General features: G+C 41.7%; 1 protein-coding gene and 1 long non-coding RNA gene across 8 annotated transcripts; both read left to right on the top strand.

The window, feature by feature from the left end:
• The first annotated feature begins 75,970 nt into the window (after positions 1 to 75,970).
• On the top strand, positions 75,971 to 107,462 carry LOC117439638 (uncharacterized). The gene is made up of 3 exons (XR_011642666.1): positions 75,971 to 76,085; positions 99,083 to 99,196; positions 99,628 to 107,462. It is a non-coding gene; the product is annotated as an uncharacterized lncRNA (long non-coding RNA).
• Positions 107,463 to 109,261: 1,799 nt separating this feature from the next.
• On the top strand, positions 109,262 to 143,926 carry LOC117440363 (ATP-dependent RNA helicase DDX1-like). 7 transcript variants are annotated; one of them, XR_011642699.1, is made up of 16 exons: positions 109,262 to 109,357; positions 109,661 to 109,695; positions 109,955 to 110,018; positions 110,102 to 110,131; positions 110,243 to 110,323; positions 110,418 to 110,504; positions 111,682 to 111,758; positions 112,617 to 112,723; positions 113,435 to 113,573; positions 113,865 to 113,895; positions 114,444 to 114,545; positions 114,653 to 114,744; positions 114,828 to 115,061; positions 115,617 to 116,855; positions 135,418 to 135,531; positions 135,996 to 143,926. XR_011642699.1 is itself a non-coding variant. In XM_071202001.1 (15 exons), the coding sequence occupies exons 5-8, from the start codon at positions 110,489 to 110,491 to the stop codon at positions 113,539 to 113,541; spliced, it is 303 nt and encodes a 100-aa protein (XP_071058102.1). In that variant the 5' UTR covers positions 109,262 to 109,695; positions 109,955 to 110,018; positions 110,102 to 110,131; positions 110,243 to 110,323; positions 110,418 to 110,488; the 3' UTR covers positions 113,542 to 113,573; positions 113,865 to 113,895; positions 114,444 to 114,545; positions 114,653 to 114,744; positions 114,828 to 115,061; positions 115,617 to 116,855; positions 135,418 to 135,531; positions 135,996 to 143,926. The 7 variants fall into 7 exon arrangements, 1 of the variants encoding a protein (XP_071058102.1); XR_011642698.1 differs by having other exon boundaries at positions 109,262 to 109,498; XR_004551249.2 differs by having other exon boundaries at positions 109,262 to 109,695.
• Positions 143,927 to 144,179: the final 253 nt, after the last annotated feature.

Below are 144,179 nucleotides of genomic sequence, written 5' to 3'. Positions count from 1 at the left end.
CACTTGGTATGACATCCTTGACTATAACTTTGATATTAGCTCCCAACACAGAAGAAGCTGGGAGTTTTCAATAGCTGTAAAGACCAAAGTCCAAGCCATGCTCAGAGGTTATGACAGATACAGTAAGGTAAACAAGATCTTCGAATTGCCATTTTTATTTGCTTCACAAAGTCATCTCGAGAAGAGCCAAAATAAGCAATGTCGGCTCTTTGGTCGTTTTGTGCGCCAAGTGAGATACCATTCAGGTGTTAGTTGTGTCCATTTTCTCGAAGGCTACAAAACAAAAGATTGGATCCTTCGTGATGGCACAAAGGTACAAAGCGATCCTAGGAAGATTGTCCAAAACAATGGGAACCAAGTGGGTGATGGTTGTGGCAGTCCTCTCCAAGGAAACTTGCAAATCAAAGAGGAGGATTGGCATCCATGTTATGGAAATATAAAACCAGAACCGGACTCAGAGGAAAAATATTGTCCTCTTCATGATGATGTCAAAACGGAGTCAAACCCTGAGGACGTTGCGCATTTTGTCCCAGGTGATCCTACAGGAGGCCTTGGACATACGTTAATGACTGCATTGCCAGATTCTGAAAGACACAAAACAGAACCAGAAAATGAGAATGTCCAGTATTACATCCTGGGTGCACCACAAGGGTCCGTTACACATCCAAACACAGCTTGTAACTTAAATACAGAATGGGACTTTGAAAATGTTGAGTATTCAGTCCCAGTGGAAACAGAAGAATCCCAGGAATACTCCATGGTTATAATAGGTCATGGCAATGAGAGCACATTAATCAAAGAAGAGGAAGATAATGTGCCTGTTGACTTATACCATTATGGTGGTCAATGAAAGTGCAGCAGGTATCTACCAGGGTTAACATAAATTGTATGTGTGTTTTTCATTACAAATGCCATTAGCTGATTTATTGTAATGCAAATGTATTAATTGTTGGTGTGGAATGAACTTGATGATCTTGCAGTAATGTGTTGCTGTAATGTATACTTTAAATATCTCAATGTAAATACAAAGACTCAAAGTGTCCACAAATATTGATGTATGATTAAAGTGTGTAAATGCATAGGGCTATTACATATTATATGTTGAAGCATGAACAATTGTTCTTTCTTTTTTCTTTTTTTTGCCAGTGGCCCACTTTTGGTAATTTCCAAATGTGTAAAAATGTGATGTGTAACTTGGATATCCTGACGCTTAACTTTACTTGGCAGAAAGAAGATTATTGTGCTTTATTCTTAAACATTCTAGTCTTGTTTTCCTTCATTTGGACATTTTGTTCATATGTCCATATTTCTTGTTTCTATTTTTATGTTTTCTCTATTTTTCAAAAATATTTGATTAGTGACATTTTCAAGATTTTGTATAATTATTTTTTCAGTTGTGGTGTAAATTGGTGAAGATGAGTGTTAGTACTTAATAAATCTGCTAATACAACAACAATGTAGAAAGTAAAACATACCTGTATCTTGATGGATTAGTTTGTTTTTCATTTTGATTTCACCACACATGTTTGATATAAAGAATGTTCATCTATCCTGTCTACTTCTTTGTTCTTTTCAAATCCAATGAACATGTACTATATAGGATAGGTGTATGACTTATTTGCTTAGTGTCAATTTACCAGAATTACCAGAGTAAAAGTTCTGCATTCAAAATGTTACTCAAGTAAAAATATTGGCATCAAAATATTAAAGAAGTAAAAGTACTTATTATGCAAATTGGTCCATTTCCGAATCATATATCATGTTTCGATTATAATTATTCATGCATTCAAATGTAATCAAAGCTGGAAAAGGGGCAGCTAGTTTTAATCACGTTGTACACTGCAGGGTAGTTTGTGAATTTACTTCAGGTGAAACTCAAGTCTTGTTTAAGTGCTGATTATATTTCCCATAATTAATATAATCTCCACAACGAATATTCTCATCAGACTCCGGCGCACTTCCTGGGGGCTTAGGCCCACATCTTCTTATTATACATCATGGTCCCGATAGCTGAAATGCACACGGAGGAGTCGAGGAGGGGTGCGCGAGGAGACGAAAGGGAGGATACACGCGAGCAGACTACGCGAAAGTGTTTTCACTACTCGCGTATAAAAGCCCCGCCCCCACCTTCACAGCTGGTCGATTTCAAAGGAGGAAAACCGACAACTGGAAGATGAGTGGTGAGTGGTGCTCACAGCTCCGTGGGAATTATTATGTGCAATTCATTTCTAAAAGGCTTTCACATTACTATAATTATATTTTTATTTAAATGTAGGCTACCTTTTACACCAAAACGGAACACAAAAGCAGGACCAACCATCATACATTGAATTCCTTGACTAACAAGAGAAAGATTCATTCATTTAAATAAATATTTAACCAGAAATGGGCCGGTTCTAAAGGGTTATTCAGTTAAGCCCGATGAGAGGGGATACAGCTGTGCTGTGCAGTGCATATGTCATCATTAACAGACGTCGTTTAAGAGTGACGTTTGAGTGAACGAGGACATCCCAATTAATACCTGAGGACTCCTCTGTCCTCGCATCACCTCCACTATGAACAGCAGAGGTGGTCAGACGAGTCAGACTTGAGTCGCATATTTTTTGACTTGAGACTTGCTTGACTAACATTGATAAAAGACTTGACTTTGACTTGGTATTCATGACTTGAGACTTGATTTAAGCTTGAGATAGATGACTTGAAAGGACTTGACTGTTTAAAATTAAATATTTTTTTGTTTTTGTAGTGAGATATTACGTTTAGTTTTTTCGAAAAACGTGATTATAGCGCCGTGCGCGCAAACCTGACAACCCACTAGAAGGCAGGAGTGTCAGTTAACATGGCAGCAGCTAGCTTTACTCCACAAATAGTGAAGTTTGGATTCAAGGATTATTTTGTCGATGACGGTAAAAAGAAGAGAACAGCGATATGCAGGGTCTGCAGCATACAGATCAGTGACACGACCACCACAACATCCAACTTCATTCGTCACTACAAAAAACCCCACAGAGAAAGGTGCGTGCATGTGTTGTGTTAGCTAGAAAGCTAACGTTAAGCTACGTTAGACTTGGTTTCAAATCGATTAAGCAAAGAGAAGACAAAACGGTAAATGAACACTAGAACCGCTAAGAAAGAGAGAGAGATTTTTTTGATTTTGATTTTTCAAACCACTTTTATTCACAAAGCAAATAACCAAACAGACACATTGACACACATTGTCAGTTCAGACAACGACTGAAAATAAGATCCTCATTCTCCACAGAACACAAAGCATTTTTAAAGCACCACATGACCTCAAATTCTCCCACATTTTTTGTTAAGCAAAAGTAACCATAGTCCGCTTTCAGTCTTGCTTTAACCATCTGCTTGAAAATCGAAACTGCATCGGTATCCAATAGGGGTGTAACGGTTCACAAACATTTCGGTTCAGTAGTACCTCGGTTTTTAGGTCACGGTTCGGTTCGGTACGTTTTCGGTACAGCAGAAAAAATTATCACAAAACATAACATATATTTTTTAAATTATTATTAAACTGTGAATAATGTATTCACTCAAATAAATACAAAATATAATAAAATAAACATTAAGGTGCAGCATTTCGATGAACTGAAATAATCTGTATTTGAACTTTACTGTACTAGTACTCACAAAACATAAACTATTAGTTTTGGGTTTTTAATTATTATTAAACTATGAATATTCACTCAAATAAATATAAAATATAATAACATAAACATTAAGGTGCAGCTTTTCGATTAACTGAAATAATCTGTATTTGAACTGTACTGTACTAGCACCTAAGCAGCCAGTTAGACATAATGACTTGCTTGTCATTGTATTTTCATGTTGTTTGAAAGAAAGATGAACTTGTCCACATTGCTTGCCGAAAATCAGATCTGCTGGCACTAGCAATGTCTCCTGCTGTGGAGAACACCCTCTCGCTAGGGACAGAGGTAGCAGATACAGCCAGGTAGCACTTTGCTAACATGGCAACATAAGGATATTTGCCGTTTGTAATAGCTTTGGCTCAGTCTGAAGTTTTTGCGAGTGGTGGAGGCTTAAATGCTAGTGGGAGTTGGGTTTGCAATTCAGTCTTTTGGTACCGGTGATATTCACGTTCGGGTGATGCCTTTTCAAATGAGTGTGCAAGTTTGATGTATTGCCAGCCGCGTAACCAATTTTAGTTGAACAATGCCGACAAACAGCGTTGGTTCGGTCCACCTGTCTTTGTCCGTCATCCTTGTTCGTAACTGCGAAACCAAAATGTTCCCAAACCGGAGACTTCAATGATGCTGGAGGATTTTCGAGCTCAACTTTATCTGCGTTCGCCATTTTGACAGTTCCTCAAATTACTGACAACATTTGAACGCATCCCTCTGACCAGCTCGTCCAATGAAATGACTTGCTCGCTCTATGACGCGTTGATCACAATGGGAGCAAATTACTCTGAATGCTGCGACGCAGCACCTGAGAATGCTTCCAAGAAGTTGTTCACGTTCTCATTTTTTTACGTTTAACGTTATATGCGTTCGGTACACTTCGGTACCGAAGGGCCCGTACCGAATAATTTCGGTACGTGTACCGTTACACCCCTAGTATCCAATGATCCCGCAACTGTATTCCTCCTGCTGAGGTAGATGGCCATTTTAGCCTGCCCCAACAAAAAATTCAAAAGCTGACTTTTGCACTTTTGCTTCTGGCTGTACATACAACCCAAAATGAACATTGACTTAGAAAAAACCACATTAAACAAAATCAACATCTGAGTGAGTAACTGAAAAAGACAAAGGAGTCGACCACATTCTGTAAAACAATGAAAAATGTTTTCCCTCTGTTCACAGAAAGGACAGGCGTCAGACACTGTAGGGTTGATCACTGAAACAAACGCATTAACAGCTACCGCAGCGTGGAGGATCCTCCACTGGAGGTCCTCACCCCTCTTAGTCAGCGGAGGCTTGTAGAGCACTCTCCACTCAGGCCTCTGAGCCTCCGTCAGGCCCAGGTGGGCTCTCCACCGGGTGTCCACTCGCTCTTGGAGTCTGCTCTGATTCAGCACCTTTGTCACCAAATAATAAAATGTTTTGTTGGATATGGTGCTAAACTTAAAATCAGTAACATTGTCCAACTTTAAAGGAATGGTATGCTCATGACACTCATTTTTAAATAATTATCATCTGATAAAACAGACCAGTCTCTGCCAGTCTTTCTTTTCTTTTTTTTAATCCGATGACATTATCAGTGATTTTAAACTGATTATATACCGAAATAACATCAACACTGTGGGCGCCGCCATTTTCCGGACGTGACGTAAACCATGCGTTTGGTTTTCGAGGACACGTTGATCTCCATGTTATTTACTGTAGTTTCTCTCTTCAAATATGCCTCACTGTATCGCGAAATATTGCCACAATTCTGATAGGAACAATCCACGGAATGCTCGGTTCCATCTGTTGCCAAAAGGTAAGCGTAAGAAGTACATTCAGAGGCAGTGGCTAGCGAAATGTGGCCGGCCCGAACCGAAAGATTCACAGGCTCATGTATGCAGCGAACATTTCAAATTTCCGGACGACTACTCTGAGAGTATGATAAAACATAACATGGGATTTATGGAACAACCATTACTTAATGGAGATGCAGTACCATCGGTCTTTCTGGTGTCATCACCGACCAGGACACCAGTTCGGCCAGTTGAGAAATCGCCCTCTGCAAGTGTGAAGCGACGGAGGAGCAGCAGTAGTGCTCGGAGTAAGAATAAGGTATGTTATAGCGCATTTCCATTGCAGCGGCTAGTCCCGTTTTAACGTCCTTTAGCGTCCAGGCCAGGACAGTTTTTGGTGGCCTTTCCATATAGCGTAGTACCGACTAGTGTGTATTTTCCCCCAGTTTTTTCCGGCCCCATAAAATCGTGATTCTATGGCCAGGGACAACGAAGCTGAGTATGCTAAGGGAGGGAATCGCTAGCAAGGGTGGTACTACATGCATACATATAGTATCTTATATCATCTTCCTATTATACACACATGCATTTCCAAACATCTGGACTACCTATGTTGCAAATGTATTATCTCTTCAATTTACACACGGCATCTATTGCACGTCTGTCCGTCCTGGGAGAGGGATCCCTCCTCTGTTGCTCTCCCTGAGGTTTCTCCCATGTTCCCTTTAAACTGGGGGTTTTCTTCGGAAGTTTTTCCTTGTACGATGTGAGGGTCTACGGACAGAGGGTGTCGTATTGTCATACTGATAAAACATCAAAACTTCTTCCTCTGCTGACGAGTCCGAACTCAAATATTCAGCCATGTTTCCGTGTGTTGACAAAGTGAACGCATGGATGACGTCACGACCATCACGTGACTACTGAAAATGGCAAAAATGGCGGCGGCCAGACGGAATATAAAGGTTTTGATAAAAAAGAGCTATAAAATCATTATTTACCGGGGAATATCGCTGATTTCTTCAGGGTATGGTTTAAACATAATGTTTCACTAAATACTGAAGTTTTGATTAATTATCTAATGAGTGGACCATTCCTTTAACAAAAACCCCTCACAACTGAAATCAGGAAAACATTTCATCTCTGGAAAAGAGTCATTGTTATTTGGAGACTTCAGTCCGTTACAGTGAGCAGCGATCAGCGCCAGCTCTGACTGGCTGAGCTGCTGTTTCCAGCTCTGCAGCAGGAGGCTGACCACTCGGACTGACCTGAGGCTCAGACGTGAGGCCAGGCCTGCAGCGTTGTCCAGACGGGGGCCACACACCTCCACCACCTGGCCCAGCGTGAGGATCCTCTCCTCACAGAGTCTCTGTTGTAGAGAAGGCCCTACTCCACACACAAAACGAGATCCACGGACCACCGGCTCTCTGAGGAGCCAGAACAGTGAGCCACAGCACTCTGGTCTCTCTTTTTTGAGTAGTCCCCACACCTTGAAGAGACCTCCATAGAAACCCGAAAGATTGTTCAGGCGTAATCCTTTCAGGTCCATTAGGAACAGCGACTCAGCCAGACCCAGCCCACCACAGCCTTCAGCCCAACCGGAGCCTGAAGGCCGCCCCTCTGCTTGCCAGGTGAACCAGACCATGTCCCCCCTCCTCCTTTGGCAGGAACAGGACGCTCTGAGGGACCCAGTGCATGTGGTCCCAGAAGAAGTCCACCATGAGAGCCTGCACCTTGGACAGCAGGTTTACGGGTGGGTCGGTGCACGCCAGCCGGTGAGCCAGCATGGAGGAAACAAGGTTGTTTAAAATAAGGATTCTCCCTTTAAAAGAAAGTTTGGGAAGGATCCACTTCCACTTCTTTAACCGGCCTTCCACTTTCTCTATAAGCCCGTCCCAGTTTTTCAAACAAAATGTGTCATCACCAAGATAAATACCCAGGTACTTTAACCCTGCCCTTTTCCAACCAAGGCCCCCAGGTAACAACAAGCTGTCAATGCTGCCCTCTCCTACTGCTAAGGCCTCACTTTTCCCCCAGTTGACTCGTGCAGAGGAGATTTTGCCAAAAATTGCTCACAGTTTCAGTTCAAACATTGATGTCATCTTGTTTTTTAACAAAGACCATTATGTCATCCGCATACGCAGACAATTTAAAAACATCCCTACAGCCAGGAAAAGAGAAACCCTGTAACTTTGACCTTAACCGGTGTAAAAAAGGCTCTATGGCCAGGGATTAGAGCATCCCGGACAAAGAGCAGCCCTGTCGGACTCCTCTCTGAGCTTCAAAAGGAGCACACAAACTACCGTTTATCTTCAGTACACTCTCAATATCCCTGTACAATACCTGGATCTTGGCTATGAGACCAGAGCTGAACCCAAAAGCTTCCAGCGTCTGCCACAAGTACTGGTGTTCAACTCGGTCAAAAGCCTTTTCTTGGTCTAGAGAAATCAGACCAAGCTCACAGCCCAATGAACCGGAGAGGTCCAAAACATCTCGAATTAGAGTCACGTTGTCAGTTATCAACCTGCTGGGTACACAGTATGTCTGGTCTACGTGAACGACATGCTCCATCACTTTTCTCAGCCTCGTCGCTAACACTTTGGAAAGCAGCTTGTAGTCTGTAGAGAGTAGAGACAGACACAGGACGCCAGTTCTTAATCTCCTGCAGGTCTCCTTTCTTAGGGAGGAGAGTGAGCACAGCTCTCCTGCAACTCAGAGGCAACCTCCCGTTACTTAGACTGTCTCTGAGCACACTCAGCAGGTCTATGGAAGCAAACAAGAGACGGAAGTATTTGAATTTGATCAGACACCGAATGTATAGCATTGAAAATAATTACTTTGAAAATCATGTATCTGAATCTTTTTTGCTCCGAATTTACCTATGTGAAATAAAAATGTAAAAATTCAAGTTAAAAAAATTCGAATGTTCAAAATCAGATCCCAAAAATTCAAGTGAAAAAAATTCGACGTCAAATATTTCGGTGTTTAAAATTCGATGTCAAAAAATTCGGTGTATAAAATTCGACGTCAAAAATTGCGATGCAGCATCATCCGGGCTACTCAGACAGGATAAGCAATCGAGTCCGAATGCAATCAAACCGACTTCTGGCCTATCAGAGCCAAGCGGCAAACCCCGGGACAGTGCGGTGAAGCCCAATGCTGCAAACTGTAGGCGATGGATGCAGATGGGAGCAATTCCCGTAGACCCTATGTTAAAATGTCCAACTTAACATCAGAAAAGGAACATGTTTCTAGCCTGGATCCACAAAAACATATTCTGTAGTTAGATTCCCCCTTCATGACAACGGGGCGGCTGCTCCTAGCTCCTCTCTGCTAGCTCCGTTAGCTCCGTGATGCTACAGCGGCTCAGCTCTTGAGGAGAACACTACTTGAACTCGGCCCTGTTTGTTGTGTTGGTTCCTGGTGGACTATTCGTCATGCAAATATAGGATTTATCTGCGGTTAAAACAGACCGTCCATTGTTACGACCCGCCTCCCTACTCAATAGTAGTGGCTCGTGAGGCAGTCCGCAACATAAAACAAAAGTACACAACACATAGGCACTAAACGGTGATCATACATTTATTGCCACAATCATAAAAACATACACTGGAGGACAGGTAAATAAACAAAAAGACGGAGGGGACTTGGGCCAACCACACCACGGGCCGTAGGATCCAGAGCCTTCCTCCGCTACCCAAAATCACACATAACCTAACGGGAGAAATAAAGCCGCGAAAACCTAACGCTAACACGTCCTCCAGAAAACACAACAAAAAGGCAAAAGAGCTCTGACACAGCAGAGATATCCGGAGTAGCGATCGGCCCCTCCTTCTCCTTCAGTCTCCTCTTTTATGCTCGGCTGATTGGCAGCTGGGAGCACCTGCGCCGAGCTCGGCTGAGTGACAACTGGGAACACCTGGGGAAGGCGGAGCCAGCTGTACCTGCACAGCAGAGAGAACAAAGAGGACAACAAAAAGGGGGGGAGTACGTAACACCCCCACCATGAGTTAGTGATTTTTTTTTAAAACAAAACAATCACAACAATCAACCTTAGTTGACAGACGTGCTCACCACCACTCATTCCACACACCCGACAGGTTAACAACACACAATAACTGCTATATTATAAGCGCGACAATGCATCAGCCAACACATTATCCTTGCCACGAATGTGTTTGACCTCAACATTGAAGGCTTGCATGAAAATACTCCACCGCATCAACCTTTGATTTGTGTTACGCATTCTCTGCAGAAACACAAGGGGGTTGTGATCGGTGAAAATAGTGACAGGAATGTTTGATGACCCGACGTATACCTCAAAATGGTTCAAAGCCAGAACCATAGCCAGTGCCTCCTTTTCGATGGTGGAATACACCCGCTGATGTCGATTGAACTTCTTTGAGAAGTATGACACCGGATGCTCCACCCCCTCGACATCCTGCAGCAAGACAGCTCCGGCCCCAAACTCACTCGCATCAACTGCCAACTTAAAGGGCTGACCAAAGTTTGGCGCTACAAGCACAGGAGCATTAGTCATCAGCGATTTAATTGGCTGGAAAGCATGTTCACATCGCTCAGACCACACATAAGGAACTTTCGGGCTTAACAGATCAGTTAACGGGGCAGCAATAGCTGAGAAATTTCAACAGAACCCTCTGTAGTACCCAGTCATTCCAAGAAAGCAGCGCAAGTCACGTCTGGAAGCTGGAGCAGAAAATGCCAGGATAGCTTCCACCTTGGCCTGAACCGGCCGCACTTCCCCGTTCCCAACCACTTTCCCCAAATAGACCACAGTTGTTTGAGCAAATTCACATTTTGCCAGGTTAATAGTTAAGTTCGCCCTGCGCAAACGCTCGAAAACCTCAGCCAGCTGCTCCATGTGCTTTTGCCATGACTCTGAATAAACCACAATGTCATCCAAATATGCCGCACACCCTGACAAACCCGCCAGCACAATATTAACGAGCCGTTGAAAAGTTGCCGGCGCATTGCGCATCCCAAACGCCATGACAGTGTACTGTAGGAAATTATCCGGTGTCACAAACGCTGAAATTTCTTTAGCGCGGCTAGTTAGTGGAACTTGCCAATACCCTTTTAACAAGTCGATCTTGGTGACAAACGAGGCACTGCCCACCTGGTCAATACAATCTTCCATTCTGGGCAACGGATAACTGTCGGGTTTTGTTATGTTGTTCACTTTCCGGAAGTCTGTACAAAAGCGATCCGATTTGTCCGACTTGTCAACCAATAAGCACGGCGAGCTCCACGGGCTTAAGCTGGACTCAGCAATCCCGTTCATCAGCATATAGTCAACCTCCTTCTTAAACCGACGGCGTTTGTCAGGGTTTACACGATATGCATGTTGTTTAATCGGCGGTGAGTCACCCACATCAATATCATGTTCCAAACCCGTCGTACAGGAAGGTACGTCAGAAAATAGTTGCTTGCTGGACAAGATTAGTTCACTTATATCTGCACGCTGCGCCTCAGGCAAGTGTGCTAAATGTGCCTCAATGTTACCCAGAATCTCTGAGTTTCGCAGCCTCCCCTGTAACACCGCCTTCGATTGGACCACAACGTCTTCATCCCCCCCCCAAATGACCGGGACCTCAGCGGTGACAGACGTGTCACTTTCAGCACTGGACAGCGCCACCATACAGGCAGCGACAGGTTTAGAGAGATCAGCACTAGACAGCTCCCCGGGTAGAACAATAGACTTAGCAGTAACAGCATCTGAGCCACTGCTCAAGTCAGTGGCATTCGCCCTCTCATTGTATGGCTTCAACATATTAACGTGACAAAGCCTGCTCCTACGACCCCGGTCAGGGGTAGCGATGAGATAGTCACGGTCACCGACTTTCTTGGTAACAACATAAGGGCCACTGAACCGGGCTTGCAAACTGGAACCAGGGATCGGCAGCAAGGCTAGCACTTTATCCCCTGGAGCGAATACCCTGTCCTTAGCCCGCTTGTCATACCAACTCTTCATTTCCCTTTGTGCATCAACCAGATTATCCTGTGCCAGCTCGCATGCACGGCGCATCCTGAAACGAAACCCACTCACATAATCCAGCAAATTAAGTGGCTCAGCCACACCCAGCCACTTTTCCTTCAACAGCTTCAGGGGACCACGTACGTTATGAGCAAAAACCAGCTCAGACGGACTAAATCCTAGCGACTCTTGCACCACCTCTCTCACTGCGAACAACATTAAATGCACTCCCTCATCCCAATCCTTCTCAGATTCCAAACAGTACGCACGTAACATCGATTTAAGCGTCTGATGAAAACGCTCAAGTGCCCCCTGCGACTCCGGGTGATATGCACTCGAGTGGACATGACTAATAGCGAGCTGTTTGAGAGTCTGAGCAAAGACTCGAGACATGAAATTAGATCCTTGGTCAGTTTGAATTACCTTTGGCAAACCAAATACGGAAACAAATTTCACCAGGGCTTTGACCACACTTGGAGCAGTGATGTTACGCAACGGTATGGCTTCAGGAAACCGTGTTGCTGCACACATGATGGTAAGCAGAAATTTATTCCCAGATTTACTGCGTGGAAAAGGGCCTACACAGTCCACGATCACCCGCTCAAAAGGTTCACCTACAACCGGGATGGGATACAGCGGTGCAGGAGGAATCGTTTGATTGGGCTTCCCTACAACCTGGCACACATGGCAGGTTTTACAGTATTGCACTACATCCCTCTTCAGACCAGGCCAGAAGAAATGGCGCAGCACTCGGTCATACGTTTTATTGACACCCAGGTGGCCAGCAAGCTGATGATCGTGAGCCAAACCTAAGATGTCACGGCGGTATTTAGCCGGGACCACCACTTGTATTTTCACACTCCAATCATCATCTGGTGATGCAAACAGCGGTGTCCATTTACGCATGAGCACCCCGTCTTCCACAAAGTACCCCCGAGAGCCAATGACACCTTCTGATACCGTATCCTCCAACAGCAATGATAATTCCGCATCCGCCTTTTGATCTCTCACCAGCTGCTGACGTGCCACAGGCACAGTACCGAGACTTATCGTATCAGTCTTCACACCGTCACGCTGCAGGGGAGGGTCATTAAATGGCACATCTAGTTCTATAGCCATAAAACTATCAGCCAGATCCACATCATTGCTAACCTCAACCTCACATTTGGACTTGGCGCGGGTAACGGCACAGGAGACATGTACATCAGGGAACTCTCGGACCACTTTATCTGAATAATTCCCCACAGGAACTGCAGTCACCTCCGGCTTAACTAGCACTCTGCCCCCGGCTAAATCATTCCCCAAGATCAAATCTACCCCCTCAATAGGAAAACATGACCGAACCCCAACAATCACCGGCCCTGTAACCAGATCTGACTCGAGGTGAATATAATGCAACGGTGAATCTACATACTGCATCCCAAACCCCCTCACAAGAACACCCGAATTAACAGCCGACTCCTCCGAGAGGGGCAACACACCAGTCACGATAAAAGATTGTGATGCCGCTGTATCCCTCAAAATTGTCACTGGAATCCTGTTGTCCTTCCCAAGCGAAGACACTACTCCCTGCATAAGAAACGGAGCAAACACTTCCAGTTCTGACTTGAGTGGTCCCGGTCGAGAAGTATTGACAAAGGCTACTGTGTTTACATGCTTATTTTCATCCCGCAAAACATAGCAATTCGCAACAATATGACCTCTTTTCTTGCAGTAATGACACACTGGCCTATCCGTAGATCCCCCATTCACCTCTCCCGGTTTTTCCTCAGCAACTCTTGGCCTGCTGGACTGCCATGGCACTTTAGTGAAGACTGGGGTTTCTCTGATATTATTGTCCACAAACCCGGCCTGTGCCCTAGTCCTCTCACCGTAGACAGTCTTGTGAGTAAGCGCATATTCGTCAGCCAAAACCGCAGCATCAAACAGTTTCACCGGTTTTTGCTCATTGAGGTATGTGGCTACTGTGTAAGTACAGTTTTTAAATTCTTCCATGAGCACTAATGTTTTTAGGTCCTCTAGAGACTTTGTCCCCGTCGCTGAGCACCATCGCTCAAACAGAACCTCTTTCTCACGGGCGAATTCCACATACGCTTGACAATCTTGTCTTTTCAAACCACGAAACTTTTGACGGTATGCCTCAGGCACCAGCTCATAAGCATGCAGAATTGCAGCTTTCACCTGTTCATAATCCCGGCTAACCTCCTCAGATAACGCAGTATACACCTCCTGTGCTTTACCCGCGAGAACGCACTGCAGCATAACAGTCCACATGTTCCCAGGCCATTTAAACGTTGTTGCTACACGCTCAAACAGGACAAAATAGCTATCGACATCTTTTGGGTTAAACACTGGGATAAACCGAGTATACTTGCCTACGTCAAAATCATTAGGTTGTGCAGACCCCAACTGCTGAGTCTGGTGAGACGTCAGCTCCAGCTCCCTCAAACGTAACTCCGCCTCATATTTCCTCAATTCGAGATTACAGGCGATCTCCTTCTCTCTCAGTCTGTTGTCACTCTCCTTCTCTCTAACCATCAGCTTGTGCAGCTCTAGCTGAAGTTGAAGGTCGCTCACTTTCTGAGAGACCTCTGTCCCGTCGTCCATGGGAACGTCTACTTCCTCCTCTGACAATACCTCCTGCTCTATAAGCGCAGCCAACAGCTGTTCCTTAATGATTTGTTTCTTGTTCTGTTTATTGACTACAACGTCAAATCTGCCTGCGATCAGACCAAGCTGCTGTTTGCTACATGCATCCAACTTCCCCCGAGTCGGATCACCCACAAACCCCTCCAAGTCGAAATCCATCACTGCAACTCTACGCTATACAGCCAAACAAACAACAAAATGCTGTCAAGGGCCTTTTAGAAAGTAATACTACTCACCACACCGGCACCTGCCCGAGACAGCCTTTGGACGAGCCCCCATATGTTACGACCCGCCTCCCTACTCAATAGTAGTGGCTCGTGAGGCAGTCCGCAACATAAAACAAAAGTACACAACACATAGGCACTAAACTGTGATCATACATTTATTGCCACAATCATAAAAACATACACTGGAGGACAGGTAAATAAACAAAAAGACGGAGGGGACTTGGGCCAACCACACCACGGGCCGTAGGATCCAGAGCCTTCCTCCGCTACCCAAAATCACACATAACCTAACGGGAGAAATAAAGCCGCGAAAACCTAACGCTAACACGTCCTCCAGAAAACACAACAAAAAGGCAAAAGAGCTCTGACACAGCAGAGATATCCGGAGTAGCGATCGGCCCCTCCTTCTCCTTCAGTCTCCTCTTTTATGCTCGGCTGATTGGCAGCTGGGAGCACCTGCGCCGAGCTCGGCTGAGTGACAACTGGGAACACCTGGGGAAGGCGGAGCCAGCTGTACCTGCACAGCAGAGAGAACAAAGAGGACAACAAAAAGGGGGGGAGTACGTAACACCATGAATGCAGTTTCTTCGGTAAGTCAACCCTGCGTACTTTATGTTATGTTACTGGTGTTTTTATTAAGCTAACGTTAATGAATGTTTAGAGTTGGGTTAGCATTTGAGCAAGCGTAGCTCCATCTGCGCTAACGATGCTATGCGTAGCATCCAAGAGTGTAAAACATTAAGTGCAATGCTACTGTATACCAAAAGGCTTCTGTGTGAGGTTGCTAAAATAAGGTCATCCTTGTACGTTAGATAGTTAGTTTGCTAGTTAGGTTACTGTATGCATTGTTAAGGTTCATTTAAATTCACTATGCTCTACTATAGCATAAAATAGACTAGCTAACGTCAACGTATTGTTGAAGAGAGGCTTAGTGTATATTAAATCAACCTCACAATAAAATGTGTGTATCTTTAAAATATGAGCGTCACATTTCAAGATGGTCCAGAAATAACGCTCCCTTAGATATTGTAATATGGTTTGTTGAACTGGAGTTATTTATTGCAGCTAACCGCCTATCCGACCCAAACATTGTTGTTTTAATATTATTACCAATGCCTCTTTTAATTGTATTATCCTCACACTTGAGAAACAGCCTTATCGTGGCTGTAGAACAGAACATGTAACTTAATGCCTGCATTTAAGGATGATGAATAGCGTAGTCAATGCTTTAGTGACAAGGAAATGATTTGTTTAAATATTAGATACAGTATGACGTTATCTGTGACTTTAGTCGAAATGAAGCTTATCCATTGCATTGCATTTGTTAAATAGGTTTGTGTCTTATGTGAGTGATACATATGAATAAAGCATTTGAAAACAAATTAATTTGACTGACTTAACTCATCCAAAGTAACAGTAAAATAAAAAGGACCTACACAATAATACTCAATCAAACTGATACAGTATGAGGACTGTGATATCCAGCAATTTCTTAAGTAGAACAATAAGATTATGACCTGTTTTTAAAAGAAGATAAAAAGTTGTTTGCATGTAAAGAAGTCTCTAAGCCACGCATGTAACTTTACATCTGTTTGTTCAAAGTGTCCTTAAGGTGATCCAGACAGGCTGGACCAGAGGAGGAGAGACAGATCTGGACTCCTAGCAGCAGAGAACTTCAGCACGGATTCCAAGGTATACCTTTTTCATACTTTACAAAGAATGCATAAAGTAATGACTCTAATACACTGATACACATGCCATTAAACAAGACTAAATACTAGATCACCTCCACATCAGTGATGTTGAGTGCACTTTCTTAGCAAAAGGTTACATTTACATTTTACCAAACAACATCACTTTTTTGTTCAACTTTCACATTTCAATGTATTTAAGGCAAATATTATTGAATATAGTGAGAACTGCGACCCTTTGTCTTTCAGTGAGACAACCGGACAGAGCAAGCTTCTACAGTTGCACTAAGTTTTTATAACAGTTACATATTATTTTAATAATACATTTATTTCAATGTTGATGAATTTAGAACGGTTTATTCATAACCTGATTATCTTTGTAGTACACTGTTGGATTTAAAAAAACACATTAAAAAAAAAAAAAAAATCATTATATTTATAGCCCCTGAACAAACACACCTCTTTCTTAAATAACACACTTGCTCTGCAATAATATGTTTTTTGATATTTCTGTTAGGAAAGGACACGCCTGAGAGACAGGACTGCTTCACCATGTTCTCTTTCTCTGAGGGTCCAGAAGAACATCCAAGAGGGAAAGGAGAAGCTGATGTGATGAGATATAAGAGCAGTACAGGACATTCACTAAGAGACACTTATATTGTAACACAAAGACCTGCACACTGACTAGTTTTGTAGTCTAACAGGAACTTCATTTGTGTGTTGTTTTGTGTTTTACGTTGCACCTCAGAGACAGTGTGATTATTGTCAGGCCTATAAAGTTTGGCAAAAAAAAAAAGTCAGCTGATCAAATGCATTTGCCTCACTTTATGAGCTTCACAATACTTGTGCCTTGTACCGCAGAGTTTGCAACATCATAAATACATGGTGCCAATCTTCAGTCAGATGTGAATGTGTAACTTAACATTTTCAGTAAGAATAACGGACAAAAGGAGTGCAAATACAATTTATTGAAATGTGAACTAAAAGTTATCAAGCATGAACCATCACCATTTTTTGGGAAAGACCCTCAGTCCTCTCCGGCCAAACCAACAGACAGGACGTTCATAAAGCTGAGGTTTCCCCCAAAGTCTCTAATCATCCATCCTGTGAATATGAGAGGGGAACAAATAGTGTAATAGATGCTTTGGACAATAAGAAATATAAAGTGAACTGTTGAGTTGCTCAGTTTTTTAGATTGAAAGGGTTTAATAATACAAACAAAAGGAGAGGCACCGTAAAATAAAGATTGGTCTTTCAATAAATTGTGTTTTTGTCTTTTGAATTATTTGTCTAAAGTCAAGTACAGAACATTTACTTATAGTTTGAATGATACAGTCTGGTTATAATGTTTGGAGGAGGCATCACAGGTAAGAGCACCATTTGTTGTGTTCCATCCACAACAAATGCACACAGATTGATGTGTATTTATTTACTATTTCTTGAATCATTACTGTCAGTCCAAAACAAGAGATTTTGTTTTAGTAACATTTATCTTGAATACTTTAGTTTTTACCTCACTACATTTATCTAACAGCTTTAACATTGTACAGGTGTCACTTCGGACTAATTATGACAGCATGTCCTACTATTTTGAGAGTTTGAACAAACCAGACCTTCATCTATTAATGTAGAAAATAGTCAGCCCATTAAACCATTATGAAAGTAATAATTAGTTAGCTCATTGTTCAAAATGAGCTCCAACTACAACAGTTAAGTCAACTCATGCATCGGTAATAACAATAAATCAAATGATATAATATAAGTATAACTTGTGTCTACTTTAAATACTTTAACAACACTTTCCTAATTATACTAGCATACTTTTACTAAAGTAACATTAACATGTTTAAATGCAGGGCTTTTGTAAGAGAGTATTTCGTATAGTGTAGCATGGTCTACTTGACTTATCTAACCGAAGTGATCGTTACGTTACTTTGCAAACCGTCACCCCCCCCCCACACACACACACACACACACACACAAAAGGACACGGTAACGTTGTGATTCACTTCAATTAATGATAACTACGGAGCTTGCTAACAGCAAGGCACAAGGCTACTTCACTCATTTAGCTAGCTAATGTAAGATACAAATGCTGTCGAGCCCTCACTGCTGGTAAAATAAAGAGCACAAACTGACTACTTACCCAAGCCCCACTGTTCTCCGTAATTTTTCTCCCGGGTTGTTGTGATCACATGACTAACAAAGCCGTGCTCTGATAGGCCAGAAGTCGGTTTGATTGCATTAGGGCTCGATTGCTTATCCTGTCTAAGTAGCCCGGATGATGCTGCATCGCAATTTTGGACATCGAATTTTATACACCGAATTTTTTGACGTCGAATTGTTTTCACCTGAATTTTTGGGATCTGAATTTGAACATTCGAATTTTTTTCACTTGAATTTTTACATTTTTATTTCACATAGGTAAATTCGGAGCAAAAACATTCAGATACATGATTTTCAAAGTAATTATTTTCAATGCTATAAATTCGGTGTCTAATAAAATTCAAATACTTCTGTCTCTTGTTTGCTTCCATACATCACCTATAACTGGCCAGAGAGCCTTATAGAGAGGCGAAGTCCCTCCCTTTCCGGGAGCCTCCATGGGACCCCGGAAGCGTAAAATTATACATTGAAGTCAATGGAGAGAGAAAGGTTATCTTTTGATCCCGTTTGAATTGTGCCACGAATGACACATATGATGTTTGTCAATTTAAAAGAATATCTTGCAAGTAAAAAAAATAAAAATGTGTCGTAAAACTGTGAAGTTACACATTTTTTTGTGTGAAACCGCTGAGTGAACTACAGGTCTCTGGTCTCGCACAATACGCGTCACCATCACAAAGACGGCCGTCACGTTAGCAAATTTCACCTGTTTCTTTCAGAATGAGAATAAAAGTATAAAACGAGGTGAACATCACTACAAGTCTGGACACGTTGAGAGCTGTACATACACAAAAGGGGAGTTAGTCGGTTCTGTAAGAGCAGCGGGACCGGCTTTACAAGATGTTGGTGAGTAATATGAGTGCAATGTGTAACGTTAATGTCAGCTAGCTAACATTAGCTAACAAGGTACACTAACGTGTTTTGTTTCAGGAACTAGTTTTCTCCTTAAGAACTTCGTGGTCTCTGTGTATGCTGTGGATAACATTAGTGTTCACAAGAACAAGGTAAACTCCCGTGTTTTGTTTTAGTTGCTCTTCAGATTGAAGCGGCCAGTTTTATATCGACTATACTGTATGTGTCATCTCCTTTTACATCTTGTTGTGTCATTTGAGTTTATTTGCTGTGCGTAGATTCAAGGGTTTTGGTTATCTTGTCAATTTGTTTGGTTATCCAGGCACAGCTGTGTGTGACTCCCTCTGGTACACCGGTATGTGTTTTCCTAATGTAGAGAGCATTGATTAATTAATTAACACACTGAGTCTAGATCCTGACCAAATCCTTTTTTATTGTTGATCAAATGTTTTTCAAAAATGTATTCATACACATTTAGAAAAATATAATGTACAATCACAACCAGTACAACACAAATTACAAAAAATACAGAAAAAACAAACAATAACAACAATCAGACAAAAGGACAAAACTATGGAAAAATAACCCCTCCCACCCCCAGATCCGGACCATCCTTGTAGTATTGCTCATTCAATCTATTATAGCATGCTAACAAACATGGTACTTACTTTATTTGTACAGATCTGCATGGGAGACGATGGCGCGATGCAGAGCGCTGTCTGTGATTGTGCACGGGGGATGTACAAATGCAGCCACGCTGCAACATTGGCAATATGTGCAATGTGGCAGATCAGATCCACAGATGTTGAGTGCCAGTGGAGGAAGTCTGGCACTTCCAAAGTAGTCCAGCCGGTGTCTCAACTTTACCAACAGTGAGAGGAGACATACAACCCACTGGCCAGAGACATCGCCACTCAGGATGTAGACTGGTTCAGGTCTGCACTGAGGGGCGCACAGTGTGGCATGGCATGGCTTTTGTCACCTGAGCCAGAGCCGCGGCCTCAACATCAGGCCATTGTCACCGTGCCGGAGCTGGTGAAGGGGCATGGGGGTCGGGGGCTTGATTTATTCTTTATGAAAATAGTTGACTGTTGGAGAAATGAATCCAAATGAAACATTGGACTGAACTACAACTACGCCTTTAAATCTCTACGGACTGTTTTTCAGTGGGATGGCAAGTTCCTATCTTTAAACATTTAATAGTTTTTTCTCAGAACAGATTTGATTTTCTGAAGTTAATTTAACTTAACCATGTAAGGTCATTATTAAAAAGGTACAATCAATTTGTTTAGGGTTGACTAAAATAATGATAAACATTTAATTTGGATAATTTACTGACAGAATAAGAAACTCAATAATGCTCTACTCACCTGTTCCTTTTTATAAAGTGAAACAGTTGAAACGATAGATTTTAGTAAACTTAAAAACAACCTTCTCCAAAAGCTATCAAGGAATATACCGAATACTTATTTTAGAACTTTATTACATATTATTTGTATATAGTTTGAATGATCCATAATTGACAGAAGCTTGTGTTTACACTGACCTGTTACTCATATATTAATCAGTATTGGGTCCACTCCTATTCATCATTTACCTCCTCCCACTAGGCACAATCATCCGTCACCATGGCATCCACTTTCACTGCTATGCTGACGACACGCAAGTCTATATCTCAACCAAACCCAACACCGCCCTCCCGCCCACCTCCCTCACCACCTGCCTCCAGGATATCAGGAGCTGGATGAGCAGGAACTTCCTGAAGCTAAATGGTAGTAAAACTGAGGCCCTGTTCATTGGCTCAAAAAACACCCTCTCCAAAATCCTAACCACCCCACCCCCAAGCATCATGATCGACGGCTTCCCTGTATCCTTCACCAGCCAAGTCAAAAGCCTTGGCGTCAGCACCCTTTCGTTTGCACACCACATAAAAAACATCACCCGGACTGCCTTCTTCCATATCCGCAACATTTCCAGACTCCGCCCATCCCTTTCACAATCCAGCACCGAAATCCTGGTTAAGGCATTTGTCACATCCCGGATTGACTACTGTAATGCTATCCTCTCTGGCCTACCCACAAAACTACTCAACAGACTCCAAATCATTCAAAACTCGGCTGCCCGGATCATTACCTGTACCAAATCGTCTGACCACATCACCCCCATCCTCATTCAACTTCACTGGCTCCCTGTTCAGCACCGGATTGTTTACAAAAACCTTCTGCTTACATACAAAGCCCTCAACAACCTCACCCCCACCTATCTCTCAAACCTCCTCCAGGAATACACCCCCTCCCGCTCCCTGCGCTCATCCTCAGCCGGACTCCTGACTGTCCCCACCTCCCGCCTTAGCACCATGGGAGCCAGGGCTTTTAGCTGCACCGCACCCAGGCTCTGGAACTCTCTGCCTCCACACATCAAACAGTCTGACTCCATCACAACATTCAAATCCCACCTCAAAACTCACCTGTTTAAACTGGCCTACTCACTCTAAAACACATTCAACCTGCTATCACAGATCCCCCTCTCACTCCGTCACTTCACACTCTTGTCCTGCCTGTTTTATGCTGCTGTATTGCTTTGTCGGTTCGATTAAATTGTGTTCCGTTTTTGTTTTAGCTGTTTTAACACTTTTAAATGCACTGTAAGGCGACCTTGGGTGTCCTGAAAGGGGCCTCGAAATAAAATGTATTATTATTATATATTAATGTCTTTGTAACTTCTTTAAACCACTACCTCACTCATTTCTTTCATTCATCACGGTTCAGTAAACTAAGTGACACATGAACCAGTTTAATCATTATAATAACGTAGGATTGCAACTCTTTGAAACTGTAGGTGGCTCTTAAAAGAGCCATTGTGTTTGGGTGTGCTGGTCTCAGGTCAGTCTAAGCCCTCTCTCCGCGGATGCGGCGGGACAGCTGGATGTCCTTGGGCATGATGGTGACCCTCTTTGCTTGGTTCATCTTACTGGGGGGCAGCTACATGGATGTCGGTGCAGTCCACAGTCATTGTGCAGTTGAAGGCAGAATGAATTTATTATTGACTCCGAATGAAGCACAACTTCATGTCATACAATTAGGGCTGTCAGTCGATTAAAATATTGAATCGCGATTAATCGCATGATTGTCCATAGTTAATGGCGATTAATCGCAAATTAATCGCACATTTTTTATCTGTTCTAAATGTGCCTTCGAGGAATATTTTTCAAGTTTTTAATACTCTTATCAACATATGAGTGGACAAATATGCTTTATGCTAATGTTTATTATCATTTGAACAATGACAAATATTCTCATGAATATTAAACACAACAACCTCTGAACATTACACATATTCGCCTCAATTCAACCTGGAACCTCTCATACAATACAAATGGGGTGTGTGTGTGTGTGTGTGTGTGTGTGTGTGTGTGTGTGTGTGTGTGTGTGTGTGTGTGTGTGTGTGTGTGTGTGTGTGTGTGTGTGTGTGTGTGTGTGTGTGTGTGTGTGTGTGTGTGTGTGTGTGTGTGTGTGTGTGTGTGTGTGTGTGTGTGTGTGTGTGTGTGTGTGTGTGTGTGTGTGTGTGTGTGTGTGTGTGTGTGTGTGTGTGTGTGTGTGTGTGTGTGTGTGTGTGTGTGTGTGTGTGTGTGTGTGTGTGTGTTGGATCGGATCATTGGAGCTATGTGCAACTCAAGGCATATGCTCGAACGGGAGCTGCCTGGACGCTGCAATCATGTTGCTGCAATCATGAGTGTGCTGACTTTTCGTACAATGTCCCGCTGTCTGGCTTCCTGCATGAAGTCAAGTGCTCCTTATATCCGTTAGCGCAGCTAGCTAGCACCCGATGCTAACAACAACAATGCACGTAAGGTCTCTCTCTCGCTCGCTCGGGCCACACATACACACACCCTCCCGGTCCTCCCGATGGCCAGTCGGTGCCTGCCGGTGAGCGAGGAAGTGTGGTCTGCCGCAAGCGGACGGCAGGAGCGGGGCTGTCAGCATCAGCTTGTAGATGGTATTTTAAACTTGATGCGGTCTGAAACTACGGGGCGGCCGAGGAAAAAAAATAAAAAAAATTGCATTTTTAACGCGTTAACTTGACAGCCCTACATACAATACATTGCCTTTATTTGTAATTGTGTAAAAACATATGAGCATAATGATTAGCAAGCAGGACCTGCAGGAACAGAGCACGGTGATGGATGGAGCTGGGAAGAGAGAAGAATAAAGAAAACAGATCAACTTCATTATCGGATATTAAAAATTCAATTTCAAAACAAGTTGCCGCTCCTACAGTTTTCTAGTATGTAAAGATGATTTCACTTGACCTATGCACAATATCACACTCAATACATGTGTGTCTCTGGGGGGTGTATTGTGCCTTTGATGTATATAAATAATATACCATAACCAAATACTATTACGTACAGTGGAAATCAGGTTGCCAGAGCAGGTCAGTGTGCATGTTCCTCAGGGTCTCAGCAGTTACAGGTGAGGGAAAGGAAATAAAAGAGAAAAAGGTCAGTAACAACACTTTAAAGTAACAACACTTTGAATAATTATCTCTTCTAATAATTTTCTCTCAGTAATCACTCAACTACTGTCTTTCCAACAAACATATTGACTCACCCTTACTGTCATCACAATGAAACACGTCCAGAAGAATCTGTCTTACAAAGCTCCCTGCCTGCCTTCGACTCTCCCTGACTGCTTCCATAGCACCCGGTGGATGGCGCAGTAGGCTACTCTTCAAATGTTTCACGAAATACTTACCATCATGACTACTCTTACTCTTACTTCATGTAATAACATAATAACTTCATGGTAAGGCTACTAAAAATGACAAGGCTAAGTAATGTAATGCTAACTAACATGCTCGCTACTCATCGCTACTAGCTAGGTAGCTAACTTGACTATGTTCCGTCATGCACAACGTGTAAACCTGATATGTCTGATCCAGCGACTCCTGGTCCTTTCATCAGACGGGAATCGATAGAACGAGCAAGTGGTATGATCACTTATGTGATTACAACCTGGTACAAAGCACACATGCATCTTGTAAAAGTGAATTTATTTTTAGCAATATCTTATTTATTAGAGGGAATAAATCAGTTATGAAATCTTCTTCTTCGCTTTAATTACGAGTCGCAACCACTTGGAGAATTATCGCCTGTGACATCCCTTACGCGACCCAGAATGGGATTTGTAGTCTTTGTAGTCACGTATTTTTCATAGTCGCGTATTTCAACAGTTTTACGACAAAATGTGACTTTTTTGACATGGAACTTATTGTTTAAGATTGACAAACATCATATGTGTAGTTCGTGGCACAATTCAAACAGGATCAAAAGATACGTTTTCTCTCTCCATTGAATTCAATGTAAATGTTTCGCTTCCGGGGTCCCATGGGCCGGAAGTAGATGGGCGTGACTTCGCCTCCGAAGTCTGCAGGCAGTCTATGCCAGGAGCCTTCCCACTCTGCAGGGCCTCCTGCAGCTCCTGGGCAGAGAGCTCCGCCTCCAGCTCAGCATGGTCCTCCTCAGGGACGTTAGGAAGGCCCTCATAGAACCACTGCGCCACCTCTGGCTCGGCCTGGAACTCTGTTCTGTAGAGCTCTTTGTAGAACTCCACAGCACACTGACGAATGTCGGCGGACTCCTGAAGCAGCTGCCCAGCATTGGATCGCAGGGAGTGCATCAGCCTCCTCTGACCATTCTTACGCTCGAGACCAAAGAACAAGTGAGAGGGAGCATCCATTTTCACGATGTTCTGAAACCGGGATCTGACCAGAGCACCCTGAGCAGAAAACCCCAGCAGGTCAGACAGAGCTGAGTTTTTACTTTTGAAAACTTCAACATGTTCTCGCTATCCTGTGGAGTCTGCCAATCCCTGCAGCTCCACCACTTCTCTCTCCAGAGCTCTCAGAGATCTAGCCATGTCCTTGGTGACATTGAAAGTGTACTGTAGGCAAAGCTGCTTGATCTTCACTTTACCTACATCCCACCACTGCTGAAGAGAATTATACTCACTCTTAGATAAACGGTAGTTTTCCCAAAATAATTTAAAAACATTTTTAAAATGGTTGTCGGCCAACAGAGAAGCATTAAAGTGCCAATACGCACTATTACACTTAACATGATTAATAAAAACTGAGACTTGTACGAGGGAATGGTCAGAGATTCCCACTGGACTGATGGAGCAGCTTCTGCTTACATTAATGTGATGATTAAAAACATAGACACGATCCAGCCTAGCTAGAGACAACAGGTTATCCCTAGAGTGCACCCACGTGTACTGCCGCTGGCCCGGGTGGAAGTGCCTCCAAACATCACACAGCTCAAAGCTTTCTGTTAGTCTTATTAAGGCACTCTTCGAGGCAGCATGCGGTTCCTGGTGGTTCCTATCCAGCACAGGGTTCTCTGTGCAGTTGAAGTCACCCCCCAGGAACAGATACTCCCCACTATCACAGGTGCTAAGAGTGTGTTTCAGTTTCTCAAAAAACAAAAGCCTCTGCGCCCACACTGGGAGCATAAATATTTATAAAACATATTTTAACTTTTTCAAATTCAGCATTTATTTTGAGCAAGTGTCCTGGGATGACCTCATCGACCGTACATGAGAAGGGTGTAAAGCCCCTCGCAAAGAGAATGGCAACCCCTCCACTATTGCTGCGCTTATGGCTGAAGAAACCCTCCCCCTCCCATTCCCTCCTCCAGTCACTCTCGTTCTCAGCAGTGCTGTGAGTTTCCTGGAGAACCGTCACATTTAAACTAATAAATAAAGTAAATAAAGATGCTCTCTTAGCATCCCCTCGAGCACCGTTAATGTTTAAAGAGCCCAGCTTTATGTCACTCATAAATGAAATTATTGTTGCATCCTAACAAAATCAAAAACCTGGCTGAAGAAAAATAAAAAATAAAACCAAGATGTACTTATTCATCATTCTTTGCAGTTTCCTCTCTAATCCTCTGAAGTATCTTCTTTAACCGAGCCTTCTCTGGGCCAGTGAAGAAAGGTTCCCCTAAGGCTTCTTTGCACTGCATGAGAACCCTGGCAGTATTGTGAAAGATCTGCAAATCTGCAAAAAAGTCATCTAATTTCACCCCCCTCCACCCCTTAGTTTCCGCCAGAAAGGATCTGATCCTCTGGAAAGAGTACTCCTCTCCCTTTGCTACCTCAACGATGTCAAAGAATGACTCGCTGTCACTGTCCTCTGAGTCCTCTGAGACTCCCTCTGGCTGAGAGGAGGAACACAGCGACTCCCTCTTTGACACCTTCCCTTTCTGAGCCACACTTCCTTTGCTCACTTGTTCGTTTTTCCTTTTCACAGGTAACCTTAACAAATCCTCATCCATTACCACATCCTCCAGAACAGACTCAGCCACTCTGGCTGCAGTATCTGCTTTCTGTGTGACCTGAGTGTCTGTGTGTGTGATACTGTGTGTACCGGCTGCCTGTGTGCTTTCTACGCGTGAAACCGTTGGCTCTGCCACGGACCGACTGACCTGCGGTTCCACCACCGGCGTTTCCGCGGGGAACGCCGTGGACAAACGGACCTGCAGCGACTCCGCCGCGGCTCTGCAGCTGGTGCGGACAGGGCCGGCCCTCGGCATAGGCAGTATAGGCGAATGCTAAGGGCGCATCAACCCATAGGGGGCGCCAAAAAAAAAAAAAGAAGAAGTTAGAAATAGAAAAAAAAAAAATATTTTTTATTTCATAACAACACAATTTCCCGATTTTGGATCAACAAAGTACATCTTATTATCTTATACTAACAGAACTACGTATATGTTGCATACAGCGCCCATAAACTATGGCACACCCCCCCCCTCCAAAATCAAGTTGAACTGCCCCAGTCCCAGTAAAAACCAGAGGTTTATGTGAAATTGTTCTTTTTTTGAAATAATGGTTTTAGAATGCAATTATAGGTTTTAATTTTGTATTTGTATTCATTTAAAATAAATCAAACTCCCAAAAAACGTACACAGCTTCTGTGTGCTTTTCGGTGCTTTTATTAACATTGGAATTTACTGTGTAAGCGGCCGCGGGGGGGGGGGGGGGGTAGAGCTTTAGAGAGCTCTCTCCTGAAAGACTGAGAGGCTCTGATAACCTCAGCTCAGTGAGGTAAAGGCACACCTTTATATGATCATTATACTTGTGAAAAAGTCCTGCCCTGGGTCCGCACCCAGGGCCGGCCCTGACCAATTTTCCGCCCTAGGCAAGATTTTAGCTGGCAAAATGCAGACACTCACTATGACTCGCGCGTGCACGGTTGTGGCATGACTACAAAAACAAAGATATTGACACAAGATGTGTGCAACTGTATTTAGTTTCCTATCCATTTGAACATGATTTGTGGGGAGGGGGACCTCACCTCCTCTAGGGGGGTCCTCACCTCCTCTAGGGGGGTCCGGGGGCATGCACCCCCGGGGAAGACTTTTTTTTATATTGAAGTTAAAAGCATCAATCTGGTGCACTTTGAGAGCAATATTAGGAGATATGGATACATCTTTCAACACCCGGATGAAACAGAACTGGAAGCAGATTTTCTTTTTCTTTATGGATATTTTACAAATCACTCCCCTTTCAAACTGTATTCTTGTTTATTAATAACAACTTTTTTGTACTGTCAGTATTGTCTACCTGTTTTTCACCTATTCTCTTATTTTTTCACAAGTATAATGATCATATAAAGGTGTGCCTTTACCTCACTGAGCTGAGGTTATCAGAGCCTCTCAGTCTTTCAGGACCGCGGCCGCTTACACAGTAAATTCCAATGTTAATAAAAGCACCGAAAAGCACACAGAAGCTGTGTACGTTTTTTGGGAGTTTGATTTATTTTTAATGAATACAAATACAAAATTAAAACCTATAATTGCATTCTAAAACCATTATTTCAAAAAAAGAACAATTTCACATAAACCTCTGGTTTTTACTGGGACTGGGGCAGTTCAACTTGATTTTGGGGGGGGGGATGTGCCATAGTTTATGGGCGCTGTACGCAACATATACGTAGTTCTGTTAGTATAAGATAATAAGATGTACTTTGTTGATCCAAAATCGGGAAATTGTGTTGTTATGAAATAAAAAAATATATTTTTTTTTCTATTTCTAACTTCTTTTTTTTTTTCTTTGGCGCCCCCTATGGGTTGATGCGCCCTTAGCATTCGCCTATACTGCCTATGCCGAGGGCCGGCCCTGGGTAGCACGGGCAACAGCGTCCCTTTAATCACTAGCCCGCTCTCCACCAGCTGGTTAGCTTTTTCCGTGCAGTCTAAAAAAATAACCACTGCACTGGTCATGCGGGCGGGTGGCAGATTTAACTCTGCCATATCCCACCACAGCCCCCACAGCCAGACCACACTCATCCACCGACACACCGACAGGTGGAGAGAGCTTGATGGCGTGTTGGCGAGTCAACTTCTCTAACACAGCGCAGCTGCCACGGAACGCCATGCCGGGCGGCGTGACTGCAGCTGCAGCCGCTAGACAAACCATTAGACAAACAATTCACCAGTGCAACCAAACAACACCACCAAAAAACACCAAAGTTAGTGAAGTGATGCACAAAGACATAAACTATCACCCAGAGAAAAATGAATTGTTGACAATGGTTTGAAAAGTTGTAAAACTTAAACGATCGCTCTCCACTATATTCACCGGTCCACTCACAATCAGAGAGAGAGAGAGAGAGAGAGAGAGAGATGCCTCATTTATTTCCCGTGTTATTATCAGAAGTTACTGTACACTTTTGAATAATGTAGTTAATCTACTTTTAGTAGTTTGTTTAAATGTTTTAATTATGTTGTTTTTGTTTGTAGAAGTTTATCATTCCTTGATTTATTGTAAAATGAATCTGAACTTTTTTATCTGTTATGATGATAAACTGAAGCAATTTCTAAATTAACCCAATTAAGTGAGTTTTAAATCGTCCTACTTAGTTTATAAAGAAATTATGAAGAGGAACAAATTAAATGATTTGAAAATGATATCTATGTAGGCGCTGACGCTGTTGGCGGTTCTAGTGTTAACAGAAATTTCAATTAAATATAATGAAAAAATGCAAATTAGTCGCTTTTCGGCGCCTCCCGCTTTTTTAACGCTGATTTGGGTGACTCGTGTAATTCGTGGAGAACCGAAGAATTTTCGTTTTGGGGGGGGTCCGTCCGTCAGTCCGACTGACGGACAACTTCTCACTTCAAAAAGGAAGAAGAAATCTAGACCGCAAAATAATTAAACAAGCGAGTGCCTGTTTTTCCTGGCCAATGACAGGTTCCTTGAACACAACACGAGTGTAACGTCTCTTCACGTTAAGTTCCCCATCTCTGTCTCCTATTGATCAGAGTATATTATAAAGAATAGCCAGTTAATTGAAGCATTATAGCACAGGCCTTTGTCAGATTTTGACGCTGTTTTTTTTCTGCTTCGAATAGTTCTCTCTGTTTTCACCTGTGTTTGCATCCCTGTGTATGATTTTCTTACCTGGAGTTCTGCCTTTTTGAACAGACTTTTTGAGTCCTAGCTATATTGTCTGCAGTTCTAGGGTTAATATGAATCTAATATGATTGTCATCGGTCTAAATTAGATTTCAAATCGCTGTAGCAAATCACCCGGTTTTGTATGACCAGATCCTCTTCACCGACCGGGATACAAACCGGAGGAACCAGGCATGGAGGGAGGTGGCAGAGACAGTGGGTGAAACTGGTAGGTTTTCGCCTGTTTGGGGAGTTTATATATATATTGTTCCCATAAAATCCCCGGGGTTTTTTGCTTTGTATGTCGGGGGCGGGAGATTCAAGTTGTTGGTCGTGTTGCTTGAATAAAATCCCCAAGCTACAGACACGCCCAGCTCCAAGCTTTTTTTGAAGCTGTAGTGTGGACGCTCCGTAACGGTACGTCCACACAGCAGCTTCCACACAACGCTTCCAACACTTCTCTGCCCATTGACTTTGAATGGGGATGACGTCATTTTGCCTCGCTTTTCGCTGAACTGCATTGTGGGGGAGCGAAGCGAAGATTTCCAGGATGTCCAGGATTTCCAGGATTCAAAAGTTGAGCAATGTTCAACTTTTGAAGCTGAGCTGGAAGCGCCAGCCAATCAAACACGTTTATGCAAATCTGACAGTAGAAGCGCTAGCCAATCAAACCGCGTGTAAGCAGGGAGAACCAGACCACAGTTCATTTCCTCATATTCCAAACGAGAAATTACGGAAGCAAATCACCCGGTTCTTTACGAGCAGAACTTTTAACGGGATACAAACCGGAGGAACCAGGGATGGAGGGAGGTGGCAGAGACAGTGGGTGAAACTGGTAGGTTTTCGCCTGTTTGGGGAGTTTATATATATATATTGCTCGCATAAAATCCCCGGGGTTTTTTGCTTTGTATGTCGGGGGCGGGAGATTCATGTGATTTGTTGTTGGTCGCATTGCTCGCAAAAAATCCCCAAACTGTCAGACACGCCCAGCTCCAAGATTTTCGAGATTTTTGAAAAGCTGCTGTGTGGACGTACCGTTAGACATTTCTGCAAGCTTAACAGTTGACACAAACCTGATTTATTTAAATCATTGCGTTTCAGGCTACCTACTGACATCCAGGCAGAGTCTATTCCACTTATTCTTGGTGGAGGAGATGAGTTTATGGTAGGCATCCCTCTTTATTTCTTATTCAAAATTTGAACACTACAAGTTTCTGTCTCATTCTCCTTTTTTATTCCCTTGTTCAGGCAACAGAAAATGGTAGTGATAAAACAGGGGTAAGTACTTGACAGTCACTCAGATTATAATACAACTAACATATTGTACAATATACAGTTTGCATTTAAACATCAGCTCAAGTTGGAAAAGTTAGGTCTTTATTTGTCCAGGGAAGTACTATGAGGTGACCTGCCATGACCAGGGTCTATGTCGCATTGGGTGGTCCACCAGTCAGGCAGCCATGGACTTGGGTATGCCCCCTTAATGCTGTACAAGATACTCAGTCTATAATAAACTGTCTGACTAGAAAACATATTTAATTTTGTAATCTTTATTTCTTTCCAGGAACTGATAAGTATGAGGTGACGTGCCTTTGTGACGTGCTGTTGGTCGCTTGTTAGCAGACCCTTTACACGATGGCAGAGCGAACAGGTACAAACAGGGCCCATAGTGATAGCCCTATAGTTTAAATCTACTACCCACAAATAAACATGTGGACATGGGTTACTATTTTTTTTTTTAAATGGTAAATTAATTTAGGAACCTATCCATGTGATTTTAAGTAGGGGTGGACCTCAAATCATCTAGGGGTCTGGGGGCATGCTCCCCCGGTAAGATTTTTTATTTTATTTTGGAGTTAAATGGGTCAATCTGGTGCATTTTGAGGGGAAAATAAAGAGACTTGATCTATGGAAACACCTATTTGAAACAGAACTGTATACATTTAAATAATCATAAAATCATGTCCATAACCAATAACATACCATTTCCAATATGAAACACACTGAAACTTGTTTATTAATTTATTTTTGGTTCATTTATAGTTGTGAGTGTGTCTGTGCTCCTGGATCAGCCTCTCCTGTCTCCCTCCTCTCGCCCCTGCTCCTCTTTGAGGCAGCAGCAAAGGCTAGTTTTAGCTCTCAACAAGTTTTAAAAGTGTATCTTACCTTTTATCCCCTAGTTAACTTCTTTTTTTATTTTATTCATGCATATTTTACTAATCACTCACTACCCCCTCAAATGGAAATATGTGTTTACATAAATGGTGACCAAACCGTTTGAGACCCACAGAGAACTTAGACTAAGTTAACTATCTAAACACTCAGAGAGTCCTTTACCTCACCTGAGCTGAGGTTATCTCGAGCTTGACTGACACACAGAGACCAATCAAGGGCTTTGATTTGTGATCTGTATGACAGTGGCCATGTCGGCAGGCCACATCATGTAGACAGCCAGTCACCCTGTGTGAGGCAGGCCACTTAACAGGCCAGGCCATCGGGAAACCCCCCGGTCCTCCCGATGGCCAGTCCGAGCCTGGGTACAGGAGGCGTAGAGAGAGGGATCATTGTCCAGAAGTTAATTGATCGCAGATGGAATCGTGGACGGATAAGGAGAACACACACCGGAGCAGGCATGCGGATGAAGCCAGGGTGTAAATGTTATGCTACGTTCTATGTAAAAGTTTAATAAAGTAGATTAAATGTGGTCTCTTAAACATAAGATCTTTAGCATCTAAAGCAATATTGGTAAATGATTTAATATCAGATTATAATATTGATATATGCTGTCTCACTGAAACTTGGTTGAGACATGAAGAATATGTCAGCATAAATGAGGCCACTCCACCCAGCCATATCAACACTCATATTGCTCGAGGCACGGGCCGAGGAGGTGGAGTTGCAGGAATCTTTGACTCAAGTTTACTTATCAATACTAAACCAAAATTAAATTATACCTCCTTTGAAAGCCTCGTTTTTAGTCTTACGCATCCGACCTGGAAAACTTTGCAGCCAATCTTATTTGTTACAGTGTATCGTGCACCAGGTCCTTATTCAGAATTCTTATCAGAATTCTCTGAGTTTTTATCAACTTTGGTTCTTAAAACAGACAAAGTAATTATCGTAGGTGACTTTAATATTCATGTTGACGATGATAAAAATAGCCTTACTGTTGCATTTAACTCTATATTAGATTCTGTTGGTTTCTGTCAGAGTGTAAATAAACCAACCCACTGCTATAATCACACTCTCGACCTTGTTCTGACTTATGGTATTGAAATTGAGCAACTATTAGTCGAACCGCATAATCCTGCCTTATCCGACCATTTCTTAGTAACTTTTGAAGTACTATTACGAGACTACAAAGCATTAGTCAAAAGCTCTTGCAGCAGAAACCTATCTGTTAGTGCTATAGCCACATTTAAGGAAGAGATTCCACCAATACTTAACTCGATAGCATGTCTGCATGTAGGGGAGGAAACGTATACAAAATGTACACCACCCCAAATTGATCATGTTGTTGATAGTGCTATATGCGCTGCGAATAAAATTAGACTCTGTTGCTCCTTTGAAAAAGAAGAAAATAAAACAACATAGATTAGCTCCATGGCATAATGCCAAAACCCGCAAAATAAAGCAAAAGTCTAGACAACTTGAAAGGATATGGCGTTCCACTAAACTTGAAGAATCTCGTTTAATTTGGCATATTACTCTCAATGAATATAAGAAAGCACTGCGTAAAGCGAGAGCAGCCTACTACTCTTCATTAATAGATGAGAATAAGAATAATGCAAGATTTCTTTTCAGCACTGTAGCCAGGCTGACAGAGAGCCACAGCTCGATTGAGCCTTCTATTCCCATAGCACTCAGTAGTAATGATTTTATGTGCTTTTTTAACGATAAAATTGTTACTCTTAGAAACAAAATTAATGACCTCTTGCCTTTGACCAGTATAGTGTTATCAACAGCTCCCGGTAACGTAAGTTCTAATATTACACTAGATAGTAAACTAGAATGCTTTTCAGCCATAAACCTTGAACAATTACATTCAATGATTCTCTCTTCTAAACCATCAACGTGCATGTTAGAACCAATTCCAACTAAGCTGTTGAAGGAAGTTTTTCCATTAATTAGCACTTCTTTATTAAATATTATGAATATGTCTTTATTATCAGGCTATGTTCCACAATCATTCAAAGTAGCAGTGATACAACCGCTTCTTAAAAAGCACAACCTCGATCCAGAGGTTTTAGCCAACTATAGACCTATTTCTAATCTTCCGTTCCTCTCAAAAATTATTGAGAAAGCGGTCGCAAAACAGTTGTGTGATTACTTAAAAAACAATGATTTATTTGAAGATTTTCAGTTTGGCTTTAGAACACATCATAGCACAGAGACAGCTCTGGTTAAAGTCACAAATGACCTTCTAATAGCCTCAGACAAGGGACTTGTCTCTATTCTTGTTTTGCTCGATCTCAGTGCTGCATTTGATACTATCGACCATGATATCCTATTGCAAAGACTAGAGCACTTAGTTGGCATACAGGGAACTACTTTAGGCTGGTTTAGGTCCTATCTATCTGAACGCTCTCAGTTTGTACGTGTTAACGATGAATCTTCCACGCAAACCAAAGTTAGCCATGGAGTGCCACAGGGCTCAGTGATCGGACCTATTTTGTTCACATTATATATGCTTCCGTTAGGCAATATTATAAGGAATCATTCTGTAAACTTTCATTGTTATGCGGATGATACTCAACTATATTTATCAATCAAGCCTGATGAAATTAATCATCTAAATAAAATTCAAGACTGCCTTAAGGACTTAAAAACGTGGATGACCTTAAACTTTTTGATGTTAAACACGACCAAAACTGAAGTTATTGTACTTGGCCCGAAGAATCTACGAAACAAATTATCTAAAGATATACTAACTATGGATGGCATTAATTTGGCCTCCAGTGAGACTGTAAGGAATCTTGGTGTTATATTTGATCAGGATTTATCCTTTAACGCCCACATAAAATCAATTTCAAGGACCACCTACTTCCATCTACGTAACATTGCAAAAATCAGGCATATCTTGCCTCAAAACGATGCAGAGAAACTAGTCCATGCATTTGTTACTTCTAGGCTGGATTATTGTAACTCTTTATTATCAGGGAGTACCAAGAAGTCAGTCAAGTCGCTTCAGCTGATTCAAAATGCTGCGGCTCGTGTACTAACCAGAGTTAGGAAAAGGGACCACATTACTCCTGTTCTGGCTGCCTTACAATGGCTCCCTATAGAACACAGGATAGAATTTAAAATTCTTCTTCTCGCCTACAAAGCCCTTAATGGGCAGGCGCCATCTTACCTTAAAGAACTCATTATACCCTACTGTCCTACTAGGGCATTGCGTTCCAAGAATGCAGGGTTGTTGGTTGTTCCTAGAATCTTTAAAAGTACAATGGGAGCCAGAGCCTTTTCTTATCAAGCTCCACATTTGTGGAATCAGCTTCCAGTTTGTGTTCGGGCGGCAGACACCCTATCCGTTTTTAAGAGTGCGCTTAACACCTTCCTTTTTGATAAAGCTTATAGTTAGGGCTGATTAGATTCAGCCCCTAGTTTTTCTGATATAGGCTTAGTTTGTCGGGGGACATATTACTTCTTCCTTCTCTCTGTCTATACCTGTGTACTCTCATATTCCGATTAACCCAGCTTGCCCAAATGTCTTTCTTTTTGGTGTCTATATACGCTGGGATCCGGAGTCATGGATGATCCTGCGGTCCTGTGTCCTGGATCGCGAGCCCTGGATCGCGAGTCGTGGCTGTGGTCCTGGATCATCGGTCCTGGATGGATATCCTCGTGGATTCATCTTCCTATTATACACACATGCATTTCCAAACATTTTGACTACTATGTTTCAAATGTATTATCTTTTCAATTTACACACGGCATCTATTGCACGTCTGTCCGTCCTGGGAGAGGGATCCCTCCTCTGTTGCTCTCCCTGAGGTTTCTCCCATTTTTCCCTTTAAACTGGGTTTTCTTCGGAAGTTTTTCCTTGTACGATGTGAGGGTCTAAGGACAGAGGGTGTCGTATTGTCATACTGATATTCTGTACACACTGGGAAAACCACTGAGACAAATGTAACATTTGTGATATTGGGCTATATAAATAAACATTGATTGATTGATTGATTGAATGAGGGAATTTCTCGTGGCTGACTTCATGAGTCCAGAACTTTTCAGAACCTGCCAGCTGAAATGACTGTCGCAGGTCATCTGATGACTGAATGTCAATGAGTTCAAGTTGTAATGACGCCTCATTTAATGTCACAATCAGCACCTTTGCTTTCAGTGCAAACTCCCCCTCTACATTCACAGAGAAAGGGTCGTTCACAAATCTCATCACTTCAGTCGGGAGACTGAAATGTTCAAACCTCGTGGCAAAGTCACCTCGGTGATTTGTAAACCTGCAGTGTTGGAAAATTGAGCATTTTGCCTGGACATAAATCCGCAAAAAAAAGTGTGAGCTTTTTTTGAAACGCGTGGAGTCTCTCCACAAGTTGTGTAACCATTTTATCTCTGCCCTGCAGCTCCAAATTGAGTTGGTTCAGATGTTGGAAAATGTTGCTCAAAAAGCGTAAAACTCATCATTCTCTATCAGACACAGAAAGGCGTTGGCTTTTTTATGTTTTGAATTGCGGAGAAACGCCATGATCTCCTCCTTAAGTTCACAAAATCGTTTCAAGACGTTTCCTTTGCTTAGCCATCTAATGCCACTGTGCATGAGAAAATCATTATATTGGGCTGACATGTCTGACAACATCTGGCGGAAAAGGCGGTGCTGTAAACTGGAGTTACAACGAATAAAGTTAATAATCGCCATGACAGAGTCCATTGTGTTATTTAACTCACCACTCAGTTTTGCGCACAGGAGGCTTTGGTGGATGAGGCAATGCAGCGATCTCAGCTGTGGAGCCACATCTGCCAGCCTAGCGGACAGTCCCTGTGTTCGGCCCGACATCGCAGGGGCCCCATCCCCATCCGATCCAATCCCAACTTGTGCTCCTTGAAAAACGAAACCACTTTGTGGAACATCACCTCACCGGTCGTGTGTCCATCCAAAGGAATTAATCCAAGTAGATTCTCCCGAAAGCACTCACCATCAAAGAATCTAACATAGAGGCACATCTGTGCAACATCGCTGCTGTCAGTGGATTCATCAATAGCTAGCGACATAACCTCCGCCTTTCACAGTTTGTCCAAAAGAATATCTCAAAAACGTCCGATGCAAGGGTCTCCACTCTCCTTGATGTTGACGTGTCAGAAATCGGAATGTTCTTAATTGAGTCAATAACGCTTTTTCTGATTTTCTCATCTGCAACCACTTCCTCAATTGATGCAAGCATACACTCTTTGACTGTCTCTGCGTCCGTAAAAGGCCTTTTCTTTTTGCCTAATATCCAGGCCACTCGTAGGGACACTGCGGTAGCTCTCTCTTGGTCAGTGAAAGCCCGAAACAGGGAGCTACGTCTTTGGTCATAGCACGAAGTTAGCCCCAAAATATTCTGGCAGCAAGCATCAGAGCCTGCTGGAAAAGTGGCGTCAAAGTTGGCGTGAGCTGTCTTAAAATGCCTTCTCAAGTTGTACTCTTTACACACCGATAAACACTCATTGCAGATTAAACACACGGGCCTCCCACTGACATTTACACACAAGTACTTCTCTTTCCACTCGCTGTTGAATTGCCGGTTTTCGGTGTCAACCTTTCGTTTTTTTAACGTAGAAAGAGACATTTTGATATCCAACTATGCTGACCAGGTTTGATTAATCGTTCTATTGGCGCGAAACTGTCGAAGGTGCGCGAGCTTGTAGTGAAGGGCAGCGCGAGCCGCGAGGACGCGCGCAGAGACGCAATAAATGACAGGAGTTGGTAGTAGGTGGGTTCGAAACCCGAGCCCGCCAACGTTTCAGGCAATGTCTTCCCCTCTATCTCTCAATGTAACACCCTCTCAGGAATAAAGGCACTCTGGTCCAAAAAAAAAAAAATGTAATTAATTTTTTTTTTTTAATTAAACTTTCTTCTTTTTTATTTATTTTTTTATTTTTTTAACATTATACTCAAAGGGCCAGTAAATATCACCCGGGGGCCGGATTTGGCCCGCGGGCCGCCAGTTGAATAGCCCTGGTGTACAGAGACTGATGGGCATGGTAAATTATCTCTCTCAATTCTACAAACACCTGTCAGATGACTGTGAGATTGTGAGACAGCTCACACACAAGGAAAATATGTGGGAATGGACAGAAATGCACGAAGAAGCATTCAGCAGGCTCAAGGACAATATAGCCAAAACACCAGTACTGAAGTACTATGACCCACAAGTAGTACTCAAGTTGTAAAAAAAAATCAGGGGGGATGGTGGATTTTATCATATGGGGACATAATTTGTGCTGATAACCCGCCGAGGGTGGGAGACCAACCGGCATAAAGATAATTATTATACTCCTAAAACAACATGCATGTTATGGATGTTCAGATACTCCTTTCATTGCTCTTGACCAAGGCACCTCAGAATTAGAGTCGGTCCTCGGGCTGCCATGGCACCACTAACATTTAGGGTCAAATGCAGAGGACAATTAGTGCAAAATCACAGGGGTTTCAGCTCTTCTGGTGCTGGTGGTATCATTTCATCAACAGTTTTGAGTCTCACCAGCTAGCACGAGAGAAAAACTTAGCTAAACTCCAAACTAAGTTGTTATTGCTGCTTATGTCCATAGATTCCACCTTTGGTGACTAAAGTAATGAGTAATGACTAAGATTACTGACTCTTGACTTCCCTGAAATGTTATTTTTAGTATTTTTAAATATGAAGTCCCTCAGATCACGTTGTCCTTAAACTAAATAAACTACCCAGTATGAACACTTGTATAACCCTCATTAAAAACATTTGTTCCTCAAGTTGTAAAAATGTGCTAATAACGCTATTCTGAGAGTTATTTCCCTCGGCATTATGAACGTGCATCTAACCCACGGGACCGCGCCGTCCGGCACGTTCAAGTTACGTGTTCAGCACTACATGAGTTTCTCTTTACCCATGGATGCACAATAACAACGGACCCATATCGCCTTACTGCCAGCCCACGGAGCTGTAATAATGGATATATTGCACATGTTTGCTGTAATTCATCATTTGTAAAATATTATACTACATGGGCTGTATGATGTAAATCTTGTACCGTAAATGTTGTATTAAATAAAGTTAATATTACCGACGTAGATTAACGTTCCTGTAGCTTCTTATTGCACTAACAAGTTTATTGCACTGTGTATATATATATATATATATATATACAGTGCAATAATTCTTTCATGCTAAATGAAGCTCTGTTGGATATCACTAGATCCTGTTACAGCATAATAGAAGTACATAACGATTGATGTGTACATTAGCATAATTACTAGCTAGCCGCTAGCTGCTAACTGCATAATAACAAGCCATTACCATGCTGTCATGAACGCACGGTGCTGTTACGTGTACGCAAATTGACGTGCTTGATGTGAACGAGCATGTTGGTTAAAGTTGCACATGCGCTATGAACGCACATACGGGTACTTCTCAGGCATGCCGGGTAATCTGTGACATTTCACTCTCTCAAAAGTTGGGCCATTTTATCATCATGCGCTAATGAGCAACTCTCATAGGAATGAATGAGGCCCTGCCTCCCACGCTGTATCCAGTTCTTATAGAGAACCGCAGCGACGCGTCCTAAAACCCGGAAGTAAGTTAGCATTTTTAGCACTTCCGGTTCCTTCGTCAAAAAAAGCAATGCATTTTCTCCATAGGGTTTTGGAAAATAGCTCGAAATAAGGTCTGTGGTTGACACAAATTTAAGAGATAAATCACGTTTTGTTCTACGACATTAAATACATCCGCAGCACTGGTGATTTTTGAAGAGTTTACGTGTCTGAAAAACAATGGTTGTTACCGAGTGGCTGAATAGGACTACAGAAATTGTCGAGGCCGTTGTACGTCATTACGCCGAACACGTAAACACTCCAGCTAAGTTTGTTTTCCCCTGTGTTCTGCTTGAAAGCAAGTACCTGCCTATCTCTAGTATCTCTAGTATCTGTATATCTATATATCTGACCATTAGAATCTGTATTTTTTTTTAACACCGTAGTTTTACAAATTATAGAATAATTAATTACCAGTGTTTTCCAAGTTTACTCGGCAGTTTGTTTCGTTAGCTAATGTTAGCTAAAGCTAGTGCTACTAGTTAGCTACACAATGGTTTTTTGCTTTGCTCCGGGTTGCAGCCACAGGTCTTCACATGAAACGTGCTCGTTCTATCGTTTCCCGGCCAATGTTTTCCAAAGGAGAGTCTGGATTCGTGCCATGAGGTAAGCTGACGTTACATTTTTGTCCATGTCACGGTGAAATTTAAATGATGGATAGTGACTGTATCGCCGTTTTAGAGATGGCACTGCTGAAAAGACCGCAACATAAGTAAAGATAATGAATACATCCTATTAAAACCTGAGTGGCTTATATGATAAGTCTAATTAGTACAAGCAGCATAACGTTTCACCAAGTAACTAAAGATTGTAGTCAGGGAAATCAGTTTGACATATTGAACTAATAACAAATCACCTCTGGCTGGCAGAGAACTCTCTGCTCCATAGCTTCTCCTTGACGTAAAATCACATTACATTTTACATTTATATTCAATTTAATATTCCATCCGTCACATACTTTTGTATATATAATAACTTGTATTTTCTTTTTATGCTGCTGCAACACAAACATTTCCCAAATTGGGATCAATAAAGTAATATATTATCTTAATTAAGAAATCTAACTATTATAATTAGTGTAGCAGCTGACACCTATTTTCAATATGGATTAATCTACCATTTATTTCTTATAGTTCAATTTTGATCTATACAAATGTCAAAATAGTGAAAATGTTCACGAGACTTATCAAAGTGCAAGGTTATATCTTTAGATGTTTTGTTTTAGCCTATGTACTGTATGTCTTAATGCTCTTATATGTGACGGTGTGACTTCCATGAAACTAATATTGTGTATCTTCCCAACAGACGAGCTGACAGGAAGCCCAATGCCTGTTCCCGCATCTGCAGCTGTCATTTTCTTTTACAAAAGAAAAAAAGGCCTGTTCCCTTTAAAGAACAGAATGTAGAAGAGCATTATTTCCTACTGTCTGAGAGGGATAATTGATGGAATGGTGGAAGAAGCTGCATGTCTAATGACTGAGGAGGAAGCAGGTCCATCAACACAGGCGGCTGCTAATGAAGATCCTAAACCACTATCTGAGAATGCCGAGGAGCAAGCAACCACGGTAGAAGAAAAACTTCAATCTCAGCAAAGACAACTTAATGCAGCTAGAGATCCAGCTAGAGGAGTCCAAGGCAAAGCAGAGTTACTGCCGTGACAAGTATTCTGCCTCTCAGCTGAGTGAAAAGGTTCTTCGGATGGAGACAGGATTGCCAGATAGAGACACATTCAGTGCTGTGTGTGAGTATGTTGCTCGTTTTGAGGGTTCCATTACATACCCAGAAGGGTTCCCCAAATCACTGAGTCTTGAAGACCAAGTTTTCATGACCCTCATGAAACTACGTCATAATTACACACACCTTCATCTGGCTGCACTCTTTCACTGCGGTGAAAGCACTGTCAGAAATGTGATTGTAACATAGTGTTCCTCTTCTGGCTCGGGGGAGAGAAGCCAAGCAATTCCTGAGAACCTGCCCCCGAGTCTGTCCCTCAGCCAGTCACGATCTTCGGAGGTGGGCTCTCTTGTCAGCGGGTTGAATAACTTATTGGTTGGAGGAAATAGCTCCTCCACTGAATGCGTACGTTTAGCTGCCTTTGGCTTCTTCCACTGACAGGGGGTGTCAGTGCAGCTGAAATTGTGGATGGCAAAGATGGCTAATGCAGCCGCATGACTGCATTTCCATTCTCCACGTGGGCATTCACATTTTGTGGAGAGAATTCCCTCTTCTCCTGTAGATACCTGTGGTGGTGGGATTGTTTTATTATTTAAAATATATTTACATTTGTAATGCCTTCCCAATTATCCCTTTAATTGTTTATAGCCTACTGTATGTTTATTTCATGGATATTTCTATGTTTTCTGGTGTGTAATATTTGTAATAAAGATTTCATGTGACACATAAAATGGATTTGTTGATGGGAATTAATGTCACTAATGTGAATAAATTAACTCTAGGTTAACGGTACTCTTGCTATCACTACTCACCGACACTCTATAAACCTTGTCTCTCATGCTAGCCCTGACAACACCGTAAGCACACCTTCATCTAGGCTGCACTGCTGTATGTGTCCTGACTTGTAGTGGTTCTCTCCTCTATCTACACTCTTCTTGTCATCTTTGTAAAACGATATCAGACTGGTAATTGACACAGCCATGACTTCTAGTGAAATTCAGTGTGGCTAAAATGAAAAGCTTTGTTAAAATATGCAAGCGCGCGAAAGTCAGTTGAAACGATCTAAAGTTGGCGTGACGTTGAAGTCGTGCGACCCTGCTGCTGTACTTTTTTGTAGTTCGTTTATAGCATAACGTTAGCATTTTGCTTCTGGCGACTAGATTTATGATTCAAAAATTATAAAAGTAGGATAGACATGTGGATATTATCCGACTGAACAAAACGTGATCCGTCTCTTAAATGTGTGTCAACCACAGACCTTATTTCGAGCTATTTTCCAAAATCCTATGGAGAAATTGCTTTGCGTTTTTGACGAAGGAACCGGAAGGAGTTTACATCCGGGTTTTAGGACGCGTCACTGCGGTTCTCTATTATACATCCATGGTTGTCCTCCTGGTTGCTTCCGGCCATTGTGATGACCGTAACCTGGGCTTCTGGCATCGATCAAACAGGCGCATCACGGCGCTCTGGCGCCCTCTAGGGCACTCGCATAGTATAGCGTCAGTGACTTGGTAAAAATGTCATTGCGTGTGTGCGTGCTCACTCGCCCACAGTATTTTACTCAAAATGTGCAAAATTAATGTTGAAATAGCAGTAATACCAGTGCCACGTTCATTGATAAAATGACATAAGGGATGGAAAGGGGGAATGGCAGTTTTAGAAGGGGGATGATTTTGACCGTTTTAATTTCAGGGGGGATGCCATCCCGCCTCATCCCCCCTCAACTCGAGTACTTCCCACAAGAGGAACTGACATTGCAGTGTGATGCTTCAGAAACGAGGCTGGGAGCCGCACTGACTCAAAAAGGAAAACCTGTAGCATTCGGGAGCAGAGCACTGACACCAACCGAAAGGGGCTATGCCCAAATAGAAAAATAATGTTTAGCTATTGTCATTGTCTATGGCATGGAAAAGTTCCATCAATACACGTATGGCCGGAAAGTGACAGTACAGAGTGACCATAAGCCGTTGGAGAACATTGTCAAGAAGCCACTGTTAAGTGCACCAAAGAGACTCCAACGTATGTTGCTCAGACTTCAGAGATATGATTTTGATGTGATTCATGTCCCAGATCGTGACATGTTACTTGCAGATACATTGAGTAGAGCATACTTACTAGAGAGCTCATCCACAGGAACAGTGGAAGTTGAGATTGAGACGGTCAATATGGTGGCCTACTTGCCTATCTCTGAAGAGAGACTGAGCACAATCCGCTCTGCTACACAAGGAGACAAAACGCTACAGACACTTAGCAACACCATTCAGAAGGGATGGCCTAAACATAAGAAAGACACAACGATAGATATTATGCACTACTACTCCAGGAGGAACTGAGTATACAGGATGACATCATCTTCAGAGGGGAGAGAGCTGTCATCCCATATTCACTACAAAGGGACATCCTCCGGATCCACTCCTCTCACCTGGGTGTGGAGGCATGCCTCAGGCTGAGGCGTGCGAGAGAATGTGTCTACTGGCCGGGAATGAATGAACAGATAAAAACGTTCATAGTGAAATGTGACATTTGCAGATCAGTTGACACGAAACAACAAAAAGAGACACTACATCCACATGAGGTACCAGGCAGACCATGAGCCAAGGTTGGTACAGATTTGTTTACCTTTAACGATAAGAACTACCTCATTACAGTGGACTACTATTCCAACTTTTGGGAAGTTGACTACCTACCTGATACAAAGTCAAGTACTGTAATTAGGAAGCTGAAAGCTCACTTTTCCCGTCAGGGGATTCCGCTTATTCTTTTTTCGGACAATGGGCCCCAGTATTCGTCCCAAGAGTTCCAGCGTTTCAGTCGGCTGTGGGAGTTCGAGCACAAAACGTTGTCTCCTGGATACCCACAGAGCAACGGGAAGGCCGAGTCTGCTGTGAAAATTGCAAAACACTGATGCTGAAAGCTAAGGCGGCGGGACAGGACCCGTACCTGGCTATGTTGGATCACTGCAACACACCTACTCAAGGACTGACTACAAGCCCGACTCAGGGACTGCTTAGCAGGAGGACCAGAACTCTACTACCTGCTCGGGACAGTCTCCTACAACCCGAGGTGAAACAGACAGCACAAGAGCGGATTGACAGGCAGGAGAAGCAAGCCACATACTACAACAGGACAGCTAAGGACATGGACATGCTCAAACAGGAAGACCGGTCCACACGATCTGGAGGACGGCTACTGTGGTGGAGCCTGTTGACCACAGGTCCTACACGGTGCAGCTGGAGAATGGAAGTGTTCTAAGGAGGAATCGACGTCACCTGAGACGGGTCCAGGGCACAGTACCGAGTGTGACAGCCCGTACGGTGACTGTTGACACTCACACGACTCCAGAAACTGTTACAACCCCTGACAGAGTCATGTGTGACACACAACAGACTGTGACTACCAGAGCTGGCCGACCAGTTGTTAGGCCACAGTACTTGCAGGACTATGCACACTGATATGGGGTCACTGATGTGACTCAAGGACTTTGGGGGGGATTTAAAAGAAAAAATGTTGAGTGAAAATTGTATTTTGAAATTTGTATTTAAGAAAAAAAATTAATAAGTGATTTTGTACCTACACTTAAAAAGAAAAAGAAAAAGGATGTTACAATAGTTGTTATATGTTTCCACACGGACCCTGTTGAGGGGAACACACACCGGAGCAGGCATGCGGATGAAGCCAGGGTGTAAATGTTATGCTACATTCTATGTAAAAGTTTAATAAAGTGTAAGCAGCTAAAAGTGCTTCAACCGTCCATTCTTGTAATATGAGGGGCAAGAATGAAACATAAATGGGTCGCGAAATATAGCCTACTTGGGCGGCCGTTAATATACCTGGGCGGCCCGCCCAAGTAAAGTCTATGTGTGGGAAACCCTGGTGCGGTCCTAGTAGTTATCATTCATATTATTATCATTAACTAATTGGGGCACTACAGCAATGTTTCTCATGTTTCTTGTCTTCTTCTCTTCAGGTAATGACCTGGGTGTGGCTTTTGAGATCCCTCAACAATTGAAGAGTCAGCCCTTCTTTGCCTCCTGCGTTCTAAAGGTAGGCTATCACATCAAAGTAATGCTGGATTAAAAAAACTAACATGTGCCAGTTTTACACCATACAAATGGCTCTCTTTCTTATCTGTGTTCAAGAATGCAGAGCTGAAGTTCAACTCTGGAGGAGAAGACTTTAAAAATGCCCCCAAGAGTGGGTTTGTTGCCATGGACCAGGCGCCACGCAGTCAAATCTACTCAGGCAGGTGTTTGGATACCACCTTATTTCATATGCAAAAAGAACAGATACGGAATGTAACTGAGATGACTATCATACACCTTAACCAGAGACAATTTAGATAAAACAATCGTTAGTTTCTGTTAGGAAAATATCACTCGACACCAGGTTGAGAATCAATAATCAGGTACTAATTTATTCTTGCAAAAAGGAGCAGAGTTAAATCACATACAAAGGATATGGTTTAACTCACACACATGGGGTATGTTGCTCAACGGAGCAGCAAAAAACATCTGGTTTATATAGTCCGAAAGATAAATAACAACAAAGTCATAAATCGAGGTGGCACTATTATCAGCCGCGGGTGTCGGAAAGTCGGGTCATCTGCGATTTGTCCTCTGTGACGTCTTCTGGAATTATAATAAGTGAGATATGTAGGAGACAACAAGTATGTGCCTGTCTCCTCATAAAGATCAACAACCTGAAATGCCCTGCCTCCTCCTATCATAAAGAGGCAGCTGCAAGGTCGTACACAGTTCAGAATCACACATGATATCAGTGCATTAAAACAAACCCAAAGAGGAGACAACAGTATTTTCTCCAACAGTTTCACAATAAAAGCCTTCTTTCGTTAGACATTTTTAAATCATTTTACCTGAGCGGTCATTTTACCATTGCTAATGTAACTGATATATTCCTGCATTGACTAGCCCTCTTTTCTCTGTTTGTGCAGGCAGTGACAAAGTGAGTCAGGTGAAAGCAACATCCAATTCACCCAAAGCCCTGATCATCGAGCCATCTAAAGAGTTGGCCGAACAAACCCTCAACGATGTAATTTAATGTGCGAAATACGTGGATAACCCCAAACTCAGGTATGACTTTAGTGAGGTATTAACAACACTGGATTTCACAAACATCGGAAAACCATTTCCTGTGTAGCACTTATGCTGAGCCATATCTAAAAATATACGTTCTGCACATTTAACAGTGTTATACTTTTTATATTTCCCTGTATTATCTTTTATAGATGTATAGACAATACCCCAAAATTGCTTTGACAGTCACGTTTTTTCACATTTTTGGGTATTTTCTGAAAACGTTTTATATGTGAGGTGCAGATGAATTAAAAGAATATGTTAACGATGCTTGTTTGTGCTCACCAGCTGTGGTCAGAAGCCATCAAAATACTAAAGGGCGAGAACACAGTGAGGGCCATCAAAGAGCACAAGATGGACCAGGCCATAATCTTCTGTCGCACCAAGATCGACTGTGACAACATGGAACAGTACTTCATTCAGCAAGGAGGATGTCACAGTTTGCTTTCTCACTCACCTATTTTCTGCATTAACTTTCCTTAGTCACCTGGTAGTCACACCCTGTCTCTCTCTCACTCTGTTGCACCCATCAGCTCCATTAGTATTTAGGCCCACTTCACTTTCACCTCAGTGCCAGATCGTACTTTGCAGCATGCCAGTCTTTCCCGCATTACCCTTCAGATTGCTCTCCCGGTTTCGACCCTGCCTGTCCCTGACCAGCCTGCCTCGCCTGCTCCCTGACCCGTGCTGTACCTGCGACTCCCGTCCTGCTTTCTCCTGGAACCCTCGCCTGTCCCCGACCAGTCCTTTGCCTACTATCTGCCGTTTTGTCTCCTACCAGCCTATTACCATCAATAAAGCTGATTACCGACTATCCCTGGTTTCCCGTGTTCTGCACTTTGGTCCTCAGCTCGTTTGTGACAGAACGATCTGGCCAGAAATGGACCAAGCAAACACCGGGTCTCCTAGAGACCGCTTTGAAAGGGTTGAGGATGCCATCCAAAGACAGGAGGTCACGATAGCTACCTTAGCTACCGAGACCCACCAGACAACCTCAACCCAGGGACAAATGCTGGATTACCTTACCTCCCAGATGCAACAGATGGGCGCCACGGTACAACAGCTAACTGCTACCATGGCTGCTACCGCCCCTCCGCCCGCAGCTCCGATGCCCGCTCCAGCCCCGGGCCCGACGGGATACGCTCCGGAGCCTCGTGTGGGAACGCCGGAACGCTACGCTGGTGAGCCGGAGGGATGCAGTCCTTTTCTCACAAACTGTTCCATATTGTTTTCACTGCAGCCCCACACCTTCGCCTCCGAGGCGGCTCGTGTAGCTTTCACCGTTAATCATCTGACGGGAAGAGCCCGGTTATGGGGAACTGCAGAGTGGGAGCAGCAGACGTCAGCCTGCGCCTCTTTTGCTGCATTTTCCGCGGAGATGCGGAAGGTGTTCGGTTCCGTTCGTCTGGGTCCCGACGCTGCCGGGGGTCTGTTGAGTTTGAGCCAGGGTTCCGGCACGGTGGTGGATTACGCTCTTGACTTCCGCACCAGCAGCCGCCGCAGCAGCTGGAACGAGCCGGCGCAGTGTGACGCATTTCTGAGAGGATTAGCGGATTATATGAGAGATGAGCTGGTTTCCTATGATCTCCCTGCTTCCTTGGATGGGTTGATTGAGCTCACCTCTCGGATTGACAGACGAATCCAGACCCGGAGAGGAGAGCAACAGACAACAACTTCCGGTTTCTGGGAGATTTCGACTTCCGGTTTCGGCGGAGAATTCCCATTCCTACTCTGACTCACGGTACGGGGAGGCCGAGCCCATGCAAGTGGGTCGTACCAGTCTTACCTCTGAGGAGAGGGAGTTACGTCGAAGAGGTAATCTTTGCCTTTACTGTGGTCAGGCTGGACATATGGTTTCCCGTTGTCCGGTAAAAGGCAGAGCTCATCAGTAATGGGGAGTATACTGGTGGGCCAAACCTCTGAGCTGATCCCCAATCTAAGACCCTTGTGCCATGCTCAACTCCTCCTGACAGGCAAATCTCAGGCTCTGGCTGTTTTTATCGACTCCGGATCAGATGTCAGCATCATTGACGAGGAGCTCGCACTACAGCTGGGCATCCAACAGGTTCGGTTGCTCCAGCCGGTACCGGCTAATGCTTTGGATGGTCACCTACTGGGAACAGTGACACACCAGACGACGCCGGTACATATGCTCATGTCGGGGAACCACCATGAGATAATCCAGTTTCATGTGCTACGGTCCCCCCAAATCCCTCTGATTTTGGGCTATCCGTGGCTCCGCCGCCACAACCCAAACATTGACTGGGCTACTGGGTCTATCTTAGGTTGGAGTTCCTCCTGTCATCAGGTTTGCCTCAAGCAGGCTTCCGCACCTCAACTATCTGTGGATATGAACCTGGTTCCGGATGTTACTGGGGTTCCGGCAGAATATTTGGACTTTAAGGAGGTTTTTAGCAAGGCTAAGGCGACATCTCTCCTACCTCATCGGCCCTATGACTGCGCCATTGAGCTACATCCAGGAGCAGTTCCACCCAAGGCCCGGTTGTACTCGCTTTCGGCACCAGAGAGGAAGTCCATGGAGACTTACATCAATGACTCTCTGGCTGCAGGAATTATTCGTCCTTCCACATCACCCGCAGGAGCAGGGTTTTTTTTTGTGGCGAAGAAGGACAAGACCCTGAGACCCTGCATTGACTATCAGGGCCTGAACGACGTCACGGTGAAGAATCGTTATCCCTTGCCACTCATCTCGTCAGCATTCGAGTTACTACAGGGGGCTACAATCTTCACTAAGCTGGATCTACGAAACGCGTATCACCTGGTACGAATCCGTGAGGGGGACGAATGGAAGACCGCCTTCAACACCTCTTCAGGACATTACGAGTACCTGGTGATGCCATTTGGACTTACCAATGCCCCTGCAGTTTTCCAAGCATTGGTGAACGACGTACTCCGGGACATGTTGGATCGTTATGTTTTTGTTTATCTGGATGACATTTTGATCTTTTCAAGGAACCTCAAGGAACACGTCCATCATGTCCAGACGGTCCTCCAGAGACTTCTGGAGAACTCGCTGTTCGTCAAGACGGAGAAGTGCGAGTTTCACACTTCCTCGGTCGCCTTTCTCGGCTACATCGTGGGTCAAGGAAGTGTGGAGATGGATCCTTCTAAGGTTTCTGCGGTTACTTCGTGGCGGGTCCCTGATTCCCGGAAGGAGCTGCAGCGTGTCCTGGGATTCGCCAACTTTTACAGACGGTTCATCCGTGGCTACAGCACCGTGGCCGCCCCGCTCACCGCCCTGACCTCGTCCAAGGTGACGTTCCGATGGTCCCCTGCAGCCGAGGAGGCTTTTCAGGACCTCAAGGGCCGGTTTACATCGGCTCCTATCCTGCAGGTACCAGATCCTGCTGGTCAGTTGGTGGTGGAGGTGGATGCTTCTGACGTTGGGGTGGGGGCCATCCTGTCGCAACGTTCTGGGGAGAACCAGAAGCTCCATCCCTGTGCTTTCTTTTCGAGGAGATTGAGTCCGGCGGAGAGGAACTATGACGTGGGGAATCGGGAGCTTCTAGCAGTCAAGTTGGGGTTGGAGGAGTGGCGACACTGGCTTGAGGGGACAGAACAACCATTTCAGGTTTGGACCGACCATAAGAACCTGGAATACATCAGGTCGGCCCAAAGACTGAATCCCCGACAAGCCAGGTGGTCGTTATTTTTTACCCGGTTTAATTTTTTCCTCTCCTACCTCCCGGGCTCCCGCAACGTTAAGGCCGACGCTTTGTCCCGGCAGTTCGAGAGGGGGGGAGACAACTGGGGTATTCCGGACACTATTCTCCCTGCTCCTCGGGTGATCGGCGTCCTCACTTGGGAGATTGAGGAGAGGGTTAAGACCGCTTTGGTGGACCAACCCGGTCCGAGTTCTTGTCCTCTCAACCGTTTGTTTGTGCCTCAGGTTTTGAGGGCTGAGGTGCTTCAGTGGGCTCACAGATCCAGACTTTCCTGCCACCCTGGAATTCAACGTACCAAGGGGAGGGTTCTAGAACGGTTCTGGTGGGCCACGCTGGAGGCTGACACTCGGGAGTTTGTGAACGCCTGTCCTGTGTGCAATCGGCACAAACCATCTCATCAAGCGCCAGCGGGACTCCTTCATCCATTACCGGTCCCACGTCGCCCTTGGTCACATATTTCATTGGACTTTGTGACTGGTCTACCACCGTCCCACGGACATACTGCCATCTTGACGGTGGTAGATCGGTTTAGTAAGATGGCTCATTTCGTACCCCTGCCTAAGATCCCGTCAGCTAAGGAGACGGCAGAACTGATTCTTATCCACGTTTTTCGCATTCACGGACTGGCGACTGATGTGGTTTCTGACCGGGGGCCCCAGTTCACCTCTGTGTTTTGGAGGGAGTTTTGTGAACTGATCGGGGCGACGGTCAGTCTCACCTCCGGGTTCCACCCACAGGCCAATGGCCAGACCGAACGGAAGAATCAGGAGATGGAGACCACTCTCCGCTGCATGGCTTCCGATCATCCCACAACCTGGTCAAAACAACTCCTGTGGGTGGAGTATGCCCACAACACCCTCATCAGTTCCGCTACTGGTCTTTCCCCTTTTCAGTGTGCATACGGTTTTCAACCCCCATTGTTCTCTGCATTGGAGAAGGAGGTTACCTGCCCGTCTGTCCAGGCTTTCATCAGACGTTGTCGGAGGACTTGGAGGCAGGCTCGAACAACTCTGCTTCAGTCTGCTAACCGGTACGCCACATCAGCGAACCGCCGACGCACCAAGGCACCTGTGTACCAGGTAGGCCAGAGTGTGTGGCTTTCCACTCAGAACATTCCCCTTCGGGTGGAGTCTAAGAAGTTAGCACCCAGGTTTATTGGACCCTTCGAGATTGTCAAGGTCATTAACCCCGCAGCAGTTCGACTGAGTTTGCCCCGGAACATGAAGATCCATCCCACCTTCCACGTTTCCAGGATTAAACCTGTCCGGGAGAGTCCTATGATTCCCGCCGCCCCTCCACCACCACCCCCTAGGATGATCGATGGGGGCCCTACCTACACTCTTCGTCGTCTACTCCGTTCCCGTCGCAGAGGAAGAGGGGTTCAATATCTGGTGGACTGGGAGGGCTATGGTCCCGAGGAAAGGCAGTGGATTCCTGCTCGCCATATCCTCAACCCTCAACTCATCCGAGACTTCCACCTGCGTTACCCGGAGCAGCCTTCTAGGACCCACGCTCAACCAGGCGTTAAGCCAGGGGGCATTCGTCCGCTACAGACCAGAGGCTTTGTCGAGGGGGAGGGGGAAGCGTCATCAGTCGAGGAGGACGAGGATTTCCAGGAGGGAGAAACCGAGAGAGCATTCTCAGATGAGTATTAGCCTTTCCCCATACCTCCACCTTCCACCCTTTGTCTGTAGGGGTTTTGTCTATTCTTCTTAGATATATATATATATATATATATAGTTTTTCTTTTTTTTTTTTCTCTTTTTCTCCTAGAAATTTTCTTAGACGTCAGGAGCCGTCCATTAAGGGGGGGGTTCTGTCACAGTTTGCTTTCTCACTCACCTATTTTCTGCATTAACTTTCCTTAGTCACCTGGTAGTCACACCCTGTCTCTCTCTCACTCTGTTGCACCCATCAGCTCCATTAGTATTTAGGCCCACTTCACTTTCACCTCAGTGCCAGATCGTACTTTGCAGCATGCCAGTCTTTCCCGCATTACCCTTCAGATTGCTCTCCCGGTTTCGACCCTGCCTGTCCCTGACCAGCCTGCCTCGCCTGCTCCCTGACCCGTGCTGTACCTGCGACTCCCGTCCTGCTTTCTCCTGGAACCCTCGCCTGTCCCCGACCAGTCCTTTGCCTACTATCTGCCGTTTTGTCTCCTACCAGCCTATTGCCATCAATAAAGCTGATTACCGACTATCCCTGGTTTCCCGTGTTCTGCACTTTGGTCCTCAGCTCGTTTGTGACAGAGGAGGTATACTACTGAGAATTTCAGCCATCACTAGACATACATATAAAATAATAAGGACTTCATTCTTAATTGATCAGAATAAACACTCAGTTTTGGTGTCTTTTCTTTAGGTCCAGACAGTAAAAGCCACCAGTTGTCCTGCGTTTGTTTCCGTGGTGATCGTAAGCCCAATGAGCGTAAGACTTACTTGGAGCGTTTCAAGGTAAACCAACAAGAACTTAATGATACCTTTTTTATGGATGACAACCAGTCTATTTATGTTGTAAGATCTTCTTGTGTTCACAGACAAAATAAGTGAGGATGTTGATCTGCACAGATGTAGCTGCCAGAGGAATTAACGTCCACGGAGTTCAGTATGATAAATATTTCAGATCTTCAAAATAAAACGGACCAACGGTCATCACAAAATCATAAATGTTTTTATATAAGACCACTCTCTTCATCTTTCTCCAGTGATTAATATCACCCTGCCAGATGAGAAGCAGAACTACGTCCATCGTATCGGCAGAGTCGGAAGAGCCGAGAGGTAAGCGCTGACAACCTGATACTAACTAAGTTTGTGTATTTTGGCTGAAGAGGAGATACCATTATTATTTCCCTCTGTCACCATATTAGTTTTGTTTGTAAATTCACACAATATACCTCTTTAAAATGTCTCATTACACTATGATTTAACTGAAAATAATTACATTTTAGTTTTGTTTTGCTTTTAACTTGCAGAATGGGACTGGCCATTTCCTTGGTTGCTATAGAAAATGAGAAGGTAGCAGAGATACAGAAATATGCTAATTCATTTTAATTACAGATAACCTTTAAAATAAGTTCCAATTAAATGTTTTCTTCATATGTGCAGGTGTGGTACTACGTTTGTGCGAACAGGGGCAGAGGCTGCTACAACACGTGACTGAAGGAGGACGGAGGTTGCACCATCTGGTACAAAGAGAAAGAGGTGAACAAACTAAATCAAGCTAGGAAAATCTGTAATTTGATATACAACTGATTCAGCAGAAGTCTTTTTAAAGGAATGGTCCACTCATTAGATAATTAATCAAAACTTCAGTATTTAGTGAATCGTTATGTTTAAACCATACCCTGAAGAAATCAGCGATATTCCCCGGTAAATAATGATTTTATAGCTCTTTTTTATCAAGACCTGTATATTCCGTCTGGCCGCCGCCATGTTTGCCATTTTCAGTAGTCACGTGATGGTCGTGACGTCATCCATGCGTTCACTTTGTCAACACACGGAAACATGGCTGAATATTTGAGTTCGGACTCGTCAGCAGAGGAAGACGTTTTGATGTGTTATCAGTATGACAATACGACACCCTCTGTCCTAAGACCCTCACATCGTACAAGGAAAAACTTCCGAAGAAAACCCCCAGTTTAAAGGGAACATGGGAGAAACCTCAGGGAGAGCAACAGAGGAGGGATCCCTCTCCCAGGACGGACAGACGTGCAATAGATGCCGTGTGTAAATTGAAAAGATAATACATTTGCAACATAGGTAGTCCAAATGTTTGGAAATGCATGTGTGTATAATGGGAAGATGATATAAGATACTATATGTATGCATGTAGTACCACCCTTGCTAGCGATTCCCTCTCTAGTTTAGCATACTCAGCTTCGTTGTCCCTGGCCATAGAATCACGATTTTATGGGGCCGGAAAAAACTGGGGTAAAATACACACTAGCCGGTACTACGCTATATGGAAAGGCCACCAAAAACTGTCCTGGCCTGGACGTTAAAACGGGACTAGCCGCTGCAATGGAAATGCGCTATAACATACCTTATCCTTACTCCGAGCACTACTTCTGCTCCTCCGTCGCTTCACACTTGCAGAGGGCGATTTCTCTACTGGCCGAACTGGTGTCCTGGTCGGTGATGACACCAGAAAGACCGATGGTACTGCATCTCCATTGAGTAATGGTTGTTCTTTAAATCCCATGTTATGTTTGATCATACTCTCAGAGTAGTCGTCCAGAAATGTGAAATGTTCGCTGCATACATGAGCCTGTAAATCTCTCGGTTCGGGCCGGCCACATTTCGCTAGCCACTGCCTCCGAATGTACTTCTTATGCTTACCTTTTGGCAACAGATGGAACCGAGCATTCCGTGGATTGTTCCTATCCGAATTATGGCAATATTTCGCGATACAGTGAGGCATATTTGAAGAGAGAAACTACAATAAATAACATGGAGATCAACGTGTCCTCGAAAACCAAACGCATGGATTACGTCACGTCCGGGAAATGGCGGCGCCCACAGTGTTGATGTTATTTCGGTATATAATCAGTTTAAAATCACTGATAATGTCATCGGATTAAAAAAAAAAAAGAGAGACTGGCAGAGACTGGTCTGTTTTATCGGATGATAATTTTTAAAAAATGAGTGTCATGAGCATACCATTCCTTTAAGTGATTTGATAGGAAGCAGATGCAAACATTCAAAGTAAAACTCCTATGAGCAGAAAGGTTTTGCTATAATTTGGAAGCATTGAAAGCTTGACACACACACTTTTGACCGTTATGACATAATTCCACACTAACCATTGTGGATTCTCTATTCTACTTGTCTTTTATTCCCTTTCCTCTTTCCACAGCTCCTGTCAGACATTGAGGAGCATCTGAAGTGCACCATCACACAGTGCGAGCCAGACATCAAAGTATCTTTGGATGACTTTGATGGCAAGGTCACCTATGGTCAGCGTAAGGCTTTGGGAGGTATGTTTTAAACTGCTTACAAATTGGTAGTTTTTTTTTATCATAATCATTGCATAGATTTGCTGGTAACTTTGCTAATGATACATCCACTGCAGTTGTGTTGAGCATGACTGACAAACCTGTTGCCCTTGCCTAGGTGGTAACTACAAGGGTCACGTGGATGCTCTGGCACCAACCGTTCCTGGAACTGGCTAACCTTGAGAGGGAAGCCCGATCTTCCTTCCTCCACCTGGGATCAACAAGTCCTCCAACTCATACGACCAAATGGGTCGATTGTTCAAGCCCTTATTATGACCAAATATGTTGTTTGTTCAAGCACTTAATACGACCTATAATTACGTTTTAAAGTTTTCGGCCTCTAGTGCTCCCGTTGAATGCAAATGTTACAGAGGGTCGTTTATTCACAAATAACCCTCTCGAAAATCCTAAATTGTAGGATAGTTTGGCCATTACAACGCTTTTTGATTAGATTTCTAGCGAGAGGTTTATATTGTACTTTTAGAATCCACGTCCAGTCGATATGTAGGATCTATAGTTTGATAGATATTATGAAGGTGATTTGAGGTTTCGTCAGGAGAACGTCTATTCCATGTAAAGCTTCCATGTAAAGTTACGGGTTGAAAACAGTATTTCCGGTCTCGACGTTTTCATAATAAAACCAATGATCAAATGATTTAACAGTGATATCTGCAGTACTCATCCACTAAAAAACATCAGTTTATCCTTGTTAATTATACGACATTTATTGGTTTAAATTGTGTACAATGCTTTTGTGTTTTTCCCATAGGTTTTTCTCTTTCAATTCTGAGAGACACATTTCTTTTTTCAGAGGTTTTGATAGGCTAAAATCACGCCGCAATGCACGTCGGGATATGGTGTTTATGTGATATGAAATCGGAAAACATTTAAAAAAAAAAAAAATAATACTTTATTCCGAGTGTTCTTGCTTTTCTCTTTGAAAGTCATCACATAACGGCATTGTAATACACGGTTCAGCTGCATTAAATATTACATATCTTCCGTAGATATTTATTTATAGAGCCCTGATCAGAAGACCATAAATATATCAACAATTACAACATCTTCCATTTCTTTTCACACAATACGTCTCCTTGCAGTATCAACACTAATTCGGCTGACTTTTATATTTGATCCAATTAGTAGATAGTCTGTATTTACACCATAACGGTGCACAGCTGATAGAAAGGGACTTTTTTGTAGTTTTTAAAGATATTACTGATTTTCTGAACTACCTTTCCAACTCCTCATGCAGTTGACTTTTACAGGTCTATACAGCTTCATGGTACAATGCATAAGCTTCACATCGAGAGACTGAAACTGTATTTTCCTTTACCGTTCTGTTTTAATTTCACAATAAAACTATTCATATTATGTTTGATATTATTATGTTTTATTAACTACTAGACCACTGGTTTTTTAACCCACACCGCCTAGTGGTTAAAGCACGTTATTAAATGTAGTTGTTGAATAAGTTATATTTGATGAAAACATTTAAATATTAAGAGTAGCCTACATACAAAATAGGGGTCAATGATAGAAATATAGAAAATAAAATATCAAGAAGATACTGGAGTGATCTCTACAATAAAACAGTTTAGTGCAGGACATCCAAAGATATTAACAGGAGGATGTGCAAAACAGACAAACTGATAAGGCTGAATTTTACTCAGGTATAACTAAAGTCTGATTTAAGGGTTGTTTATATTTCACATCATTAATCAGAATCTGCAAAGTAACAAAAATAAATGTAGTAGAGTAAAAATGCCAGGTTAACCTCTGAATTGCAGTGGAGTAGAACAAAGTAGTACATGCTGCTGTAACAAAAACATTTCCCAACTTGGGATCAATAAAGTATCTTATCTTAAGATGATCGATAGCTTCTGCCATATTTGCTAAATGTGCATCTGAACCTATACAAGTGCATGTTTCAGGCTTATCAATTAACAACAGGAGGGGTCACAGACATAAGACCAGCTGTTAAATAAAGCTCTTCTGACCTTAGCTGTCATGTGGGTATATTAATGCTGCCCATTATGGACACAAGCAATTTTCACCCATGTATTAATTATATGTTTTAAATTTGATAACACCAATGTGTTTCGTATCCCCTAAACCTCCAGGGATGTATACAGTTTAATACTGGCAACTTCTAATTGTGGGAAATACGAAAACGTCTTTTAAAACTACAATTCCCAGTAGGGACGTGCCATAGAACATGCTGCGAAACACACAATAGCCAGCATGTGTAATTCGGGGGGGAGCTGGATCCATCCAAGTCCAGTTTTGGAAAGTCTGCCGTGGTTCCATTCCATTTCAAAGAGCTGTTTGACACTCGGCGTAACCTTGTCGCACTGCCACTCCAACATCCAATCACAGAGCTTGAGGGCTAATCATGGGGTTTGTAAAGCAAGGCGGATGTTGTAGTCTCAAATGATAGCTCGGGATTCTGGGTAGTGTGGTGTCTTCGGAAACTCTGTAGTGTCTAAACTCCGAAAAAACTATTTGTTTCTCCGAATCGAAGGTTAAAAACACAAAAGCATTGTATACAATTTAAACCAATCAATATTGTGTAATTAACAAGGATAAACTGATGTTTTTTAGTGGATGAGTAATGGAGATATCACTGTGGAATCATTTCACAGTGTGGGGAATACTTCCGGTTTTATTAGGAAAACTTCGAGACCGAAAATACTGTTTTCACTCACGCTAACTTTACTTGGAAGCTGCCCCATATACACGTTCTCCTGGGCTGAAGTCGAATAGTCCATTTAGCTTAGGAACCTTCCTAAAGGAGTGAAATGACCCGGAAGTCCCTTAGTGGCAGCCATGATAAGTGCCGTTCGAATTCTCTAGAATGATGAGAATGATAGGAAAGGAGGTTTCAAACTTCCTTTATAACCTCTGTTTAGAGTTCTAGGTGAAGCCCCGGTTAATTTATTCCGGTAAACTACTCTGACCTCACTAATTGACCCGACCGAAGTTACTGAGTCTATGTAAGTTTACTGCTTGGCTCAGATCCACCAAACGTCAGCAAGATCTCACCTCTATTAACTCCCCGAAGAACCAGGTTCAATTAACTGCTGTTTCTATTCAGACAACTCTTTTTAATCTGTTTAAGCGATCCCGAAGGATTTTGGTATCAGTAAATGGGGTGTGTTCCTACCTAAACATGTGTGTGGCAGGGTGCAATCTTACCTTTGAAGCAGGAGAGGAGAGCACAGATTTTCCCTTTTATTGTCCCAATCCAAAAGGTGAGATCAGTTTATTTGAAGAAAAAAAATAGGTCCAAACCAGTACAGAGTCTTTACCTTTTAACACATTATAATCATACAAAACATATCAAAATGGGGTTATATATTTTTTATCTAAAACCTTAATTCATATTCATTCAAAAGTCCATGTATGGATCATATATTCTGGATCGTTCTATTAACTACCAGCATAAAACCCATGTATGGATTCCGTTGGTTATAGCAACTTTCCGCCATAAAATCATATATTCTGGTTCGTTCTATTAACTACCAGCATAAAACCCATGTATGGATTCCGTTGGTTATAGCAACTTCCGGCATAAAATCATATATTCTGGTTCGTTCTATTAACTACCAGCATAAAACCCATGTATGGATTCCGTTGGTTATAGCAACTTCTGGCATAAAATCATATATTCTGGTTCGTTCTATTAACTACCAGCATAAAACCCATGTATGGATTCCGTTGGTTATAGCAACTTCCGGCATAAAATCATATATTCTGGTTCGTTCTATTAACTACCAGCATAAAACCCATGTATGGATTCCGTTGGTTATAGCAACTTCCGGCATAAAATCATATATTCTGGTTTGTTCTATTAACTACCAGCATAAAACCCATGTATGGATTCCGTTGGTTATAGCAACTTCCGGCATAAAATCATATATTCTGGTTCGTTCTATTAACTACCAGCATAAAACCCATGTATGGATTCTGTTGGTTATAGCAACTTCCGGCATAAAACCTTACCGAGAGCCGTCTAACCCAGCTCTGAAAGACAGAGCCTACCGGGAGAGAGTATACCAGGGGTTTCCCCCCCTCTCCCCTACGAAATCCAAAAAAGACAGTCTTTTTATGCTCAAAAAACCGGATAGAAAACCCACAAACACCTCCTCTATACCCAACCAACATATTCTATTGGCTCTGGCATAAGACACACCTTCCCAAGTTTGTGTAAAACAAAACATGACTGGACATATTCTATGACTATGACATAACCACCTTTTTGAGGCCTCCATGTGTTTCTGCTTAAGTCTGGAGCCCCCCTCCCTGCAGTGAGAGGAGAGGGAAGAACCTGCCTACTCTCTTATCAGAGAGCAGGGCATAAATCATAGGCCTTACACTCAACTTAACAAACCACTTTGTTTTGTTTATGCTGTAAATATAGAAAAACCTAAAACATGAAGCATTCTCATTGTGGGTTATACAAGAATATAATTGATTATATTTGATTATAACTAACTTTCGTTTAAAGTATTTACTTCATACTTTGAAGTTCTCAACACCCTCTTTTTAAAACGCAAAGTTATCAAACAGCACCAACTAAAATTGTAAGCATACATACATATTCAAAAACCATCAAGAAGCATTCTCATTATGGGTTCATACAAGAATATGATTGATCATATATGATTTATAATTAACTGTCGTTTTAAGTATTTACTTCATACTATGAAGTTCTCAACACCCTCTTTTTAAAACGCAAAGTTATCAAACAGCAACAGATAAAATCGTAAAAACACATACATATTACATACGTAAAACTTCAAGCATCAATATCATGAAAAGTTCTTCAGCATGTGTAATCAGGACGACCTTTTGATGAACCTGGTGTGGAGAACGCCGAAAACATAGTACCTCACTGGAATGTTCTCGTCATCACAGGTCAGGCACCCGAGTAAAAAAAAAAAGTCATGATGATCATAGATTTGTACGCACCCCCACTCGGCCTGACACTTGCAGGAGCGGGGGGCCTACAGTATCTGTTGTTCCGGTGTAGACTCCTAAATCCATGTTGCTATCTGATGTAAATCCTTGACCCTGACCATGGAGGGGTTGAGGTTCCTCCCTGGATGACACCTCCAAACGAAAGCCAGATAACTCGGTTGACAGTTGTTGTGGATTTTTTAGACCTCGTCAATAATCGCTCATGACTTTGTGACAAGGTCAATGAGGCCCCACACATTGATAGCACAAACGAGGAACCAGAAGCATATGAAACAGCTTAGCTGGCACTCGCTCATGGCATCCTGTGTGTGCAGTGTGAGTGTGGTGCTGGTGGTGACTTGGCACGTCACTTGTTGTCGTCTGTTTCTACCGTCTCTCCTGGCCTGTGACTACGACCTTGCAGTGGCTGACGTGGACCCACGTAGTGAAGTGGACCAGTGTCAGGGGTAGGTAGGGCTGCTGCTACTTGGCGTCTGATATCTGACCATGCAGTTATCAGGTAGTCGTCCCTTTTTGGGAAATCCACTGCGATCGGAGTGGCTCAGCGGGTAGAGATGCAGCCTGTCCCTCAGAGCTGGAAGAAACATCATCCTCCACTGGCAGGGTATAGGTGACTCAGCCGCTGGCTCCATGCTGCACAGGTTTCCTGGGTCCAGGACTTGGCTTCACTTGAGGCACTGTGACTGAAGTTTCCCTGCTAGGGAGGTTCAAATCCTCTTGGTAGATTGCTGAGGTATTAATCTCAACAATATAGCTAAGATCAAGTATAAATCATTTCTCTGATTCATAAAAAGTTGTTTTCAGTTTAAAACTTCCCCAAGGGTTTTCTCAAGCACTGGGCCATAACTTACTCTTATCAGTTTAACGACCTGACAGCCCTGCACCTCCATGCTGCGTGAAACCCAGCAAAAAAGAAGGAGGAAGATGTGCTCAAAAAAAAAAAAAAATCTAATTTAAATGAATACTGTTGTAGGGTGTAGGCATATAACAATTAAAATAACTGAAAAGAAAACTAATAGTGTAAAATTAAAAAACAATGAGAAAAATAATACAAAGGTTATTTCCCATTTCCTCTTTGATACTGAGGTATTCTCCATTCAAGCTCCAATGATCCATATGCTAATAGACAGAGTTTCCTCTTGCCATCTTTCTTTGCATAATACTAAAGATTCTAACAGTTCTACTGCTAAATCCTTTGCATTTGAGCTATTACTTGTTACTCAGACTTAAATTCCCTCTTTTGCTCTATAAAATATCCCTTGGCAGCGAATTTACCAAGACAAATTCTAGATTATTGCGGGAAGATCCCACAAAAAGCCATCCTCTCCTGTGGAAGAAAGCACATTAACTGCCACGGGTGTGTGCAAAACATGTCATGTGATGTGAGACTGATAGCATCAACAGTGGATTGGGTAGGCCGCAGTCATATTCCTATCTGGATTCTAAACTCAGTTGGCTCGGGTGAGTCCTCTCTTCTGGAGTGAAACTACGTTCCCAGAGACTGACTTCACTGTATCCAAACCTTCTGATTTAGTTTTAAGCTAACCCTTCTCTGGACTTCGCCCCTTTCTGGTCACCCATACACGATTTCTGAACTTAAACAGAAAAGGTGTGATAGTTCGATATGACCTGACCTTTGCCCTAGGTAGCTTTTCCATACATATAGGAATATATTCAGCCTTGTCAAATTGATTGGAATGTCCCAATTTGTTTTACAGTTTGTATACTCCACTCTGTGGCTGCTCTAACGCCTGATATGGTAACGACCAGATAGGTGTGAATCCCTTTATCCTGCAAGGGTGACAAAACTTTCTTATTTTTAAAGTGAGTTACATTATCCATTCTTATTCTCTCAGTTTTTAGGAAAAACATACTTATATGTTCCGCCATTTTAGCAGACACTGTGTTCCAGTTGCTCTGGTCAGAGGATAGACATGTTTATGACTCCCTCCATTATCTCAGATCACAAGGAAATACTTGTTCCCACTGGGAGTGCGGGTTGGAAAAGGACCTACTATGTCAGCACTAAAACTGATTAGTGGTTCTTCCTCTATTATTTTAAGGTGTTCCGGATGAATTTTCTTGAACCCATCCACCTCTGCACATTGAAGACATGTTGATCGTGTGTGTTGTAAGTGCATTCGCAGTTTTGGTATGAGTATTTTATTGTTGAGGCAATATTTTCTCATTCGAACTAAGCCCACATGGCCTAAACTGCTGTGTAGTTCACGCACAACCGGAGGAGCTTCTTCAGGGGGTACGTGAATGCTTCTACCCTTTTTCCATATTCTAGGGAATATGGAAGTCAGGTGGTTAATTCTTCCCCGGCTTTAAGCAAGGTAAAACTTCTCTATTTCCCTGATAGTCTAATTTGATCTTATCTGTATGGCTACGGACATGATTCCACTCTAGGTACATGCCTGCCTTTAACTCTGTAATAAGACCCTCACTTGAAGGGCATGTGTAAGTGCTTCACCTTTCACATTGGTCAACTGCCTTTGTTCCCAGTTATTAAGCTCTTCTTTACCCGCTTTGTAACAATAATCAGTAACAATACGGATGTGTGTTGTTTTACGTTGTTTAGCAAAAAGAAGTCCCTCAACAAATGGCCTTTGCCTCAGCAGTTTGTGCTGTACCTGGTATTGCACCCTTTTGCTTGCAAAGTACTTCACCTGAATTAGTTTTCATTATAAAGGCCCAAGTGGCTGCTTGGTCACCTTTTCGCAAACTCCCTCTGTAAACAGTGTTACCTTTGGAGCAGCGGTTTTCTTTAAGGGTTTCAATGTTTCCCTGTGTGGCTTACTACCTGTGGTCCTAAACTCCACATCTGGATCTGACATCATCCTCTGCCATTTTCCATTCTTATTCTCTCAGTTTTTTGATATTGATATTTTTGTTCTGGTGTTAAGATAATTTTTTTTTTTTTTTTTGAATCTCCCTCTTTTCTTAACAACTGGAGCTATGTCTATTTTAGATCTGACTTGGTTAAGAGGTGATTTGTTCTTTGGTGAGAGGAACACTATTCCCCTTGTGCTGGGTGGGGGTGGGGGTGGATAGCCTGCTTACAGTCTCCAGATCTTCCTCTCTGTGCTGAGGCCATAAAAGTTTTAATGGGTCGCTCCATGGTCTGCTCAGATTTTCTGACCCTGTCTCTGACCCTGTGTGTTGGGTTTTTCTGCAGCACCTCGGGAGCAGAGAAAGGGGGAGATTTTATTTTTCCAAAAGTGCAAGCTCCTTCATTGAGCAGAATAGTTTAGTTGATTTTGGTAAAGTATTTGAGCTTTAGCTTCGCAAAAAAACTTCCTCATATTAGTTTTGAAGATATTGTTGGGGTTTGATATCTGCTGATAGTTCCCACTTAGGTTTTCTCTTCAAAGTACATTGCAAAACAACCAGTATTTGTGGGTCATCTGATCACCACCTTTTCTTCTGACAGTTTAATAGTCCTTATCATATTATCACTCTGTGCTTTCATGCTAGGACCTATTCTCTTTGCCAGAGCTGCTGCTATTCCTCCTGCATGTTTTAGCTTCCTATTAGCAGGGTTCACTAACATGGTTTGTTGACTAGTTTAAGATTTTCAATAATTGACATTTATTATTTCCAACATTCCTTTTCCCTGAATATCATGTCTAACAATGTGTTTTCTTCTAGGATTAGTAGATACTCATAAATGACATTTTCTAGCTTTTATCCCTGTAGGGTGGAGGTAGGGTCTCAGACATTATACCACCTGCTTGTGGCTCTCTGTCCAAACGGTAGTCTGACAGGAAAGTATTTAGGTCGCGGTACGCCCGTGGGTCTGGGCTAAGCTGACCAGGGCGAGCAGAAGCTCCGGATGTTGCTTCTGTGTATCCCTCCCTGTGTGGTTGGCTCTGAGTCATTAAATTGCGTTCTAACCTCATCAGCCATTCTTTTTATTTTATTTTTTATTTTATTCAAGGGTTTTCGTTCACTCTTTTATACACATGCAAGTTTCTAGGCTTTTACTCACACCGGAGGATCAGTCCGACTATACCGTCACTTGGTTCTAGGTTCTCTTCTGGATTCAGCTAGTGCATGCGGACACCTCAGTTTAAGAGTGTTATGTATCGAGCTTCGAGCTGTTGCAACAGCATAGGTACCTTTAGATCTATGTTTATCTTTATTAAATCTCCCATTAACTCTTCCCCACGTTATGTTTTAACGCAAAAGTTCAAACCGCAGCTCTTTGACAAGTCCTACCTATAAGTTTCAAAGCAATTTGGACAGATACTGAGCAGTGCTCCTACGGCTGACTTCACTAGCCACCAAACCTGTGATTAAAGGGACCACAGGGGCTTCTCAATTTGGCTAGGGGAAGAAGAACCTACTTTAGCTTCTTTAACAGACAGCAATATCCGATATAATATAACCCTCAGTCCGGTGCAATAGTATCACTTAAATTACTACACTTTAAGTTAAAATATATATTCTAGGATTCGGGCAGGTATTTTAACAAGACTTTCAGCCTGTATTTCGCTGATTTGTACTCATCGACCTTTTTCACTAGGTCGTTTTGGTTCTTGTATTTTGACTCTGTAAAAGTATTACTTTTCACAGAGCCCCACGTTGGGCGCCATGTTTAGAGTTCTAGATGAGGCCCCGATTAATTTATTCCGGTAAACTACTCTGACCTCACTAATTGACCCGACCGAAGTTACTGAGTCTATGTAAGTTTACTGCTTGGCTCAGATCCACCAAACGTCAGCAAGATCTCACCTCTATTAACTCCCCGAAGAACCAGGTTCAATTAACTGCTGTTTCTATTCAGACAACTCTTTTTAATCTGTTTAAGCGATCCCGAAGGATTTTGGTATCAGTAAATGGGGTGTGTTCCTACCTAAACATGTGTGTGGCAGGGTGCAATCTTACCTTTGAAGCAGGAGAGGAGAGCACAGATTTTCCCTTTTATTGTCCCAATCCAAAAGGTGAGATCAGTTTATTTGAAGAAAAAAAATAGGTCCAAACCAGTACAGAGTCTTTACCTTTTAACACATTATAATCATACAAAACATATCAAAATGGGGTTATATATTTTTTATCTAAAACCTTAATTCATATTCATTCAAAAGTCCATGTATGGATCATATATTCTGGATCGTTCTATTAACTACCAGCATAAAACCCATGTATGGATTCCGTTGGTTATAGCAACTTTCCGCCATAAAATCATATATTCTGGTTCGTTCTATTAACTACCAGCATAAAACCCATGTATGAATTCCGTTGGTTATAGCAACTTCCGGCATAAAATCATATATTCTGGTTCGTTCTATTAACTACCAGCATAAAACCCATGTATGGATTCCGTTGGTTATAGCAACTTCCGGCATAAAACCTTACCGAGAGCCGTCTAACCCAGCTCTGAAAGACAGAGCCTACCGGGAGAGAGTATACCAGGGGTTTCCCCCCCTCTCCCCTACGAAATCCAAAAAAGCCAGTCTTTTTATGCTCAAAAAACCGGATAGAAAACCCACAAACACCTCCTCTATACCCAACCAACATATTCTATTGGCTCTGGCATAAGACACACCTTCCCAAGTTTGTGTAAAACAAAACATGACTGGACATATTCTATGACTATGACATAACCACCTTTTTGAGGCCTCCATGTGTTTCTGCTTAAGTCTGGAGCCCCCCTCCCTGCAGTGAGAGGAGAGGGAAGAACCTGCCTACTCTCTTATCAGAGAGCAGGGCATAAATCATAGGCCTTACACTCAACTTAACAAACCACTTTGTTTTGTTTATGCTGTAAATATAGAAAAACCTAAAATATGAAGCATTCTCATTGTGGGTTATACAAGAATATAATTGATTATATTTGATTATAACTAACTTTCGTTTTAAGTATTTACTTCATACTATGAAGCTCTCAACACCTCCTTTAGCTTAGGAACCACTGGACCTCCCTAACCAACAGGAGAAGCGAAAATGCTGCCCCACAATGCCTTGCAGCCGCAGCATTTGCCGTCACTCAACAGTCGGCCGTTCACGGAAACAACCGATTATGATGGAGAAATGATATCATGAAAGTTACGGTGCTTATTAAGCATTTTAAAACATAGGTGGTAAGTTGCCAAAGTGCTTTGTTTTGAACGTTCATCAGTATTATAATCAAAAAGAGAAATATGAACGTTAGTTTTTACTGAAATTATCAAATAAAGTCAACATTTCACAGTCTTCACTGAGCTGTGTGGAGTTTGTTCAACTTTTAAAATATGTTTGAATGGTGATATACACAGTGATAGATGTTAAGGACTAACGTTTATAATAAATACATTTGTATTGATTTTAAGATCTTTAGTTCATACAATCATACGTATTGGGATCATTGGTATTAATGTGGACCGGAGGGAGAGGGTGACGAGCATAAGTTTCACTTTCCTTTTTTATTTCAATTCCAACTTTGGTCATGAAGAATATGTTTCTCTGTTGTCCACGTTCATAAAGCAAAGCAACAGCATCAGAGCACGGTGCAGAGTCTCTAGATGAGTTTACAGTAGTCCCTCGTTCTTATTAAACATCCATGTTGTAGTCCGCTGTATAGAAAACTGTAGTTTCCATAGTTCCCCCACAGCAGCAGACGCACATTCATGACGTCCGCTGGCGCATCATAAACACGTCGGATAGTGAAAGTGCATTCGGATTCTCTAAAGTACCGCAGTCACTTCTCCTAAGTCCTTTTGAATTCTCCTGTCCACTATCCCTTAACCCCGTGACGTTTCACTCAGAGGTCAAGGAATAGACGATAGGGTTAGAACTTAGGAGCTGATCTTTGGACTATTCGACTGCAGCCCTGGCGAGACCTCAAATCATCTTCGTATATCTATCAAACTGTAGATCCTACACATCCACTGGAGGTAGATTATAAAAGTACAATATACACTTCTCGCTAGAAATCTAATAAAAAAGCATTTTAATGGCCAAACTATTCCATAATTTAGGATTTTCCAGAGAGGGTTATTTGTGAATAAACGACCTTTCGGAGCGTTTGCAATTGACAGGAGCATGTTGTTTCTTACACGACCACTAGAGGTGCTACACTTAAAAACGTGACGACTCTGGGTCGTATTTAGCTGCTGGGCTCTGCAATATGGTCTAGCTGCGGACGCGGACAGTACACGACGGTACACGACACGCCCACCTGACACGACACTACGGTGGCTGAGAGGCATGGCAGATGAAAAGAGAATTGACGACACTACACGACACGCCCCCTACTACGCCGTCTACGGTGGCAGAGAGACCGTACATGGCATGTTATTGTAGCAATTTAAGCAACTATTAGGCAAATAAATTAATAACCTATCCGTTTGAGAACCCCTTGGAAACCCTTATCCCATTTTGATGGTTAACATCTCATTTGAACAGTGAAAGCCAGAATGACAGCAGGGGTGAATTTCATTTTATAATTTTGCAATAAGTCAAAGATATGTTTACTCTAGTACAAGATCTGAGTAATTCTACTTTTACTCAAGTACAAGATCTATACTTATACCACCTCCGTTTATAGCCTATGAAAAAAACTATTAGAAAACGAAGGCTAAAGCTAACGTTAGCAGATAGTGACAATGTATGCTAGTTAGCTAGCTCAACGATAATATTGCGTCAGAAAAAAAATTCAGTTCACATCACGCTCTGCCGCTCTGCTCTGAACACCTGAACGGCCCGTTCTAACAGCTGTTCACTAGCGGTCCAGTCTGTGCCACAGTGACTCCGGACCACACAGTTAATATTAACGAACGCACCCGTAGGTAATGTAGCTGCTGAAGCTAGACCCTCATACCGGAGCAGCAGAGCCTTATTATACATCGATGAGCAGAGCCGACAGGCAGGAAGACTCAAGCTTCATTATAATATATAAAAAAAGAACACCATGCGTGTCATGATGGCACATAACACGGCTCGCGGTCGCAGATTACTCCGGGTCCCAGACCCCCCCCCCCCCCCATACCCCACAAATGTTTTTATTGGAGATCTACATGAATCACACAAACGACCTATTTTGGATTCAAAACGGCGAATTTCGCCGAAAGGTGACAAGTTTGCATCCCTGGTTGTCTGTAAACCTCCAAGTCTCCTTAAATATCCTTGCGTCAGCGTCTCACGTGTTGGGCGTGCTCTCTTCTGACCATATTTGGAAGTACAACTTTCGCGGCCACAGCTAGACCCTTCTCAGCAACCGTAGTGTTGTGTCAGGTGGGCGTGTCGTGTACCATCGTGTACCGTCGTGTACTGTCGGCGGCCGCAGCTAGACCATGGATGTATAATAAGAACTGGATACAGTGTGGGAGGCGGGGCCTCATTCATTCCTATGAGAGTTGCTCATTAGCGCATGATGACAAAATGGCCCAACTTTTGAGAGAGCGAAACGTCACAGATTACCCGGCATGCCTGAGAAGTACCCGTATGTGCACTCATAGAGCATGCGCAACTTTAACCACGCTGCCCAAAAGGCTCGTTCACATTAAGCACGTGCATTTGCGTACACGTAACAGCACCGCACGTTCATGACAGCATAGTACTGGATTTATATTAACGAGGCGGCAGTTAGCAGCTAGCGGCTAGCTAGTAAATTATGCTAAGTTAAACACATCAATCTTTATGTACTTTTATATTACGCTGACATCAAGTGATATCCAAGCAACAGAGCTTCATTTAGCATGATACTTGTGTGGGTTGTACTTGAAACCACTTGGTAATATAAAAATGTATATGTTGAAGCCTGTTATGATCAATTGTGAGTTAAAACTTTATCTAAAAAGTAAAGCTGATGGATTACTGTGGTGGAGTTAAAATAACAATAGCCTATTTCTTTTTGAAATGTGATGGAGTAAAAGGATAGTAACTGTGATTATTCATGTTAAGTAGCCCACAAGTAACTAAAACAATTGCAAGTGCAATAAGAAGCTACAGGAACGTTAATCTACGTCGGTAATATTAACTTTATTTAATACAACATTTACGGTACAAGATTTACATCATACAGCCCATGTAGTATAATATTTTACAAATGATGAATTACAGCAAACATGTGCAATATATCCATTAAGCTCCGTGGGCTGGCAGTAAGGCGATATGGTCCGTTGTTATTGTGCATCCATGGGTAAAGAGAAACTCATGTAGTACTGAACACGTAACTTGAACGTGCTGGGCAGCGCGGTCCCGTGGGTTAGATGCGCGTTCATAATGCCGAGGGAAATAACTCTCAGAATAACGTTATTAGCACATTTTTACAACTTAAGGAACGAATGTTTTTAATAAGGGCTATACAAACGTTCATACTGGGTAGTTTATTTAGTTTAAAAAAAATTATCCAACGAGTTACAGACCACTCTTTCCCCATGTAAGTCAATAGCCGCGTTCACACTGCGGTACTTTTCCCACAAAGGTTCATGCGAACTTAGTTCATGATCGCGTTCACACCAAAAAGAGCCGGTACTAAAAGTAGTTCATGCGAACCTTTTTACCGCCTCGAAAGTCCCTGCTAGAGAGCAGGGACTTTCGAGCGGCTCTTTTTTGAGAAAAGAGCTATATTCCTGATTGGCTGGGCGGATTGCAAACCACGCCCCGTAAAACTCCCAAAAACTTGTGTGAAGCCGCCATTTTATTATCCTCGCATTAGCATTACCATTAGCCCAGCGCAGAAACGCAGAGAGACTAACTTATGGCAACACAAAATAAAACATGGGAGCGGTGGAGATGAGGAGGTGTCGGCGTTCTGGCGATTTACTCGGAAGGCTTCAGTAGAAGCTGCTGGGACTCCCAGCAGCTTCTACTGAAGCCAGTCCCCAACTCCGGGGACTTCCGGCCGGGGACTTTGGGCGGCAGTATACGCCGTGAAGTGGTTTGCGGCCTGCCAGTAAACCCAAAGCAGAAGAAGAAGAAGTGACGTCAGCGGCTTCATTTGCCTAATCCACCCCCAGGGACTTTTTCTGGTGTGAACGTGATCTGTACTTAGTTCATGCGAACTAAAGAGTTTGCATGAACTAAGTTCGCATGAACCTTTGTGGGAAAAGTACCGCAGTGTGAACGCGGCTAATGGGAAAAAGTGTTTTCGGGCCCAGCAACATAAAGGAAGTGTAGTACCGCCGTTTGACCAGCACGAATATTCTCATCAGACTCCGGCGCACAAGATGGCGTCTATCAACTTCCAGCGTCTATCAACTTCCGGTTTGAGTACAGTTTTTGACGGCTTGACAGTGAGCAAGAATGAGCGGATTTCGGGGTAAAGAAAAGCAATTGGCCTTCCAGCGTGTAAGAAAGTCGGCACTACATTGCTGTGTGCGCCTTTGTACAAATTCGTCCCGTTATCAGAATCAGAATACCTTTAGTCCCACAGAGGGGAAATGTGCAGCGTTACAGCAGGAAAGAGACACAGACAGCTTAGTGTTGAATATCTTACATGCGTTAAAAAGTACTAAGTTATAATATAATAAACAATATGCTAAAAAAGTACTAAGTTATAATATAAGCTTCTGCAGTTCCCAAAGGCCAGGAAGGGAGAATGCAGAGCAAAACCAGTAAAGACTCACCCCACATTCCGTAAGTGTTTAAAATATGTATTATACAACTATTTACAAATATAAAATAAAAAAATTAGAAAGAAGTTTCAGTTTTTTACATGCATATACTAATCTAAACCACATTTTTTGTTGTGCTTTTTTTACCATTGCACAGCCCTACGTGGCCAACTTGATGGACCTCATCTTCGACCAAGTCTTTGTGGACCCTGCACCATTATGAGCGACCTGACAGGGAGGAGGTCATCGCCGGGTATGCTACACGGTTCAATTTGGCTGCTGTCTGAACCCAACATCGACATTTCACGGATCAGGAAACTCTCTGCGTATCCTGAGGACAACGCAGGCCGGAATCACCACTCTGATCCTGCGTCCAAGGAAGCCCCAGCACCAGCTCACAAAGCTTCTGTAAAAATATTTAGTGTCATTTATACAAAATACAAGTAGCCTACATTTAGTTTTTTTGTATGGGTTTTTTTAACCGTTGATTTTGACAATAAAGTTCCAAGTTGATATCAAAATGTGTCGTGATTATTCATGTTTGGATGGGTAAAGAATATTCTGATTTCAAAAGCATAAGGTTGTGTGTGTGTGGACCTTTTTGTCGTACACATGGGTGTGTTATGCCATTGCTGTGTAGTATATAATAGTACAATGACAGAATGAAAGATTGCATAAAGCCATATACACCAGTATTTATTTCCATGAACAATATTAGCATTCGTTTTACAATTTCAGTCAAAACAAACAAACCACTCACTGCTCTATTTGTCTCAACTGTAGTCCACCATGTTCAGCTCTGTAAATATGCAACGCATTCTGCAGGGAGAACACATTTAGGCACACAGGCTCGAATCCAGGATGGTCCACCATACAGGTTACAGAGTCCTCAAGTTACTGCATCCGTCTTGACACATTGTGATAAACATATATTGAATGACATGTGAAAAATGTATTTAAACAGACAACTTAGTAAAGCTATCAAAAATGTTACCTGTGGTATCTCCATGCAGCACACATTCTCCTTTCAGAAGGCATCGTGGCGCAATTTGCACAAAGAAGTCAATAACTGAGCTTTTAAAAACACATGAAACTACACACATTGCTGACAAATGAGGAGTTGTTGGAGTTATACTTTTTATCATCCTAAGTTATTCAACTTTCCAATGGTTGTTGCAGGATGTTGGAAGAAAAGGACTGTAAACTATTAAACGCAATGAGGCCATTGTATATATGCTGAAAATATGAATGTCTCCCTTTATAAATATATATATATATATCGCTGTTTTTGCGTTACAAACTGTACACATTGCATTCTTGCTAATTAGCCAAAATATGAACGGAATAAGGAGCAAGCATCGTAACAGAGTAAAATAAATAGGGACAACAGCTTGTCAGCTAACCATTCAGAAACGTCCTGCTGCAACCGAGATTTTTGCACCTCCACCAAAACCTCCGCTGCTTCAGGGTCAGTTTCTGGATCAAATTGATAGTATGCTTGAACACATGCATTGCTCTGAGATGACATGTTTATTCGACACTCGTAATCACAGCAAGCATGGTAACGTGACTCTCGCCGGCTCATGCCTGCTCTTCTGCAGGGGGGCGTGGTCAGCTGCTGCTCAGAATTTTCAAAGACGGGCTTGGAATAAAGCGAAAATGAGCGAAACGAGGCATGTCTAAAAAATGATCTGTTTGGTATTTTGAAAAATAAAATGTATAAATATACCTTATATAGGTATGGTCATACACTATATCATTTAAATATAGCATGATAGGTCTCCTTTAAGTTTCTTTGTGGAGTACGGAGCCCTGGAGGGTTCATAGAGAGAAAAATAAATAAAACGTGGCCACGCTTTAGTAAGTCGTGGCCACGCTTTAGTAACTCGTGCGCACGCTTTAGTAACTCGTGCGCACGCTTTAGTAACTCGTGCGCACGAGTTACTAAAGCGTGCGCACGAGTTACTAACGGCCCGTCCACACAGCGGCGTGCGTTGACGCTTCCCCATTCACTTTGAATGGGGTGACGTCACTTTTAGCCGAAATGCATCGTGGGAAGCGACGTGGAGCGTAGCTGGCGTGGCTCGCTGCAAAAGTTGAGCAATGTTCAACTTTTGACGCCTCGGCGAGGCGTCAGCCAATCGAATCATATGCCAGTACAAGCTCTAGCCAATCAAACCGCTGCTTGTGTGTCAGGGGCGGGAGATTCATGTGATTGGTTGTTGGTCGAGTTTCAGACACGCCCGCCGGCAAGCGTCAGCGCACGCCGCTGTGTGGACGGGCCGTAAAGCGTGGCCACGAGTTACTAAAGCGTGGCCACGAGTTACTAAAGCGTGCGCACGAGTTACTAAAGCGTGGCCACGAGTTACTAAAGCGTGCGCACGAGTTACTAAAGCGTGCGCACGAGTTACTAAAGCGTGGCCTCGTTTTGTGTGTGTGTGGGCATTTGTTTATGATAGTATCGTTCGTTCCGGTGCACTCCGGCAGGACTATAGCACATCGAGATTAAGATTAAACGAATTTCTTTCACTTGGGAATACACATACAACTATGGAGAACCAGATTTGTGTAAATTACTGTTCGTGGTCATTTGAAAACAAATGCCGGGGGTGTCGGACACACACAAACACACCGAACACGCACACACAGAGCTGAGCACACACACACACACACACACACACACACACACACACACACACACACACACACACACACACACACACACACACACACACACACACACACACACACACACACACACACACACAAAATAATCGTATTTTGTCAATTATGCTGTTTTCATAATCGTCGCAAGCCATAATCGTAATCCCGATTAAAATACGATTAATTGCACAGCCCTAGCGTCCAGGCAGCTCCGGTTCGAGCATATGCCTTGAGTTGCACATAGCTCAAACGCGTGCACACACACACACACACACACACACACACACACACACACACACACACACACACACACACACACACACACACACACACACACACACACACACACACACACACATCATGCGCCCCAGTGACAGGACATCTCCTTCATAAAACGAGGGGGAATACTCTGGTAGTTCGATGTGTGTAGAGGTGTGTGTGGTTAAACGTAGCAGCCTCGATCTCTACTCAGTGGTTCTAATGAAGGGCAACGCAGTGAAGTAAACAGTAAAAGGCACCGCTCTTTGCAGCTGGTGCTGCTCTTCTCAGATTCTGCTGAATTACACGGTACTGCCTCCAGTGCCCTGTACGACGAAGCCAGTTCAACAGACCCTGGATATGTTTGATTTACCCGGCTTAACTAACCCTAACAAACGCGATGTCGCTATGCGGTCCTTCGAAGCTGGTTATCAACTCAGCAAATCAACCAGGGTTTCTCTGTCCGGCTGAGAGCGCGTTCACGTGAAAGGGACGGGTTACCAACATTTGACCAATCACAAACATGGAGACGCGTGCTGCATGAATGAATAGTGTAAATAGCAAATCCTGCTTCGTAGTACAGGACACTGGTGCCACAGAGATTTCATAAAGTGACGGATGTTTTCCTTCTATAAAACAGCTGTGGGCAGCAGATTCTGTGAGTCAAGGACATGAATCCCTCAATTTAAATATAACGAGGCCATGCTTTATTAACTCGTGCGCACGCTTTATTAACTCGTGCCCACGCTTTATTAACTCGTGCGAACGAGAAAGTAAAACGTGGCCACGTTTTATTTATTTTTCTCTCAATGAACCCTCCAGGGCTCCGTAGCGGAGTAATTGGCTAGAAAGTCAATGTATTGAAGTGTCTGGGTGTATTTTTTCTGAAATAAACTGTAATAACCTGCTCAGTTTGAGTTCAAAAGCAGGCAAGTATCTCCAACAATTATGAACATCTCCTGTTTATTTCATTTATTGAGTCTGTTAATAATTTCTGATAAATTCATGAGAATAAATAATCTTCACAGAGCAATGTTTATTTTTGGTCTGTTGTTACTGGATTGTTTTACAGCTGTGAGTCAGGCCTCCTTCACAAAGATTGAACAGGCATTTTTAAAACTAAGCACCGTTTCTTGGCTCACCAATGAGCTCACCAATCAGCAGCCATATTAGAAAGTAAGAATAAAGAAAGATGCAGTTAGACTGAGTTAGACCATAGTACGCTACTTCTACAATATGAGGTTCTGACCTTTGCTGGTAGAACATTTGAGGATCTGGACCTCTTTGAATTATAATTGAAAACTCTTGAATTATTGTTTAAATAATTTAAGATTGTGACATTTAAAAGAGCAGTAGGCCTAGTATGTAGGAGCAAACACAGTAGTGGTGGCTTAAAGCCCAGCTCTGCTCCGCGCCGTCTGTTAGATGAGCCTGGTCAGATTAATAAGAAAAGGAGTTCAAAACACCGGCATAAAAGTTATAACAATAATCTGATTTTAATGGTAAAAAGACACAATACGAAAATACAGAGTGCCCTGTAACAGAGCACTCCGGGCTCCCCGCTCCACTGCCGTGCGATACAGGTATCGGGACCAGCCAGTCAGCAACAGGGGGCACCGTGCATGAATAAACAACAGTATATATTGACATTTTTGGGGCGGAGAGTCACTGCTTATCTTCCACCGGACTGTACTCCTTTAATTTCCCAGGGAAGGTTTCACACAAACTATTCTTTCTCAAACAATCAAACATTGTACACAGATATATTAGTATCAAACATTGTACACAGATATATTGGTGCTTGAGATTATATTGGCCCCAAAAAGAACCTTGAAAAGGACATGTGTGTGTGTGTGTGTTTGGTAAGAGGAAGTGTGTGTGTGTGTGTGTGTGTGTGTGTGTGTGTGTGTGTGTGTGTGTGTGTGTGTGTGTGTGTGTGTGTGTGTGTGTGTGTGTGTGTGTGTGTGTGTGTGTTGATATCTTGGTCAGGGAGTGTATTGTGTGTGTCAGGGTGTCTGGGAAAGTGTATGTGTGTGTGTGTGTTGATATCTTGGTCAGGGAGTGTATTGTGTGTGTGTCAGGGTGTCTGGGAAAGTGTATGTAAGAAGGTTTATATATATAGGATTATTTTAAAACAGTCCCAAATAATACATGTTCACTTCAATACAGTTCAAGATAATACCTGTTTACTTTAATACAGTTTAGAACAATATCTGTTTGCTTTAATTACAACCGGAAATGAGTTACTAAAAACTTACACTGAAATGTCATTATTTAAAGCATATAAAAGTGCTGCAACATCAAACTATGTGTTGGAAAACACAGAAGTAACGAATGTATTACATTGATAGTTAGTGTGGCGGCTCAATACCCAGTTACATTTGAGTCGCCGAGAGGCTAAACTTGGCTTTAAACTGTGACGTGTTTTCGAAAAGAAAGTCCATGTTGAAGCAATATAGTTGTAAGGATATTTAATAAACAAAATCAAAACATAGTAACTATGGACAAAAACGGTCAACAGAAAAAATGACAGCACAAGCTCACCCTCTGTCATGCGCACTCGACATCAAACAGGTGACTTATAAACCAAACCACACCCATGTGACAATTACCGGAAGTGCTCAACAAGCAAATAAAGGTGACAAATAATAATGATAATACAAATAATGAACTTGAGCTAAGTAGTGTTATGGCACCTACAGTTAGTAATCATATAATTGTGCACATTGACAAATCCCGTTTTGATCGCTGATGGTGACACTTTTATTTTGAAATTTCCGCTCAGATCTTCGTTCTTCGCTTCCTGTCAAGGTTGTGCATCGACTGTTCTACATTTAAGAGATTCGGCTGGATTTTATATAAGAAGACATCTTTTGGGACAACGTACGTGATGTTAACAAGGAAGGATAAAGTCTCCGAAAGTGTTCAGCCTACCTTTGGTACGTGTACTACCATTTGTTTCGCTGGTATTCGATCATGGCGGTTCGGTTGTGATTAACGTCGTCACAATGAAAGCATGGCGGCTGGAACTTTCTTCCTCTAGTCTGACGTGTTGGCCACACTTTGGTTGAGAATGTATGGTGTATGAGATCATTTAAACAATGAAAGTCGAAAATGTCAGTCGTGTGTTCTTAGTCGAACCTATTTAAGTTGTATCTGCTTTGTCGCTGTACAGAAGTAGGTTTTTTGTAACGTCAAAGGTGATGACAAAAAGCTTCATAGCTATCACCATTACAGTAAACCTTGCAGTGGTGGTAATAAACTTAGTTCTAAAGTACTGAACTTAAGTACTTCTACTCCAGTTTAATTCAGAGGTATATATTGTACTTTTTCTCCACAGCATTTGTGTAATACCTTCAGTACATTTGCAGATGTAGATTCATGATAAAAACTAGTCTTTAGTTGCAGCACCAGGATTACATTAATGTGCTGGCCATCAGTAAATTAAGTAAATGCAACGCGAAAATGCATTTCCTGCTGAAAATGATTGGGAATGCTGTAAACTGTACATTTGTTGCTGAAAAAGCTGAATATTGTATTAGTTGAATGGTCTCTGTAGATGCTTTAGCTACACCAATGATTGGGAATGCTGTAGTGTAAACCAAGTAAGTGTGTTGCTGAATTTAGCGGAGAAATGCAGAAAAGTCAAATGATTTGAATCACAATTGTTACAGCTCAAATGCATTGCAATGACTTTGTTGAAAACTTGGAAGTGAAATGTTAAACTGGAAGAGTAGGAAAAATAGTGAAGAAGCTTAATATTTAAAAGAAAAGGTTACAAAAAGGTATAAACAACAAAATGTATAGCCTCAATGTCCTGAAATAGCTGAATAATATAATAGTTGAATGGTTTATAGCTGAAAGTAGGCTGAAGGAGTTAGATATTAAATGTAAGTAATAGTGAATGAATGTGTATTAAGAAGAGAAAAGAAAGTAAAAACGATTTGAAAAGCAGCAGAATATTTTAATTGCAAACTTTTGAACTAAAACCATACATCACCAATCAAATCAAATCAAATTTTATTTGTAGAGCACATTTAAAAACGATTTTGGTCGAGCCAAAGTGCTGTAGGCCTACATGTAATTTAAACACATAAAAACACATTACATCACAATAAAATACAATAAATCACATTCACAACAGATAAAAACAACACATGGAACAGTCAGGAGTCGTGACCCCACTATAACTAGAAGGCCAGAGAGAAGTAGTGTGTCTTCAGTGTGGATTTAAATGCCCATAGGGTCTGAGCCGACCTCACATGTGCGGCTTTCACACCAGCGCTTTTCAGTTTCTAGCTCCGAGCGGGAGCTTTTCTGGTTCAGCTCCGGTTTCCCTTTTCAGCTCCCGCTCTGTTCACACCGCCCACTGGTGCCCCAGAGCTGCCCCTGCTGCGTCATGACGTCACCGTTTACATCGCTGATTTGCTCCCCAACGGCAGCCATTACGGCGCTCACAACAACAACGGGGAACTGCGTCGGGTCGATGAACGTGTTGCTTTTAATCACACGAAGCCAGAATAAATTGAATAACGACTTCTCCAACCTTATACTTTGCTCCAGAGTGCCGTGGTTCATTGTTTATTAATGTGTTTCTGCAGCATTTACCGACCGCTGCAGTGCTGCTCTTCCACAGGAGTTTATTCTCCCGTTAGCTCCCGGTTAGCTCACACTGCAGAGGCCGCTCTAAAGTATTCACTGTCCGACTCACACAAGCAGCTGATGCATATCCCCAGTTCCCCTTAGCCTAAGTGAATGTGTGTCAGTCTGAATTGACACTGTTTGGTATCACAACGCTGTTATGAAAGTTTCTCTGGTATAAAACGTGTGATGTTAGCATAGCAACCGAAGCTAAACTGACTACTTGCATCCGATAGCTGCAATAATACAAAACAACACGTCTGCCTCTCTCCACAATGATCGATAACAGTGAACGGATGGTCAAAGTAAGGTACAAATAAACAAGGGGTGTGGTGTGAAAGGGGCAATGGAGGGGAAGAGTGTTCCAGAGCCTGGGGCCAGCTGCTGCGAAGGCTCGGTGCCCTCGGGTTTTGAGCCTGGTCTTAGGCACTACCAGCAGTAGCTGGTCAGCAGATCTTAAGGCTCTGCCTGGGGTGTAGCGCTGGAGGAGTTCAGCTATATATGCCGGAGCCAACCCATTTAGTGCTTTAAAAACAAATAAAAGGATTTTAAAATCAATTCTGAACCGGACTGGAAGCCAGTGTAGTGAGGCCAGAATTGGGGTGATGTGGTCACGCTTTTTGTGGCCAGTCAGGAGACGTGCAGCTGCGTTTTGGACTAGCTTCAGGCGTTTAATTGATGTCTGGCCCATACCCACATACAGAGCGTTACAATAGTCCAGTCTTGAGGTCACAAAGGCGTTAATAACCCTTTCCAGGTCTTTAAAAGATAAATACGACTTGGTTTTGGCCAATAGTCTTATTTTAAAAAAAGCAATAATGTATAAAATATGTGGAACGTGTTGAAGTCAGTATGAAGTCTCCATCAGACAGAAAATAATAGACCGAGATAGGGCTGTGCAATTAATCGTATTTTAATCTTGATTACGATGTTGGCTTGCAATGATTACGAAAACAACGTAATCGAAATAAAACGATTATTTTTGCTGCATTCCCTTTTGCAATGATGGTCTCAATTTGTATTGCGTTATACATCCTGCCCGAGTGTGTGCTTTCGCCCCTCCCTAAAAGCCCTCTCGGCCAGGTTGTGTTGTGACTTGCAGTCTATTTAATAAACCCATATAAACACGTTACAAAGGAAGCTTTAAGCCCCTGACACACCAACCCGATTTTGGGAGTCAGAGGCCGTCAGAGGCAGTCGGGCATTCGCGGCGCCCTACTCAGGTTGATGTGTCCCATACCGTCGTCTCTTTATGGTACATTTTCACACGCCTTCGGTATGCGTTCTTTGGTCTCAGGTTGGTGTGTAGCGGCCTTTAGTTGCCGTTGTCACTACCCGATCCGCATCCCTACTAGGGGTGTTGAAAATAATCGTTTCTACGATGCATTGCGATGCGGACGTTGACGATTCGGTCTCGATGCAGTGACGGAAGATAATCGGTTATAGAGTAGTAACGTTGCTTCCTGATTTTCCGGCCGCGGCTTTACTATAACGTTTTTTCTGTCACTTTAATATCAAATCGGTCGGTGACTCAGAGATCAGGGAACAGACGTGACAGCGGCACAGCAACACCGAACACGGAGCAGTCTGCTTTATCCACCAACACAACACCACCAGTCCAGAACCAACAGCAGAAGGACCCGCTCTGAATCACTCCGTGTCGCTGCGGCTCAGAGACACAGACAGAGATTTATGTTTTTCAAAAATAATCGCGTTACAATCATGTCAGGTTTTTGGTGGATTTAATTAAGTCTTGGATTGCAGAGTATGAATGTCCTCTACCAATTTTCAGACTATATATACTTTGTGTAAAGTTTGTGAAGGCAGGAGGAAAAAAGCTTCCGCGATCACCGTCTCCTCTCCGTTCCTCCAAACCCCGCCCCCTCCCTGAAAATAATGAGTGACAGGCTGATAGTGACCCGATAGAAACTTTATTATTCACTTAATCACTGAGATATAATGAAGCTAATTTAATCTCATACATTCATGGGATTTATGTAACAGTAAGACAGAGAATGTAAGTGTGCACCCACATGCAGTATTTTTGTTTGTATATGCTGTTGTAAATACTCCTGTTGTCTGCTGTGTTCAGACTCAAGTCCTGTGTGTGATGCCACATTCAGGACCTTCAGTGTCCTTTCTTAACAGAAGACCGTGGCTAGAAGTTGCAGCTAGACTGCAGAAGCATTAGCTTTTTGTTTTTGAGGATGGAACAACTTCACACACGGAGGCTAGACCTATACAATTCATTTATTTTGGTTTATAAATGAATGTAAAGACATTTATGTTATTGATTTCTGAAGCACTTTCTAAATAATAAAAAGAGAGTTCATATGTATTTACTGCATGTATGCATTGATGAAAAATAAGCCATGTGCAGTAATATAGAAAATTGAGGATGCAACGCATTGGTATGAATCGTGATGCACCGTGATGCACCGGGATATCAAACCGAATCGAATCGTTGACAGTAGGTATGCACGATATTGGTTTTTTGAAACCGATACCGATAACTTCCTGCTTCTCAAGACCGATACCGATAATAAAAATTACGCCACTAATTATTTTAACGCGATTAACGCATGTGTATTTTTTTTCCACGGCCGCCCCGTAGCTTCAGAGCGCATCGAGTTTAAAATACCATCTACAAGCTGATGCTGACAGCCCTGCTCCTGCCGCCCGCTTGTGGCAGACCACACTTCCACGCTCACCGGCAGGTACCGACTGGCCATCTGGAGGACCGGGAGGGTGTGTGTACGTGTGGTCCGAGCGAGCAAGAGAGAGACCTTAGTGCATTGTTGTTGTAGCATCTGGTGCTAGCTAGCTGCGCTAACGGATATAAGGAGCTGTTTAAATGAAAACAGAGGAGCGCTCTATCCACACAACTGCGCCGAGCACTTGACTTTATGCAGGAAGCAGACAGCGGGACATTGTAGGAGAAGTCAGCACACTCAGCAACATGATTGCAGCGTCCAGGCTGCTCCGGTTCGAGCATATGCCTTGAGTTGCACATAGCTCCAACGCGCGCGGACACACACACACACACACACACACACACACACACACACACACACACACACACACACACACACACACACACACACACACACACACACACACACACACACACACACACACACACACACACACACACACACACACACACACACACACACACACACACACACACACACACACACACACACACACACACACACACACTGTATTGTATTATTGTCTTCGTACGCTTTTAACACACCATCGTAGCGATGGCGATGTTTCAGGTGACTGATCAGGTTCGAAGTATTAGGGAGCGCTGGATTTGTGAAGAACTCCCCTCTTCCTAAACCACTAACACCACAGTACTGGCAAAACGGGAGGAGCCGAGTGAAAAACAAGCGCCCCTCATCCCAATCCACCCACACCGCAGTATTTTTTTCTTTTTTTTTACCCAAAAAAAATATTGTATATTATCGGGGCTATTAATACTGTTATCGGTTTATCGGGATGACGTCATAATTCCTAATATCGGACCAATAATTATCGGGCCGATAATTATCGTGCATCCCTAGTTGACAGGATAATCGTAATCGAATCGAATCGTGAGACCAATGAAGATGCACAGCCCTAATCCCTACCCGATCTGCACTGCACATGTGCGAGATGGTCCGCCATATTTGACAACTCCATACGGCAACTCAAATAGGACATTTGACGTCTAGACATACCCGATTTGCATCGTGCATGCGCAAGTCATAAACGTCTCAAATATCTATACAAAATTCTTTTATTATTGTATTTTATTTGAAATAAAATGAAGGACATTCACAGTTAATGTAATTGGATATACATTATGAATGCCATACATTGCATACATTCAGTCAATATTTCTTCAGTATGATATAGCTGTCTAACAGAAGTTAAATCCATTTCTCACTTATTCTGACAATGTACTTAACCCAATAAAAGGACCCAATAAAAGGAGTTGTTAAATAATAGTGAAGTCACGTTGTAATAACAATAACTCAATAATAATAATGTTGCCCATATAGGCGGAGCTCCTCGTTCCTGACATCAGAGCATTTTCAAATCTGTATCAGTCTGTATCAGATCTGTTGGTTGCAGACCTCTGCCTGTATGCAAGATTTTCTTGTTCCTTCTAACATTAGTAGACCAATCGCTGATGGATTCATGCTAATGGATCAATTATTTGTATCCAGTAGTGTTGCAAGGTGTACCGATACTTGAAAGGTACCGCGATACCCTGCCGTTAAAAACGTTACGATTCTCCGTTTCATTAGTATCGGTACTTTAAGAATGACGGGGAAAAGTACTCCGGTGAGAAAGCGCTGTTTTAAGCCGTGTGTGTTCAGCGCTCTGCTTCCACTCCCTGCACTGCAGCCGTGCCTGCAGTCCCTCCCCTCTCAAGCACGCTCTAAGTCCCTCCTCTCTATCGTGCACGCGCTAGCTGCCAGAGCATTTGAGAAAACGAGAAGCATGGCTGCAAGTGGGAGTGCAACTGCCACTGCGCCTCGGCTTGTTGACAAAAAAGACGCCAGAAGCGAAATGTGGAAGTATTTTAGCTATATCTCTGACAGTGAGGGCAAGCCTACGGACACCACGAGGCCTGTCTGTCAGCAACACGTTCTCACTCCCATCCCGTCACATATTGACGGACGGTCAGGGCCCTCCCCGTCGCTATATTACGTACAGGGTACCCCTTGCCCGTCCGGCTTCTACGGGCAGGGCATCCCATAGACCTTCATTGCGGACAGCGGACCCCTTGCCCGTCAGGCTTCTACGGGCAGGGAATCCCATAGACCTTCATAGACCACGTGATCAACAACGATGATGATCATGATCATGATCGACATGATGTTTAGTTTTCTAGTTATGATGAAGATTACTTCATGAATGTGTACACATTCATGGTTGCTAAGGTGGTTGCTATGGACGCTGCAACAGCTCCCAGACCACGTGATCAACAACAATGGCCGACCTTCGTGTTATTCTCGGTGGAAAATGCCTATTTTAAGGTTAATTTGGCCATTAAAATGCGTTTTGATGTCATTTTATGCGAGTAATGAGTTTTTATTTCTGATTATTTGTGCAGTACATGTACATGATGTTTATTTTGCTGGTTATGACGAAGATTACTTCATGAATGCTAACGTTTTTTTGGTGGAAATGTGTTTTTTCACAGCAAAGTGAAAAGTACGTACTTGGACTTATTGGGAGAATCTAAAGGCAAGAACATCCCAAATATTCATTTAGGTCTTTATTTTAGACCTTTAGTGTTGCCGTCTGTGAGGAAAATACATGGGGCTCAGAGCCTCGTATTTTTTAAATCTTTTTTCCTTCTAATTTGTTATTCTTTTCAAAATAACACTGTTATTTACTCACCAATAACACACAATTATCCTTGCTTTTATTTATTGGTTTAATTCCATAATCTCGGTCTTTTTTGGCGTCCGTCAGGAACTGAATTTCAAAATAAAAATAACCGGAAACAGACGTAGGCCTATAAGGGACATTTCGAGCATCATTGCGATTGTCAACATTTTTGAGTTTAGGATGGCCGAAGACACTACACTACCCATAATCCCCAGCTATCGTTTAGGACTACAGTCCCCATGATTACTCTTCAAGGTCTGGGATTGGATGTTGGAGTGGCAGTGCGCCAAGGTTACGCAGAGCGTCAAACAGCTGTTTGAAATGGAACGAAACCACGCCAGACTATCCAAAACTGGAATCAAACGCCCCCCCAGAACTACACACTACACTATTGTGTTTCGCAAAATGTTCTATGGGACGTCTCTACTGAACGTTTCCGTTTTTCCCACAATTAGAAGTTGCCAGTATTAAACACATTGGTGTTATCAAATGTAAAACATATAATTAATAAATGGGTGAAAATCGCTGTCCATAATGCGCAGCATCAATATATAGCATTAATATATACCCACATGACAGCTCATTGATACTTTGTAATTCTACTCCACTACAATTCAGAGGTTAACCTGGTATTTTTACTCCACTACACTTATTTGAGTTACTTTTCAGATTCTGATTAATCAGTGTGAGAAAAGGTTTTTAGAGAGTACTTGTCCATGGACAAGTGAGTTTGGAAATGTACTTGTCCGAATACATTTTTCACTTGTCCATATCTATACTTTGTGCATGCATTGCTGCACCTATTTTAAATATGATTACATATCAACATAAAGCACACAAGAATCTAGGTTACTGTAGGTAACATTTTATTGTTTATTTGTTCATATTGTTCACAGTGTCTGGTTTCTGAACTTCTACCATCAAGGCACATCAAATGAATGACAGATATAAAATAATAAGATAAAACAACTAAGTACTAACAATATAATGTTTTCTCCTCTGTGGGACTAGTAGACATGCTAGCAGAAAGGTATGGCTTCAGGCTCAGGGTGGTTGTTCACTGCAGCTGTCTCCCGAACTGTGGGGCAGCACTCCAGTGGTTCTCCTCACACCGAGCTATGGGGCAACAGGCACAGGTAAGTTGCTGTTCACTGCAGCAGGCTTTGGGGCAGCTTTGACATACCTCTTGGTCTTAGCAGATGTTTTCCATTTCTGGATGGCTGGCTCTGGGTCAAACTCTGCCACTGTGGTGGTGATGTGGCTGACCCTCATGAGTGACCCCAGAGTTTCATTGGTCATCTGGGATTTTCTGGATGTTTTTATGAGGTTCATGAGGGAAAATCCACGCTCCACGGCAGCAGAGGAGGGAGAAAGGGTGACCATCATGTACACCAGAACCAGGACGTCCTTCACATCTGGGTGGTTCTCAGTGAGAAGGTCACTTATGACCTCCTTGGCGGGCTGCCTCTGCCTGTACTTCAGTCTGGCCTTGAGAGCTGGCCACTGTCTAGGGATGTTGGTTACCTCCTCCTCACTGAGAACGGACTCGAAGTGGGTCACCATGTTCATAACCTGAACATCACCATATGTAGCTAGTTGTGCATCTGATCTTGGGACGTTCCTGGGGTCAAGAACATGGAAATCACTGAAAGGGGTATCCTTCAGGAAGGAAAATCTCTTCTCTAGGAACTTCACACAATTCTCCAAGAAGGAATTCTTCACTGTTTCTGGAATACCTGTTCCTTTCAGTGAAGTGATGTGTCCATTGTTCTTACTGTCAAACTTGCCATCCTTGCAGGTTGCCATGTAGGCAGTGTAGACATCACCTCTATTATGCTTAAGGCCTTCCAACTTGATCCTGGCCTCACACAACTTTACATCAACATCAGAAATGAACAGATCATTACTCTGGAATGCCAGACTCACGTTGGCCAACACTTCCAAGACATCTATCATAAAGTGGAGCCCATCAACAAACTTTGCAGACTTCAGTACCTTCAAGTACCCCACACACTTAGCTCCTTCGTCTGTTTTTCTGTTTGAAGCCTCTTCCATGTGTAGGATGACGGAGTTGTAATTTTTTATTACAGCCTTGTATGCCCGGAGTCTTGACGCCATCCACCTAGTGCCACAGGGTGCTGAGAAATAGACAGGATCCTCGTCTATAACGGCTGATATGGCATTCACCTCCCTCCTACGTTTACCAGATCCATAGTAGAATCTGTAGATGGGGTCCACTCCTTTCTCTACGATGTCAATGAAGTCAGTGGCTTTGGTGGCATCTAGGAGCGACAGCTCCAGCTTATGTGGAGCACACCAAATCGAAATGAGTACATGCCCCAACAATTACCGCAACTTCACAATAACTCCTCCCTTGGCACCTTGGTTAACGCTGGCACCATCAAATGTGCAGCCTATTATTTTCTTCTTTATGTCTCCATCTGTTAGGTCGACATGATGTAGTGCCTCGAGGAGAGCTGCCAGAACACCATTAGCATCAGCTGACTTTACAGCCATGATGTCAATGAACTCTGTCGCTGGAAGTCCATCTTTGACATACCTGAAGATAGAAAATAAATAAAGTACATCAATAAAGTGCAATAACATTTTTTTAAATGATTATCTTATATAAACCTTCCCACACCAGTGTTGCCTTCACCTTTTTTTAAGACTAAGAACACTAAAAAGCAACTTCACCTTCATTCGCTTTAAACAATTTATGTATATACTTTACCTGTTAAAAACTTTTAAGTTAACTGAAAATTGAAACTAATAAAATTCATCAATAAAATGATTGTGAATTAATTACTCATAAACAAAAGGCCCTTTTGGAGATAAAATGTAACTTAAATAAGACTTACAAAAGAATTCAAAATAATAATTACCTAACATATACATTCTCCTGTTCTGTCACAGATATATCCGTGGATCCATCTCCCATCAGAGCGAAGAATCTTGAAGCCTTGAGGTCTTCAGAAACTCTGTCCTTCTCGACTTCTGCAATGGCCTGCACAAATGCCTTGCACCCCTTATTGTTCCGGTACTGTGTAGGCATTTTAATGCCATTCTTCTCTTGAAGTTCGATGAGGCCCTCAAATGAACGGAAAGGCAACTTTTGTTTGGCGACATAAAACGCAGTGTTGAACATGGGTTTCAGTTGGTCGTCCATATTTTCTGCCTGCTTCTTGAGAGCCACAAACATTGGCCCTGTGCCTTTCTCTGTGACCTCTTTCCTTTGAATGCAGAGAAGGTGATATTTGCTGGACTCGTGTGACTGAAGTGTCTCAATGCGTTTTGACCCTGTGACACCCTCGTACAGTTTACTGCTGTGGTCAGCAATGGATGGATATTCTCTGCAGACCTCACAGAACATGATGTCGTCCACACATCTTACCCATGGAAACTGGGTTTTCCAAGTCTCAATGAATGCTCTTTTCCTCTTGGGTGTCAGGGCGATGTCACTCTTGGCCTTTTTAGATGGACCAGCCATTGGTGAGATAACGGAACATGGCCTTTTAGCAGAGACTTTCTCGTGACTGGGGGGGCCATCATTCTGCTCACACTCTGGGACTTTCTGAGGACTCGTTTCAGCATGTTCAGGCTGTTGTTCAGACTCCTGTTCTTGCAGACAAATTATAGATTTTTGTCAACATGAATGTTAGGTACTCGTAGACTCCCCACAAACCTTTCTGCATTTTTTGGGGTTTTTTTCTGAAATAATTTGATATGCCCCTTTCAAGCCCCTTGGTACATAAAGAGCCCCTTTCAATCCCCCCCTTTTAAAAGAAAAAAGTATTTTACATAGGTCTACCCCTTTTTTATTATTTTTTTTATTAATTTCTTATTTAATAGTTTTTCATTATTTTTATTTTTATCTTCGATTTTATTTTTGATTTGATGAACCTGTGTGAATCTGTGCTGTCCTGTTTTTCACCCTTACCCTGTTGCTGTTTGAACTAGGCCTACTGAATTTCCCCACAGGGATTGTAAATCGCTTTGGATAAAAGTGTCAGCTAAATGTAATGTAATGGATTAATAAAAGTCCCCTTTCAAGCACTTAATCCACTATTTTCGGACATCATTTATTTCAATTATTTTCCTTGTTAATGTAACACACCATTTTACAACTGTGAGAATGATGTGTACAAACCTTCTTAGAAAAGAAAGAAATCTTTTGTTGCCCTCTTGGGGCCACTAGAACCTTCTTCTTCGCCATCGTATTTTACATTTTCACACAGTTTTACGACACGACGTAAGTGAGTAAAAAAACGTAAAGCGGTTGCAAACAACAACGGCGGACACGGACAATTTGCGAATGAGTTATGCCTTTTGTAAGCTGAATTTATCAATAATTTGTCAATAAATAGCGGCGAAAAACGTCACTTGTCCATTGGACAAGTCAAATCTACTTGTCCAATGTTGTGAATAACCCGTCCCGGACGGTGGGACGTGCACTTTTTCGCACACTGTTAATGATGTGAAATATAAACAACCCTTAAATCAGACTTCAGTTACACCTGAGTAAAATTCAGGGAAGGTGATTGTCAAGTGCCAACAATCAGGAGAGATATTTGATAGTTGGTGCTTGAGAAGACTAAACATGTATCTAGAATTTACATTAATGGAAACGAGTAATAAAGTATATTAATTACTCGTTATTCTCTACTAATAGTTAATTAAAGACTATATATTATGGCTATTTTGCACATCCCTTTCAAGATTTCAAGATTTTAAAGGTTTATTGACATATCATAAACACAACTACGGTGTAGTTATGCAATGAATGAAAAACTTGGGTCACAGGTTCCTCAACAGTGCATTACAAGACATCTATCAATATGTGTGTACCTCCACCATTAAACTGTCATATTCTGCACATTTCTTATTCTATCTACATACATAAGAGTATAATCCATATGTATAATATCAGTTAAAATAAGTGCTTCAACATAGTTAACATTGCAGGAAAGCAATATATTAGACGTTAAGTACTTTGTCAGGCTTAATATTTATCTGTAGATAGATACCCCCAAAGTTTTTTTCTTATTTAAAAGAAGACCTTAATCTGTTATTTAATGTTTAAATAAAGGTTAATTCGTTTTTCTGTTTTGCACCTCCTCCTATTCATATCTTTGTATATCCTGCACTAAACTGTTTTATTGTAGAGATCACTTATAGTATCTTCTTGATTTTTTATATTCTATATTTCTATCACAGACCTTCTACTTTCCCCCTATGAAAGTATATGTACTCTTAATATTTTTTTAATCAAATATAACACATAAAAACAATAATTCAATAACGTGCTTTAACCACTAGGCGGTGCACACAAGGTACACACAGCCATAATAACTTTGTATTATTAGTGTAGGACACTGTATGTACAACATCTGAAGATGTGTAGTTTTATTCATGCTTTCACATAATTTTACAGCATATTGCTATACAAAATGTAATCCAAATCAGTAATATCTTTAAAAACTACAAGTCCTTTTATATCAGCTGTGCACCGTTATGGTGTAAATATAACCTATCTATGAATTATATCAAATGTAAAAGTCAGCCGAATTAGTGTTGATACGGCAAGGAGACGTATTGTGTGAAGAGAAATTGAAGATGTTTTTTAATTGTTGATATATTTATGATCCACGTCAAGTATTCAGTTTCGGCGGCATTTCTTCAGTTTTTCCAAAGGTCTTCTCATCAGGGCCCTATAAATAAAGAACTACGGCAGATCTGTAATATGTAATGCAACCGAACTGTGTATTACAATGACATTATGTGATGACTTTCAAAGAGAAAAGCAAGAGCACTCGGAATTAAGTATTATTTTATTCTTTTAAAATGTTTTCCGGATTTCATATAATATAAACACCAAATCCCAGCATGCTTTGCGGCTAAAACATCCAATCAGCGTAGCTGAGGATCTTGGGTAATCGCTCGAAATGCCTACGTCTGTTTCCGGTTATTTTTATTTTGAAATACAGTTCCTGGCGAACACCAAAAAAGCCCGAGATTATGGAATTAAACCAATAAATAAAAGCAAGGATAATTGTGTGTTATTGGTGAGTAAATAACAGTGTGTTATTTTGAAAAGAATAACAAATTAGAAGGAAAAAAAGATTTTAAAAATACGAGGCTCTGAGACCCATGTATTTTCCTCACAGACGGCAACACTAAAGGTCTAAAATAAAGACCTAAATTAATATTTGGGATGTTCTTGCCTTTAGATTCTCCCAATTAAAGTACAGAGGGTGACTTTGCTGTGAAAAAACACATTTCCACCTAAAAAACGTTAGCATTCATGAAGTAATCTTCGTCATAACTAGCAAACTAAACATCATGTACATGTACTGCACAAATAATCAGAAATAAAAACTCATTACTCGCATAAAATGACATCAAAACGCATTTTAATGCCCAAATGAACCTTAAAATAGGCATTTTCCACCGAGAATAACACGAAGGTCGGCCATCGTTGTTGATCACGTGGTATATGAAGGTCTATGGGACGCCCTGCCCGTAGAAGCCTGACGGTCAAGGGGTCCGATGTCCGCAATGAAGGTCTATGGGACGCCCTGCCCGTAGAAGCCTGACGGGCAAGGGGTACCCTGTACGTAATATAGCAACGGGGAGGGGCCCTGACCGCCCGTCAATATGTGACGGGATGGGAGTGAGAACGTGTTGCTGTCAGACATGTTTTAGATCCCTGCAAACCAAGGGAGCCAACACATCAAACTTGGCTAAGCCCCTCGCCGACCGGCATCCAGAGCTGTTTAAAGAATTTAAAGACAGACAGGTTAGCGAATGTGATAGATAACATAATTACATCATGCTCAAGCCCATGCCCTCAAATCTAAGTCAAACAAGTGTAATTCAGTGCATGACATTAAGATTTTTGGGAGATGGCCCTGTGGGCCGTCTAAGCTAATTTACAGATGGCCCTGAGCCCAATGGAGATTGCCCTGAAAAATATGCGCGGACGTAGTGACACACGAAGGGTTTGGGGGGCCTCCCCCTAGAACATTTTGATTTTTGCAGGTCTTATCTATGCTGTCTGGTGCATTCTCTAGACTGAATTATAAGATGAACCACCACTAGGGATGCACGATAATTATCGGCCCGATAATTATCGGTCCGATATTAGGAATTATGACGTCATCCCGATAAACTCGATACCAGTATTAATAGCCCCGATAATATACAATATATTTTTTGGGTAAAAAAAAAGAAAAAAATACTTCGGTCTGGGTGGATTGGGATGAGGGGCGCTTGTTTTTCACTCGGCTCCTCCCGTTTTGCCAGTACTGTGGTATTAGTGGTTTAGGAAGAGGGGAGTTCTTCACAAATCCAGCGCTCCCTAATACTTCAAACCTGATCAGTCACCTGAAACATCGCCATCGCTACGATGGTGTGTTAAAAGCGTACGAAGACAATAATACAATACAAAGTGTGTGTGTGTGTGTGTGTGTGTGTGTGTGTGTGTGTGTGTGTGTGTGTGTGTGTGTGTGTGTGTGTGTGTGTGTGTGTGTGTGTGTGTGTGTGTGTGTGTGTGTGTGTGTGTGTGTGTGTGTGTGTGTGTGTGTGTGTGTGTGTGTGTGTGTGTGTGTGTGTGTGTGTGTGTGTGTGTGTGTGTGTGTGTGTGTGTGTGTGTGTGTGTGTGTGTGTGTGTGTGTGTGTGTGTGTGTGTGTGTGTGTGTGTGTGCACGCGTTTGAGCTATGTGCAACTCAAGGCATATGCTCGAACCGGAGCTGCCTGGACGCTAGGGCTGTGCAATTAATCGTATTTTAATCGGGATTACGATTATGGCTTGCGACGATTATGAAAACAGCATAATTGACAAAATACGATTATTTTGCTGGGTGCGCTTTCGCCCCTCCCTAAAAGCCCACTCGGCCACGTGGGAGTGACATGTGTTGTGAGTGTTCAGCGCGAGCGAAGATGTCAGAACAAGAGCAGCAACTCGTTAAAAAGAAGGGTAAAACTATTTCCACTATTTGAAAGTACTTTGCCATTACATGTCACATCGCTAAAGATATGTGCACTGTTAGCAACCAGGGCTTTAAGCAACTTGTCAACACGTTGGACAAGCGTTACGCGATGCCGTCTCGGTATTATTTCAGCAGGTCTGCGCTGCCTGCACTATATGACAAATGCCGTGGGGAAGTTGAGAGAGATGTGGCTTCAGCTGACTACTTTGCCACCACAACGGACCTATGGTCTAGCCCAGGGGTGCCCAACCAGTCGATCGTGAGATGTGTCTAAAAATAGAACAACAATATTCAGTTTTATCGTTAATGTCCTGTAACATAATCTTCCTGTGCCAGAATAATGCCCTATCAAAGCTTTGTGATTGGCCGGCGTCACCCCATGTGTCGGGGCGTGGCTGAGGGTCTTTAGTACAGGTGGCAATATTGTCACCTGCCTGCGCTCATCTCTGAAACCAGACCATGTAAACAGGCTGGTGTTTCTTGCAAAAAATCTTTAAGAGATGACATGAGCAGCCCTACCAGCATTTGCCATGATGGCCTAAACATTTTTATTTGGTCTTAAATTGTAGTTCAACATTTATTTCCTGTTACTTCTGGACCATGACGGTTGGCCAGCCTTCAACGTTTAACTGAGTGGAATATGTTGAATATGTTTTACCAACATGTTGGCTATATGTTAAGGAGTTTTCAGTAGGTTGTGACCGTGCGTGCACTGCATCATATTTGATTTAATTTATTTTGGTCTAATTTATTTTTATTTATGATATTAATAATATATGTTTAGTATGGTTTTGGAAGTGCGCTCCAACATATTTGTTGATCTTGTTTATTGGTAAAATATTATTTGTTTTAAAGTTAAATAAATGGTCAATGAATAATCGTCAAAATAATCATGATATCAATTATTGACCCAAATAATCGTGATTATGATTTTTGCCATAATCGCACAGCCCTACTGGACGCTGCAATCATGTTGCTGAGTGTGCTGACTTTTCGTACAATGTCCCACTCAGCGACGTAGCTGTGCACATGCACGTCTGGCCCACCCACAGCCAATCAGCGCTTCATAGCGCAGAACCGGGAAGCCCAGAAGGAAGTGCCACAAACTGCAGTTCATCTAGTGGCCGCCAGGAGATGGATGCAAAAAGGAGCAATTCCCATAGACCCCCATGTTAACATGCCCAACTTTACAGCAGAAATAACTAGGGATGCACGATATTGGGTTTTTGAAACCGATACCGATACCTATAACTTCCTGCTTCTCAAGACCGATACCGATAACCGATAATAAAATAAATGTACGCCACAAATTATTTTAACACATTTTTTTCCTCGGCCGCCTCGTAGTTTCAGAGCGCATGGAGTTTAAAATACCATCTACACGCTGATGCTGACAGCCCCGCTCCTGCCGCCTGCTTGCAGCAGACCACACTTCCACGCTCACCGGCAGGCCATCTGGAGGACCGGGGGGGGGGGGGGGGGGTGGGTGGGTGTGTGTGTGTGTGTGTGTGTGTGTGTGTGTGTGTGTGTGTGTGTGTGTGTGTGTGTGTGTGTGTGTGTGTGTGTGTGTGTGTGTGTGTGTGTGTGTGTGTGTGTGTGTGTGTGTGTGTGTGTGTGTGTGTGTGTGTGTGTGTGTGTGTGTGTGTGTGTGTGTGTGTGTGTGTGTGTGTGTGTGTGTGTGTGTGTGGCCCGAGCGAGCGAGAGAGAGACTTTACGTGCATTGTTGTTGTTAGCATCTGGTGCTAGCTAGCTGCGCTAACGGATATAAGGAGCTGTTTAAATGAAAACAGAGGAGCGACATTTCGCCACAACTGCACCGAGCACTTGACTTTATGCAGGAAGCAGACAGTGGGACATTGTACGAGAAGTCAGCACACTCAGCTCGGATACATGAACATGATTGCAGCTTCCAGGCAGCTCCGGTTCGAGCATATGCCTTCAGTTGCACATAGCTCCAACGCGCGCGCGCGCACACACACACACACACACACACACACACACACACACACACACACACACACACACACACACTAGGGGTGCAACAACTAATCGACTTAATCGATTAAAATCGATTACCAAATTAGTTGCCAACTAATTCAGTCGTCGATTCGTTGGTGACGTCATCACGTGCGTTTTACGCGCCGTTAAGCTACAACGTTATTGGTACTGGGGACATTTAAAAAATATATGTCATGTATTATTGATACAAAAACATTATATCGCAGTCTTAGTGTGGCCAGCTCGTTTCTAATATGCAAAAAGACAAACAAATGCGTCTATGATGTATTTTCGATCAGACGAGATCTCTCTCCCTGGTCTGTGTGGGAGGGGGCGGGGCAGTTTACACACACGCGGCTGCTACATGCAGCAACACACTGCGTGCGGAGATGGCGGAGAGAACGCCGCTCCGAGGTGTTGTTAAACTTTACCCGTCTCGATGCTCGTTGCCAAAAGTGCAATAAGAGTTTAGCATGTAAGGGCGGTAACACGATCAATCTATCTAAATATTTAGCAAAAGTGCTCCACATTCAGACGGAGGAATGCACCGGGTTCGACTGTCTTTCTAGCAGCTCTGTAGCCCCGTCCACAAGTAACGTTTTCACGTCAGGTGTTATGTATGCTAGCAGCAACACACGCAGTTAACTACATTATACAAACATGGGTTAATGATTAGAGGTAACCGAGTTATTTAGTTTGTTAAAGTTTCAGCTATTCTGTTTACAGTTCTGTCATCACATTATTTATTATTTGCTAAAACACTGTTGTTTCTTTTGATGTGAAATATTATTTATTTAATTTAAATGAAAAGCCATGTTCATTTTGTAAACAATTTGTTTAGTTAATTTAATAATATGTATTTTTTAATCAAGTATTCATCTTTATTGTCTTCATTGTTAGTTTTCACATGCCTAAAACAACCTCAAGCTAAATCTAAAAGTTGATGGCTAAATAAGAGCGCTTGAGAAATTGTGCAAGGCGTAATAGTCCGAATAGTCGATTAATCGTTTCATTAATCGATAGATTAATCGACTATCAAATTAGTCGTTTGTTGCAGCCCTAACACACACACACACACACACACTTTGTATTGTATTATTGTCTTCGTACGCTTCGATGGCGATGTTTCAGGTGACTGATCAGGTTAGGGAGCGCTGGATTTGTGAAGAACTCCCCTCTTCCTAAACCACTAATACCACAGTACTGGCAAAACGGGAGGAGCCGAGTGAAAAACAAGCGCCCCTCATCCCAATCCACCCACACCGCAGTATTTTTTTCTTTTTTTTTACCCAAAAAATATATTGTATATTATCGGGGCTATTAATACTGGTATCGGGCCGATAATTATCGTGCATCCCTAGAAATAAACATGTTTCTAGCCTGGATCCAATAAAACTTATTCTGGATATAGATTCCACCTTCATGACAATGGAATAGGGAGTGCATTTTTTTACCGTGAGTTTTTATAGTAAGTAAAGTAACTTTTGCCGTGAGTGAATGAAAGTATTATTTCTTCTTGAGGTCTGCAGTTTAGCGTGTACACATTTGCTGAATATGAAAACACTCAGTGTGTGACCACTGTGCGACTGTCAAGGATAAACAACCTGTGCCCCCGATATATGTTGTATGTATTATTGCTACACAAACATTACATTGAAGTTTAAGTGTCGCCAACTCCGTTTAAGGGGGGGCGGGGCAGTTTACACACACGCAGCTGCGACATGCAGCAACACACACACACGGAGGAGATGGCGGAGAGAACGCGCTCCGAGGTGTGGTTAAACTATAGCCGTGTCGATGTGGACAATACTCGTTACCAAACGTGGAATAAGAGTTTAGCATGTAAGGGCGGTACCACGAGCAATGTGTCTAAACATTTAGCAAAAGTGCTCCACATCCAGACGGAGGAATGCACCGGGTTCCACTGTCTTTCTAGTAGCTCTGTAGCCCCGTCCACGAGGAACGTTTCCACGTCAGGTGTTATGTATGCTAGCAGCAACACACCGAGTTAACTACATTATACAAACATGGGTTAATGATTAGAGGTAACTGAGTTATTTATTTTGTTAAAGTTTCAGCTATTCTGTTTACAGTTCTGTCATCACATTATTTAATACGATTTGTTAAAACATTGTTGTTTCTTTTGATGTGAAATATTATGGATTTAATTTAAATAAAAAGCAATGTTAGTTTTGTTCACAATTTGTTTAGTTAGCTTAGTTTACCTTATTTTTTTCTCCAAAAGAACCGATAAAAGTAATGTTAAAGGACCGGATCGATAAGACATAGCCATAGACATACTTTATTGTCATTTCAACAAGACACAGAGTGTACTGTTAAAGCGACATGTCGTTGTACTGGCTGCAGGAACAGGACAATATTAAAAACTTGCTAAAATTGTACATATAAATAAATAATAGTGACGTGGTGCAGATAAAATTAAAGATAAAGTGTGCGTTTAAAATATAAAGACTTACTATACATATAAATAAGATAGACATACTATATAACAAATATGTGCTCTTTACACAGCGTAATGTAATCTTTATGTTACTGGTCTACTTGCTGTTCAGCAGTCTGATGGCTTGGGGGAAAAAGTATTGCAGAATCTGGCTGTTCTGCTCTTAATGCTGCGGAACCTCTTGCCGGAGGGCAGCAGGGAGAACAGAGCATGGTGAGGACGAGTGGGGTCTTTAAAAATGTTCTGGGCTTTTGTCAGGCAGCGTTTCTGAGCGGTGTCTCTGATGGGAGGGAGAGAAACTCCGATGATCTTCTCTGCTGTCCTGACCACTCTCTGCAGAGACTTCCAGTCTTTGGCGTTGCAGTCTCTCGACCAGATGGAGATGCCACTGGTCAGCACGCTCTCTATGGTTCCTCTGTAGAACGTGGTGAGGATGGGAGGGGGGAGCTGTGCAGGAAGTGTAGGCGCTGCTGTGCCTTCTTAAATAGTGATGTAGTGTGAGTGGACCAGGTCAGACTGCTTGTGTTATGCACCCCCAGGAACTTGGTGCTGTCTGTAGTCTTCACTGCTGTGCCGTTGATGTGGAGTGGTGGGTGACAGTGCTTTTTGTTCCTGAAATCGACAATGATCTCTTTTGTTTTATCGACATTCAGGATCAGGTTGTTGGTGTTACACCAGTCTGTCAGATGTTTCACCTCCTCCCTGTAGGCCTGTTCGTTGTTGTCCTTGATGAGTCCCACCACTGTTGTATCGTCCGCGTACTTTACGATGTGGTTGGTACTGAACCTGGAGCATAAGCATAAGCGCTATCGATAAAAATAATAGTACCGTTAAAGCCTTAACGATACCCATCCCTATGTGGATGTCAGTTTTACACACATTCTGAGGCCGCCGTGCCTATGTTTTTTGTTTTCACTGCTAATTTATGCTTATGTTCTATTAGTGCATTAAAAAATCATTAATGAAGTTTCAGCTCAGACCCCACGCTTAATATGTCTCCCCCTGGCCCACCTACATTTCTCCAGGCCCACCCACACAATAATTCCTGGCTACGCCACTGGTCCCACTGTCTGGCTTCCTGCATAAAGTCAAGTGCTCGGCGCAGTTGTGGCGAAATGTCGCTCCTCTGTTTTCATTTAAACAGCTCCATATATCCGTTAGCGCAGCTAGCTAGCACGAGATGCTAACAACAACAATGCACGTAAGGTCTCTCGCTCGCTCGGACCACACATACACACACCCTCCCGGTCCTCCAGATGGCCAGTCGGTGCCTGCCGGTGAGCGTGGAAGTGTGGTCTGCCACAAGCGGGCGGCAGGAGCGGGGCTGTCACCATCAGCTTGTAGATGGTATTTTAAACTCGATGCGCTCTGAAACTACGGGGCGGCCAAGGTAAACAAATACACATGCGTTAATCGCGTTAAAATAATTAGTTGTATTTTTTTTTATTATCGGTATCGGTCTTGAGAAGCAGGAAGTTATCGGTATCGGTTTCAAAAAACCAATATTGTGCATCCCTAACCACCACAATATTATATCGTACAATTTCAATTTTATTCTTCATTTCACTTGTTTGTTTGTTCTTGTTTGTTTGCTCGCTTGCATGCCCTGCATAGCTATAAGAAATACTTAAGTTGTTGGTCAAGACACTTCCCATCTGATGAAGGCAAATGCCTTCCCAGATGTAAAAAAGTAGAACACATTTACATTCAGTTATAACTGCCAAAACAAACATTATTTACACTATTATGGCCCCTGTTAAAAATATTTGTAATGTTATCTACTGTAAGTTGGTCGAACGAATGCCTCCTCATCCGGAAGCTGACCGAGCAGACCCGAGCAGCAGTCGAGAGGAGCCGAGCGCATCTGCGAAGCACACAAAATGGGACGTCAGAGTTACCGTTAGCCGGCAAATCTAAATCTCTTCGGTCAAAATGTCCGGTCAAAATAATTTCCCTTTAGCCCAATACCGCTTCAGTTGCACCACTTATGTGACAGACAAGAAAGTATGTGACAGACAAGAATAGTCAACTCTAATGTCTAACACTTAATGTGGAGAAAGAGATGTCCTGTGTGGGTTGATTGTGCGTTGATCTGTTGGTAATGCCTCGGGGTTCCGGTGGGCATGTAAACAAATGCATAATGCTGCGCTATACTTTGTGACCTCATCCATTTGCATAGCGACACTTATTGTTTAGGTGTCTTTTAATAAGCAGGTAGTCATATCATTAGCTAATTAGCTGATCGATATGGACATAAACGTGAGTGAAGTCTAATCTGACGGGAGAGAGAGATCAGCTGCTGCTGACGAGTCGACACGCAGCTCTGCATGATCACATGCAGCGGTGAGCGGACAAAACACACTTCAGGTTAGAATATCACACGTAGCTATTTTAATTACCTCTCAAACTACCTAAACTAGTTATAGATATGTTTAGTTTTACTGTTGGGTCACTCATTACTGGATCCGCGAGCTGCATGATACTGGCATAATAGATTGCCCGATCGGGCAACCAGCAGGTGAGGCTTCATTGCCCGAGCTAAATACTAGATGGCCCCGGGCCATCGGGCAGCCCTTAATGTCGAGCCCTGGTAATTTATTTTGTGAAAAACGAACGTTTTCGTAATTTGACGAGGCATTTAATGGCAATGTTAACTGTCTAATATGGCTATTTTTTTAGCTAACTTACCAATGTGGCTAACATCGGCAATATACATTGTGTCAATAATTATTTATATTACTGTACAATTACATTTTAATAAAATCTAAAGTTAACTATCAAAGAAATCACATAAACTCAAATGTAAAGAAGAGACCATGTTATAAGAAAACACTACAATTTTATTGATCATGAAAATAATAAAAGAAAAATAATCGGAATCGCAATTCTTGACTTGGTATCGAAACCAAAATGTTGGTATCGTGACAACACTAGTATCCAGTATTATAATGTTTTGATTTTAATAAGTACTGTAACTTGGAGTACTTTTGAGTACCGTACTTTTCGGACTATAAGCCGCGACTTTTTCCCCCATTTTTTTTGTACAGCTAACAGCCACTAGGGGACCTCCTAAATCTATGAATTTTACAGGTAAAATTAACCACCTTTAACGCTATGGGCTCTATGACCGGTCCGCGCCCGCCACCTTTAAGCGGCGGGCTCCAGCAGGAAAAGCTGGAGGCCGGAAAAGAGTGAGACAGGTAGCGCGCCAAAGTAAAAGTGGAACCGAGAGACAGAACGAGAGCAAGACAGACGGACAATTTAGCTGCTGCGGCTTATATGCAGGTGCGCTTTATAGTCCGAAAAATACGGTATATGTTGTTGCCAAAACTTCCAACTTGTAACAGAGTGTTTCTAAATTGTAATTGTACAACTTTTACAAAATAAATTATGAATACTTCCGTCACCACTGTTAAACATGTTTTTAAATGTTCTTTTCATCCATGGTAGCACTGTACCAGAAGAGTCTCGTTGCTGTCTGGAGGATGACCACATAGGAAGCAGACATTCAGTGTGGGCTAGAAAACTTGGAAGAGCTTTTATTCAAGATTAATGTCTTACAAGGTATGTAGCAAGATGAAATCTATATAAATTTGCTGCAAGTAGCATTGTGTTTTTTGAAAAGTTGGTATTAATTTAGTGTAAATTAAATAAATTAAATAAAAATATGACATACTATTAAAATATCTGCAATATGTCCAACATATTCAAATTTTAAATGCACAGTTATAAGATTAATCAATATACAGTAGCCACTAAACATGCTGCTTGGCAATCACTTTTATCTAAAGAAAGAAAAGAAAAGAAATGGTCATTATGTCAAAGATATTGCCTAATGCCTATCACAAGTAACCAGAGTACTTTGAGAAACTAAGGGTCTAAGTGTCAGATATCTGGTATTTTAGTCTGATAAATATTATATAATTAATACATTGGTTAAAAAATAGTGTGATTCATTTGTATATAATTTCATTATTTTTTCTAACTAAATACAGGAAAAGAAAACATACAAGGCAAAGAAGAACAGTAGGTGAATTCACTGCAGATGGAAAACGGGGACAACTGCTGTATGAAGAACAAACAAAAAGATGGATGCCAACAAAGTATGGCAGTGGCGCATTATGTGTGTAGACAAATATTCGAGACATCCAGAACCTTTCCATTGCAGCAATAGGATTGGATTGGATTTTAATGTAGCATCCAACAACCATCAAAAACTGGATATAGGTTTAGTGACAAATGAGGTCATACTTGAGGTCTGTGACTTTGCTAAAACAGTAAACAAGAGTAAAAGGCATTTTTTCACACACATTTTAGAGAACAATTTCGATCTTGATTTGGAAAATGATCAACAGCGGATTGATTTTACATCTCAAATTATGCACAAAGTTAAAAACTTGATTAGGAAACCTCCTAAAGATAAAAATGAAGTGTTCACTCTTTTTGACACACCATGTAATCCAGAATGCTCGAGCATTAATGAACCGAACATGGCATCCACAAAGCATAAGACTGAAAGTATCCTGGTGGAGACGGATGACACTGATGATTGGGAACATGAAGAGGAATTACAGTGTTCACACGCAACATCCAAAGATTGCATTAAGGCAGAAAGTCTCTTGGAAGAGATGGATAGGGAACAAAGTGATGACAGTGACTATGAAGATGAATTCAAGTTTTCAGAAGCACAGTCAGCAGAGAAACAAAAATATGATGATTTTTCCAAGTTGTTTCCCTTTTGTGAGAAAATTGGTCTGAACCTTGATTTTGGGTCAAAACAAAGTCTAGAGCCAGGTTTGTTGACAAAGGGCATAATGTTAGAGTTAATTCATTTCACCAGAATTCTGACTGCATCCTACAGCCCTATTGTTCTGGATGTTTTGGAGCACAATTTTGAACTTGATCTAAAAAGTCAACAAGAAAAAAGTCGAGCTTTGTTCAAGATATCGCACTTGCTGAAGAAAAGAACGAGATTTTTCAACATTGGTACCAAAATAAGCCCAGAGTTTAAAACTGAGCCGTTTTCATTCCAGACAAATCCCTTCAAAAGACACAGAGAAACAGCTCTGTCTGATATGGAAGCTCCGCAATATCAGTTTAAGGAAGTGACAAAAAGAAGGCAGTCTGATTTAAAAAATAAACAGGCAATCAGAAGGCGCAAAAGAGACATGGAAACAAACACACTCTCTTATCACACTCACTTGTATAGCACTAGAACAGCAGAGGGAGATCATTGTCACACTTGTCCTGTAGGAAAGTCTGATTCAGACTCAAAATGTGACATGGAACAAGAAGTAATGGGAACAGAGGGAAACTGTTCTTATCCCCTGGGATCATCTCAACTAATCTTGGACAAAGCCACAGATTCAGGAAACGTTTGCAAACAGAATCAGTCACAAAACCCCAAAAGTTCTCTGGGCTACGACATTCCTAGAAAACCAGAATCAAACTGTCTTCATGTGCCTTTCCTCAACACCAATTACATTGTATCCACTTTACCAACTGATAACTTAAATGTGATTCCACCACTTGCGAGTCAACATAATGAAGGAGGGCATTGTGGAGTTGAGGAGAAATGTCAGACTCCAATAAATGTTCCAAACAAGTCAGACATGGAACAAGAAGAAATGGAAACAGAGCACGGCATGTGGAAGTTGCGTGCTAACCGTGCAAGAAAAATCCTCTCAACATTCGTGTTTAGTCCATACTACAACACAAGGAAATTTGCCCTTGAATTCAATGTTGGATTTAGTGCAAAGAAGAACATCAGTGTTGACAACTTGCGTGACAATCATCTGCTCGAAGTTGCTAAATTTGCCATAGCAATGAATTCATCCAAGCAGGATTTCATCATGGAGATTCTTGAGCACAACTTTGACTTCGGCCTGCAAAGTGAATACCAGCGAAATGTATTCACATTAGAAATTATGAATCGAGTGAGAGAGCTGGAAAATTGTGAAGATGCAATTAAATTCTCAAATGAGGTTTTTGAGCTTCCTGGTCGTCCTGGTATGGGCAATGTAAAACCTCAACTCTGCAACATAATGAAAATAGAAGAGTGTGAGTTTTCTCCGCTGCTCCCACCTCATTCTCAAGCTAACACTTCAGAACATATTTCACAGAAAAGTTTAGAACTTTATCCCTTCTGCCAGGAAATAAGTCTGAAACTAAATGTGTACACTCCACAGCAAAATAAAAAACTGGATATTGACAAACTCTCCAATGGATCAATGACTGAGGTGACAAACTTTGCAGAAAGGTTGTGTGGAAAGTTTTCCCAGATATGTCTTGACATCCTCAAACACAACTTTTGCTTTGATTTCCAAAGTGGAGATTCTGACCTGGCCGGAGATATTCTTGCACGGATTCCTTTTATAGTGGATAAGCAGAATCTATCAAATTGTGCAATTCATATAACTGGAAAGGACACCACAAAAGACTCTACAACAATGGTAAAACTTGATTGCCACAGGAACCCACATTTAGATGCATGTGGTGATGGATCTTCTCAGTCTGTGGAAATAGTCCGACCGGTAGGCAGATCTCCTGACTTTGTACAGCAAGATGAGCTACATTTAAAGTTGTGGAAATGTCGAGCTAATCACATTAAGCAAATCCTCTCAGTACCCCATGAAGAACATTGCCCACTTTATTCTTTTTCTCGATGTCAGAAACTAGGCATTGATTTCAATGTAGGATCTGGAATAAAACAAAGTCTTGATCCCAAATTGTTGACCAATGGTATCATGGTTGAAATAAACACCTTTGCTGCAGCAATGCTATCGGCTCAAAAGCACTTCATCACAGAGATACTGGAGTATAATTTGAATCTTGATTTTAAAAATGAACTGTATCGCAGTGCCTTTACACAGCAAGTATGGACTACACAAATGAATATCAAGAGATTTTCCAAACCTCGGTTGGTGAATACTCTTTTTGAACTGCCTTCAAGTCTGCCTGACTTGATGTGCCTACCAAATCCTTCAAAATACTGCCCCAAATGCTTTCAAGAAAGAAGTCATAAGCTTTGTCAGAATGACTTTGACCCTAGTCATATACATCATCCTCCTACTCATACCACGGCGGGCGCTGTCTCTGATGATGCAAACTACACAGGACAAAAGACTGTAAGGGATCGATCTTCTACCTTCTTAGGAAGAGAGGAAACGATTATGGACAGCTACCGTTGTTGCCAAAAGAACGGTTTTATGCTGTTTGCAGACGAACACCAACCAAAATCTAAGATTGATATACCTGTATTGACATATGGGATTATGAATGAAGTTGCCAGATTCACCAAAAAACTGTGTGGGACTAAATTTAGCATCATTAAAGACGTCCTTGAACACAACTTCAACATTGGCATGCAGGGGAGAATTTTTTTTCCTACGATGTATTTTCACAGAGCGACACCAGACTGGTTCAATGAAGTTTATGTTATTCGTCAGTATGCCCGCAAACAGGAAACTACTCACAAGAAAAGAAAGCTTGCACTGCAAACAAAGAAAACAAGAGCAAAAAACTACACTTGTCCTCTAGAAGAGTCTGATCTAGACTCAGTCGAAATGACAGATTCAGAAAACCTAGGCATTCAGAATCACTTAAAAAAAACAAATGGTTGTTTTCTAAGCTCAGACATTCCTGGACAATTAGAATCAAGTTGTCTGGGTACTCCCGTGCCTTGCCTCACCTCCGATGATATCTCATCCAGTTTACCAAATGTAAACTCAAACGTAAACAAACCCTTTGCTAATGAAGGAGGGCGTTGCGGATTTGATCAGCTGGCACAAACTTCAAGAAATGAAATGGACAAAGGTGACATGAAACAACAAGAAATGGAAACAGATAACTCAAACCTTAACCCACCCTTTGCAGATCAACCAATTGAAGGAGGGCGTTGTGGAGTTGAACAGCTGACACAAACTTCAAAAAATGAACCAAAAAAAGGTGATATGAAACGAGAAGAAATGGAAACAGAGAACAACTTGTGGAAGTTGCGTGCTAACCGTGCAAGAAAAATCCTCTCAACATTCGAGTTTGGTCCATTCAACAACTCAAAGAAATCAGGTCTTGAATTCCATGTTGGATTTGGTGCAAAGCAAAATATTAGGGTTGACAATTTGCGAGACACTCATCTGCTTGAAGTTGCAACATTTGCCTTAGCAATGAACTCTTCCAAGCAGGATTTCATCATGGAGATTCTTGAACACAACTTTAATTTTGGCTTGCAGAGTGAATACCAGCGAAACATATTCACATTGGAAATTATGAATCGAGTGAGAATGCTGGAAAACTCTAAAGATGCGATCAAATTCTCAAATGAGATTTGTGTACTTCCTATTTTCCCTGGTATGGGCAATGTAAAACCTCAACTCAGCAACATATTGAAAATGGAAGAGGGTGATGTTGCTCCCGGGTTCCCACCTCATTCACAAGCTAAAACTTCAGAACATTTTTCACAGAAGGATGTTGATCTCTATCCCTTCTGCCAGGAAATAGGTCTGAAGTTAAATGTTAACAATCATCAACCAAATAAACTGGACATCAACAAACTGACAAATGGATCAGTGGCTGAAGTGACAAACGTTGCAGAAAAGTTGTGTGGTACTTTTGAGCAGATTTGTCTTGACATTCTTACACACAACTTCGATTTTCATTTGCAAAGTGGAGATCTTGACCTTGCCAGAAGCATTGTTGCCCGAATTCATGCTATAGTGGAGCAAAGGAATCTAACATGCTATGTGAATCCCTTCAAGGGACCAAAGAAACTAGGAAAAGAACATCTATTGGGGATACTGAAATTAAAGAACAACCTTACTACAGATGGATGTAGTGCTGGTTCGTCCCATACTGCCATCACAAACCAAGAAGTAGGCAGTTCTGCGGTTGAACATACAAATGAACTAGATTTAAAGCTGTGGAAAGTGCGGGAAAATCGTATGCAGCAAATTCTCTCAACACCTCATACTGAGCATTGTCCATTATATTCTTACTCTAGATGCAGGACATTAGGCATTGATTTCAATGTAGGATCTGGAAAAAAACTAAATCTCGACCCAAAATCGCTGACCAATGGCATCATGGTTGAATTGAATACGTTTGCCACAGCACTGATATCAGACCAAAAGCACTTCGTCACAGAGATATTGGAGTATAATTTTCCTCTTGATTTAAAAAATGAACTGTATCGCGAGGCGTATAAAGAGCAACTATGGACAAACATGAGGAACCAAGTAATTAGGATGAAAATGTACTCTGTGAATAAGCCTTTTGAACTGCCTGACTTGATATGCCTACAAAATCCTACAAAATATTGCCCCAAATGCTTTCAAGAAAGAAGTCATAAGACTTGTAAGGTTGACTCTGACCCTAGTCACATGCATCATCCACCTACACATACCAGGGCGGACGCTGTCTCTGGGGATGCAAACTGCACAGCACCAAAGCTTGAAAAGGTTCAGTCCTCTTCCTTCTCTGCAATAGAGGAGATGATATTGGAATACTTTCCTGCTTGCAAGAAAATAGGTTTGAACCTGTTTGTTGACAAAGACCAAGCAAGAGATAAACTTGACACCAATGTACTGACTCGCGAAATTATGTTGGAAGTGGTTGGTTTTGCCAGATCATTGTGTGGAACAAAGGGTGACATCATTGGTGATATCCTTGAACACAACTTTAACATTGACTTGCAGGGGACAAGTCCTGCACGTTTGTTCTACTCTTTAGCCCCAAAGGAAGTTGGGCCTGACTGGTTTAATGAGGTCTTTGAAATTCCATTTCAGTCTTCTCAGAGACAACTTCCAACTTGTAAATCGACTCGGCGAGATCAGATTCAGGATGCTGGATGGAGGGAGGTTCGTGAAAAAAGAAAGCTGGCACTGCAAACAAAGAAGGAAAAAGACACAATGACAAGTGATAATCCTTATAAGATACAATACAAGAGTAAAAAAACGATGCGTTACAGTAAGGTGATCTGTTATCCCAATTGCACGGAGATAGGTTTGGATTTGGATGTAACAAACTGCGGAGAGAAAGAAAAACTGCACTTGAGGCTATTGACCCACACTGTAGTGTGGGAGATAAATAAATATAAAAAAGAAAAAAAAGGACGCTATTTGCCAAGCACTTGGTATGACATCCTTGACTATAACTTTGATATTAGCTCCCAACATAAAAGAAGCTGGGAGTTTTCAATAGCTGTAACGACCAAAGTCCAATCCATGCTCAGAGGTTATGACAGATTCAGTAAGGTACAAGCAAACAAGATCTTCGAATTGCCATTTCTATTTTCTTCCGATGCTTCACCAAGTCATATGGAGAAGAGCCAAAATAAGCAATGTCGGCCCTTTGGTCATTTTGTGCGCCAAATGAAGTACCATTCAGGTGTTAGTTGTGTCCATTTTCTCGAAGGCTACAAAACGAAACAAAAATATTGGATCCTTCGTGATGGCACAAAGGTACAAAGAGATCCTAGGAATATTGTCCAAAACAATGGGAACCAAGTGGGTGATGGTTGTGGCAGTCCTCTCCAGGGAAACTTGCAAATCAAACGGGAGGATTGGCATCCATGTTATGGAAATATAAAACCAGAACCGGACTCAGAGGAAAAATATTGTCCTCTTCATGATGATGTCAAAACGGAGTCAAACCCTGAGGACGTTGCGCATTTTGTCCCAGGTGAACCTACAGGAGCCCTTGGACATACGTTAATGACTGCATTGCCAGATTCTGAAAGACACAAAACAGAACCAGAAGATGAGAATGTCCAGTATTACATCCTGGGTGCACCACAAGGGTCCGTTACACATCCAAACACATCTTGTAACTTAAATACCGAATGGGAGTTTGAAAATGTTGAGTATTCAGTCCCAGTGGAAACAGAAGAATCCCAGGAATACTCCATGGTTACAATAGGTCATGGCAATGAGAGCACATTAATCAAAGAAGAGGAAGATAATGTTCCTGTTGACTTATACCATTATGGTGGTCAATGAAAGTGCAGCAGGCATCTACCAGGGTTACCATAAATGGTATGTGTGTTTTTCATTACAAATGCTATTTGCTGCCTTATTGTTTTAATTGTTGGTGTAGAATGAACTTGATGATCTTGCAGTAATGTCTTAATGTCTTGCATTGTAAGACATTAATGTATACTTGTACTGTAAATACAAAGACTCAAAAAAGTGTCCACAAATATTGATGTATGATTAAAGCATAGTTTAAATGCATAGGGGTATTACATATTATATGTTGAAGCATTGTGAAGCATGAATAATTGTAAATAATTAAATCTTCTTTATTTATTTTTTGGCAGTGGCCCACTTTTGGTAATTTCCAAATGTGTACATATTTGAACTTGGATATCCTGACGCTTAACTTTACTTAGCGAAAAGAAGATTATTGTGCTTTATTCTTAAACATTCTAGTCTTGTTTTCCTTCATTTGGGCATTTTGTTCATATGTCCATATTTCTTGTTTCTATTTTTATGTTTTCTCTATTTTTCAAAAATATTTGATTAGTGACATTTTCAAGATTTTGTATAATTATGTTTTCAGTGGTGGTGTACATTGGTGAAGATGAGTGTTAGTACTTAATAAATCTGCTAATACAACAACAATGTAGAAAGTAAAAAATACCTGTATTTTGATGGATTAGTTTGTTTTTCATTTTTATTTCACCACACATGTTTGATATAAAGAATGTTCATGCATCCACTTCCTTGTTCTTTTCAAATCCAATGAACATGTACTATATAGGATAGGTTTATGACTTATTTGCTTAGTGTCAATTTCTCTGATCTTTCATATTTGAGCATCACTGCTTTTAATAGTATTTAACACACAATGTCTAATTTTAAATAATATCATATCCTGAACTCAAGCAATACAAGTTTTAGGTTGAGTGAGGTTCTGACAGTTAACTTGTTGATATAAAATAGGCTGAAGCTGGTGCCCTACATCAGCAGCATTCTTTTAGTTTCCTTTAGGGGCAGCACACTTACACAGTTTATAAACCAGAACGATGCTACTAACTACAGATATCTGCATCTCATTCCATTGGATTCACTCATCACATAGGCCAAATGGGGGAAAAAAGGAAATCATGGAAAGGGTCTGTTTACAACATATTGTACAACTTTAGCCAAAGCCATTTTAAAAGACTTTGCATATCAGTAATACGTGTGAATAAAGCACAAACAATGTTTAACAGTAATTTTTCTTTGACGAAGACTGACCATTGAAATTATATTCAAACAGCCGGAACACTGAGGTCAAGGGGTTGTGCCTTCAAAGTTAAAGTCGTTAATTGTTACTTGGAACTGACACATGATTAGATGAGATGATTGTGACAGTAGTTGGTCAGAAATAACAGCAGTCATATCAGTACGAACCCCTGTGGTGAAACTGTATGATTCTGGCGTATGTTTATGTAACCGATGTAATTATCTTCTGTGGTTCAAGAACAATGTATACCTCGTTTAAAAGGATTTTTCAATATATAATCTAGCAATGATAATGTATAATATATACACTCATTTGCAAGCATTCAATCAAACATGCTTAAATAAACTACAGATGACATTTTTTTTTTTAAGTCTGTCCTGGAAAGGTAGAGCTTTTAGATCTTGTACCGTACACAACCATCTAAAATGGTCAAGATAAAGATGAATATATTAATGGAATAAATGGAGAGAGATGGATTACCAATTATTAAACAATTAGTGTTAATCACCTAGTTTGGTTTTTAAAAGATAACTTTTACTCCAATAACGTTTATTTATAGAAAAATGTAGATAGTTATACTTTGGTAAAGTATGTAATTTAATCCCAGGTGTATTTTTTCAAGTTAAAGATGAAAGAATGTAAAATCCTAATTTCACCTGTTGTTGTTTAAATGTTTCTGTATTTAAAATATTGTATTGGTTTTAACATAAATAACATACAATGCCATAAACATCCAATATGCAGAGGGGAACATATAACATTGAATCGGGATGCAGAGGTGTAAGAAGTGCTCAGATCTTGTACTTTAGTTAAAGTAGAAGTACCAGACTAAAAGTTCTGCATTCTGCTACTCAAGTAAAAATATTGGCATCAAAATATGAAAGTACCAAAAGTAAAAGTACTTTTCCGAATCATATTATATCATATTATAATTATTGATGCATTCAAGTGTAATCAAAGCTGGCAACGGGGCAGCTAGTTTTAATCACTTTGTACACTGCAGGGTAGTTTGTGAATTTACTTCAGGTGAAACTCAAGTCTTGTTTAAGTGCTGATTATGTTTCCCATAATTAATCTAAGTCTAAATAGTAACTAAAGGTTCAAAATAAATGTATGGGAGGAAAAGTACATGATTTTCCTCTGAATTCTAGAGTAGAACAAAGTAGCATAAACTGGAAATATTCATGTAAAGTACAAGTATTTCAAAATTGTACTTAAGTTCAGTACTTGCGTAAATGTACTTAGTGACTTCCCACTTCTGCGCATACGTTTTTTATTGTTTGCAAAACCTGAATACTGCCATATGAGGAGCGACCAGGGGTTTTATTATGAAAACCACATCCGGAAGTCTGAAACGTAACGCTGTGCTTGATGAATCTTGAGAGACACCCATTTCAAGTCCACCCCGCCCCGGCTGCTGGATCAGTTCATCCCTCTCCTGTAGCCAGATTTGCCAGCCTGGATGCCGGATGTATCACCGCAGATATTCTACCGCAGCAGGTAAATCACCAGGAACCATCGTACACAAATGTTTTCATCTTCGCCTTCTATCAGGCTTTCCTCAGCCATGTTTACTTGTGGAGCAGCACTGGACAACATTGATCAGGGAACCGCGTTTGGAAAATGTAGCTTACAGTCCAAGTTAAGTATTCTCATGGCTTGATAATAAATTAAATGCTATGATGTTTAAACACAGACATATATGCTGTCGTAGCCCTCCTTGTGTATTTTGCAATTATATATTAACCGTATTTTACGAACTAATTCACCAACCGGAACCAATGATACAAGTCTTTTTTGCAGGACCACTAAAGGAGTTGCACCAGCAGCGTTTTCGGGTAAGAATATCTATCAATCTAACCGTGTTGATGTCGAATACATTTCAAAATGTTCAAAGTTGGGCTCAAACATAAATGGGTGTTATGCCTGAAATAGCGCAGGCTGTGGAAGATTTAGATTGGCTGTAAGTCGTTCAGGCTTACTTGGCCAAATCTACGTCTGTTTTGTGATATCTGTGCACATTGTTTCGGCCTGTTAGACATTTCTGCAAGCTTAACAGTTGACACAAACCTGATTTATTAAATCATTGCGTTTCAGGCTACCTACTGACGTCCAGGCAGAGTCTATTCCACTTATTATTGGTGGAGGAGATGAGTTTATGGTAGGCCTCCCTCTTTATTTCTTATTCAAAATGTGAACACTACAAGTTTCTGTCTCATTCTCCTTTTTTATTCCCTTTTTCAGGCAACAGAAAATGGTAGTGGTAAAACAGGGGTAAGTACTTTACAGTCATTCAGATTATAATACAACTAACATTTTGTACAATATACAGTTGGCATTTAAATATCAGCCCAGGTTGGAAAAGTTAGGTCTTTATTTGTCCAGGGAAGTACTATGAGGTGACCTGCCATGACCAGGGTCTATGTCGCATTGGGTGGTCCACCAGTCAGGCAGCCCTGGACTTGGGTATGCCCCCTTAATGCTGTACAAGATACTCAGTCTATAATAAACTGTCTGACTAGAAAACATATTTAATTTTGTAATCTTTATTTCTTTCCAGGAACTGATAAGTATGAGGTGACGTGCCTTTGTGACGTGCTGTTGGTCGCTTGTTAGCAGACCCTTCACACGATGGCAGAGCGAACAGGTACAAACAGGGCCCATAGTGATAGCCCTATAGTTTAAATCTACTACCCACAAATAAACATGTGGACATGGGTTACTATTTAAAAAAAAAAATGGTAATGGTATTTAGGAACCTATCCATGTGATTTTAAGTAGAGGTGGACCTCAAATCCTCTAGGGGGTCTGGGGGTATGCTCCCCCGGTAAGATATTTTATTTGATTTTGGAGTTAAATGCATCAATCTGGTGCATTTTGAGGGGAAAATAAAGAGACTAGATCAATGGAAACACCTATATGAAACAGAACTGTATACATTTCAATAATCATAAAATCATGTCCATAACCAATAACATACCATTTCCAATATGAAACACACTGAAACTTGTTTATTTATTTATTTTTGGTTCATTTATAGTTGTGAGTGTGTCTGTGCTCCTGGATCAGCCTCTCCTGTCTCCCTCCTCTCGCCCCTGCTCCTCTTTGAGGCAGCAGCAAAGGCTAGTTTTAGCTCTCAACAAGTTTTAAAAGTGTCTCTTACCTTATATCCCTTAGTTAACTTCTTTTTTTATTTTATTCATGCATTTTACTAATCACTCAGTACCCCCTCAAATGGAAATATGTGTTTACATAAATGGTGACCAAACTGTTTGAGACCCACAGAGAACTTAGACTAAGTTAACTATCTAAACACTCAGAGAGTCCTTTACCTCACCTGAGCTGAGGTTATCCCGAGCTTGACTGACACACAGAGACCAATCAAAGGCTTTGATTTATGATCTGTATGACAGTGGCCATGTCGGCAGGCCACATCATGTAGACAGCCAGTCACCCTGTGTGAGGCAGGCCACTTAACAGGCCAGGCCATCGGGAAACCCCTCGGTCCTCCTGATGACCAGTCCGGGCCTGGGTACAGGAGGCGTAGAGCGAGGGATCATTGTCCACAAGTTAATTGATCGCAGATGGAGTCGTGGGCGCGGACAGATAAAAATCTAAAAAAAAACTAAATGGGTCGCGAAATATACTTGGGCGGCCGTTAATATACTTGGGCGGCCGTTAATATATCTGGGCGGCCCGCCCAAGTAAAGTCTATGTGTGGGAAACCCTGGTACGGTCCTAGTAGTTATCATTCATATTATTATCATTAACTAATTGGGACACTATAGCAATGTTTCTCATGTTTCTTGTCTTCTTCTCTTCAGGTAATGACCTGGGTGTGGCTTTTGAGATCCCTCAACAATTGAAGAGTCAGCCCTTCTTTGCCTCCTGCGTTCTAAAGGTAGGCTATCACTAGGGATGCTCCGATCGCCAATTTCGGGGCCGATCGCTGGAATCAGTATCGGCCGATCGCCGATCGAGTGGGTGGGGCCTAAATGGAAGATTTAAACATCACTTTAAATCTTCCATTTAAAGTGATGTTTAAACTCAGTTAATGGGGCTCATTCACTGGAGCTTCCACAAACAACAATCAACTTAATTATTACATTCAAATGATGTACATTATTCAAGTTTACATTCACTTTGGAGAATAACACGGGAGAAATGAGCGGAAGCGCTCTCTTTTCCTCTCTCTCCCTCTCTCTCTCCCCCCTCTCTCTCTCTCTCTCTCCCCCCTCTCTCTCTCTCTCCTGACAGCATCTCATGGAGCTCACTGATCCAGTAATGAGTGACCTGACAGTGAAGAATAAATATATTTATAACTAGTTTAGCTTGTTCCAGACGTAGATAAAATAGCTAAGTGTGTTAGGTCTAACTCTTGTGTGTTTCGTTCCGCTCACCGGTCCGGCGGGCCGAGCTGCAGGGTTTCTGCTTCACACACACGTTGCATACCGCTATTTTACTGTCTTTTTCGGACACCTTAAAATAATGCCAGACCGGTGAAGCCATTTTGGCGAGCTTGTTTTGCCGCACACAGAGAAAAGTGTCATGTATTTTACGTCATGTGATCGGCTCTCGCGATCGGCATGTTTAGAGAGCACCGATCGATCGGTAGAGAGTGAGTATCGGCCGATTTCGATCGGTGACCGATCGATCGGAGCATCCCTAGCTATCACATCAAAGTAATGCTGGATTAAAAAAACTAACATGTGCCAGTTTTACACCATACAAATGGCTCTCTTTCTTATCTGTGTTCAAGAATGCAGAGCTGAAGTTCAACTCTGGAGGAGAAGACTTTAAAAATGCCCCCAAGAGTGGGTTTGTTGCCATGTACCAGGCGCCACGCAGTCAAATCTACTCAGGCAGGTGTTTGGATACCACCTTATTTCATATGCAAAAAGAACAGATACGGAATGTAACTGAGATGACTATCATACACCTTAACCAGACACAATTTAGATAAAACAATCGTTAGTTTCTGTTAGGAAAATATCACTCGACACCAGGTTGAGAATCAATAATCAGGTACTAATTTATTCTTGCAAGAAGGCACAGAGTTAAATCACATACAAAGGATATGGTTTAACTCACACACATGGGGTATGTTGCTCAACGGAGCAGCAAAAAACATCCGGCTTATATAGTCCAAAACACGGAGATAAATAACAACAAAGTCATAAATCGAGGTGGCACTATTATCAGCCGCGGGTGTCGGAAAGTCGGGTCATCTGCGATGGGTCATCTGAGACGTCTTCTGGAATTATAATAAGTGAGATATGTAGGAGACAACAAGTATGTGCCTGTCTCCTCATAAAGATCAACAACCTGAAATGCCCTGCCTCCTCCTATCATAAAGAGGCAGCTACAAGGTCGTACACAGTTCAGAATCACACATGATATCAGTGCATTAAAACAAACCCAAAGAGGAGACAACAGTATTTTCTCCAACAGTTTCACAATAAAAGCCTTCTTTCGTTAGACATTTTTAAATCATATTACCAGAGCGGTCATTTTACCATTGCTAATGTAACTGATATATTCCTGCATTGACTCGCCCTCTTTTCTCTGTTTGTGCAGGCAGTGACAAAGTGAGTCAGGTGAAAGCAACATCCAATTCACCCAAAGCCCTGATCATCGAGCCATCTAAAGAGTTGGCCGAACAAACTCTCAACAATGTCATTTAATGTGCGAAATACGTGGATAACCTCAAACTCAGGTATGACTTTAGTGAGGTATTAACAACACTGGATTTCACAAACATCGGAAAACCATTTCCTGTGTAGTACTTATGCTGAGCCTTATCTAAAAATATACGTTCTGCACATTTAACAGTGTTATACTTTTTATATTTCCCTGTATTATCTGTTATAGATGTATAGACAATACCCCAAAATTGCTTTGACAGTCACGTTTTTTCACATTTTTGGGTATTTTCTGAAAACGTTTTATATGTGAGGTGCAGATGAATTAAAAGAATATGTTAACGATGCTTGTTTGTGCTCACCAGCTGTGGTCAGAAGCCATCAAGATACTAAAGGGTGAGTACACTCCTGGCTTCCTGTGTGTCAAAGAATAGATTTTAAAATACTGCTGCTGGTTTATAAAGCACTGAATGGTTTAGGCCCAAAATACATTTTTGATCTTCTGCTAAATTATGAACCATCCAGATCCCTCAGGTCTTCAGGGACTGGTCAGCTTTCTGTCCCCAGAGTCAGAACTAAACATGGTATAGCAGCATTCAGTTATTATGCTCCAAATATCTGGAACAAACTCCCAGAAACCTGCAGGTCCGCTGCAACTCTGACTACTTTTAAATCCAGGCTGAAGACTTATCTTTTTGTCGCTGCTTTTAATTGAAACTGAGCCGTTGTGTTCATCAGTAAAGTGGAACTTCTGTGTGAACTATTCATATCTTAAACTGCACTGTAACTTTTTATTCATGTATTTTTTCTTTTAATGTTTATTTTACTGTTTTTAAATGCCTTTGTCTGAATGTCTTTCATTTTTGTAAAGTTTATTTATATAGCATCTTTCAACACAAGGCAATTCAAGGTGCTATATAAATAAACTTGCCTTGCCTACACAGTGAGGGCCATCAAAGAGCACAAGATGGACCAGGCCATAATCTTCTGTCGCACCAAGATCGACTGTGACAACATGGAACAGTACTTCATTCAGCAAGGAGGAGGTATACTACTGAGAATTTCAGCCATCACTAGACATACATATAAAATAATAAGGACTTCATTCTTAATTGATCAGAATAAACACTCAGTTTTGGTGTCTTTTCTTTAGGTCCGGACAGTAAAAGCCACCAGTTGTCCTGCGTTTGTCTCCGTGGTGATCGTAAGCCCAATGAGCGTAAGACTAGATTGGAGCGTTGCAAGGTAAACCAACAAGAACTTAATGATACCTTTTTTATGGATGACAACCAGTCTATTTATGTTGTAAGATCTTCTTGTGTTTACAGAAAAAATAAGTGAGGCTGTCGATCTGCACAGATGTAGCTGCCAGAGGAATTGACGTCCAGGGAGTTCCGTATGATAAATATTTCAGATCTTCAAAATAAAACGGACCAACGGTCATCACAAAATGTTTTTATATAAGACCGCTCACTTCATCTTTCTCCAATGATTAACGTCAACCTGCCAGATGAGAAGCAGAACTACGTCCATCGTATCGGCAGAGTCGGAAGAGCCGAGAGGTAAGCGCTGACAACCTGAGACTAACTGAGTTTGTGTATTTTGGCTGAAGAGGAGATACAATTATTATTTTCCTCGGTCACCATATTAGTTTTGTTTGTAAATTCACACAATATACCTCTTTAAAATGTCTCATTACACTATGATTTAACTGAAAATAATTACATTTTAGTTTTGTTTTGCTTTTAACTTGCACAATGCGACTGGCCATTTCCTTGGTTGCTATGGAAAAGGAGAATGTAGCAGAGATACAGAAATATGCTAATTCATTTTAGAATGCAGAAACAAACTAAATCAAGCCAAGGCAGCTAGGAAAATCTGTAATTTGATATACAACCGATTCAGCAGAGGGCTTTTTAATTGATTTGATAGGAAGCAGATGCAAACATTCAAAGTAAAACTCCAATGGGCAGAAAGGTTTTGCTATAATTTGGAAGCATTGAAAGCTTGACACACACACACACACACACACTTTTGACCCTTATGACATAATTCCACACTAACCATTGTGGATTGTCTATTCTACTTGTCTTTTATTCCCTTTCCTCTTTCCACAGCTCCTGTCAGACATTGAGGAGCATCTGAAGTGCACCGTTACACAGTGCGAGCCAGACGTCCAAGTACCTTTGGATGACACACGCCCCAACTAGCACTAAAACTGTACAGATTAAAGAAATGCTCCAACAGGAAACAGAATCTTTATGATACAACGCAGTAGTGTGCAGTTATTTCTCAAGTTTTTTTCCCCACCCAGAATTATGAACATAACATAATAAAAGTTAAATAAAATTATACTATTTCACTCGGTATGCCAAACTTGTCTCTGGCATCTGTTACATACACTAATGAAAAATACTTTGTTGGATTGTGTTTTATTTTCTGATTGATGTGGTTGAATGAAATATTTAAGTTTCTTTATGGAGTAATTGGCTAGAAAGTCAATGTATTGAAGTGTCTGGGTGTATTTTTTGTGAAATAAACTGTAATAGCCTGCTCAGTTTGAGTTCAAAATCAGGCAAGTATCTCCAACAATTATGAACATCTCCTGTTTATTTCATATATTGTGTCTGATAATCATTTCTGATAAATTCATGAGAATAAATAATATTCACAGAGCAATGTTTATTTTCGGTCTGTTGTTACTGGATTGTTTTACAGCTGTGAGTCAGGCCTCCTTCACAAAGATTGAACAGGCATTTTTTAAAACTAAGCACCGTTTCTTGGCTCACCAATGAGCTCACCAATCAGCAGCCATATTAGAAAGTAAGAATAAAGAAAGATGTAGAGTTAGACCATAGCACGCTACTTCTACAATATGAAGTTCTGACCTTTGCTGGTAGAACATTTGAGGATCTGGAGCTCTTTGAATTATAATTGAATACTCTTTTATTGTTTAAATAATTTAAGATTGTGACATTTAAAAGGGCAGTAGTATTACAACGGAATGAGTTACTTAAACTTACATTGAAATGTCATGATTTAAAGCATATACAAGTGCTGCAAGATCAAACAATGTGTTGGAAAACACAGAAGTAACGAATGTATTACATTGATAGTTAGTAATCATATAATTGTGCACATTGACAAATCCCGTTTTGATCGCTGATGATGATGACACTTTTATTTTGAAATTTCCGCTCAGATCTTCGTTCTTCGCTTCCTGTGAAGGCTGTGCATCGACTGTTCTACATTTAAGAGATTCGGATGGATTTTATATAAGAAGACATCTTTTGGGACAACGTACGTGATGTTAACAAGGAAGGATAAAGTCTCCGAAAGTGTTCAGCCTACCTTTGGTACGTGTACTACCATTTGTTTCGCTGGTATTCGATCATGGCGGTTCGGTTGTGATTAACGTCGTCACAATGAAAGCATGGCGGCTGGAACTTTCTTCTTCTAGTCTGACGTGTTGGCCACACTTTGGTTGAGATTGTATGGTGTATGAGGTCATTTAAACAATGAAAGTCGAAAATGTCAGTCGTGTGTTCTTAGTCGAACCGTATCTGCTTTGTCGCTGTACAGAAGTAGTTTTTTTGTAACGTCAAAGTTGATGACAAAAAGCTTCATAGCTATCACCATTACAGTAAACCTATATGCAGTGGTGGTAATAAACGTAGTTCTAAAGTACTGAATTTAAGTACTTCTACTCCAGTTTAATTCAGAGGTAAATATTGTACTTTTGCTCCACAGCATTTGTGTAATACCTTCAGTACATTTGCAGATGTAGATTCATGATAAAAACTAGGACTTTAGTTGCAGCACCAGGATTACATTAATGTGCTGGCCATCAGTAAATTAAGTAAATGCAACGCGAAAATGCATTTCCTGCTGAAAATGATTGGGAATGCTGTAAACTGTACATTTGTTGCTGAAAAAGCTGAATATTGTATTAGTTGAATGGTCTCTGTAGATGCTTTAGCTACACCAATGATTGGGAATGCTGTAGTGTAAACCAAGTAAGTGTGTTGCTGAATTTAGCGGAGAAATGCAGAAAAGTGAAATGATTTGAATCAAAATGGTTACAGCTTAAATGCATTGCAATCACTTTGTTGAAAACTTGGAAGTGAAATGTTAAACTGGAAGAGTAGGAAAAATAGTTAAGAAGCTTAATATTGAAAAGAAAAGGTTTTAAAAAGGTATAAACAACATGTATAGCCTCAATGTCCTGAAATAGCTGAATAATATAATAGTTGAATTGTTTATAGCTGAAAGTAGGCTGAAGGAGTTAGATATTAAATGTAGTAGTAGTAGTGAATGAATGTGTATTAAGAAGAGAAAAGAAAATAAGGGTGCATTCACACCTAATCCGCTCTCTGGTGCGCACCAGACGACAGTTTGTTACATTGTTTCATTTTTCAGAAGGTTCGGTTTGCGTTCACACGGGCAAAACTCAAACGGAATATAAACTTTAAACACAAGTCATGTGCTCGGAAATGCTGTTCAACCATTGGTCAGACATTAAGCTACTTTTAAAGCAAGCAAGCAACGATGTTTTCAAATCTGTAATCAAAAAGTTCCTCAAAAACGCTATCGAAGCAGTTCCTGCCGTACAACAGTAACAACGGACTATTTGTCTTAGCGGATGCATGTCAATTTAAATCAATACAACTATTTTTTTAAATCAATAAACAAATTTTCTAAATCCACAAAAGCATTTCAATTAATATTGGGAGTCATGTCGTTACTTTGTTGAGAATGTGGCCATGTAATAAGCGGGATAATATGGGCAGCGACTTGGTCATTATGGGGAATCCGACAGGATCTAGATCCCTCCGCTTCGCGTCGGGCTCCTGATCAGCCTGTGTTCTTTTCCCCATAATGATCGCTGCTGCACATTATCCATGAGAGACGTTCTGCAGAGGAGGGGCGTTTCACCGAGGACAGGTGTTCTTACTTTTATGTAGCGGACGGAGAATTTTTACTTTACACGACACTGTTCAACACTTAATTCTGCTTTACTCTTTAACTAAACAACCGCGGATGTCTTGAAAGACTCTTTCGCTAAAGATTTTTGAAGATATCCGCGTTCTTGTGACACGTAAATACTGCGCTTCCTATGTTTTGGTGCGGACTGCGTTCACACCAGCAATGAACCGCTCCAGAGTTCGCAAGCAAGCGCTCCGAGACCACCTATTTTAGCGGACCAGAGTCCGGTTGTTTAGTTCACTTAAGAGGTCTCGGACTGCGTTCACACCGACCCAAATGAACCGCACCAAGCGGCTAAACGCACCAGGGTTCGATTCAACCGGACTATACAAGGCAGGTGGGAACGCACCCTAAACACAAGTCATGTGCTCGGAAATGCTGTTCAACCATTGGTCAGACATTAAGGGGGTACAAACGCAAATCCCGGCAATTTCTAGCGGAGCCTCCGCCATGGAGCATCGGCACTTTCGGCAGGTTATTCTCATGCTGCTGTTAGTCTGGAGATCAACAGACACTAGCGGCCCGCGCATATGATTATATAATCAGACAACGTCCGTTAAAAAACATTATTACATTGCTTTGTTGAATACTCGATTCTGATTGGTCAATTCAAAACACGTGACACGTTTTTAATCCAGAACAGACAGACCGCTGTCAAGGATTTATTGACCGTTGTTAAGGATGCTCACATCTGCACCAAGAAGTCCGTTCGATTTAACTGTATACAGTTTGGCTGAAACTAACTGACAAGACAAGAGCGACAAGAAAACAGCAGAGAAGTAACGGGCAGAAACCCTCCTTTTTACGCAGCGGTCCAGTAGGGGTGTAACGGTACACGTACCCGTACCGAAATTATTCGGTACGGGCCCTTCGGTTCGGTACACATGTGTACCGAAGTGTACCGAACGAATATAACGTTAAACGTAAAAAATTGAGAACGTGAACAACTTCTTGGAAGTAATCTCAGGTGCTGTGTCGCAGCATTCAGAATAATTTGCTCCCATTGTGTTCAACGCGTCATAGAGCAAACAAGTCATTTAATTGGACGAGCTGGTCAGAGGGATGCGTTCAAATGTAGTCAGTGATTTGAGGAACTGTCGAAATGGCGAACGCAGATAAAGTTGAGCTCGAAAATCCTCCAGCATCATTGAAGTCTCCGGTTTGGGAACATTTTGGTTTCGCAGTTACGTATAAGGATGACGGACAAAGACAGGTGGACCGAACCAAAGCTGTTTGTCGGCATTGTTCAACTACAATTGGTTACGCGGCTGGCAATACATCAAGCTTGCACACTCATTTGAAAAGGCATCACCTGAACGTGAATATCACCGGTACCAAAAGACTGAAGTGCAAACCCAACTCCCGCTAGCATTTAAGCCTCCACCACTCGCAAAAACATCAGACCGAGCCAAAGCTATTACAAACGGCAAATATCCTTATGTTGCCATGTTAGCAAAGCGCTACCTGGCTGTGTCTGCTACCTCTGTCCCTAGCGAGAGGGTGTTCTCCACAGCAGGAGACGTTGCTAGTGCCAGCAGATCTGCCTTTTCGGCAAGCAATGTGGACAAGTTCATCTTTCTTTAAAAAAACATGAAAATACAATGACAAGCAAGTCATAATGTCAAACTGGCTGCTTAGGTAGTACAGTTCAAATACAGATGATTTCAGTTAATCGAAAAGCTGCACCTTAATGTTTATTTTATTATATTTTATATTTATTTGAGTGAATATTCACAGTTTAATAATAATTAAAAACCCAAAACTAATAGTTTATGTTTTGTGAGTAGGCCTACTAGTACAGTAAAGTTCAAATACAGATTATGTCAGTTAATCGAAATGCTGCACCTTAATGTTTGTTTTATTATATTTTGTATTTATTTGAGTGAATACATTATTCACAGTTTAATAATAATTAAAAAAAAATATGTTATGTTTTGTGATAATTTTCTGCTGTACCGAAAACGTACCGAACCGAACCGTGACCTAAAAACAGAGGTACGTACCGAACCGAAATGTTTGTGAACCGTTACACCCCTACGGTCCAGACATAGGTCAGACGGCGACACATATTCAGTTGCCAGTTACTTTGGCATTAGGGCAGGGATATCTAGATACTTCCCAAGGTTTGATATAATGAATTGTGCTACTTTTAAAGCAAGCAACGAATTTTTCAAATCTGTAATCAAAAAGCTCCTCAAAAACGCTATCGAAGCAGTTCCTGCCGTTGCTACGTTATTTCAAACAGTAACAACGGACTATTTTTCTTAGAGGATGCATGTCAATTTAAATACAACTATTTATTAAATCAATAAAATCATTTTCTAAATCCACAAAAGCATTTCAATTAATATTGGGAGTCATGTCGTTACTTTGTTGAGAATGTGGCCATGTAATAAGCGGGATAATGTGCAGCATTATCCATGAGACGTTCTGCAGAGGAGGGGCGTTTCACCGACGACAGGTGTTTTTACTTTTATGTAGCTGATGGAGAATTTTTACTTTACACGACACTGTTCAACACTTAATTCTGCTTTACTCTTTAACTAAACAACCGCGGATGTCTTGAAAGACTCTTTCGCTAAAGATTTCTGAAGATATCCGCGTTCTTGTGACACGTAAATACTGCGCTTCCTATGTTTTGGTGCGGACTGCGTTCACACCAGCAATGAACCGCTCCAGAGTTCGCAAGCAAGCGCTCCGAGACCACCTATTTTAGCGGACCAGAGTCCGGTTGTTTAGTTCACTTAAGAGGTCTCGGACTGCGTTCACATCGACCCAAATGAACCGCACCAAGCGGCTAAACGCACCAGGGTTCGATTCAACCGGACTATACAAGGCAGGGGTGAACGCACCCTAAAAACGATTTGAAAAGCAGCAGAATATTTTAATTGCAAACTTTTTAACTAAAACCATACGTCACCAATAATGTATAAAATATGTGGAACATGTTGAAGTCAGTATGAAGTCTCCATTAGACTCGATTACGATATTGGCTTGCAATGATTACGAAAACAACGTAATCGAAATAAAACGATTATTTTGCTGCATTCCCTTTCGCAATGATGGTCTCAATTTGTATTGCGTTATACATTCTGTCCGCGTGTGCGCTTTCGCCCCTCCCTAAAAGCCCTCTCGGCCAGGTTGTGTTGTGACTAGGGCTGCAACAAACGACTAATTTGATAATCGATTATTCGGATCGTTAAGTTTTTAACTGTACTACTACTTATATCGATACTGCTTATCGATCCGGTCCTTTTAACGATAGTATTAACGGTTCTTTTGACAAGAAATAAGGTAAATTAACTTAACAAATTGTGAACAAAATTAACATTGCTTTTTATTTTAATTAAATGCATAATATTTCACATCAAAAGAAACGACAATGTTTTAACAAATCATATTAAATAATGTGATGACAGAACTGTAAACAGAATAGCTGAAACTTTAACAAAATAAATAACTCAGTTTCCTCTAATCATTAACCCTAATCATTAACTGAGTTAACTCCGTGTGTTGCTGCTAGCATACATAACACCTGCCGTGGAAACGTTACTCGTGGACGGGGCTGCAGAGCTGCTGGAAAGACAGTGGAACCCGGTGCATTCCTCCGTCTGGATGTGGAGCACTTTTGATAAATGTTTAGACAAATTGCTCGTGTTACCACCCTTACATGAGAAACTGTTATTGCACTTTTGGTAACGAGCATTGTCCGCATCGAGACGGCTAAAGTTTAACCACAGCTCGGAGCGCGTTCTCTCCGCCATCTCCTCCGTGTGTGTGCAGGGCTCGACATTAAGGATGGCCCAATGGCCCGGGGCCATCTAGCATTTAGCTCGGGCAATGAAGCCTCACCTGCTGGTTGCCCGATCGGGCAATCTATTGTGCCAGTATCATGCAGCTCGCGGATCCAGTAATGAGTGACCCGACAGTAAAACTAAACACATCTATAACTAGTTTAGGTAGTTTGAGAAGTAATTAAAATAGCTACGTGTGATATTCTAACCTGAAGTGTGTGTTTTGTCCGCTCACCGCTGCATGTGATTATGCAGAGCTGCGTGTCGACTCGTCAGCAGCAGCTGATCTCTCTCTCCCGTCAGATTAGACTTCACTCGCGTTTATGTCCATATCGATCAGATCCAGCTAGTTCTAGCTAATGATAGGACTACCTGCTTATTAAAAGACACCTAAACAATAAGTGTCGCTATGCAACTGGGTGAGGCCACAAAGTATAGCGCAGCATTATGTATTTGTTTACATGCCCACCGGAACCCTGAGGCATTACCAACAGATCAACGCACAATCAACCCATACAGGACATCTCTTTCTCCACATTAAGTGTTAGACATTAGAGTTGACTATTCTTGTCTGTCACATAAGTGGCGCAACTGAATACTACCCGGACAATGAATCGAATGCAACCACATTTTCGCGGGAATTTCAGTTTGTTACGGATTCTGATGCTGAATACATAAAGAGTGTATTACAATGTTTCTTAGTCCACCAAAGCAAGGTGAACAACCTGGAAAGACTGAGCTGCAGCCCCCCCCCCCCCCCCCCCGAAAAAAGAGAATCAAAGTCATAGGTATGTGCCCAATAATATTTTCTTCAAAGTAAATATTCAATATTTTTTCTTCAAAAGTAAATATTTTCTTCATAAGTAAATATGGGCATAACATGTTTTAATAGATAATTTTTTTATGGTGGTCCAGAGACAGGAATATAATTTCACATTTGTTATGATATAAATGATTTTTTATGGTGGTCCAGAGACAGGGATTATAATTTGACATTTTGTATGTGTTTGCAGATGTGCTCATCGAGCACCTGGAGAAAAGATTCCAAGATCTCCAGAAAGGGAGTGTCCCTTCAACATTTTCCATCTTCAACCCCAGTCAGTGGCCCTCTGACAGACAGAGGGCCATTGAGTCGTTGAATCAGCAAACACAAACAAGAAGAAGTGAAATTAAGAATAAAATTGAAATTGTACAATATAATATTGTGGTGGTTCATCTTATAATTCTAGAGAATGCACCAGACAGCATCTAAGACCTGCAGGTCCCCCAAACCTTTCGTGAGCCATCTCTATTGGACTCAGGGCCATCTGTAAATTAGCTTAGATGGCCCACAGGGCCATCTCCCAAAATGTGTTGCTGCATGTAGCAGCTGCGTGTGTGTGTAAACTCCCCCTCGCAAGCAGGCGGGGGAGAGATCTCTCGTCTGAATTTGGAAGATCGAAAATACATTATAGACGCATTTTGTAGTCAGATTGCATATTAGAAACGGAGTTGGCGACACTAAGACTGCGACATAATGTTTATGTAGCAATAATACATATGACATATGTTTTAAATGTCTCCTGTACCGATAAAAAAGAGCGATAATGTTGGAGTTTAACGGGGTGTAGAACACATGTAATGACGTCACCAACGAATCGACGACTGAATTGGTTGCCAACTAATTTGGTAATCGATTAAGTCGATTAGTTGTTGCACCCCTAGTTGTGACTTGCAGTCTATTTAATAAACCCATATAAACTAGGGATGTGCATCTCCATCACTGACGGCCCGTCCACACAGCGGCGTGCGTTGACGCTTGCCCGCGGGCGTCAAAAGTTGAACATTGCTCAACTTTTGCAGCGAGCCACGCCAGCAACGCTCCACGTCGCTTCCCACGATGCAGTTCGGCTAAAAGTGACGTCACCCCATTCAAAGTGAATGGGCAGAAGCGTTGGAAGCTTCAATGCACGCCGCTGTGTGGACGGGCCGTGAGGCCGATACGTGGCGCATCTCGATACGCTGCCAACGATACGATACATTAACGATACCTTTGAAACACCAGGCGATGCGATACGATACGATTCACCCCTGTTGCGATACAGTGCGATACGATTTGATTCAACATTATGTGATACGATGCGATTCAACACGATGCAAAATAATGATACAATTCAATATGGTATGACAGAGGATTTTTGTTTTATTCCTCATATGCAGCAAATCGTACATTAACAAAAAAGTGATTTACATATTTGGTTCTCTCTACTAGTACTGCGCATCCCATCATGCTGTTTCTTTTTTACCTTAAAAAAACAACACTTGGACCTTTCACAAACTGGCCTTTCACAAGTGTAGTAGTGTTCTCTGTCTCCAGAGTAAAGTACAATTTTATAATACCTCACAGTTAAACAATTTAAGGATGCATTGCCCATGATTAACAATGTGCAAATAACAACTACCATAGTGCAATGCCCATACAGCTGCCAGCCTGATGTGCTTAACACTCATTCATAGGCTAACTCACCAGTGAGCAGACATTTAAACTATTATTGGCAGACACAGGCTGCTGTAAACTAAACACCACTCTCTCTGACAGAACACCTCACTGAGTGATTTAACTATGTCTTACTTTCAGGTTTGACTTTTCAGCCGCAGACCCCATGTCGCCTCTTTATGTGCGTCGCTAAGTTCCTCGTACTACTTGTCTACTTTAAAGCGGCACGGCATCATTTACAATTTGCGAGCGATTTTTCAAGTTGACCGTCCTTTTTGGAAAATCCTAAGTGTTGCCAAACGTTTGATTTGTAGGTATTTTTCGGTGCGCTGTGTTTCTCTTTCTCCTCGACTTCCATGTGTGTTGATAACTGAGACTCTCGGCCACCGTAGTGGCGGAGCAAAGATCAAAGATCGTCTCTGCTGAGTGCTGACAGGATAAGAGGATTTGATATAATGAATCATTTTTTTACCGATGCAAAGACGCTACAATCGATGAATCGCGAGTTCCACCCAAACTGTAGCCGATGTGCACTCTTTCAACCGGTGCACTCGCATCTTGAACGTTTATGCCGGTGCACCGATGCGAATCGGTGAATCTTAACATCCCGAATATAAACAAGTTACAAAGGAAGCTTTAAGCCCCTGACACACCAACCCGATTTTGGGAGTCAGAGGCAGTCGGGCATTCGCGGCGCCCTACTCAGGTTGGTTTGTCCCGCACCGTCGTCTCTTTACGGCACATTTTCACACCTCCAGCTTAGCGAGTCAGTGCATGAGAAGCGAAGCGGAAGTGAGGGACCAAAACAAACTATTTAAGAAGGCACACACAGACGGTTAATCTTTTTCATTTTCATCTCACCTGGACGCAAGAGTTTATTTTTTATGTTTACATGTTTTCGATCGACGAGAGAGAGTGAAAATGGAACTCAGACGCTATTTGTTGTTTGTTTATATCACGCAGCATGTTCTTCTTCTCTCAGTGTATAGTCTGTCTTCCGGTTGTTGCCTCTTTTGAATGACGAATACACACTACCGCTGCCTGCTGGTAAGGAGAGTTATTGCCACTCGTCAACTGAACGCTTTGTGGTGTGTTCGTAGGCGGGCGGCGTAGGCGGGCGGCGTAGCGGACGTAAAAGTCGGGACGCCTTCGGTACGTGTTCTTTGGTCTCAGGTTGGTGTGTAGCGGCCTTTAGTTGCCGTTGTCACTACCCGATCCGCATCCCTACTCGATCTGCACTGTGCATGTGCGAGATGGTCCGCCATATTGGACAACTCCATACGGCAACTCAAATAGGACATTTGACGTCTAGACGGCTGCCCGATTTGCATCGTGCATGCGCAAGTCATAAACGTCTCAAATATCTATACAAAAATCTTTTATTATTGTATTTTATTTGAAATAAAATGAAGGACATTCACAGTTAATGTAATTAGATATAAATGATGAATGCCATACATATTGCATACATTCAATTTCACAGTCAATATTTCTTCAGTATGATATAGCTGTCTAACAGAAGTTAAATCCATTTCTCACTTATTCTGACAATCTACTTAACCCAATAAAAGGATCCAATAAAAGGAGTTGTTAAATAATAGTGAAGTCACGTTGTAATAACAATAAATCAATAATAATAATGGATTGTTTACAACTTTTGAGTCCACATAAACACATCAGCAAAATCCGGCTTACTTTGAACATGTGTTTTAAACAGTTAAATCCCTTTGTGAATTGTTTCCACTTGCGCCATCCTTTAATTTCTTCATACAGCGGCATCCAAATGAATTAATCCTGAGTCCAATAACTATCAAAGTAGGGCTGTGCGATTATGGCAAAAATCATAATCACGATTATTTGGGTCAATAATTGATATCATGATTATTTTGACGATTATTCATTGACCATTTATTGAACTTTAAAACAAATAATATTTTACCAATAAACAAGATCAACAAATATGTTGGAGCGCACTTCCAAAACCTTACTAAACATATATTATTAATATGATAAATACAAATAAATTAGACCAAAATAAATTAAATCAAATATGTTGCAGTGCACTGTCACAACCTACTGACAACTCCTTAACATATAGCCAAATAAAAATGTTTAGGCCACCATGGCAAATGCTGGTAGGGCTGCTCATGTCATCTCTTAAAGATTTTTTGCGAGAAACACCAGCCTGTTTACATGGTCTGGTTTCAGAGATGAGCGCAGGCAGGTGACAATATTGCCACCTGTACTGAAGACCCTCAGCCACGCCCCGACACATGGGGTGACGCCGGCCAATCACAAAGCTTTGATGCGTTCAAGTGCATTATTCTGGCACAGGAAGATTATGTTACAGGACATTAACGATAAAACAGAATATTGTTGTTCTATTTTTAGACACATCTCGCGATCGACTGGTTGGGCACCCCAGGGCTAGACCATAGGTCCGTTGTGGTCGCAAAGTAGTCAGCTGAAGCCACATCTCTCTCAACTTCCCCACGGCATTTGTCATATAGTGCAGGCAGCGCAGACCTTCTGAAATAATACCGAGACGGCATCGCGTAACGCTTGTCCAACGTGTTGACAAGTTGCTTAAAGCCCTGGTTGCTAACAGTGCTAACTGGGCACATATCTTTAGCAATGTGAAATGTAATGGCAAAGTACTTAGTGGAAATAGTTTTACCCTTCTTTTTAACGAGTTGCTGCTCTTGTTCTGACATCTTCGCTCGCGCTGAACACTCACAACACATGTCACTCGTGGCCGAGTGGGCTTTTAGGGAGGGGCGAAAGCGCACCCAGCAAAATAATCGTATTTTGTCAATTATGCTGTTTTCATAATCGTCGCAAACCATAATCGTAATCGCGATTAAAATACGATTAATTGCACAGCCCTACATCAAAGTCACTCCAATAGTGCTTCTTAATTACGCTTTCATCCTCTTTTAACAAAATAGTTCACATTCATCCAGTTTGTGACGGTAGTTGTAACATTTTTGAGACTTTGAAACTATAATTACCGCTGTCATATCATAATTCCTAATATCGGTCCGATATTAGGAATTATGACGTCATCCCGATAAACCCGATACCAGTATTAATAGCCCCGATAATATACAATATATTTTTTGGGTAAAAAAAAAAGAAGAAAATACTGCGGTGTGGGTGGATTGGGATGAGGGGCGCTTGTTTTTCACTCGGCTCCTCCCGTTTTGCCAGTACTGTGGTATTAGTGGTTTAGAAAGAGGGGAGTTCTTCACAAATCCAGCGCTCCCTAACCTGATCAGTCACCTGAAACATCGCCATCGCTACGATGGTGTGTTAAAAGCGTACGAAGATAATAATACAATACAAAGTGTGTGTGTGTGTATGCGCGCGTGTTGGAGCTATGTGCAACTCAAGGCATATGCTCGAACCGGAGCTGCCTGGACGCTGCAATCATGTTGCGCACTATCCGTGCTGAGTGTGCTGACTTTTCGTACAATGTCCCACTGTCTGGCTTCCTGCATAAAGTCAAGTGCTCGGCACAGTTGTGGCGAAATGTCGCTCCTCTGTTTTCATTTAAACAGCTCCTTATATCCGTTAGCGCAGCTAGCTAGCACCAGATGCTAACAACAACAATGCACGTAAGTTCTCTCTCTCGCTCGCTCGGGCCACACATACACACACCCTCCCGGTCCTCCAGATGGCCAGTCGGTGCCTGCCGGTGAGCGTGGAAGTGTGGTCTGCCACAAGCGGGCGGCAGGAGCGGGGCTGTCAGCATCAATAATTAGTGGCGTAAAAAAACGTGTTATCGGTCTTGAGAAGCAGGAAGTTATCGGTATCTGTTTCAAAAAACCAATATCGTGCATCCCTAATTGTAGGGCCATACCTATATAAAACATGTCTGCAAAACACCAAACAACAGATCATGCATTTTAGCCATGCCTCATTTCGCTGTATTTGCTCTTTTTTAGCCCTGTTTTTGCAAGGGCTGAATCTGTGAGAAGTCTTCTTCGCTGCTTTTGTGGAGGCAGACTACAGCGCCACTTACAGGCCTGGCATATGTAGTACGTACTAGGGATGGGAACGATTATTCGAAATTATTCAGGTATTCGAATAATTATTCATGTCTTCGAATATGAGTTATGAATATTTGTATGACATTTTTTTTTTCGGAGTGATGCCTAAGTTGATTACATATTATCAAATTGAATAATTCAATGTATATATATATATACGACTGTGCCATAGCTAAATGTGTTAGGTGACGTCTAAAGGTGTGTTTTGCTCCGCTCCCTCACAGCGGGCAGAGCTGCAGGTACTAATCTCTCTCTCACGTGTCTGGTTATACTTCACTCGCGTTTATGTCCAAATCCATCAGATCTAGCTAGTTCTAGACAATGATTATGGCTGCTGCCCCTCCCTACACGCAGATCACGCAGACTCAAACCTCATCTTAGGCCCACATGTGGCGCAAATGAGCTCCGCAGCCGTTGCGAGGTTCCGGCACTAACAGTTCATGAGCATGCTCCCCCGCCCCCTGTCAACACTCGCGACACACGAGTGGCCAGCCTAAACAACAATAAGCGCTGCTTGGCAACAGTGTGTGTAAAGTACATAGACATAGACATTTTGACTGGAGAGAGAGATTTAGTTTTGCCGGTATTCAACATATTTTACCAGTCATAGTCCGGTAATTATTTACACTCTAAGAAGAGTCCTACACAACAGACATGGAGGAAAAGGAGTAATGTGTGGAAATATTTCGACTAGGTTAGTGAGTGCGGTGTAGAGGTCAAACTATGCCAAATTAAACTTATATATACATGCTATACCTTGCTATACCCACAACCTCCGTTCCAGCTGAGAGGGTCTTCTCTACAGCTGGCCTGATTGTGAATCGCCTCCACACATGAAAGCTGTAGGCCTATAGCTGTCAAACTGTGATCACCAGTTCAATACATTTGACAAATTCGACTTGGTTTCAACACTTATTTGAACATGTATGTATTTCTAAAAAATTATTGAAAAAAAATGTAAAAAAACAAATTCTGAAAAATTGTTAGAAAACAAAACGTTTACCCAATTTTTTTTTTATAGGATATGTACATTTCGGTTAACCGGTTAACCGTTATCAGGGGGGTCGAATATTCGAATATACAATTGCTTTCAAATTCCCATCCCTAGTACGTACTACAGCACCTCCAGAGATGTACAAAAGTGCATTTTGCATGATAGGTCCACTTTAACTTTAGTCTAAGTTATCTCAGACGGTCTCAAACGTTTTGATCACAATTTATGTAGGCCAGTGCATGACATTAAGGATTTTGGGTAGCTTAGATGGCCATCTAAGCTAATTTACAGATGACCCTGAGCCCAATAAAGATTCCCCATACAAATGCGCACGGACGCACGAAGGGTTTGGGGGGCCTCCCCCTAGAACATTTAGATTTTTGCAGGTCTTAGATGCTGTCTGGTGCATTCTCTAGACTGCATTATAAGATGAACCACCACAATATTATAGTGTTCAATTTTATTCTTCATTTCACTTGTTTGTTTGTGTTTGCTCGCTTGCATGCCCTGCATAGCTATAAGAAATACTTAAGTTGTTGGTCAAGACACTTTCCATCTGATGAAGGCAAATGCCTTCCCAGATGTACAAAAGTAGAAAACATTACATTCAGTTATAACTGCCAAAACATTATTTACACTATTAAAAATGTTTGTAATGTTATCTACTGTAAGTTGGTCGAACGAATGCCTCCTCATCCGGAAGCTGACCAAGCAGACCCGAGCAGCAGTCGAGAGGAGCCGAGCGCATCCGCGAAGCACACAAATTGGCGACGTCAGAGTTCCCGTTAGCCGGCAAATCTAAATCTCTTCGGTCAAAATGTCCGGTCAAAATAATTTCCCTTTAGCGCAATACCGCTTCAGTTGCGCCACTTATGTGACAGACAAGAAGAGTATGTGACAGACAAGAATAGTCAATTATAATGTCTAACACTTAATGTGGAGAAAGAGATGTCCTGTATGGGTTGATTGTGCGTTGATCTGTTGGTAATGCCTCGGGGTTCCGGTGGGCATGTAAACAAATGCATAATGCTGCGCTATACTTTGTGGCCTCACCCAGTTGCATAGTAGGGGTGCAACAACTAATCGACTTAATCGATTAAAATCGATTACCAAATTAGTTGCCAACTAATTCAGTCGTCGATTCGTTGGTGACGTCATCACGTGTGTTTTACGCGCCGTTAAGCTCTAACTTTATTGGTCTTTTTATCGGTACTGGAGACATTTAAAAAATATATGTCATGTATTATTGCTACAAAGACATTATATCGCAGTCTTAGTGTCGCCAACTCGTTTCTAATATGCAAAAAGACAAACAAATGCGTCTTTGATGTATTTTCGATCTTTCTCTCCCCCGCCTGCTTGCGAGGGGGCGGGGCAGTTTACACACGGGCAGCTGCAACATGCAGCAACACACACACACGTGGGAGATGGCGGAGAGAACGCGCTCCGAGGTGGTTAAACTTTACCCGTCTCGATGTGGAGAATGCTCGTTGCCAAAAGTGGAATAAAAGTTTAGCATGTAAGGGCGGTAACACGAGCTATTTGTCTAAACATTTAGCAAAAGTGCTCCACATCCAGACGGTTCGACTGTCTTTCTAGTATCTCTGTAGCCCCGTCCACGAGTAACGTTTCCACGTCAGGTGTTATGTATGCTAGCAGCAACACACGGAGCTAACTACATTATACAAACATAATGATTAGAGGTAACAGAGTTATTTGCGGACTTTTGGTGACAGAGCCTTCAGTGTGGCAACCCCCACCCTCTGGAACTCTCTCCCCCCCGAGATCCGCAGCGCCCCAACCCTGGACATTTTCAAAAAAGCCCTCAAAACGCACCTTTTTACCAAGGCTTTCCCCACTGTATAGTTAGTTTAATAGGTTTATTTTTCCGCTACTTCCCCCCCCACCCCCTTAACCTGTCTGCCTTTTTTCCCCTACTCTATAAAAAGCAATGTTAGTTTTGTTCACAATTTAAGTTATTTCAATAATATATGTATTTTGGAATCAAGTATTCATCTTTATAGTCTTCATTGTTAGTTTCCACATGCCTAAAACAACCTCAAGCTAAATCTAAAAGTTGATGGCTAAATAAGAGCGTTTGAGAAATTGTGCAAGGCGTACAGTAATAGTCCGAATAGTCGATTAATCGTTTCATTAATCGATAGATTAATCGATTATCAAATTAGTCGTTTGTTGCAGCCCTATTGCATAGCGACACTTATTGTTTAGGTGTCTTTTAATAAGTAGTAGGGGTGTAACGGTACACGTACCCGTACCGAAATTATTCGGTACGGGCCCTTCGGTTCGGTACACGTGTGTACCGAAGTGTACCGAACGAATATAACGTTAAACGTAAAAAATTGAGAACGTGAACAACTTCTTGGAAGTAATCTCAGGTGCTGCGTCGCAGCATTCAGAGTAATTTCCTCACATTGGGCTCATCGCGTCATAGAGCGAGCAAGTCATTCCATTGGATGAGAGGGCATGCTATGAGAGCTGGTCAGAGGGATGCGTTCAAATTTAGTCCGTAATTTGAGGAACTGTCGAAAATTAATGGCGAACACAGATAAAGTTGAGCTCGAAAATCCTCCAGCATCATTGAGGTCTCCGGTTTGGGAACATTTTGGTTTCGCAGTTACATACAAGGATGACGGACAAAGACAGGTGGACCAAACCAAAGCTGTTTGTCGGCATTGTTCAACTAAAATTGGTTACGCGGCTGGCAATACATCAAACTTGCACACTCTTGAAAAGGCATCACCCGAACGTGAATATCACCGGTACCAAAAGAAAAAAGACTGAAGTGCAAACCCAACTCCCGCTAGCATTTGAGCCTCCACCACTCGCAAAAACTTCAGACCGAGCCAAAGCTATTACAAACGCCAAATATCCTTATGTTGCCATGTTAGCAAAGCGCTACCTGGCTGTATCTGCTACCTCTGTCCCTAGCGAGAGGGTTTTCTCCACAGCAGGATACATTGCTAGTGCCAGCAGATCTGCCCTTTCGGCAAGCAATGTGGACAAGTTCATCTTTCTTTCAAACAACATGAAAATACAATGACAAGCAAGTCATAATGTCAAACTGGCTGCTTAGGTACTAGTACAGTACAGTTCAAATACAGATAATTTCAGTTCATCGAAATGCTGCACCTTAATGTTCATTTGATTATATTTTGTATTTATTTGAGTGAATATTCACAGTTTAATAATAATTAAAAACCCAAAACTAATAGTTTATGTTTTGTGAGTACTTGTACAGTAAAGTTCAAATAGAGATTATTTCAGTTCATCGAAATGCTGCACCTTAATGTTTATTTTATTATATTTTGTATTTATTTGAGTGAATACATTATTCACAGTTTAATAATAATAAAAAAAAATATATATATGTTTTGTTTTGTGAAAAAAAATTCTGCTGTACCGAACCGAACCGTGACCAAAAAACCGAGGTACGTACCGAACCGAAATGTTTGTGAACCGTTACACCCCTAATAAGTAGGTAGTCATATCATTAGCTAGAACTAGCTCGATCTGATCGATATGGACATAAACGTGAGTGAAGTCTAATCTGACGGGAGAGAGAGATCAGCTGCTGCTGACGAGTCGACACGCAGCTCTGCATGATCACATGCAGCGGTGAGCGGACAAAACACACACTTCAGGTTAGAATATCACACGTAGCTATTTTAATTAACTCTCAAACTACCTAAACTAGTTATAGATATGTTTAGTTTTACTGTCGGGTCACTCATTACTGGATCCGCGAGCTGCATGATACTGGCATAATAGATTGCCCGATCAGGCAACCAGCAGGTGAGGCTTCATTGCCCTTCATTCCCCTGGAAACGCTGTAGTACATATGCCAGGCCTGCAAGTGGCGCTGCTGCTGCCACACAATACACCAAAAGCAGCGAAGAAGACCCCGCCCCCGGAGCATTGTTGCCATGGTTGCCCTTCTGTTTATTCTCCACGGTGGACGGCGTGTGGAGTCCACCGGTGTTTTTCATCTGCTGGTGGACTAACCAGTCCACCAGCAGATGAAAAACACCCACCTCTCCGCCTCTTCCAAGGGACAAGGCGACCATGCGGCAGAGTTTCCGCTAACATTTTTTTCCGCTGGTCAACATGTCCGTTAAAGTTTAAATCTGAGCAGGAGATGTGGGGAGAGGGAGACGTGGGGAGAGGGGTGGGGTTATTTCATCGTTAACAGAAAATGATCGTATAGAGGCGATTACACAGAGCTGTTTGACCCTCCCAGAGCGTTCCGTTTGCAGATCTATCCACCTTGGGACCCGTTATCGTTTGCGGGGTCTGTTTCTATCGTTTTGTTACGGCCTTGTGTAAATGAAAGGGCTATACGCAAACTATAAACTATGCAGCAGATACAACCCGTTTCGTTCCTGTGTAAATGGGGTCCTAGTCTCTAGTAATTGTGTTCTCAAAGTGCACCAGATTGAAGCATTTTACTTTAAAATGTTCAAAAAATTCTTCCCGCGGGGGCATACCCCTGGACCCCCCTAGAGCAGTGTTTCTCAAACTTTTTCATACCAAGGACCACTTAACCAATAAAAAAACACTCGCGGACCACCTAACTCCACAAATATCCAAAAACACATCGTTTTTTACAAATCGCCTGAAAATTGTACAACCAAGTGGCAATATGTGTGACGATGGTGCTTATCTGGGCTATATCATGCAATCGAAAGTGAAACTTAAGCTCGTACCATTGCGGAGATATTCCCGCGAGAGTGCGAAAAACTTAAATAAATGTATTTATTTCAAATGTGAAATTTTACCAATATACTCACGGACCACCAGTGGTCCGCGGACCACACTTTGAGAAGCACTGCCCTAGAGGATGTGATGTCCACCCCCCAAATCAAACATGTTCATACAATACTGAATACATTTGAAGCCTTTTTGATGGATATAAACTATGTCAATAAGTTTCTGTTTTTGTAGTGTATTTGTCTTTTGTAGAGATTTTTCATTTATTCTTTATATATTCTATTGTGTATTCCTTGGATACTCTATTGATCTTTATCTTTTCTACTGTACGATTCTCTGGCTGGGGGGTGGGCGCCAGCTAAAATCTCGCCTAGGGAATCAAATTGGCTAGAACCGGCCCTGAATCTGCATAATGAGTGTTTTAACTTTTGATACTTTAAGTATATTTAGATGCCAAAACGTGTTGTTCTTTTACTTGAGTAACATTTTGCAATACAGGACTTTGACTTGTAGAAGTATTCTTACACTTTGGTATTTCTACTTTTACTTAGGAACAAGATCTGAGTACTTCTTCCACCTCTGCCTGCATGCAAGATTTTCTTGTTCCTTCTAACATTAGTAGACCAATCGCTGATGGATTCATGCTAATGAATCAATTATTTGTATCCAGTATTATAATGTTTTGATTTTAATAAGTACTGTAACTTGGAGTACTTTTCAGTATATGTTGTTACCTATACTTTAGTTCTTTACATTTTGAATTCTGGGTTCCAACTTGTAACAGTGTTTCTAAATTGTAATTGTACAGCTTTTACAAAATAAATAATTATGAATACTTCCGTCACCACTGTTAAACATGTTTTTAAATGTTCTTTTCATCCATGGTAGCACTGTACCAGAAGAGTCTTGTTGCTGTCTGGAGGATGACCACATAGGAAGCAGACATTCAGTGTGGGCTAGAAAACGTGGAAGAGCTTTTATTCAAGATGAATGTCTTGCAAGGTATGTAGCAAGATAACATCTATATAAATGTACTGCAAGTAGAATTGTGTTTTTTGAAAAGTTGGTATTAATTTAGTGTACAAGAAAATGTCCCTCATAGTCAAAAAATGTATGGTAGTAGAATAAATTAAATTAAAATATGACATACTATTAAAATATGTCCAAAATATTCAAATTTTAAATGAGCTGCACAGTTATAAGATTAATCAAAATACATTAGCCACTAAACATGCTGCTTGGCAAATCACTTTTATCTAAAGAAATAAAATAAAATAAATGGTCATTATGTCAAAGATATTGCCTAATGCCTATCACAAGTAACCAGAGTACTTTGAGAAACTAAGGGTCTAAGTGTCAGATATCTGGTATTTTAGTCTGATAAATATTATATAATTAATACATTGGTTAAAAAATAGTGTGATTCATTTGTATATAATTTCATTCTTTTTTCTAACTAAATACAGGAAAAGAAAACATACAAGGCAAAGAAGAACAGTAGGTGAATTCACTGCAGATGGAAAACGGGGACAACTGCTGTATGAAGAACAAAACAAAAAGATGGATGCCAACCAAGTATGGCAGTGGCGCATTATGTGTGTAGACAAATATTCGAGACATCCAGAACCTTTCCATTGCAGTAATAGAATTGGATTGGATTTTAATGTAGCATCCAACAACCATCAAAAACTGGATATAGGTTTAGTGACAAATGGGGTCATACTTGAGGTCTGTGACTTTGCTAAAACAGTAAACAAGAGTAAAAGGCATTTTTTCACAAACATTTTAGAGAACAATTTCGATCTTGATTTGGAAAATGATCAACAGCGGATTGATTTTACATCTCGAATTATGCACAAAGTTAAAAACTTGATTAGGAAACCTCCTAAAGATAAAAATGAAGTGTTCACTCTCTTTGACACACCATGTAATCCAGAATGCTCGAGCAGCAATGAACCGAACATGGCATCCACAAAGCATAAGACTGAACGTATCCTGGTGGAGACGGATGACACTGATGATTGGGAACATGAAGAGGAATTACAGTGTTCACACGCAACATCCAAAGATTGCATTAAGGCAGAAAGTCTCTTGGAAGAGATGGATAGGGCACAAAGTGATGACAGTGACTATGAAGATGAATTCAAGTTTTCAGAAGCACAGTCAGCAGAGAAACAAAAAGATGATGATTTTTCCAAGTTGTTTCCCTTTTGTGAGAAAATTGGTCTGAACCTTGATTTTGGGTCAAAACAAAGTCTAGAGCCAGGTTTGTTGACAAAGGGCATACTGTTAGAGTTAATTCACTTCACCAGAATTCTCACTGCATCCTACAGCCCTATTGTTCTGGATGTTTTGGAGCACAATTTTGAACTTGATCTAAAAAGTCAACAAGAAAAAAATCGAGCTTGGTTCAAGATATCGCACTTGCTGAAGAAAAGAACGAGATTTCTCAACATTGGTACCAAAATAAGCCCAGAGTTTAAAACTGAGCCGTTTTCATTCCAGACAAATCCCTTCAAAAGACACAGAGAAACAGCTCTGTCTGATATGGAAGCTCCGCAATATCAGTTTAAGGAAGTGACAAAAAGAAGGCAGTCTGATTTAAAAAATAAACAGGCAATCAGAAGGCACAAAAGAGACATGAAAACAAACACACTCTCTCATCACACTCATTTGTATAGCAGTAGAACAGCAGAGAAAGATCATTGTCACACTTGTCCTGTAGGAAAGTCTGATTCAGACTCAAAATGTGACATGGAACAAGAAGTAATGGGAACAGAGAGAAACTGTTCTTATCCCCTGGGATCATCTCAACTAATCTTGGACAAAGCCACAGATTCAGGAAACATTTGCAAACAGAATCAGTCACAAAACCCCAAATGTTCTCTGGGCTACGACATTCCTAGAAAACCAGAATCAAACTGTCTTCATGTGCCTTTCCTCAACACCAATTACATTGTATCCACTTTACCAACTGATAACTTAAATGTGATTCCACCACTTGCGAGTCAACATAATGAAGGAGGGCATTGTGGAGTTGAGGAGAAATGTCAGACTCCAATAAATGTTCCAAACAAGTCAGACATGGAACAAGAAGAAATGGAAACGGAGCACGACATGTGGAAGTTGCGTGCTAACCGTGTAAGAAAAATCCTCTCAACATTCGTGTTTAGTCCATACTACAACACAAGGAAATTTGCCCTTGAATTCAATGTTGGATTTAGTGCAAAGAAGAACATCAGTGTTGACAACTTGCGTGACAAGCATCTGCTCGAAGTTGCTAAATTTGCCATAGCAATTAATTCATCCAAGCAGGATTTCATCATGGAGATTCTTGAGCACAACTTTGACTTCGGCCTGCAAAGTGAATACCAGCAAAATATATTCACATTGGAAATTATGAATCGAGTGAGAGAGCTGGAAAATTGTGAAGACGCAATTAAATTCTCAAATGAGGTTTTTGAGCTTCCTGGTATGGGCAATGTAAAACCTCAACTCAGCAACATAATGAAAATAGAAGAGTGTGAGTTTTCTCCGCTGCTCCCACCTCATTCTCAAGCTAACAATTCAGAACATATTTCACAGAAAAGTTTAGAACTTTATCCCTTTTGCCAGGAAATAGGTCTGAAACTAAATGTGTACAATCCACAGCAAAATAAAAAACTGGATATTGACAAACTCTCCAATGGATCAATGACTGAGGTGACAAACTTTGCAGAAAAGTTGTGTGGAAAATTTGCCCAGATATGTCTTGACATCCTCAAACACAACTTTTGCTTTGATTTCCAAAGTGGAGATTCTGACCTGGCCGGAGATATTCTTGCACGGATTCCTTTTATAGTGGATAAGCAGAATCTATCAAATTGTGCAATTCATATAACTGGAAAGGACACCACAAAAGACTCTACAACAATGGTAAAACTTGATTGCCAGAGGAACCCACATTTAGATGCATGTGGTGATGGATCTTCTCAGTCTGTGGAAATAGTCCGACCGGTAGGCAGATCTACTGACATTGTACAGCAAGATGAGCTACATTTAAAGTTGTGGAAATGTCGAGCTAATCACATTAAGCAAATCCTCTCAGTACCCCATGAAGAACATTGCCCACTTTATTCTTTTTCTCGATGTCAGAAACTAGGCATTGATTTCAATGTAGGATCTGGAATAAAACAAAACCTTGATACCAAATTGTTGACCAATGGTATCATGGTTGAAATAAACACCTTTGCTGCGGCAATGCTATCGGCTCAAAAGCACTTCATCACAGAGATACTGGAGTATAATTTGAATCTTGATTTTAAAAATGAGCTGTATCGCAGTGCCTTTACACAGCAAGTATGGACTACACAAATGAATATCAAGAGATTTTCCAAACCTTGGTTGGTGAATAATCTTTTTGAACTGCCTTCAAGTCTGCCTGACTTGATGTGCCTACCAAATCCTTCAAAATATTGCCCCAAATGCTTTCAAGAAAGAACTCATAAGCTTTGTCAGAATGACTTTGACCCTAGTCATATACATCATCCTCCTACTCATACCATGGCGGGCGCTGTCTCTGATGATGCAAACTACACAGGACAAAAGACTGTAAGGGATCGATCTTCTACCTTCTTAGGAAGAGAGGAAACGATAATGGACAGCTACCGTTGTTGCAAAAAAAACGGTTTTATGCTGTTTGCAGACGAACACCAACCAAAATCTAAAAAGGATCGACATGTATTGACATGTGGGATTATGAATGAAGTTGCCAGATTCACCAAAAAACTGTGTGGGACTAAACTTAGCATCATTAAAGATGTCCTTGAACACAACTTCAACATTGGCATGCAGGGGAAAATTCTTTCTCCTACGATATATTTTCACAGAGCGACACCAGACTGGTTCAATGAAGTTTATGTTATTCGTCAGTATGCCCGCAAACAGGAAACTACTCACAAGAAAAGAAAGCTTGCACTGCAAACAAAGAAAACAAGAGCAAAAAACTACACTTGTCCTCTAGAAGAGTCTGATCTAGACTCAGTCGAAATGACAGATTCAGAAAACCTAGGCATTCAGAATCACTTAAAAAAAACAAATGGTTGTTTTCTAAGCTCAGACATTCCTGGACAATTAGAATCAAGTTGTCTGGGTACTCCCGTGCCTTGCCTCACCTCCGATGACATCTCATCCAGTTTACCAAATGTAAACTCAAATGTAAACAAACCCTTTGCTAATGAAGGAGGGCGTTGCGGATTTGATCAGCTGGCACAAACTTCAAGAAATGAAATGGACAAAGGTGACATGAAACAACAAGAAATGGAAACCGATAAGTCAAACCTTAACCCACCCTTTGCAGATCAACCAATTGAAGGAGGGCGTTGTGGAGTTGAACAGCTGACACAAACTTCAAAAAATGAACCAAAAAAAGGTGATATGAAACAAGAAGAAATGGAAACAGAGAACTCAAACCTTTACCCACCCTTTGCTAATCAACCAATGGAAAGAGGGTGTTTTGGAGTTGAAATGCAAACACAAACTACAAGAAATGAACCAAAAAAAGGTGATATGAAACAAGAAGAAATGGAAACAGAGAACTCAAACCTTTACCCACCCTTTGCTAATCAACCAATGGAAAGAGGGTGTTTTGGAGTTGAAGTGCAAACACAAACTTCAAGAAATACACCAAACAAATGTGACGTGAAACAAGAAGAAATGGAAACAGAAAACAACTTGTGGAAGTTGCGTGCTAACCGTGCAAGAAAAATCCTCTCAACATTCGAGTTTGGTCCATTCTACAACTCAAAGAAATTAGGTCTTGAATTCCATGTTGGATTTGGTGCAAAGCTAAAAATTAGGGTTGACAATTTGCAAGACAATCATCTGCTTGAAATTGCAACATTTGCCTTAGCAATGAATTCTTCCAAGCAGGATTTCATCATGGAGATTCTTGAACACAACTTTAATTTCGGCTTGCAGAGTGAATACCAGCGAAACATATTCACATTGGAAATTATGAATCGAGTGAGAATGCTGGAAAACTCTAAAGATGCGATCAAATTCTCAAATGAGATTTGTGTACTTCCTATTTTCCCTGGTATGGGCAATGTAAAACCTCAACTCGGCAACATATTGAAAATGGAAGAGTGTGATGTTGCTCCCGGGTTCCCACCTCATTCACAAGCTAAAACTTCAGAACATTTTTCACAGAAGGGTGTGGATCTCTATCCCTTCTGCCAGGAAATAGGTTTGAAGTTAAATGTTAACAATCATCAACCAAATAAACTGGACATCAACAAACTGACAAATGGATCAGTGGCTGAAGTGACAAACTTTGCAGAAAAGTTGTGTGGGACTTTTGAGCAGATTTGTTTTGACATTCTTACACACAACTTCGATTTTCATTTGCAAAGTGGATATCCTGACCTTGCCAGAAGCATTGTTGCCCGGATTCATGCTACAGTGGAGCAAAGGAATCTAACACGCTATGTGAAACCCTTCAAGAGACACCAGAACCTAGGAAAAGAACATCTATGGGGGAAACTGAAATTAAAGAACAACCTTCATACAGATGGATGTAGTGCTGGTTCGTCCCATACTGCCATCACAAACCAAGGAGTAGGCAGTTCTGCGGTTGAACATACAAATGAACTAGATTTAAAGCTGTGGAAAGTGCGGGAAAATCGTATACAGCAAATTCTCTCAACACCTCATACTGAGCATTGTCCATTATATTCTTACTCTAGATGCAGGACATTAGGCATTGATTTCAATGTAGGATCTGGAGAAAAACTCAATCTCGACCCAAAATCGCTGACCAATGGCATCATGGTTGAATTGAATATGTTTGCCACAGCACTGATATCAGACCAAAAGCACTTTGCCACAGAGATATTGGAGTATAATTTTCCTCTTGATTTAAAAAATGAACTGTATCGCGAGGCCTATAAAGAGCAACTATGGACAAACATAAGGAACCAAGTAATTGGGATGAAAATGGACTCTGTGAAAAAGCCTTTTGAACTGCCTGACTTGATATGCCTACAAAATCCTACAAAATATTGCCCCAAATGCTTTCAAGAAAGAAGTCATAAGACTTGTAAGGTTGACTCTGACCCTAGTCACATGCATCATCCACCTACACATACCAGGGCGGACGCTGTCTCTGGGGATGCAAACTGCACAGCACCAAAGCCTGAAAAGGTTCAGTCCTCTTCCTTCTCTGCAATAGAGGAGATGATAGTGGAATACTTTCCTGCTTGCAAGAACACAGGTTTGAACCTGTTTGTTGACAAAGACCAAGCAAGAGATAAACTTGACACCAATGTACTGACTCGCGAAATTATGTTGGAAGTGGTTGGTTTTGCCAGATCATTGTGTGGAACAAAGGGTGACATCATTGGTGATATCCTTGAACACAACTTTAACATTGACTTGCAGGGGACAAATCCTACAAGTTTGTTCTACTCTTTAGCCCCAAAGAAAGTTGGGCCTGACTGGTTTAACGAGGGCTTTAAAATTCCATTTCAGTCTTCTCAGAGACAACTTCCAACTCGTAAATCGACTCGCCGAGATCGGATTCAGGATGCTGGATGGAGGGAGGTTATTGAAAAAAGAAAGCTGGCACTGCAAACAAAGGAGGAAAAAGACACAGTGACAAGTGATAATCCTTACAAGATACAATACAAGAGTAAAAAAACAAATGCAATGTGGTGCAGTAAGGTGATCTGTTATCCCAATTGCACGGAGATAGGTTTGGATTTGGATGTAACAAACTGCGGAGAGAAAGAAAAACTGCACTTGAGGCTATTGACCCACACTGTAGTGTGGGAGATAAATAAATATAAAAAAGAAAAAAAAGGACGCTATTTGCCAAGCACTTGGTATGATATCCTTGACTATAACTTTGATATTAGCTCCCAACATAAAAGAAGCTGGGAGTTTTCAATAGCTGTAACGACCAAAGTCCAATCCATGCTCAAAGGTTATGACAGATTCAGTAAGGTACAAGCAAACAAGATCTTCGAATTGCCATTTCTATTTGCTTCCGATGCTTCACCAAGTCATATGGAGAAGAGCCAAAATAAGCAATGTCGGCCCTTTGGTCGGTTTGTGCGCCAAATGAAGTACCATTCAGGTATAAGTTGTGTCCATTTTCTCGAAGGCTACAAAACGAAACAAAAATATTGGATCCTTCGTGATGGCACAAAGGTACAAAGAGATCCTAGGAAGATTGTCCAAAACAATGGGAACCAAGTGGGTGATGGTTGTGGCAGTCCTCTCCAGGGAAACTTGAAAATCAAAGAGGAGGATTGGCATCCATGTTATGGAAATATAAAACCAGAACCGGACTCAGAGGAAAAATATTGTCCTCTTCATGATGATGTCAAAACGGAGTCAAACCCTGAGGACGTTGCGCATTTTGTCCCAGGTGAACCTACAGGAGCCCTTGGACATACGTTAATGACTGCATTGCCAGATTCTGAAAGACACAAAACAGAACCAGAAAATGAGAATGTCCAGTATTACATCCTGGGTGCACCACAAGGGTCCGTTACACATCCAAACACAGCTTGTAACTTAAATACAGAATGGGACTTTGAAAATGTTGAGTATTCAGTCCCAGTGGAAACGGAAGAATCCCAGGAATACTCCATGGTTATAATAGGTCATGGCAATGAGAGCACATTAATCAAAGAAGAGGAAGATAATGTGCCTGTTGGCTTATACCATTATGGTGGTCAATGAAAGTGCAGCAGGTATCTACCAGGGTTACCATAAGTGGTATGTGTGTTTTTCATTACAAATGCCATTAGCTGCCTTATTGTAATGCAAATGTATTAATTGTTGGTGTGGAATGAACTTGATGATCTTGCAGTAATGTGTTGCTGTAATGTATACTTTAAATATCTCAATGTAAATACAAAGACTCAAAGTGTCCACAATTATTGATGTATGATTAAAGTGTTTAAATGCATAGGGCTATTACATATTATACGTTGAAGCATGAACAATTGTTCTTTATTTTTATGCCAGTGGCCCACTTTTGGTAATTTCCAAATGTGTAAAAATGTGAACTTGGATATTCTGACGCTTAACTTTACTTGGTGGAAAAAAGATTATTGTGCTTTATTCTTAAACATTCTAGTCTTGTTTTCCTTCATTTGGGCATTTTGTTCATATGTCCATATTTCTTGTTTCTATTTTTCAAAAATATTTGATTAGTGACATTTTCAAGATTTTGTATATTATTATTTTTTCAGTGGTGGTGTACATTGGTTAAGATGAGTGTTAGTACTTAATAAATCTGCTAATACAACAACAATGTAGAAAGTAAAACATACCTGTATCTTGATGGATTAGTTTGTTTTTCATTTTGATTTCACCACACATGTTTGATATAAAGAATGTTCATGCATCCTGTCTACTTCTTTGTTCTTTTCAAATCCAATGAACATTTATATAGGATAGGTTTATGACTTATTTGCTTAGTGTCAATTTATCTGATCTTTCATATTTGAGCATCAATGCTTTTAATAGTATTTAACACACAATGTCTTATTTTAAATAATATCATATCCTGAACTCAAGTAATACAAATGTTAGGTTGAGTGAGGTTCTGACAGTTAACTTGTTGATGTAAAACATAAAATAGGCTGAAGCTAGTGCCC

The sequence above is a fragment of the Pseudochaenichthys georgianus genome, chromosome 24 (assembly GCF_902827115.2).
Source record: "Pseudochaenichthys georgianus chromosome 24, fPseGeo1.2, whole genome shotgun sequence".
NCBI lineage: Eukaryota > Metazoa > Chordata > Actinopteri > Perciformes > Channichthyidae > Pseudochaenichthys > Pseudochaenichthys georgianus.
Note: the sequence above shows the minus strand (reverse complement) of the source record. Positions and strands in the feature narration are given on the sequence as shown.

Bases quoted from the DNA above. Each gene is read 5' to 3' on its own strand.
- LOC117440363 (XM_071202001.1), top strand. The intron at 111,759-112,616 runs GTAGGCTATCAC...TCTGTGTTCAAG, and splicing joins TTGCCTCCTGCGTTCTAAAG to AATGCAGAGCTGAAGTTCAA. The intron at 112,724-113,438 runs GTGTTTGGATAC...TTGTGCAGGCAG, and splicing joins AGTCAAATCTACTCAGGCAG to TGACAAAGTGAGTCAGGTGA.